The following is a 144,179-nucleotide window of genomic DNA, read 5'->3' on the forward strand; positions in this document are numbered from 1 at the left end:
GCCGCCCCAGCACAGATCAGAGCAGGACAGTTCCTTCCCTCAGCCGGCTGGCAGTGCTGGGCCTGATCAGCTTGAAATTATTCATGGCGCCAGGAAGGGAAGGAAATTGTCTGAATTTTAACATTCAGCCAGTCAAGTATTATTAGAAGCCACGGGTGGGTACAGAAGCTGTCACAACACGGCCCTGTGACACCAAGGGCTTAATAACTGCAGCTCTCGGAGCCGCACTTGGCTCCCAGTGCTTTGGGCAGTGTGCGCGCAGCCTCCTCGTGCGCCTCATCAAGCCGAGCCCCTAACTGGGAAGAGAAAGAAGAGAGGAGAGGAAGGCGGGTGGCGTTTTGGTCACCACACCAAGCACAGCGCCATCGAAGCAATGACTTCATTTATTTTAACATTTCCGTTTGAATTTCCTCATTGCTTTCATTTTAACCTCCAGAGGGCCGCCGGTACCCACTCAGCGCCCGGCCCCGCGCAGGGACCGCGCTGAGGAGACCGAGCGAGGGACGCTGAGGGCGGCGAGCGAGGCGGCCCGCTGACGTCACGCGCCGTGACGTCACGCGCCGTGACGCGAACACTCCGCCCCGCGCTCCCGTGACGTCGCCCGCGACGTCATCAGCGGCGGGCCTGGGCGGCAGGTGAGGGCGGGCGGGGGCTGCGCGGCCGGGGCCGGGTCACGGGGGCCGGGGGAGGCGGCGGCGGCGGCTCCCGGCGGCCCGGCCCCGTCCGTCCCCCCGCCGGCCGCCGCAGCGCCGCGGCCCTGCCTGTAGGGCCCCGCGGGGCCGGGCCGGGCGGTGCGGTGCGGTGCGGGCAGAGGTCGCCGTGCCGTGCGGGCTCGCCCTTTGGCTCCCCGGGCGCGGGTCGCCGAGGCCCGGCGGCTCGCGGGATGGAGCTCGGTGAGCGGCGGCACGGGGAGCCGGGGGGCGGCGGCGGGGCAGGTAACCGGGGCCTGGTGCCTCGGGAAGCGCCGGGGCAGGGACGGGGCCGTGCTGCTGGTCGGGGCCGTGCGGCGCCCGCTGCCTGAGCTCCGGCTCTGCGGGGCTGCGAGCCCTGGGGTCAGTAACGGCTGGCAGGGAGGAGGCCGCGGTAGCTTCACGGGGGCTCGTAGTTACAGAGGGGCCGCAGCAAAGGGCTAGCGAAGGCCTGACAGAAAATAGCTCGGCCTTCTCTGCGAGGTAAAGACAACGTTACTGGAAAGTTCGTGGAATTTTTTTTTTTTTCATGCTGACTTTTTAATTTTTTTTCTTACGCTCTACGGGCTATCTAAAATCAAGGTCCTCCCTGATATGCTTTTCACTGCTAATCAAGCTGCGTTCTGTTTTTAATAGCAAATCTTTCAACAGTGAGCACTTTTTCGATCTATTTTTTTCTCTCCTCGAGAGAACCTCTTGCTTGCTAAGAAAACCGGGCCTTGTCAGCAAGGGGCTTAATTAAAAGGCAAAGCCTTGTCGTTCTTGCCCGTTCAAATGAGACCTTCAAGCTCCTGGAGACAAAGCACGGGTTGAGAAAGGAAGCTGTGTCCTCATGAGTTTATTTAAAATAAAAAAGTAAATCTCCTGGCTGGTCATAATGTTGTTGTTCTCCCTCTTCTATGTTTTTTCTCTCTAAATAAATCAGCAGCGGTGTTATAAAATCCTACAGGAGCTTGTTATGAAGGACGGACAGAAACAATCACAATATAATAAAGTGCAGCGTAGTTTGCACACGCTGTGGAAAAAATATGAAATTTGTTCTGAGAATAAATCTGAAATGTAATCTAATCCCAGCGAAGCCACTGGGGTCAGGTTATCATTTTGATGGTGCAGTGTGTGACGCTTTTGAGCCTCCTTTGCTCCTTGTGAACTGGGTTTTAAAGCACGGTGTGCCAGCATGCAGCCAGCTTGTCACACGTGAGTCTGTGTGCTCTGAGCTTCTTGTGACGAGGAGTACGAGTGATGGTTTCGGGTAGAGACTCCCACACCTGAAAGCAGCAGGTTTTAGTGCAGTTCCTGGCTCAGTCACAGTGTTGCTGCGTGGCCTTTGTCAGATCACGCTGCGTTCCTATGGCTCTGTGAAATGGTGGCATGTCTTCTGCCTCCCTGTTTAGATGGCAAGCATCACAGGACTGTGCTTTACTGTCTTTTGGCCCAAGACAGTAATGTTTCTGGGGGCTTCTGGTAGTTACTGAGGTGTAAGTAGAATAAGAGTGTGTATAAGCAAAAAATGTTTGAGACTTGCCTGCTGTTTGCTTCTGCCATCTGTTCGGTGTTTGTGGACATAGCTGCGGAATGAGCTGTGGAACGAACTGGTCAGAATAAAATGCTGTGCAGTGTGGTGTTCAGGCGGCACAGAGCCTGCCCACCCTGCGCTGGGAGTGATGGCATTGAGGTTACAGCATCCCGGTCTGCACCTGTATGTGTGAAAGGGGTGGGCAGAGGACTGGGAAGGGGATTTTTTGGGCACAGTATCGAGAGGTAAGTGAGGAAAAGGCAGAGAGAGTCTCTGAAGGCATCACTTGATTTTCATAGGCTTTCAGGCCAGGCCTCCCCCACAGCTTACACAACCTCTGCAGCTCGTTGCGGAGCGAGGCACCTCAGCCTTCGCTCTGGCTTCCCAGCAGCGTGGCCTTCCGTGTCCCTGCACGGGGCTCCAGCTGCTGATGTTTTTTGGGAAGCAGATTGGGAGGCTGCCGTGCATTGCAATACTAAAGGTGCACCCATTGCAGAACCAGGGCGAGGGAGTGTGCTTGGTCTGTGCCCTTGTTTTCCTTTCCATCCACGCTGTGCCCCACTCCTGGCTCCTTTATCCCAGCTGAGCTCAGCAGAGCATTTGCCAAAGGTCTTTAGGGAAGGTTCCTTTAAGCCACCCTTGTCCCCTGGCAGTCACCTGTGAGAGCTCAGTGGGCTGTTCCTCCTGTTACAGCTGGGCTCTCGCTGCGTGAGCTGACATGCACCCAGTATGAATACACCCAACAAAATCCTTGTGTATGTCCTTGGGAACAGATTTCTTTTGTCTGGGTTAATCCGGTCCCCAATTCAGTACAAAATCCTGTGCTAGAGTGAAACTTCTAAAAATTGCTTTACCTGCTCTGGTTCCGAGTCCCCAAAATGCACGGCTCACCCTCCCTGCACTGTGTGCTCCTGCGGAGAATGAGCCACAACATTTCTACCCCCAAAGTGAAAAAGACAGAGTTTCTACCTGTGTGCGTGACTGACCTGTGGGGACTTGGAGCCTTCAACGTGACGTGCCAAGACCTTTGTTGGCTGTCATGGGGTTCCTCAAGCTGTTGGGCATGTCTGAGCTGCTCTGCTTCCAGGTGCCAAGCAGGGATGGCGTGTGTGTTCACCTGGTGTGTGTCCCCACTTGGCGGGCCAGTCCTTCACCGGGTGGTAAAGGGCCTGAACAGCACAGACCAGGTTTGGTTCTGTGGCCCTTTTTCTTGTTCTCGAGTGAAATGACGACACAGCAGAAGGTGACACTGGTACAATTGTCCTCAAAGGGAGTTTCCTGTGGTGGCAGCCTCCAGCTGTGTGTGAGAGGCCAGGGATGGCTGGAGAACCTCTGAAGTTTTTGTGCTTTGTTCTAGCTGCAGGTGGGAAGATGAGTCCAAAAATTACAACAGAGCTGCTGAAACAACTGCGGCAGGTGATGAAGAGTCCCAAGTATGTCCAGGAGCCTGTCCAAGCCTACATAGTGCCCTCTGGAGATGCCCACCAGGTATGGATAGATGGATTATGGGAACGATTATACTTTCCTTCCCAATAAAAACTACAAGCCAGGGATAACTAGAGTCATCCTTCATTCCCTCACTTTAATGATTCTAGCATAAAAGCGTGAGTAACCTGAGAAACATCATGCTGGAAAAAGTTTCTGGAGCCTGTTCAGGAGACTAAGGTTTTATGTTCTTGCAACAAATCAGCGTGGATGTACCACCAGCAACTTCTCATCAGACTGTTTCCAGGGAGAAAAGGGAGCTTGCCAGAGCACTTGCTGTCCCCATCCTGGCTGTTGGAAAGGACGGATTTACGGGGGGAGGAAAAGGCATTATATGGGCTTTAGTTTCTCCATTAGCACCTCCCAACCGAAATGTGCTCTTAAGCCTGGTTGCTGCAGAGCTTTCCCTTTGCTAGATCCAGTTCTTGCTGGAATTTGCTGCCTTGTGCTAAAGCTCTTAGATCCCATGCAGAGGGGGCTTTGGAGAGGCAGGGAAGGAGGATGCCACAGCGACCCTTCCCTTCGGAGGCTGCTCTGCACTAGCCAGTCCTGGGCACTAAAGACAGGAGCGGCTGGGCTGAGGGGGGTAACTCGTGGCGGCAGCTCTGTTGTGTGCTGCTTCTGTGGCTAAGATCTTTGTAGTCCGTGACGTTAATTTTAAATGTCTGAACTGCCTTCTGCCTCCCCAGTTTGTTCGTTTGCTAGTTTCGCTCTTCTGCCTGCTCTGTTGGGAGACCTAAGAACTGCTAAGGCTTTTTCCCTCCTCAGCCATTTTCAGGAAACAAAAGACCTGAAGCTTTCCTGGCTCACGCCCAAAGCTCTCTTTTACCCCAGGGTGCAAGAGAGCAAAATGCAACTGAATCGGAACCTTTGCCCTCGGCTTGGCACTGGGGCGCGTTGGGTCCAGGCTTGTCTGTGCCCTGGGAGCGATGTGCAGCATCGTGTTTCCTCTTTAGGAGATCCAAACTTGGGCAGGTAGGGGGAAGGCTTTTTCTGCAGCTGCCATTGTCTGCTGCATTCCTGCCTCAAGCTGCCTCTGTCCATATATAACTCTGGTTTCATTTCACTAGATGTTAAATGCTGTCATGTGAGTTGAAGAATGTGACCCTCAGGACTTCTGGGTTTTTCTGTTGCTCTCTTTTCCTTGACAGAGTGCAGTTAAGCAGAGAACCCCATGTTGCTATTTCCTGCCGGGCAAGTTGGTCAGGTTTCTTCGCGGAGAGAATCTATCTAAATGGAAACGATTACCAAAAGCTGCTGATTTTGGCGCTTCCTGACTAGCTAGCGCAGGGTTTTGTCTGTGAGGTTTGGGAATTGCTGCAATTTTAGGCATAGGCGGAAACCTGTTGATCCCAGAACAGCCTCGCTGATCCAGGTGACTTGTGATGAGCTGAGATTTGCAGCTTCCCTTCATTGCAAGCGAGGCTTTGTTTCCTGAATGCAAATGGGAACTTTACAGGCCTGCAGTCAGTTTGCTCTCAGGCGGCTCCCTCTGTGACTCAGAAGACCGTGGTCAGTGATGCCCAAGGTTTTAGTGGCTGGAGCCGTTTCCTCTCTGTAGCCCAAGATACTTATTCCTGTCCTCGCTTCTCTCAGCGGTTGCTGAGGCTGTCCAGGGATCCGCACCAGAGAACTGATCAACAAGGAGGGTTTTCCCTCCTGACCATGGTATTGGACTGGGTGAAACATGGCCTTTTTGGTTGCAAAGAAACCCCTGAGTCAGACTGGTGCTCTCAGGCCCTGATGCCGCAACTGCTGCCTAACTTTTCTTGGTAACATCGCTGGGAAGATTTGAGCTCTGGGCTTTGTGGTGCTTTTAAAATTGGTTTCCCTGCCAAGGCCTAAAGGCTTCGGTTATAAGCCTACCAGTTCTGTCCTCTGCTTTCCATGCTTTGTTGTGTAAGGAGGTGAAAGACTTGAAGAGCTGCTCTCATGCAGCTGGCTCTGACTCTGGCTTATCAAGGCTTTTAATACCTTGCATCTGTGGTGTTTGTAGCCAGCCCTGAATGTCAGCTGCTTTGATTTTTGAATGTTTTGATGCTGGCGATTAGAAGTCAGAATAAATTAACTCTTCCCCTGGGGACCTGGGTGGTCCAAAGGGCAGTGAGAAAGGAGAGCAGTCCCAGCCAGAAGTGGGCTGAAGTCCATACAAGGAGCCCCGCTGCCATTTGTGAGTACTGGGCACGTCTCGTGGCTGGAGTTATCAAAGGAACGTGAAAGGATGAAATGCCATGCTTTTGGGACTGAGGCACCCAATCCCTTTGTCTCCATGACAAATGTTTGTCTAAGCTTTTGGGGGTGTTGCAGTGGTGAACGCAGGATCCATTTTTATGTTGTCCAGTTCACGCTGAATGTGGAGTCTGCCCACGTGGGGTTATCCAGAGACTGGAGGCGCTTTCCCCTTAGTGGAAGGGGGTGATATTTGTATTGGAGCTCGGGTTTGAGTCACAGAATCACTGGGGCTGGCTTCCACCTCAGGTCTTGGCTCAGTGCAAACAAATTTGGTCAGATCTGGCCGATCTTCCACGCGAAGGCAGGACCTGCCCAGCTCAGGGCCCCATGTTTGGGTTGGCAGAGATGCCATCTTCTGCTTGGGGCTGCCTCCTCTGACACACACGTTGTGAGCCGAGGAATCAGCAGAGCTATAAAGCAGGAGAGGAGATGGCTTGTGCACAGGTTGCACCGACCTGTTCCGGATCTTACTCTGTGGTTAGGTTTTTGGCAGCGAATGCTGACCTCCCTCCAAGCACACAGCAGTGTTTGTTCTTCGGCGGCATCAGCAGGCAGCGAGCTGCACTTCTCCTTGCTGCTCTCAGTTGACATTTGAATGCCCTGGGTAAAATAAGTTTTAAGATAGTAGCTGCATGGCTGAATCACTAATGATAAGCACACTGATTTCTTTGGGTTCTTCCTGGCTCGGCTGAGGGTTTCTGTGATGCAGCTCTCAATTTTATCTGCACACCGTGGACTGACAGGTGTGGAGAGCAGCCACGAAGAGCCTGAGAAAGGGGTAGGTTGAAGGGCATCGGAGCTGCAAGACAGGCCCCAGGGGAATACCTTGCTCCGACTGTGCTGTGGCCTGCGCTTTGTGTGGCGTACGCAGGTGTTCCCCTTGTAATTTTAGCTTGTGCAAAGTATGGGCTCGTCTTTGCACAGTGGGGGTTGCTGCACGGAACGGAACAGGTGGGAGTGCAGGAATTCAGGCTGACAGATGAATGAACCCTCTTCCCCTCCAGGTCCCTCACAGGCCCTTTTAAAGCCCATCTGCCTCATTGTGAGCACTAAAAACATTCTTTGGATTTGTCTGTGAATGGGACAGCATGAGGTATTTCCCATTCAGTCGAGGTCTTTGTTAGCTTAGGTCAGCTTTTACCAGATCTAAAACGGATGAACTTTTTTTTTTACCTTGTAGATTAATCTTTTTTTTTTTTTTTAATTACACCGATCCATTTCACTGTCCTGGGCTGTTAATGATGTCCTGGGCTGTTAATGCAGCTAGCTCAGCCTTGACTTGTTCCCATGAATGTGAAATTGCCTGCACAAGCAAACTAGCCTGTAATGTTTCTCTGCTGTGTTATCGCAGTCAGTGATGGGATCCACAGTGGGAAATTTCCAGCATCTCCTTCAGGCGTTGGACCCTTGGATGTGGTGCCCCAGCTGTGAGTTGGGAAACGTAGGGGAGGGGGAGCTGTAGTGGTCATCGTGGTGGATAGTTGTTGGGAAATCTTGAAGTGAAGAATCCTTCTCTAGCCCAGTGCCGCTCTGTCTTCCTGCTCCATCCCGCTGCTGTGAGGTAGGCACCTGTGGGAAATGGATGCTCGATTCCCTTCCCAGAAGGGCTTTGTCCTCTCTGCCCGCTGATGCCTCCGTTGTTCTTTTGCAGGGTGCTAGTGGCACTGTTTCTGCCAATTAGTGGTTAGATAATGTAGAGGAGTTATTGGGAGCAATCCCAGGGATCTTCCCTGGCAATAGAGATCAAAAACCTATTCAGCCAGATCCTCCTTTGGACTGTGGGTTTTGTCATTCCAAGGCTCGGTTTCATCAGGTCAGTGGGAAATGGTTGGTAGCTGCTGCCCAGGACCTCTCCGGGGAGGGGAGAGACGTGGCTGCCCTGGAGGGTTTTTGACCGTGGAGTGGTTGGAAGCAGAAATAAACTGTATTGGTCCTGGGTAACTGGAAGCTGCTGCAGTTTGTGCTTCTTGCTCGTTTCTGTGCTTTTGAACCCTGTCCCTTCTTTAGGAGAACAGTGAAGAAGAGCAGATTTGAAGGGAGGATTTTCTGATGAGCAGGTGATTTGAAAATAGACATGGCCAGAGAGAGGGAAATGCAGTACCTATCACAGCAGGAACTGAAGCCACCTGATAGTCAGGCTGTGGTTTCTCAGCTCATTTCCCAAAGTGTTTCTCTTGCCACAGCACAGCTGGGAGGAGAGAAGCTTTATGGGCGCAGGAACCCTCTTTGGTTTCAGACCATTGCTAAGGTACAGATCTCGGGGGTTTGCCAGTTGAGCATCACTGCTGTCAGCCTGGATTGTGCTGTTCTGCTGAGTTGTGCTAGTTAATGAACAGACCTGCTCAGCAGTTCCAAGCTTCGAACTTGCCAGAATGGGATCCCATAAAAAATGACATGTGGGCCATTTCAAGGTATGGCTATTCTTTTAATTCTGGCAGCCCCCATAACTGTCAGGTATCCGTGCCTTCTCAGGCTCTTCTGTAATGTTGCTGACAGAAGTGCCCACTAACAGGTTGTGATAGGTTTGGGACGAGGACGGACGAGTAGTTTTTGATTCTCACTCACTGGCAAAACCATAGTTTCTGCTGAAGTTGGGTTTTGAGTAGGCAAGGAAGAAGTGAGAGGATCAGCACCTTGTGAAAGTTTGTGAAGGCTTAAAGACTTTACAGTTTTACCATCTCAATACTTTTCTTCAATGTCGTTGTGGAAGACAAAGTCTTAAAGGAATCCTCATAAATCCCAGTGAGGGGACTTCATTGGAGACAGTGAAATTTGCAGGTTTTATACACTGATTACCCTGGTCTACAAGATCATGGGGCACTTCTGATTTCTCTTCCTTTCACATCGCAGCTTCAAAGGCGGCATTTGTTTGTTGCCTAAAGGGGAGGCTGAGTGTGAAATAAACATCTGCAAACTCTGAAGCACTCCAGTGTTTACAGACAGTTGTGGGAGAAAAGTGCTGCAGCTTGGAAAAAAAAATACAAAAACCCCCAAACCAGTTGGACGTAAATACAGTATAATCACAGATGATTAAATGTTCTGGGGAAGGAGAGCTGAGGCTTTTTTAACTCATTTCTCTCTCTCCGTGGCATCCTTTAGGAGAAGAAGCTTATCAAAGTATTTGTCGTCAGCTGATTTTTTTTTTTTTTCCCCCGCTGCTATAAATAATTGCTGCCTCTTTTGTTTTCCAGAGCGAGTACATTGCACCCTGTGACTGCAGACGGGCGTTCATCTCTGGATTTGATGGCTCTGCAGGTACTTTTCCAGAACTTGGGTTCTTGCTAACGTCCAGAATTCCCCCATAAAGAAATGGTCTCATTCATAGCATAGAGGCAGGATGGAAAACTGTCCAGCTTGTTTGGACTGTTCTCTTCCCATCTCAGCCTCTGCAGAATTATGTCTTGGCTGCCCACTGGAATTATGTAATATCAGCGCAATAACAAGTTTTCAGAACATGTTTGACCCGTGAATGAACCGCCCATAAAGTAAAATCCTGTTAACTCTTTAATGCGGTTCTTGTAACCTACGTTCGTTTTTTTTGATGTGGAGCCAGTGTGAATAGAATTTTACAAGGCCCGTTTGGGTTGGGTAAATAGTAGAGATGGACTTCAGCTAGCCCTTCTGTTTAGAGAGAGCCAGGGCCAGAATCACTGCATTTGGAAACTGAACTCTGTGGAAAAGTTTGCTTATCTTGCTGAGACAGGATGTTTTCTTGGCTGTAGGATAGGTCTGTGTCAAGAGACCTATTTTTTTATGCTAGCTGTACCCTAAGCAATGTATCTCTGCTGTGTGATTGTTGGAAAGTCACTTTAGTCTACTTAGACTAAAGTTAGGTCTTTTTTTTCCCCCAGTTGTAAATTGGTTTAATAAATACTGCTACCTATGTGTTTGGAGGGTCCGTTCATCAGTTCCTATGAACTGCTCTGGGACCCCCATGTGGAAGGTGATAAACCGAGGGCTGTGGGCTGATGCTAATAGATAATTTGGATCCTGTATTAATATCATGCCTTCCACATTGCCGCCTCTTAATCTTCCTGTCTATTTTGGACCCTCATTATGTGCGTGGAAGGTCTGTGTTCCCAGCCTAGCATTTGGTTAATCAGTGAAGTTTCACTCAGGGTTCACTCACCTTGTGTTTCCTGATGGAAGACACTTTTGCTTTACATCTTTTCAGGTTGAAGCAGCTTAAAATGGGGTGTGTGGGAGTTTAGTAGAAAACAATTCACTTTTGGAAACTCTGCTCTGCTAATCTGGGCTTCAGTTCCTGAATGTAGGTGAAGGGAGAGTATAGTCAAGATGCAGAGACTCAAGACTTGTGGTTTTTTTTTTTTTTTTTTTTGTTTGTTTGTTTTTGTTTTTTTTTGTATGGGCAAGGCAGTGAGGGTACCCTGCTGAGATGTCACTGCCTCAACGGTCAGTTTACATCCGTCTGTCTGGGGTCAGTGGAATAGGACAGGTCCTGCAATCAGCAGAGGTTTATGTTCATAGATCCTGTTCAGCCATCTCTGCTGCAGCTGTAACATTTGGGAAAGGGGGCGCAGCTCGGGGTGATCCCCACTTAGGCCAGCCTAGTAACACCTGCTTCTTGTGGGTGGCATGAGCTCCTGCTTCCTCCCGGTAAGAAGATGGGATGGAGTCTGGGGATGCACGGTATGTGTTAGTGTGACAACAACCGGGTAGAGACCGACTCTAAGTAACCTCTAAATAACCACATCTTTCTGCCTTCCTGCCTAGGTACTGCCATTGTAACAGAACAGCACGCAGCCATGTGGACAGATGGGCGCTACTTCCTGCAAGCAGCAAACCAAATGGATAACAACTGGACTCTCATGAAAATGGGTACGCAGGAGGCTGGGGTACTGCTGAAAAACAAACAACAAGCACAAGCTGCTTCGCCCATGGTACAGCTTGGGCAGTAGGGATACCCCATCATGCAGGAGTTTAGGGACATATTGGATACGCTGCTTCTCCTGCTTTAGGGCCCAGGGGTCCTGTGGTTCTTCTTGCCCATGGGTCTAGACATGCATTGGTAGATGATGTCTGATGCATCAGCTTGGACTTGGCATTTTGGGTAGTGTAGTAATGTTTTGGTATGACTGCTTCTACGAACCTTTTCTTACTGTATTTTATTTACTTTTTAATCTGTGGAGGTCTGAAAGATACACCGACTCAGGAGGATTGGCTGGTGAGTGTCCTCCCAGAAGGCTCGAAGGTGGGAGTGGACCCTTTCATCATTCCAGCTGGTTGGTTTGACTTTATTTTATAACTCTGGGTTGGGCAGCTAGTTTTCGCTTCTTTGCTTCCCTGGCTAAGCTGTTGTGTGGTGATGTGCAGCTAAATGTTGCTGTATTTTGGTCCAGATGGAGTGGTGGGGAGTTAAACCGTTATACAAAACAGGTCAGATTTTGATTTCAGGCATGTGTCATGAGAGCTTCTCAGCAGCTCATTGACTCCAAAATGCAAGAGGTGGCAACTACTTGCTGGACTTGCAGTGACCTTATGTGAAAAACAGCGTCATCATTATGGCAGTCTCTGGGGTGGCTTCTTCTAGTGACTCCTCTCTCCCAACTGGAGCAGTTTTTCAGCAGAAGCGTGAGGCTCCTGGGCCGCAAGGTTCTGGATCTGCTGCCGCCTTGCTGTGGCTGTGGAACTCAAGTTGCAATAGCTTTTGCTTTTTTTTTTTTATGGGAAGGAGAGGCTGTAAAGAAAGGAGGAGACTCAGATTCCCGTTTTCCCCCCAGTGAATGGGGCTGTTGTTCAATCAGTATGTGTTCTCTGAAACTCACTCTTGACTCTTCCCTGTGTCAGACCAATGGAAGAGGATGTCCAAAGTCTTGAGAAGTGCTGGCCACGATCTTGTACCTATCAAAGAAAACCTGATCGATACGATCTGGACAGACTGTCCTCAGCGCCCCTGCAAGCCTCTCATCACACTGGACCTGAGTTACACAGGTGAGAAGTCTTACTCCCAGAATACGGGGACTGTTTATACTGCCTTACCTCCCTTTACTTTTGTCTTATAAGATAGTGAGAAAAACACTACTGGAGCCCAATACGGTCTGCTGTGATTAGGTTGAAGTTTGTCAGACCTCAGCTAATGACCTCTTTGTTCTTGAAACTTGACGTAACTTTGCTAGAGGCTAATTTAGAAACAAATTCATGGATATCTGGAGAGGGCAGCTTGTTTGAGATGGTTTGTGTCAGTTACTAGGCAGGACTGAGGAGCACAAACAGTGTGCTTTGAGTACCTCCAAAATCCAGTTCGTGTTTCCACCATCATCCCCAGTAAAGTTGGTGACTGTAGCCTTTCGTATTGTGTTTTGCAGGGGTTAGCTGGAGAGACAAAATTGTAGCCCTCCGTTCAAAAATGGCTGAGAGGAAAGTCCTGTGGTTTGTGGTAACGGCCTTGGATGAAGTAGCATGTAAGTCTTTGCATTGCCCTTCTCAGTTCTTCCTACAAAATAAGCGTCCTCCCTGCTTTCGAAAGGAAGAACGCTGCCAGGGTGAGAGACACTCATGACAGCCAACATGTTTGTTAGATGTCGATTAACTTGTATCAGCTGCAGTTGAGGAACCAGGTCAGAAACAGCGAGCCTGCATTTCTGCACATTGTCTTTTTACACCAGCACAGCTCCTGGATACGCTTCTGGCCTAGGAAAGGCAGCAAATAACCACCTTTTTAAAACAGCACAGGCAAAGGTAAAGGAAAGTTCTACATGAAGCTTGAGGCAGTTTCCAGAGGGGTAAAAATGACTGTGAGGTCTTCTGGTTCTAAAGTACCCTGAAGCTGCTTCACCCTATGGGAAGATGGAGGCTGTTACCTGCTGTGGAGGATGGGCCACAAACAAAGCAGTGCAACATGTGGCTTTGTGTACATAAGGCAAGGGTGGGGTACATGGCATTCAGTCATCCTCTGAATTGTCACACGGTTTTATGTCAGTCTTTACCTCTCTGCTGTTTGGCAAATGCTTTGATTAAAACAAATATGTCAGGGCTCAGCTGTTGTTTCCATATCTTTTCAACCCAGGGTCCAAGGGTCCTGTTAGAGGGTCTCCCCTGTGTTTGGGGCCCTGGGGTAACTAGGTCTGCATGCCCTGGCTACCAGCCCAGTGTGTAAAAAGGGAGCACAGCCAGAAACAGCAGTGGTTCCTCTGGGACTCCTGCTAGTTTTGTGTATCCTTTGTGCATCCCAGTGCACAGAGCGGCGCAGTGGGAACGTAGCACTGGCAGGGTGTGTGCTGCTTAATGCATGTACCTCATGTCTGATCTGACAAAGCAGAAATGAAAATGGCACTCTCCTAGCTCCAGCACTGCAAGCACAGAGTCTCTGGCACCGGGAGAAGCCAGCTTGTGGAGGCCTGTGGGCTCTCCTGGATCTGGGGCACTGAGCACAGAGTTTGTTTCATGAAAGCAGTACTTCAGGGAGTGGTGAATATGACTCCTCCCTGGGGAGGCCTGTGTGAGCAGAGATTGTCTCACCTTTTCAGGCGCATCTCCAATTAAATTAATGATAAATTGGTGCCCTGAGGTGGTTTCAAATTAAATGTCTTCAACAAAGCCAAGCTAGGTTATGAATCAAGGGTTTTAAGACAGACCAGAGGAGGTCATGAGAGAAGCTTATTGCCAGGTACCTGGCTGATTTCCTATCCTAAACTGGGGGAGGAATGGGAAGGTCTCTTTAATTCTATTTAATTCAATTTCCTGTATTAAACTTCAGACAAGTTTCTGGGGACAGAAAGAGAGGGCCACAAAGGAGACCTCCTTACTGCATTGGGAATAGTCTGAGCGAGGAAATTTGTACTCATGCAGTAAAGAGTTCTTTGTGGCTCTTTCCTGCTTTCAAGTGACCTACTCCTCCCCTGGGGAGAATCAAACTCTAGTTTGACTTTCGTGGCAGAATTTGCACAGTTCGATGAATACAGTCTTGGTTGTGATTTAGGACATGCTGGTTCTTTTTCCAGCTGTCCTGCTGGCTGGCGTTATTGCCTTGAGTAACTTATTTCAGCTAATTGGATACCCTGGGGTTTTTATTTGACCCTAAAATCATGAGTTTGGAGATGCTGAACGTCTACTTCCCCTCTTGACTTTGCCTGGAATTGTGAGGAATTAAATCTTTGGGGGGGGGGGGGGGGGGGGGGGTGGAAATCAAGACTGTGCAGCCTGAATCTGAGGTGTTGGAGGCACCCAAATGAGAGGCCAAAAAAGGAGCATTTTGGTCTTGCTTATTGTTTCCCTTCTCCCTCAATTATATAAAAAAAAAAGTTTGGAATTAAATGATATATACTCTTGTAACTGTGAACTCTTCTGGTTGTTGGGAAGTGAGCTTTTATCGTACTGCACAGACTAGAAAGAGCAAATAATACATTTTTTATCATGTCCATATCTTTTTTTTTGCCTGTACCTGCTTTCTACCAAGCCAGCTGTCCTTTAGAAGTTAAACCCTAATTTCCTTGCTCGATGGCAGTGTTTAAACTGCGGTTCTGGTGCCATCTCCTGGCAAAAATTAGGATTGCCAGAAAGGCAGCAGGATGTGGAGCAGCTGGGTGGGAGCTGGACCTGTGGCCTGCACCCATGATGACTCATTGCTTGACTGTGTTTTGCTGAGATTATTTTTGGCTTTCTTTAATGTTGCAAAAGATGAACCAGGACTGTGATTCTTGGCGTTCTTATTTTCCAGGGCTTTTCAACCTCCGAGGCTCTGATGTTGAGTACAATCCCGTGTTTTTTGCGTACGCCGTCATAGGAATGAACACAATCAGGTGCTTATATTCCCCTCTTCTGTCCCCCAAGATGCATTCTTCTGTGGGAGATCCGTTCCAGCAAAGCATTTGTCTTTTAAAAACACTTCACGCTCAGATGCTTTAATGTCCCTTCTGAGCTCATTTGCCTTTGATATTAATTACTTTCCTCCACTGATCAGAGCTAGAGAGGCCGCCAAGAGCTCTGCTGTGCCCCTCAGCACCTCGGCTGACTTGCTGGGTTGCACTGGGCAGGACGACTGACCCCTATGGGTGTCACCCTAAGATAACGTGGAGGGCTGTTGGAGCCTGGGGTGAAACGTGGGTAAGAGCCAGCGCTGACCTGGGCATTGGAAAACCTCTCTCTGAGTCATTGAGTCACCTCAGAACTTCAGGGACCATGCAGTAAAGCTTCAGGGCTGATTTAGGACAGAAGGCTACTTTCCTGCTACTGCTGCATAAAATGAGCTTCAGCAAGCACAAGAGTCTTAGGGGCATCTCCAAGCTGCTGGTTAGATGCGTCTGGGGTAAAACCTGGCTGAGAGAGTACATGTTGCATATGAAGGGTGAGCTGAACTTTCTCAGTCAGTGCAAGAGAGGACAATGTGGTACTTAACAGTAGATTTTCCACTTTGAGATTTTACTCTTAAAAATGAGGGAATGGCCATTGTGTGCTTCTGTTACTCTCTTGCTTGAAGCACAGTGATGGGATGCAGCCATTGCGAACGTGTCGTGCAAACAAAAACGCTATCAACTCCTTTCTTCTCAGCAGGATGGTACATCATAATTTCAAAGCGGGATTTAAGCTGTATGAAGGCTGGTGGATAAAACAGTATAGAGCAAAGTATGAAGCATAATTGACAAACTCCTTTCTCCCTGAACACCAGAACAGCGTGGTTTCTCCTTCCGTACCTTACTCCAACTACTGTCGGACGGGGTCCCATCCAAACTGCTCTGTTGTATTTCTTTCTCAGGCTCTTTATTGATGGTGATCGGATGACGGACCCAGCTGTGAGGGAGCACTTACAGCTTGACTCCACCCTGGAGCCAGAGTTTAAGATCCAGGTGATGCCCTACGGATCTATCCTGACGGAGCTGCAGGCTGTTGGTGCAAGCCTCTCACCCAAGGAGAAAGTATGGCTCAGTGACAAAGCCAGTTACGCTCTGACTGAGGCCGTTCCCAAGGTTTGTGGCTTTGGCAAGGAAAAAGGCTTTTCTTCTGTTTGTTGAGCATGGTCAGGAATGGTGGTAATGAGGGCAGCTGGCCTCAGCTTCCCTTTCACAAAGCGTGCCACAGGCTGGAGCTGGAGCGGAAGGGATCCAGCCGTACTGAGGTATCGAGGCGTTGTTTAATCCTGGGGTTGCTCTCGATGGAGCTGCCCTTCCAACTCACTAAGCTGATTTACCCAAAGAATTGCCAGCTTAAGATAAGACAAGTATAGTGAGAGAGGGGAGGGAGAGAGGGAGCAGGGTGAACTCGGGTCACCGTGCCCACGGCTGGAGCATCGGCCTTGCACAGACCAGCAGTTAGAGCTGGAAATACAGAAATTGCAGCAGAAAAGTTGGGCTGGACTTTCAGGAGGGGGCACTGGGCTTGGTCTGAGTGTCTGAAGATGGTTCCCCTTATTTATTGCAGTAGCTTGAGGTTATGAGGCAATATGTGATGTCTCATATAGAAGACAAAAGGAGCAGGGAGATAGAGTTGTTGCAGCAGGGAACCTTGTAAGGAGACAAGTAACTTGCAGGCACTGGTTGTCCATGCAGTGATTGCATCTGCCAAGGGACAGTTGTAGCATCAGAGTGATTTTTGTGGAGCTCTACGTGCTATATTTTACCCTTGTATTTGAACATGGCTGTTTGGAGCCCTGCTTTGCACCTGATACTCTGGTAGCCTTGAAAGGAGATACTCAGGGAAGGACACGGCAGCAACTACAGACAGATAAGCCAGCTTCCATGTATCTTGTGTACATCTCTTGTTTAGCAGAGATCACATTCTCTCTGGAACATCATCCAGTTTACAGAGATACCTAGTACCCAAAAGATGCTGAGTGTGAACACACTGCACAGCAATGTGGCAGGGAACCAGGATGCTTTCCAGTGGATATTTTCCAGATGTTGCTTTTGAAGACCAGACACTGAACACAGTCTGCGTTTGTGCTGAGTTATTTAACAGTCCAGGCTTGCTACTTCAGAATCACAGGGCTCAGGTTAAGGGGTCACTGAAGGAAGAACTAAATTGTACAAGATTTTTGGCTGCAAGTCTGTTATTCATTCACCACCAGCTTTCTGCCTCCATCAGGCAGCCAGTTTTCTTCTTGTTTCATGTACTGCATGGATGTGCTGCAGGTGCGTGTATGATATGGCCCTGCATGTGGCAACAGCTAACTCATGGGGCCTGAAGGCCTTTTCTGTATGCAGGAATTTTAAGAGTGGACTCGGCTTTGTGTCTCCCAGAAGACAAAATTCCCAGAGCAGGAATCCAAACAGCCAGCACAAATCTCTGGGTAAACTTCTCTAACTTTAAACTCTTTAAACTCTCCAACTCTCTAATGCATAGCAGGAGCCATCCATTATTTTTCTCCAGTTGCGACACTTGGTTATATAATTTGGTAGCTTCATTGTGCTTAGTATGTCAGGACAGATGATAAAACCAAAACAGTCTGGCAAGTTCTGTTGCAACCAGCACAACCCTTTAAAATGGGATGTGGCTCTCGGTGCTTTTGCACTGACTCGAGGGAAGCATGTAGTTTGTCTTTCTTTTTAATTTAGTAAAAAAAAAAAAAAGTAAAAATTAAAACAACAAAGAAAAACCACAAGGCATGTGCATGAGCAGGACAGGCACTCTTTTGCTTCTGCGTAGGGTTAAATGTTGTGACGCCATCAATCCATTTCTAGGTGCAAACGGCACCTGAATGCAAAATGCTGTCATTCTGCCCACTGCCTCTTGTTCAGTATGACAGAAGGAATAGAGTCAGTGGAGCGTACAGGGTAAGTTGTTGCTCTTCTGCCTTCAGAGCAGAAAACCCCGTGTGGTTTTGTAGTTGGAGTCAATGGACTGACCCTGGTTTGGGCAAGTTGCTGTAGCTGCTTTGTGCAGGGCAAATAAATGTCCGTATGGACAAGTATAGCAGGTCTGGCCTAGATTAAGGAATTTAATGAGTTGTAGTGATGTTATTTACCCCTTTAGCACTGGAAGTTTTGTCTAATACTAAGTCATTACAGTGCTACTTGCCCTCTGTATGCACAGGGAGAGTCCCTGCCTCGAGGAGCTCTGTGCAGTAGAAGGCAGAAGGGGAAGGACTGAAATATCTTGATTAAAGACCATTTAGAAAATCAATGGCAGAGCCAGAGGTTTCCCAGTTTTCATGCTGGGTGTTTTTCAATATCTCTGTACCACCTCACATCAGCTGAGCAACTGGCCTGGGGTGTTTGAAGCACCCTGGTCCTGGAAGTCCATCTACTGCCTGTCTACATCAAAGACAAATATTGACACTGGCAAAACTCCAGTTCGTTATTAAACACAGATCTGCAAACCCTTTGTAGGTTTGCCTACAACTGCATGTAAATATGCTTTTCACAGGAGAGTAATAGAACCGGACAGTGTCTGTAAAAGACAAGCCGATCTAATACAGAGTCTGACTGTTAAAAAGTTTTGTCCTGGCTCTGAGAGAACTTTCCTGCGGCTTCTTCTGTGCTTTAGTTTCTGCATGAAGTAAAGAAACTCTCTTGCTGTTGTTAAGAATTTGGAAACCATAAGCCTGTAGGATTTGTGTGAAATCTGTCTTTGCTGAGGGTCCAGCAGTCCTTTCCCACAAGTTTGAGTGGTGCTTATTTGTATGCTGGTGTGTTGAGAGCAGGAAGACAGCGTGCTTCTACCTACTTACGTAGGTGCTCATCTCATCTCCCAGTGTATAATGGGTAGAGCAGAGACCTGGGGGGCAAAAGGTTTTGCTCTTGTTCTTTCCATACTGTGATATGGCTTGGACGGGTCACCTCAGAGAATCTCTGAGGATGTGCTGAGAACCAGCCAAGAGTTCCTGCTAGCTTAAGGACAGCTGATGTTTAGGGAAAGCACGGTAGTAACTGATTCCTTTCCAGTTCTTAATGTGTGGGAAAGCTTTGTCTCAAACTGCTGATGTAAGCTCCTTTCAGAAGAGGACAGCATGTAAAACTGTTTCTTTTCATGTTTCTTGGGCTGTTGAAGTATTTATCAGAGCTGATCATTAGAGGTGGTGGTGCTCGGTGCTGGAGGAGCCAGACCCTTAAGGGGTCCTCCAGGTTCAATTCCAGTGCTTGGTATCTGGGCTGGATACCCTTTGCTCGCTGCTGCCTGAGATTAACAGTCAGGTAACGAGTCAAGGTGACTTTTTAGGTCTGTTTGCACAGCTTGAGTTCTGCCTGAGTCCCTGGAATTGGTGTTCTCATTGGCCGTCTCTGGGCCTTTAGTGAACAGAACCAACAGGAGTCCCCTAGCTCAGATATTGATATTGATCAGATATTGATACGATATTTAGGATACCCAGTCTTGACCCTGCTTCGTGACATGCTGTTGACCCCTCAGTTCCCTGGATTTCCCTGATGGCAGTTTTTCCTTCAGTCAGGGACTGTTTCTCCTCTTTATTCCCTGGTACACTTAGCTGACTACTGGCAACCAGTATCTCACAGAGCTGAAGGTTGAGGTAGACTGCCAAAGTATGAATTGTGGCCAGGCTGAGTTATTAAACCTGTAGGATTACGTAGTCTGACTAATCCACAAGTAATCCCTGTCCTTCTGCTGCAGGCTTACCAATACCTCACCCCATATACCCCCATCTGCATTGCAAAAGCTGTGAAGAACACGTCGGAAACGGAAGGCATGAGACGAGCACACGTAAGTGAAGCCTTGAGAGCCTCCTTGCACGTGGCAAGAGGTTTGCTTTATGTTCGGGTTAATAAATTGAATTTTCCCTTTAGCTTTAGCGTTTTGGATTAAAAAATATATTTATTTGGACGTCAGGTTAAAAATGTTGGATGACTGTTGCTGATGAAGCAGCTTTTTGCTTGTTTAGTGTTCCCTTGGAGTGAAGAACAACATTCTAATCACATAAGGGTCCAAGCTTGCTCTGTTGGAAGACCATGTAGGCTTGAGAAGTGTTATTTAGAATATGAACCCTCAAAGGGATCTTCTCTCCCCTTTGCAAGTTCTGTTGCTGGTCTCACTGCAATCTTAAAATTATTATCACTTGAATAAACATGGCTTGAAGAACATAGAGAAATTCTTCAACACATGGTGCAAAACACAGGCCAAGATATTCAAAAGCAGCTTGTGTCCTCAAAGCACTCCGTTTTCGTGTCTTCATCACGACACTTTGGAAATGAGTCTGATTTCCCAGGATGTTTCACATTTTCAAGCAAAGAAGTTGCCTGTGAAACAGGTTCATGGTAGGGCTGAAATTTGCTTTTGTTTATTTCCTGTTAAATTCCAAGCAGCAGGTTTCACAACAGGACAAATGTGCTAGTTGAAGCAGCATTGGCAGTTCTGGGCTTGTCCCTTATTTGCTGCCATTTTCTTGGGATCTGCTACTTCCTACTTCAATGCTTTATTACCCTGTCAGTTAAAGGGAAGTAAAAATATTTGTACTGTGCAGAGATCTTGTTCCCCTGTTCATGGCCAAATGTGTTGCGTGGTTACCTCCCATGAGCTGAAATGCAAGATCTTGTGTGTAAAAGAGACCTGAAAATTATGTGTGGGATAAAGCTAGTGTTTGCTGAATACTTGGTAATTCTTCAGAGTAAGATACATCGCAGCAGAAAACCTGTATTAACGCTTATTTAATTGTCCTGGTACATTTCCAATGCTTGCAGTAATTGCAGGATGCAAAAGCTGAAAACACCAGATTACCTCTTAGTTTGTATTTCTGAAACTTGCAGGTTGAATTGCTTTGCATCAAAAACAGTGTTTGTACTGAAACTTAGTTTTTTTTCTTCACAATTCCTTTTTCTTGTGCCTATTTTAACATAGGTTAAAGACGCTGTTGCCCTGTGTGAGCTCTTTAACTGGCTGGAAAAGGAGGTATTGTATTACTTTTTTTAAGCTGGAAATCTTATTAAGTAAAATTTGTCATTAGCATGAACTTTTTTATATTCTTTATAGCCCCTTTGATATAAATGGGGAAATACATGGGTTTTCTTCTGGGGTGTGTGTGTGTTCAATCATACTTCCATCCAAGTCCTAAGACTTTTTTTTTTGAAAACACTCCCACTTATTTTGCACAGGCCAAAGCCAGAGCAGGTGAGGAACGATGCGAACAGACTTAATGTAGTGTTAATACTCTCTTGTGCTGGTTTGTTAGTGCAAATCATAAAGTAAAATGAAATATCTTCTGGCAGAATTAACAGATTTGGTGTTTATGAATGGAGAGGTTTGGTCATGCCCATGTGCAGTAAAACTGGGATAAAGTGAAATTACTCGTGTTTCTTCTGGTTTAGAAGTACACAGTGAAGGTGCAGAATGTCAGGTGTTGCAGTCACTGAGCTGTGCTGCTTGTGTGCTACTGCATATCTAAGTCCATTGAACTCACCTATGGAAATGCTTTGACTTCCAGAAGGTACCTTTTTACATGTCTGAGTAACTCAAGAAACCTGCCTCAGGGGTTATGAGACCTATCTCTTTTCCTGTCCAGTCCAGGGCAAGTTGATTCAGTCCCTCTGGGTTGCAGGTTTTGATTTAGTAAATGCCTAGAATTTGACATCCATGCTTTGTTTTTCCTTCGACTGCTTCCATCTCTAGATTAAAGGCATAGAATTTCTGCTAATAGCATGGGCTGTTGAAATGGAGCGAACTGTTTACACTTACTGTGATGTGTATGTGAGGAGATGTTGCATTCTGAGATGTTACTCTGTGCATATCTCAGTGAAGTAGATACTGCAGCAGCTGTTCCCTAGGCGAGGTTCAGCAATCCTGCTCTGACCAGCTCTGCTTCCTGCTTCTCGCACGCCCTGCACAATACGGCTGGGTTTGTGTTCCTCATTACTGAGGAATGAGGACAGAAAACCTGGAAACAGGCCACTTCAAGATTGGGTTTCATAATACTCAGAGGGGGGGGCTAGTGTTGCGGCATATGGAATTTTCTTTGCTAGTTAGTGTACTAATTCAACCTGCATCTTTGTCCACTAGGTTCCAAAGGGAACAGTGACAGAAATAATTGCTGCAGACAAAGCAGAGGAGTTTCGCAGGTAAAATGTAAATCCCCCTGTGAGGGTGTTTTCTTGGTGGCGTTTTTATCCTTTGTTATTCTGTAGAAATCCTGCTCACTCACAGATATTTTACCTGAGGATAAACCATAACTCCAGCATTTCTTTGAACATTTGAAAGAGCTGGGGAAGAATTGGGTCTCTTGGGAGGTACAAGTCCCAGCCCACTGGGTCCCACTTTCCTCCTAAGACAGCAAAGAGGAATGTTGCAGGTTAGGACACTTAAATATGAGATGGCTGCTTTCTTACCACACAAGAGTTCATGGAAGAGTTAGATTTCTTCTTCTGGTGGAGAATGAGCAGCATTTGTATTGGGAGATAGTCCAGTCTGTATATAACAGGACCTCTAGAAAAGTCTATAAGTAAATAAGTAACAAAGAAATAGTTCAGGACATCTCTTCCCCGGGTGGTCTGGGTGGTGAACTTCTTACTAGTAAGAAAAGGGTGGAGGTGGAAAGCAGGCTCCCACGCGGTTGGGTCAACAGGATTTGGATCTGTACAATTCTTCTGTTCAAGTGTTTCTTGCCCAGGTGGCTTTCAAGGCTAAGGGAAGGCTAAGATGAAGTGAAATTGAGGATGGGGCACTGCAGGTGCCTGGTGTGCTCTTCTTGCTCGTGCTGTACTGATCACAATCTTTTCTTTCAGCCAACAGAAAGACTTCGTTGAATTGAGTTTTGCTACTATATCAAGCACAGGTCCAAATGGAGCCATCATTCACTACAAGTAAGAGAAACGTGGCTGCTTCTTTCATCCTTCAGCAAGCATAGTTGGGATGAGTTGTCAAGCTTTTTGTGGCATCACAACAGAGAATGATCTCACTCCAGGCAGATGTAGTCGCTGTTGATTGCCATCTTACTTTATTCCACACATTAAACAAAGATCTCTTCCTGCTGGCAGCATGCATGTATTATGGTGCTGAACTGCCCAGGGGCCATAGAGAAGGGCTATTTGGGGGGTAGAAGTTTTGGACGGACAAATATGAAGTGCAAGTTGTTCTGCAGTGTGTCCAGGAACAGATGCTGAGGGTTTTCCTGGAAGCAACAAAGCTATTCTTTGTACTTTAGTGCTATGCACTGTAGAAAATACATTCCTCAGTATGAACCCTGCTTGAGCATGTGTTGGATTTCTATCACTGCCACAAAAAATCAGAGCTGACGCATCCAAGCTTGCACTTAATACAGCTTCTGGACTGCAGATGTGGGCTGGAGACCTTAAGGTGGTGGAACAAAAACATTTGTCTTTAACTGAACAGGCCAGTTCCTGAGACCAACAGAACACTGTCTGTGAACGAGATCTACCTCCTGGACTCGGGAGCGCAGTACAAGTGAGTGGGATGGATGGGGCTGAACAGCTACATCTTCTGCTCCTAGTGACCTCCCTGCAGGGTCAGCTCGCAGTTCCTCTGGCAAACATGGCAAAGTGTGGTTTTGACTACAGTGCCATTTCACAGAAAGCCTGCTTGTTGTATCCCTGTGGAAGGAGATCGATGTATGTGTGATGCTAACGTATGCGTGATGATAGTGTGATGCTATACTCATAACCCCGCAGTCACTGGGTGACTGATCCCTGCCAGAAGGTGCTGAGCTAGGCTCCGGGCAGCAGACTAGGGCTGCTGACTAGCCTTGTGTGGGGTAGGAGATGAGATCCAAGAGTGCCGTTCCCCAGAATCCCATTGACAGCGTGATGGTAGATATGCTTCAGCTGGTGGCACGTGTTTCCGTCTGTTGCAGCTCTGCTCACTGGCACATTCATGTTAGAGTTGCAGGGAGTAGGGAGCAGGCCTGGCTTCCCAGGTTTAGCCATAGGCTGCCTACGAAGCTGAGTAAGGATGTGGGCAGAAGGTAATGATTTGGCTGATGCTGAGGTCAGGACAAGACAGAGCAAAGGAGCAGGACGGCACTGCCTTGTGGGATTCTCTGCCTTTCCAGAGAGAGACTCGAGCAGGTTTTCTTATCCCAGTGGCTACTCGGTCTCAGTTGTGTTTTTGGGAAGGCATCATGTCTGACTCACTCTCTGCTGTGCTTTTTTTTGGCAGCAGCCTCAGTCTCTGCAGATGTTTATTGTGTAGCTCTGACCCCTTGGAAAATGAAAGAAGGGGTGTTTTTAACCAGTGTAAATAGATGAGAAGTAGTTTGTTCAGAGAGATGCGAGATGGACCTGGCTGCTCCTTTGAGATGAGCTTTGTCTTTAGAGCTATGCCTTTTTGCTTTGTCAGTCAGGAAGAGCCTTGAAAATGAACCATGTAGACATCCTTTGATAAGACTTTTACAATGAGATCCCTCTCCCCTCCTTCCCCCCTGATGGCCTAATTAACGATTTCCTTAGTGCCACTGTGAAAAGCAGCCATTTGAATAAAATGCAAGCTGGACATCAAGGGCACTTATGGTAGCATTGTCACAGGGATGCTAAGCTTGTCACTGCTGGGAAGTTAAACCGTGAGTTCTTTTGTGACCATGGCCAGTGCGTGCTGGGGAAGAGTGATGGCACAGCAGTGAGTGCTTCAGAGGAAACCCATTATTTCAAGACCCTTTGTGTTTTTCACAACAGGCTCAAAATAATATTTGCATAAGGAACTTCGAGCCATTTTCTAATGTCTCAGACTAACCCGTATCCAAATGATAGATAATTTGTAGCACAAAGCATCCTGAGGATGAAAAGGACACAAAACCTACTTGCACTTCCTTCTCCTCAGCTGGTGGCTGTAATTTGTGCATAAATATATATTTTTAAGCTACTAATGAGTCACCTTTCATACAGATAGAATAAATTTGGCCTTTTCTGTCCTGTTCTCAATGGGCAGGTACCAGCTGCTAAACCTCAAATTAACTTGATGTTTATGAGCAGTCTAGATTATAATTTGAAAAGAGCTTTGGGATCCTTATGGATGAAGGATAACATTTTGAATTGTAAATCGTTATTGTTGCATCAGGGATGCGTGTGTGTGTTCAGGAATTTTTGAGATTGGGAACTTTTATAGCATCAGTTTTGTGTAGCACAGAGTGGATAACTTTACCCAATGATTAGTCTGTTTTTCTGCAGTCTGATGGGGTTTTCTGTGCATTTTCACTTTGATTTTTCTTTCCCCCCCCATTCCTTGGCTTCCTGCATCTTTCTTTGCTTCTGGAAGAGATGGTACAACAGATGTGACCAGGACAATGCATTTTGGCACACCATCAGCCTATGAAAAGGTAAGTTGGTATCTCAGTATTTTGCAATCTGACCCTTACTAGAGATGCTTAAACCATGATGGCCTAAATTTAGTGACATGCCTTACTGATATATAGTCACAGGGATCTGTCAGGTATCATTTCTGTACTAATAAAAGTGACAGCATTTTGCAGATTGAAAAGGAGACTGTCAGACTTCAGATTTTCAAAACACCAGCAATTTAGAGAATGACGCTTTCATATCATAAAATGCACACCTCTCATCTACTAAATGACATGTCTTCTCTAAGAGATAATAAAATCAGTGGGCTGTGGATACCCATTACTGGCTGCCCAACATGGGAGTTATAGGAGTTTCATTTAGCATAAAGCTCAGTATCCAATGCAGGGCTGCAGTAGTGGTTAGTGTCTAGTGTACTGTGTTAAAATCCAGTCTGACTGCTCTGAGAAGGTCCGTGTTGGAAATTCAGTGATGTAATTTTGTTTATTTTAAAATGTTTCTTTAATTAACACTCATTTCATCATTATAGTTTGCTCAGTGATGAAAATACGCTGTAGGCTATGCTCAGGAAGTAAAGCTATAGCCACAAAGAAAATGAATCATGTAGGTCAGATGAATCCTGCTGCTAAGCCTGCAGCCTGAGATTGTGACACATTCTGCATATTAGCTGAAAAAGATCTTCAGAGCAATTTAAACTTTCTGCTCATGCTTTGCTTTGGCATTGTCAGTCACAGGAGAGCATGAGTAGGTCTTTGCAGATCCTCTGCAATTTGCTACAAGATGCAGTCTTTCTTTCTGTTCCTGGGAAGGACAATGTTTTGTCTCTCCCTGCTTATTTATGGTACACGTTTCTTTGGCAGGAATGCTTCACCTATGTCCTGAAGGGACACATAGCTGTGAGTGCAGCCATCTTCCCGAATGGAACCAAAGGTAGGTCAGTGAGTTGGAGTGCTTGACCGTGGCGGTGGTGACCTTTGAAGAGCCATTAAGTGGTCTAAGAGCAGCATTATGAGTGACAGATCCAGATGTGTTAGGCAGATGTTGGCATAACTGTCTGTGTCTGTTTCTAACACAACATTTTGGATTCTGGATTATTGAGTTTTCTCCCTTTTTCAGCAAGCAACCAGTGCCAAACAATTTGAGGGGGAAGTCTGAAGGGTGTTCAGAGTGCTATGGCTCTAGGGTGATGGTGACTTTAATCAGTCACTGGCACTGTAATACACCCGTGGCCTGTTTGTGCTGTGAGGTTGTGTTCGTTATGCTTTACTCACAGCCTTATCAAAGGGATAGGTCACTTTCCAGCTTCAAAAGAACTGGCTAATTGTCTTCCAATTAATGCAGAATCTCTTATCAGTGAGCAGCATGGGAAAATGACACACAGAGGGACTGTTTTGATTTTGTGCAGGAGAAGCTGTAATATGCATGCACTGCTGGTGCATGTTGCAAGCTGTTTTCTCCCTGCTCCTAAACCTGATATCGAGATGCCTTTTTGTAGAATTACTTCCAGTTTGCATTCTTGAGTGTGTGAAGGAAAAGCAGCTGGCTAGTGGCATGAGAAACTCCAACTGAAATTGGAGGGTGTCAGAACTTGCACATGTGGACTTGGTGTTTGTATGCAGGCAATGGAAATCCTCTACACTGACTGAAACAGCCTGAAATGACTGGGACTGGGCATCCAGGCAAGAAGGCTACCTGGTTTGTTCACTAAATGCAATTATCACATCTTCCACTTTGAGTTATCTTAGCACAGCTACCTTTTAAGAAAGATACTGAATTCACTATACGCTACTTAAACACCAGATTCTTTGCTGAAAACCCCAGTGGAGCAAGCAGCAAAACAGAAAGGCTGTGCAACCTGGGAAGGAGAGGGGCTTCTTAGATAAGGATGGACTTGAATGGCAGTCTAAGTGTGCCCTGTAACTTCCAACAAGCCAATGATTTGTTTTCTTTGTTCCTTTTAAATTTTCATATTTTTCTTTGCACATTTTCTAGTTTTGAGCCCTCAGTGTGACTATCAGTCTGTGAGGAAGCCTGACTCGATAGTTTTCTTTCTGTGTGTGTGTCTGTTCCTCTTTGCTTGCAGGTCACCTTCTAGATTCCTTTGCTCGCTCTGCCTTGTGGGACTGTGGCTTGGATTACCTGCATGGAACAGGACATGGAGTTGGTTCTTTCCTAAACGTACATGAGGGTCCTTGTGGCATTAGCTACAAAACCTTTGCAGATGAACCTTTGGAGGCCGGCATGATTGTCTCTGATGGTATTTAACATTGATGATTCTGTCTGGCTTTTAAGGGGAGGGACCAAGCTCTTAAGATGCAGAGGGGATAAATCTGGCAGTGGTGGAAAGGGAGGATGGGATCATAAGCTCTGGCCCTGCCTTCTCGGTTTATTTTAATTGTTTAAGCTCTCTGGGTAAAGACCCTCTGATTTTAGCTGTCACAGTAAAGCATCTTTGCAGTTGGGTTCTGCAGGCCTGCTTCCTTTTCTGTACAGTGCAAACCTCAGCAGAGCTGTGCTGCTGACCATCCCAGCTCTGGCAGGCTGCCTTCACCTGCAGTGGAAGAGCTGGCTACTCAACTAGGTGGACACCAGGAGATAATTCTGTCTTTGCTATGGGCTATTTGAGCAAGCTCTTTATATTGTTGCATGCCTTACTTTCCCAGTAGTAAGTTAACAGCCTGCTTGGTTTTGCTGAGACACTTGCATTCCTTCAGGGCTGTTAAGTTCTTTCAGGGAGTCAAGGAACACCCTCTTAAGATGACTTCAGGGGAGAGGTTTCCTACCTGCCTCTCATAAAGAGATGAAGATTTTCTGAGTTTCTGGTACTTGGAACATGTACTTGGTGCTCTCTTGACTCAGAAGGAGACTCTCTGAGCTCGAGGGCTGTCTGGTTTCTCCTCTCTTTGAGAACTTCTGCTGTCACCTTGCTCGGGGCTTCTGTGCAGATTAAGTAGGCAGAAATCTGTTTGCTTCTCTGGGTGCCTGATGTCAAGATTGTTTAGCGACCTCAGCAAACTAAAGCAATGAAGGGGAAGTTTGGCCATAGGGAATAAGTATTTGCACAGTGTATCTGTGTGTCTTAGTTAATTATTGTCTGTTTCTGCAGAGCCTGGGTATTATGAAGATGGGTCCTTTGGGATCCGAATAGAAAATGTTGTCCTTGTGATCCCTGCTGAAACCAAGGTGAGTGACCTACTGAAGATGCCCCTTTCTTCATGAGTCAGTGGTTGTAAAACTTAGAGTACTGGAACTTGAGGTAGGATCATGCTGCAGATAGTTGAATCCTACTCAAGTCTGCTGCTCTCCAAAACCCTGCCTTGGTGAAGGCTGATTCTGTCTCCCCTGTTAATGGGGACACAGAAGACTGTTCTGCTTGTGCAGTTTCCATAGGTTGAAACGTGTATGTGAGAGTTGTTTTAAAATGTTTTCTGTCTGGGTGTCAAAGACGAGAATCATCTTTAATGCAGCGCCTTGGAATCATTGCTGGTTGATCTTCTCAAGTCAGGGTTTTTATCTCTGATAGAGAGTCCCCCCTTGGCAGTAGAACCAAAACTACAGACAGATTTTAACATTATAATTGCAGGTCTGTCTGGGTTATGCTTTTAGAGATGCTGAACTGGAAATGACCATATGGCTAGTTCTGTGCAATTGTGACCCGGGACATAGCCTTTATGAAGTGACCACTGAAAGAAATGACAGTGGTTTATATTGAGATTCTTTGCTTGATATGAGGGAAAAAAAATACTGTTAAGTTGCTACCTTCTCATCTGAATGCTACAAGGCTTTTTTTTTGTCTGGTGTTGACATAAGAGTATGATCTTGCTAGAGCTGTTTCTAAGAATTTGCAACCCCATTTGTGTTTCTGTTGCAGTACAATTTCAAAAACAGAGGGAGCCTGACTTTTGAACCCTTAACCCTGGTTCCAATCCAGACAAAAATGATTGATGTTAGTTTGCTGACACAAAAAGAGGTAAGTGAAACTGTAAGTTTCCAGTGCCGCATTTATGCTAGAAACATTTCTGTTTACAAGAACCACTTGCCTCTGCTCTACCTGGTAGATTCAGAGAGCGGCCCTGAGGAATCTGACTTAATTTTAAATGATCCAATTTTGAGTGGGAGAGTAGACTACATGACCTCTCTAGAGGTCCTTCCCTTCTAAATCACTCTGATAAGGGCAGCAAGGACACTAGTGATGTTGTTTTGGTAGTTCCTTTGATATGGTATTTGCTGGTACATGTAGTCTTCTTTCCTACTCGTGCCTTCGTTTGCTTCTGTCAGACTACCATGCTGTCTCTCCAGAAGCTTATACTAATGACTGTCCCATGTTGCCGTCTGTGTCTACTCATGGTCGGTCCCATTTAGCCATGCCACGTTATCAGTGCATATGGACTCTGAGCAGACATCCTACTTGCTCAGCAGTATTTGTTTCCTGAAGAGCTTTACACTGTAGCTTTCTGTTTAGGTTTCCCACTACCAATAGCACGTTTCATCCTGGTTTTCTACCATGTTGTCCACTTTACTTCAGTCTATCCTCAGTTTCTGAATGACAATCCAGTTTGCATTTCCTTTTTCTGAAGAGGACTGAACAGTACCAAGATTCATCTGCCTTAAGGTTACCTGTTGAGATCAATAGGCTAACTCCTATCTCATCACTGCATTGTTCAGAGTTACAAATTTGCAAAGCTATTTACTAGACTGTGCCAAGGTAGCTATTCTGACTTGTTGGAGGCAGTGATTTGCAGAGACTTTAAATACTTGTCAGTTAAACTGAACCTTAGCTCCTCTGAAAAGCCAGGACTAATTGCTTCAGTTCCTACCCTCATCAAATTTACGTGTCACTTCCACGTATTAGAGGTCTGTCTCTGGGACAGGATCCCATCCTGGCCTAACAGCCCATCTCAAAGTGGCCTACTAATGTCTTTGGCTATACACAACTTATAAAGGCACCAGCTATTCTGCATTCATGCTGAATATCATCTCTCTCCCTTTCTCTAGTTGAACTGGGTGAATGACTATCATCAGAAGTGCCGGGAAGTAATTGGAGCAGAGCTGGAGAGGCAAGGTCGGCTGGAAGCTCTTCAATGGCTCATCCGGGAGACAGAGCCTCTGATCAGAGTTCAGTAGCACCATGGTTGTCTTCGATACAGGGAACATCAGGACTGCTTGGTGTCACTGTAATCTACGTCATCTTGGCCCATGACACCACTGGGAGAAATTTTGTCAATAAACCTTTGGAAATCAGAAGGGGGATTTCAATTTAGTGTCTTCCTCCTCCCCAGAATTTGCAGGTAGCATGTGGGGGTAAGGAGGGTTACTCTCTCAACATTTTTTGAGCAGGGGGGAGGTTGAGAATAGAAAGCAAACAAAATAAATAAGCATGTTGCCTTTGAAACAGGGGTCTTCTTGAAATAATGGTTTTAAGAGACAATACTGGAATATTTTATATGGTGTGGTTTTTCACTATGAAAACTCAGTATTTTTACATACTTGGGTTCCAGTTGCTGGGATGCTACCCACACAGCAGGACTGATTACTGAATAAAAGTTTCCAACACATTATTTGCTCTGTCTGGCTTCCCTTGCAGTCAATGATGTGTTGGGTTGGACAGCTTGAAGGAGGGCAAAGACCAGATAATTCCACGTTTGTGTGCACCCTGCTTGGACAGTGAAGAGAGAGAGCTGCATATGTGTGTATAGAGCTGCCTTGTGCTAGGAGCTGGGCAGATGTTATGAAAAGGCCTGTCGGGAGCCATCACTTCTGTCTATGCTTTGTGACAGATAGTGGAAGGGATGCAGTGACACTTGGCAGAGGGTTGTGCCTGTGGAGCACCCAGGCCACTACTTCTGTCTATTCATGGAGTACTTCTATAACCCGGGGCAGTGCAGGATGTGTGGGCAGTATCATGGAATTACAGCTCTTCCTGGACACAAGGCAATTACTAAGTTAAAAATAAAAAAAAAAAATGCATGCAGTGGACAAAGGAAGGCCTCTTTGCAACTTCGCTACAAAATCAGCCAGGCCCTGGACACCAGGAGCAGTGCTCTGGATTGTGCTAGGCAGTGCACAAAGCCATCTAGTGGTTAAGTGAACTACTGCAAGGCAAAGGCAGGTTTGGGCTCTTCCCAGCCTTCAGCCGGGAGGGAGAATGCTCTGCTTGCAGTCTTCTCAGCTGTTTTCTGGAAAGTCACTGTGTGCAGCCCCATCAGAGCACTGTCCATAGTGTCAAATGGTGGTGTAAGAATATACCTACTAAAGGAAACATTCTTAACATTTACCCACAGTGTTTCAATCAAACTAAAACTCAACACTCGGTACTAGATATAAAAGGGACAGTTGGGTAATAGTAACTCACATTCCTGACATTTTAAGGAAATGGTCTGTGCAAATGGAAATGTTCATATAAATAATTCTTTTAAAAAAAAATTTTCATAATTCCAAGAGGGAAATGCTAATCTCTGTTAAACAGCATGAAATTGGTATATCCCTCAAGAGATGTAGAAATTGGAAGCAGTACCGTGTAGCCAAACAAAACTTGGAAGAGAAACATTCCTGGAAATTATATTATAACGTTCCCTGGTCTCCTAGCTATGCTATCCAAGGAAGTGTAAAAATAAAAGTGCAGTAAGTGGTTTAAAAGTTTGTTTTGACACTACAGCCTCTGCACCTACGTGTATGTATTTAAATATTCACATGGTTTCCCACCACCACCTGCAAGTATGCAAGTATTAGCTGTCATTTCAGCTGGGTCTGGGGGAAACCCTGCTCATGCATCAAGCAGTCCCCAGTGTCTCAGGAGTATGTGCTATCAACTAAAACAGATTGCACCTGTGGAAGAAATGTTTTTCCCCAAATTACCTCTGTTGGTGCTGACTGTGCTACAGGATCAAAGAACGAGCAGCAGATCAGAGCGGGTTGTACTGCGACAAAAGGGGAATTTCTCTGCAAAATCACTGTGCGTGCAGTGAGGCTGCGTGAGCCAATGTCTGCCGCGGGCAGGCAGCCACTTTCCAGGGTGGTGGTGGAAGTTCATGCAGGTGTAGCTTTGGTGGTCAGTGTAAACCCGCGAGGGGTCCAAGCTGCCGGCTTTGTATGATCCAAACAACACCATCCCGGCTGTCCTGGCAAAGACCAAAGACTAAGGGTAGGTTTCTCCTCGCTCAGCCTTCAGGGCAAATGTTTCCCAAGGGAATGCAGAAGAGGATGACTTCTACCAAAGGGTGAAGCAGAGCAGCCGAGGAAGCTTTTGTCCTCAGTCTCAAGCCCTCAGACACTGTGTTTGGCTCAGGCACCTCAGTGGGGAGGCGAGATGTGGCACCAACAGCACTTTGGGCCGTTCAAACCCAACAATGCCCTATTTGACCTTTTCCCCACCTGGATTCCCTCTTTACAGTCATACACCAAGTAGGGTGGTTCCCATCCACATCCCAGAAATTCCTGGCCCTCTCCCATGCCAAAGTCCATCCAGTGCTCAGGGACAGAGATGGGGTAATCCGGATTTAGCTCCTCTAGGCACCAGCCCGGGGAGCCCCAGCAGATGTCTCCTGTCCATTGCTCCCACAGCTGATCCCCCATGCCACTTTGACCCCATGGACTTTTGTTGCAGGGAGTTTGCTGCACTGCCTTGGTCCCAGTTAGGAGATCTTTACTTCTTTCTCAGAAAATTAAACTTGGCTTTTTTTTTTTTTTTTTCTTCCAGGTTTTGATTTATTTCTTCAGTATCTGCTTTTCCTGGGTGGTCTCTCTCTTCATTTCTGCTGGAAAAAGGAAAAAAAAAAAAAAGAAAGAAAAGCAAGTTTCTGTTGGGTTTAGGTTTTCTTTTTGTATGTGCCATCCACAGAAATGACTGTAAGATTATGCTTCTCATGAAAATCAGCATTTTATTTCATTTTATTATTATTTTCTTTCCATAGAGGCTTTTTTTTCTTTTCAGTGTGGGGAGGAATGGGAATTTTCAACAATACACTTAGTGGTCTGTTTTTAACCCATGTGGTTTTGCAGTTTTTTAACCCATCGGGTGTCTCCCAGTTTTGGATGATGCTACGAGGCACATTTCTGCTCCTTGTACAGTCCCTTTCAAAGGGGTGCTTGCTGGGGCAAGCCTGTCTGGTTTAATCCTTTCATTCAACCCAGGGTCTAAGGGGGCAGTTTGTCACCACCACCTCCTGCTTCTGTCTCTACCCATGGGACAGTACTTCAGCAAATCCAAACCATACTTGATGTCTATATGGCCGCCCTGACTTGTGTTGCCAGAGCACTTCCCTCACTGTCCCCCACCCAGCTGTTTGGTAACATTAGTGCTGGAAATCTCCAGCTATGCTATAACTGTGTTTAGGGGCTATCAAATCCTTTGTTTCCCTTGGAATAAAAATGGTACAGGAGGAGACAGACCCTATTTTCCAGGGAGGAAAATCCCCATCAGCTTCACCATTCAATCACGAATCATGACGTTTGCATTGGCAATGTGCCTGTTGGTGTACAAGGCTTCTGAGACACACAGACCATTTCTCCTTGAGCAGAAGGATTCATATTCATTCATCTCGAGCAACAAATGCTCCTTCACTCCCTAACCTGGCAGACTGGTTGGCTTCTCTGCAGTCACATCTCCTTCCTCTGTCTGTGGGCATTACGATAAGTGTGCCTGGCAGCAGTGAAATCCCATTTTCTTCTTCTTTTTTTTTTTTTTTTTTCTTTAATGGCTCATAACTCACCTATAATGGAAACCCCACTATTTGTTCACATGACTATTAAACCCATCACTTTACATGGCAGCTGTTGAAGCAGGTTTTGATTTACCCCAGCCTGGCCTTAGAAAGAAAAGGAAAACTGAGAACACCATTGCTGAGGACCTCCTTGGCGGCCCCATCAAACCAGCCTGACATTTAAGCTGCACGCAGGGAATTAGTTACCCTACAATGATGATGTTGGGGCTTATTCCTGTGATCTCTTCAGCAGATAGCAACAGAGAGCCAGGTAGTTGGAGCAGCCAGGTATTGAAGCTCTCAGGACCAGGAGATGGCACCTTCTTTCCTTTGCCACTTCTCTGTCATGTGGTGCCTTGGGGGGTCTCTGGGCAGCACGTGGAGCAAGCCTGAGTTTGAGAGGTGCTCTTGAGAGGCTGAAGGAGGCTCCTCAGTCATGCGACTGCCTAAAACACGCCTGTGTGCTCACACCCGAAGTCTGGAGAGAAGCTGTCACTGCCTGGCAGCGGCTCCTTTTGGCACCCAGCAGGGGTGAATCGACTGCTGCTGCTGCTGAGGATTTTCGCCATTTATTTTTGCTGACTTGTAGCAATTCGCACCTTGTTCCCAGAGTCCTGGGTCTGCTCCCTTTTTTTCTGCCTTGTGGGAAGTAATTAATCTGCTTTGAAGGTTTTCTGCTCAAACGGGGACAGCAGGACCCCTTGCTGTAGAGTGGCAAAAGGAGACAGATCATTTCTCCAAGTCTTCTTTTTGTGGAAGAAAGTGCTGGCCTGGGCATCTGGTGGAGGTGTCTTGAGATCAGGAGTTAAATAAATTGTCTGGTGTCAGTGCCCTCAGCTTGTTTTACATGATAAGGACAAAACTCCCTATGGCTTTGGCTGTAATAAGAAAAAAAAAGAAAAAAAAAGAAACAAGAGCCTCTGGAGGGTGGAAATATGAACTTGGTTAGTACTTAATTAAGTTGCCTATTAACAGTTGTGTAGCGGCTTGGAAGAATTTTAATGTACCAATTAAAGCAAGGAGCTATCTCCTCAGCTTTCCACCACCTCTGGGGACGCTGTCAAGAATGGGAAGCTTCGCAGATCAAGTGCTGTTTATTTTGCTTCTCCTAGCTTGTTAAAAAGTGTTCTAAATTTGGGATGTGGCGGATGCCCATGGACACAGTTGCTTCTGCAAGGCAGTGAAGCGTCAGCTGTCTGATAAGGATTAGCATAGGAAAAAAACAGGAACATAATGCTGCCTGACCCCATAAAAAAAGTTGTTTCTTATGGTTTCTCTGCATTGCTCTGTAAGGAGGAAGGGCTTTGGGGCAGCTCCTTTATGAGCCCACCTGGCTCTGTTGTAAACAGCAGGCATGGGGGGGCTCCCTCCTCAGCTTGTGCCTTGTGCAAAGTGACTCAAGAACATCACTGTTAGGTGTCTTCTAAGTTACAGCCAAAAGCTATTTGAGGCCATTTTAGACCTATTTGTTCATTTACTCAAATTGCTCTTTCTCCTTGGCTGGGCTTCCAAATAAGCTGCTGGAGAGCAGCTGTACCTCGATCGCTGCCCACAAGCTCCGTCTTGTCCTTCCTTCAGGAGGAACTTGTGAGATGAGCCATCAGCAAAACCACGCTTAGAGGTGGGCTTTAACCATCATGTTGCACTGGCTGTCCGGGAGAAGAAGTTGTTTAACCCCAGGGTTGTCACACCACGTTATGTTTTTGATCACAAGTAATCTATCTTGAATTCAAGCAAGCCAGGTTCATCCCCAGTGCCCTAGAAAGAAAAGACTGAGCAGAAAGGGTAGGTGAATCCTCACGGGCTGGTGGGAGCAGGGCTCAGGGAGACCAGGAGCCATTGGCCTCCGCTTGCCCAAACATCAGACGGGCTGGTCCCCTCCACTGTGTTTGCTGGAGGCAGGCTACAAGGGAAGGGCTCAGGGGCTAGGCCAGGAGGAGGGGAAAGGCAGGTGGGGTGGCCTTGGCCCTCAGTGAGGGTGGTGGGGCCTCTGTGAGGACAAGTCCCTGGCACGTCAGCTGGGGAGGTGACAGCTTTCCAGCCACAGCCCTTTTCAGTAGGCTTGGCTGGGGGACAGGAGGCTGCCGGAGGGGTCTGAGAACAGGGACTTAAATCCTCCCCCTGGGGCTGACACAGGGAGGTGGTGGCTGAGCAAACCCCCACTGAGCCCTCCAAAGCTGAAGATCTGATGTAAATGGTCAAACACCTGCAAAACATTAGGCAAAGGGGGAGCACGTTTAGGCTCAGATCATTGAAATTTGGTGCACCTGGCTGGGGCTGGGCTGGCTGCAGCTCCCACGGGGCTCCCTTGGGGCAGTGCTCCTCAGCACCCAGCACACTGCCATCGCTAAAAAGTTCAAAACCATCCTCAAAAACAGTGTTGGCTGCAAATGATCGTTTCTCTGCTTCCCAAGGCTGACCAAGCCAAATGCGGCCTGCTGTTAAATGCGCTTTGCCTCAACCCCGTGCTTCCTCAGCAGGGGTGCTGCCACGCCGCTACTGCTGCCAGCAAAGAAGTCAGGTCTAGAAGTCACGGAGCCTCACAGAGATGCTTTAACGTAAATAAGTGTGGTGGAATGTTCTTTTATTTGGGTATTTTAGCCCCCTAACATTTGGAGTGTTGTCTCATGAAGGCCCTTTCCAGTTTTATTGGGATAACCTAGAAATTAGTCAGAACTTCACACCAGGCCGTTTGGGTCAGCAAGGTGTAAAACATGGAACGAGAGGTGATAGCAGGGTACAGAAACTAGGTCAGAATACTGTAAAGATAGAGGTCTAAATTCCTCTACGAAGCCAGTGGCAGATGAGGAGGGGGCCCTGTGTCTCCCAGGGCTTGATCTGGGGGTGAATGTTAGTGCTGGTAACGCTGCTGGTGATTCTGACCCCAAACATGTGCAGAGCACACAGAGCCAGCAGAGAGCAGCCTAAGTCATATGAAAGAATAGAGATTTTTTTTTTCTCTCTCTCTCTGTTAAATTAATACATTGCTTATTTTTGTACTGGCCCGGGGTTGGTGAATGCTGCAGGGGAGTTTTGTTGCCTCGCACCTGCAATGCACTGTCTGCAGAGCCCCACTTCCACTCTCAGATTAGTTTGAAGAAAAAAAAAAATCCAATCGCATCCTTCGTCATTTGTCAGGTACCTGCCAGTGGCTTGCTCCGGCTCTGGCATCACAGGAATCTTTGCCTGCGGAGGCAGAAGGCGGGTGTGCTCCCGTGTGGGCACTCAGCTACGCGCCCTTTCTTGCAGCATTGCTGGGGCAGTGTATGGGGGTAGCACGAAGCCTGCCCCTGCCTCTGCAACTCACAGAGCTGCCCTGGTCTGCTCCTGCTTAAAAATCAGGCTGGGATATGGTCCCTGCTGGGGCAGCATGTTGTAAACCACTCCCAAAATGAACATTAGCCAGCTGGAGAGGGTCAACCGGGGCCTTCAGTATCCCCTCTGCCACCCCAGCATCGTGTCAAGCAGCCCTGGCCAGGCGTCCCAGCTCGCTGCGCCCAGTCCCTCTCTCTCGGCTCTGTGCATCCTCTCTCCCATGCAGATGCTGCTGTGTGTGTGACAGGGGACTCAGCGAGAGTCCTCCGTGTCCATTTGCATTTGGATCACGTCTTCTGATAAACACCGCTGTGTTCCTCTTGAGGTTTGAATAGAAAATGAGCTGGGGGATTTCAGGCGAAGGTAGCGTTAGTTTGGAGCTCCAAAGACTTCTAGGAGGGGCTTTAAGGAGCTTGGAGCAGTTGTGAGAATATCTCCGCTCAAATCCAAACAGGCAGCTTGGTAAGTGCAAAGTTAAGGAAAGTGTCTTCTCCCCCTTGTATGCTATTAATATTTAGGGCTGGCCCTCAATTATTCATTTCTTCAGGGTGTGCTTGTATCATCTCAGTGCTACAGGATTAGCCTGTGTACCATCTCTGGGCACTCAGAAAAGACCTTTCCATAAGACTTGTGAAACTTCATATCTGAGAGGCCTTTTGCAAGCAAAATATATGCTGTGCCATTAGTCAAAAAAAGCAAGTATTTCCCATCCCCACCCACAGCTCCTTTAAGACCACACATTGCTGAGCATTAGCAGATGTACAGGATCCAGCCGTGGCTGGAGGATGGATAATCCAGCATGGCTTGATTAGACGTTGGGACCATTATGTGCTTCTTATGCAAGAAATTGGAGATGCTTAATGATGTTTTCCAGGTGGATGTTCAAAAGAGGGGAAGGTCTTGAGGGCTTCCCACAAGGCAGAGCTCACCTCTGCTGTGGTTGTGGGTGCTGGCTGCTTAAAGAGATTCAAAAAATAGCTGAAGGGCAAATCCAGGAAAAAAAAAATTCCCTCCAGACTGTTAAACTGCAGATTGCTGAAGGCTAGAAGAGGAGTCTGGCAAAATATCACTATTTCTGTCCTGCTTTTGTAACCCAGGAGTCCTTTGGGTGCTGCAGGTGGGGAGAAGTCCCCAGAAGGACCTTAGGGGTGCAGGGCTGTGCTGCATGCTGTGGGAGCCTGAGCACATTGTCTCCTCCCGTTACAGCAGCAGGGCACAGCTGGAAGGCAGCTGGATCCTGCAAAAACATCTGGGGGGCGATTTTGTCATTGAACAGCTGTGCTCGGAGGTGTGCTGGAGAGATCCGCCTCTGAGCACCTTTTAGACCAGCGTCTATGCCAGGATGGATCATCAGAAGCTCACTGTTAGGTAATTAGCTAATTATAAGGCTTATTAAGTACATGACTCAATTGCCTAACACGGAGGCTGGGACACATATGCATATAGGAAATTTGACATGGATGCTTGCTCCAATGACCCACAGCCAGATCCCAGACCCGAGACCAGCTCCGTGCACTTCCATTGCCCTTGGCACAGCCTGCTCCTTTGCTTGAGCTGTGGACAAATCGAAGCAAGCGGTGATTAAATAGTCCGAATTATTGACATCCGCACTATAAATATCTGACTCGTTAATAGCCTGTCTTCCTGCTGGGTCACAAAGCCTGGCAGTCATTTTGCTAAAATAAGGATCATCAAATTGCGTGTTTCGACGCACAGCTTGGTCAGGGTGGGGTCTGGGAAGAATCCTTGTCATTTGCCAAAATATTCCTTCAGTTTAATTAAGTAAAGTCAACCCTGGAATTAGCATTCCCTTTCTCCTTCAGGAGCCTGAGCTCCCGTGAGAGGCATGCGAGCACAGCGCTGCCGCGATCGCTGCAATTTCAGAGTTGGTCAAAACAAGGGAAAAACAGGGAATATTATTTTTTCTGCTTTTTGAAAATATTTTGTAGTGTAATTCTTCTCTGGGATGAGATGATAAAGCCAGGAAAAGTTTTGCTAACAAAAAGCCTGGAAAAATTATTGGGCTGAAAAAATGACATCCATCAAACATTTCATTTTCAGAAGATGTGTAAATACTGACAACTCTAATTAAACATAGCCAATTGGATTAATTTCTTAAGAAAAACAATTTGCAAACTTTCCATTTAGAAATGGTTGAATAAGGCATTCTGACAATTTTTGAAAGGGCATTAGAATATTTTTGGGCATAAACCTGATGAAACCTGGCTGAAACCCTAAACCAAAACTGACGTCAAACATTTTGCTAAAAAATTCCTGATGCTGTGATTGTGCAGCTTCTGAGAAACATGAGCAGCAGAGAAGACGCACGAGGTGTGTGTTCTTCTGGTCCCTGGTGTCTGATTTGAGGTCGGTGGAGAGAAATGGTAGCCCCAGCACTGGGCAGGAAGCAGAAGGCCGGACTGCCCTTGTTTTGGGATAGCCACTTCCTGTGAAGCCCAGGCTGAAACATAACCTCTCCTGCAAAATGCTCCCCTGAAAGTCGTGTTGGTTGTGCTAAAGGGAGCAGCCTGACAGAGAGATACCCCCCTCCCTCGCCCCTCCTCGCAGGGTCTTTCCGCCAAAAGCTGCAAACCCACTTCATGTTAAAGCCTCAGCGTAGCTATAAGGCAGCTTTGCAGGACTCAGTTTTTAATGGCTAAATATCAACAGGGACAATGTTTTGTGTGCTGCCTCTTGCTCCCAGAGCACTGGTCATCTTCTCTTAAAAGGTTTGGGTTCGGTGAGTGACCACACACGCTGGGGCCCTGAGCTGAGGGTCGGCAACAGGGCTTGTGCCTGGCAGCCGATGTGACTGGGAGCTGACGCTGCTTTAACTGTCAGCTCTCAGTAAAAATAAACCTTGAACCCTACCAGGCCAAGCTGTAAAATCACATGGGTTTCATTTTAGTCACTGTCAGCACAACGCACTCTGCTTCTGGCTCGGGGAGGGCTGCACAGTGCCGGCCAGCTCACTGACCATGGTGTGGACAGAGTGACGGAGACCAGGCCAAGCCAACGCTCCAGCAGGGGATGTGGCACTGTCAGAGTGGGGCTGTCCCCAGGGAACGGCTTTGTGCAGGAGCACCCCTGCTCTCATCAACCTGGCCTGCTGTTTCCTGCCTCTACTGTCCTCTTTCTTTGTAGGCTGAAGTATCTGGGCACAGTTAGACCTACAGCAGGAGAAGAAGATGGGTTCCCAGATTAAGGTGGAAGAATTGTAAAAATCCAGAAAAGATCCAGATGCTGAATCAAGAGAAGACACTCGATGGCATCAGAAAAGCACCAGCACCACAACCAACCTGATAATGACCCTGCAGTACAGCAGGTTCCCATTACCTTTAAAGAGCAAAGCAAGTGAGCTTTATGCTGCTGTGGTCAAGCATTTAAAAGTAATAACCATGTAATTTTTAATACAAGCCATCCCATCATTAGTAACAGTCTACTTAGCATCAGAAGTTGTACTGCAGATGCCTGATTTTACTGGTTTTGAAACGTCAGCAAATTTTGTTTTAATCTGTAGCTGTAGAGCTAGAAATAGTCACTGTAAGGATGATATTGTTTTGCATTCAGTGCATTTATTGACGTGAGAAAATCAGCAAGCATTAATTTAAGTGATTAATTCAGGCAGGAACATGCAAATGCGAAGGCTGGATGGAAGCACACAGACCACGTGTTGCAAAACTGTAGTCTGGTTCCTTGGCTTCTGACAAGCAGGAGGAAGAAAGAACAAGTGGGGAAAATCCTTGTATTCACTACCTTGCAGCAAGCCTTTTGTGTGTGCAGAGAGTGAGCACCGTTTGCACTGAAAGTGCTGGTACTGATGAAGGGTCCAGGATGGGTTTGGGGCTGGGACTCAGCTACCTGGTGGCAGAAAGCTGGCCAGGAAGGAGACTGGTGGTGGTGGGCAGGGATTTGGACATGAAGTCCTAACAAAACGGGTCAGCGTCACCTGGAGACTTCGTGTGCAAGGGAATCTCCCTCTATGAGTGAGACAGCATGACCCATCCCTGCTCTGTACATTGTGTATTGAATAAAACTCTCAGCTCTCCATGATATTTTCACACCACTTGACAACGTGAAAAGTGCTTTTAAAAGAGAGAAAACAGCCCAGGGAGAACAGCCTTTCCAGAGAGCCCTCCTCATCTGCCCGAGAATGGTCAAAGGACCTACACAAGCTCTGCCCTGGTGAATGGGGCAGGGATTGTATTGGAGCCTAGCACAAATTGTTCTTCAGTTAGCATGGTCCCCCGGGCTCAGGGTGACTTTTGGGAAGAGGACAGCCATCATGCTCTCCATCTCAGTGGGGCGCTCCTCACAGCCCTGCAGTAGAGAAGCCACTGTAGTGATTTGTTCTCCCCTTTTAAGAACCAAACACTGCATACGTCCCAGCTGGCAAAGACAAACTAGATCATTAAGACAATTGAAACTGTGTGGGTACAGAGAAACAAATGAAAAAATGACTCTGAGATGCATTCACATTTTGCACATTTAATGGGATAAACCCCCAAGCCTACAATATTAAATCAGAATGTCAAAGAGAGAGCTTATGTTAATTTAATTAAAGACAGCATCCTGGTGCACATGGATAAGGAGCAGAATTAATATTGTGCACCACCCACTAATTTTGCCTGCCATGAGTTGTGCATAGCCTGGGATGTTCTGATGTGCTCACAGCTCTATTTGTTTTTCTGGACAGGGTGAGTGTCCCCTGGCCACTCTGCCAAAAACCGGGCAGGGCTGAGTTTTATGCTTCTCAGTCCCAAAGCTGTCAAACTGTGCATGAACGTCACCTGCGGCACAAACCTGGGCACTAATTCATCTGTCTGTGCTGGACAGGTGAGAGTCTTTGTCTGCCTTCACTTCCAGTGGGGGAAGAGAAAGAAATTCCTCAAAGATGCCTGGAAGTAAGTGGTATGAACACCCCTCTACCCTTTCCACATCTCTAGTCCTATAGCAGAAATGATCACCTCACCTCCTTATGTGCTAGGCCCTGGCAAAAAATAGCTGATTCTTCAGGAAATTGCCTCTAGGCCTAACTTGAACTCAGCCAAGCTAATGGGAGCCTTCTGGTGGCTCTGAAAGGGTATGGATCAAATGGCTTGCTTGTCTCAGAGTAGGGTGCAGAAAAGAGCTCGTGGCTTTGTACAACACATTGTGTTGTGCAGAACCTGAAAAGCATGTTAAGGTCTCTGAAAGTTTCCTGGCAGCACCAAAAGCTGTGAGAGGGTGTCCCTGCGAAGAAACCTGCTTGTACACAGATGTCTGCATTCTGCAGCAGACTGAGACACCTGGTCAGAAGGCCAGCTATGCCCATTAGCTATTAACACACAAAAAATAGTTATAATGGAACAAAAGTATCCACGCACACAGGAGGTGGCAAGACTGAGCTCCTGGAGGTTATCCAGGTGTCAGTAGGAAAGAAGGGTCATTGGCAGCATCCAGGATTTCCAGATAGAACCTTTCTAGAGTGTGCCAGTGCTAAAACACAAGCAGGTCCGTTCATGCAGTCTGTGTAAGAGATGCTTCAACAACGTTTTGCAGAGCCACCATCCCCCCTTGGGTTATAAAGCACCACCGTGGTGCTGCCTCCTAACCCCGGCAGGAAGCTGGCACACTGCCCTCTGGACGGGTGGGACTGCAACCATCTGATTTCTGCCAGCTGGAGGACTAAGAGGTGGACTTCTGCTCTTCCACTAAAGATGAGCTTCTCAGATGATGAACACCTAGTCATTAGAGCTGGAAAAACTGAGACCCCAAGCCAGGCATGAGACCTGCAACAGTTAGGACTTGGGTTTGCACTTACTTTTGCTTCCCACTAAAAGGAATGAATGAAGTAAGTTATTAGCTTACTCGCCTCAGGAGTTGTAATGTCAGAGCCCAGTGGAGTTGGAAGGACTGCTCTCACCCCTTGAAATTTCTTGCTGGTATCATGGATTCTTTTATCATCTCACTTTAAAGTGAAAGCACTCTACATTTTTCTCTATGACTGTATTGCAGAACATAACTTGGGAATGATCTGAATAGGAAGGTCTGACAGATTGCTTTTTGTAAGGGCTCTTTAGGGAAAAAAGCAGACATGACCCTTTGCTAGATTACACCTGTGTTAAAGTAATGCATAGCCACTGCTGTTGACAGCATCACACCTGGCTAAACGAGCGTGAATGGAGGACTGGGACCTGCATTATATTATTTTTCATTTAGCAGCGCTGCTAGGGTCTCCCCTGAGTCCAGGGGAGCCTAGAAAAAACCTCCCCAGATCTGTCCTCCTTTCCCTAGGTTTGGGAGGTCATTAGAGATGGTGAATCAGCCACATCTTCAATCCAGCAGTTTGGGGCACTTGAAATGTACACAGTGGCTGGATTTCAATTTCTCAAGGACATTTCATTATTTCCATCCACAGAGTGGGAGCAAGCTGTAGGTGATTTGTGAGAAAGGAATTTGAATTCATTGTTGGGTGCTAGCTGCTGAACTGCAGTCATCAGAAAACAGCTTTTGGTCCGTCCTCTGTCCACAGCTCTGAGATGATCCATCCTTTCCCTGTTCTGCATCTTCTCCCTATAACTGTGTGGGAGCCGGGTTAGTGGCTCTATCCCTGCTCTCCGTGCCCAGGAAAGGATTCTTGGTTCATTTCCTGGAGCCTGGGAAGAAATAACATTTCTTGTTCATAAAAGCTCTGGCTCTGCTGACGCAAGACCATATACCAGCCTTAAAAACCGGAGTGCAGCCAGTGCCTCGCTTGGCCTTTGGGCCATGCCCCGCTGATCCCTGCCCCAAGGAGCAGGAGAGGGCCTAGGCCATGGGGCAGCAGCACCTCCAGCCCCTCCTGGGATACCCCGCTTGGCGTCAACAGCAGCTCCCGGCGAGCAGAGCTGCACCAGGATTTTTCCTTAACCCTATTCCCCCCTCTGCTCCTCTCCATGCTGTGGATTTTCCTCCCTGGAGCGAGCATTTCTGGCTGAGCCTCGGACTACTTTCACTTGGAATTTCTGCCTTGGGCCCGACTCCGCCATTTTGCTGCGCCCTGGGAGGGCTGCGGGCAGCTGGGGCCTGAACCTGGCCATGGCTGCGTCCTGCCACCAAAGGGACCCCTCAAAGCAGCCTTGGGGTGCTGGCCAAGATGGAGAGTTATTGGATGGAGAGTTGGTTATTTGTCCCAAGAGGGAGAGCAGCCACGGGACACACAGAGAGCCACAGGCTTGGCGAGGAGGGAGCAAGCAGGCTGGCTTCCAGTTAGCCTGGAGAAGAGCCATGGCTAAAGGAGGAAAAGGTGGTGGTGGTGGTAAGATAATAATCATGTAATAATCATGTCTCTCTGTGCATCTGTGGTTTGCCTGACATTTTACTTCTTCATTTTTTTTTTTTCCATTTTTTTTTTTCTGCTGACAAGTATTTGAAATTATGAAGGTAGAGGTGCCTTGATAATTAAGGCTTGCTGCTACAAGGTTTGCTCTGTAATTGTCTTGTTCATGATTTTGCAGGCGTGAAAACATGGATAGGGAGTGATGATGTGTGTTTTCTGGGGAGAGCAGGAGGCTGGTCTTGTTTCATGGGGGACCTCATGTGCGTGTACATGTGCTGGTAGCTCAGCATTAGGGGGTGAGTGTGACACATCCAGCCACACTCCCCACCCCCCAAAAATATATTCCCCATGGATTTTTCTTCAGAGTCATGAGGGTGATACACTAGTAATTGGAAGAAAGTAGAGCAACCAAAGGGCGTCTGTTACATCCTAGGAAACTGCTGGGCTCCACTCTGCTGAAAGCCACAATTATTAATGTAACAGACAACTGGGCTGACACGAAATCATGGTGAAGTCACCTGTGGCATGTTTTCCACCCTTACCAGGGCTAAACTTTGGATTAGGGCCTTGCACAGAGCAGTTTTTCCAAAGCAAGTGCTGCTCCTGGGTTTGAAGGAGAACACAAACTGTCCGGGCTCAGCTCCTTGGAAAGGACCGGCCCTATGCAGAGGAGTTTGCACCATGGCTGTGTGCTCAGGCTGCACAAAAAGCTCCTGGGGTTCCCGTATGAATTTTGCAATCAAAAATGCTGCGGAAAGTTCTTGTCTTTCTACTGTCCTTCAGAAACTGCCAGCTGGAGTGGGAGGACCTTTTATTGCAGTGATCAAGATTTATCAGGAAATCAGACACCTTTTTGTGTTCTTCACTCCGTTGTTTTTGTAAAGGATTTCCTGCCTTTCATGACTGCCAACTGCAGTGCTGCAGGAGCTTCTAGGAGGCACCAAATACAGGCCTACAGAGCTCCTGAAAAAAACTTTTTAGCCAGCTGAAGCGGAAGGATGGGCCCCTGTCCTGGCAGCTTTGGTCATCTGTATTCATCTATGTTACAACAATCCTTCCTGTAAAGCCAACCATATGCTTTGGGTACAGCTGCGTGACTAATCCTTAAGTAATCGTTTATGTGGGGAATGTCACCTCTGGGTGTGCTATTTGTTGGTCCATAACTATTCATTTCAAAGGGAGCAGGTTGAAATGATCTAATCAGCCTTTCTTGAAGGGGCATATGATACCCTGCCCTTTCTCCTCGTCCCCAGTAGAGCACAAGAAGCACGTGGATATGTGGGTGAAGAGGTGGCAATGTGAGTCTCAAGGAGAGGAGGGCTGTCTGGATGCTGATTACAGTATGAAGGGTAGACTTTATGAGGGAGAAAACACAGGTTGCAACAGTTTGAGAAAAGCTGATCTGCTGGCTGTTGGTGCTGCCTGCTGTAGGGCAGGGCAGTGCCAGGGCACTCCTCGAAGTCATGGTGGGAGTCACAACATTGTGCCTTGTGGTGCGATGCTCTGTGGCTGGAGAACATCTGGGCTTCCCTGTCTAAGGCTACATCATTGCCACTGTGTACTGTGTGAGTTAGAGCACAAGCACAAGCAGCACAAGCATTTCCAATTCAGGCCATGATCCTCAAGCGTGCAGATCTTTTGGATACAAGTGTCTCTAAGAACACAGGACGCAGGTATCTCCAGATATCTTCATAACTGGAAAAATGGAGGTTCAGGTTTTGTACTCAACCCTACTGGTTAAAAATGTACCCGAAATTCATTCAACTTCCTCACCCAGCTGTTCTCCCTGTGCCTGGGGATCCCTCTAGTGCTGGTCCCTCATGAGACTTGGTGGGCTGGGAGAACACAGTTTAGGCTAGATGTGCCTCGTATCACAAGCTGGTATGCTGTGAAGGTCGCAGCACAGGCAGTTTTTCTTTAAAGGTGCTGGCAAGACCGAAAGCTGGGAAGAAGGTCATTTCTGGGGCTAATCCCCTCTCAGCAACCCACAGGGAGCAGAGAACCTGCCTTCTCAATGGCTGGCTCCTGAACATAATGCTTCAACTTTCACATACTGCTTAACTCCAGTGGAAAGAACATTTTCAGTCCAATTTCCTCCTGGTTTTTCACTTCACGTCTTTTTTTCTTCATATAGCTCAACCCAGGAAGTTGGCAGCTTGAAGAGGAGGGTGCCAGCAGTTCCTGGGGCTGGTTCCTCGCTCTGGGCTGCATCCCAAGATGTGGTTTGAGTTGTTGGCATAACTTCCCCTCAGAATGTTACCTCAGAGGAAGTTCAGCCCATTGCAGGACTGGTTGCTATGGCATTTTGTAGATCACCGTACCAGGAGCTATTGATTCAAGAGCAACCTACATCCTGCCTTGTGTTTGGTTAAAGCCTTTTTGACAAGAGCTCTACATGTTTGGCATGAATATGTATGATCTGGGCTTTGTAGACCAGTAAAAATCTCTATTCATCCAGTGGTGATAGGGATAACTCCTGTGGGGTTGTTATGCCTTATAAGGGATAAGTACCTTTCTTATTCAGCTATTGCTTCCTTCAGCAATAATACTCATTTTTGCATTTTGGTATGATGGTGAAGAATTTCTAGATGACAATTTGATTTGGAAAATCAGAGGAAAGACTTCCAAAGAAACTGATTCCCACAAAAGGAGTAGAGAACAGGGATGGCTCCCCCCCCTCTCCATATAAGATAAGGAAGACGAAACCAGGCGTTTTCAGAAGAGAATGAAAATATGTTTCTGCCTTGCTCACTAACAACTGCAGGCGGTCCATGGTCCATTGGTTATTTGTCCCAAGAACTTTCTATGTAAGGCATAAAAGTTATCTTTGACAACTTTCTGTTAACTTCCTCTGCATTGCTACAGTGATGGAATATAAAGCTGGTTCAGATGAGGACCGGGATCTGGATGTCTGGTTCCAGGAGCATTTTTGAGGTCATGCAAATGTTTTTTAAGTTTTTTATTTTTTTTTCTTCATTCTAGTTCAAACTGCTGTCTAATCTTGTCTGGCATCTGGTGCTTCAGAGGAAGGAAAGGGAGAATGAAATGAAACCTCCCTGTAGACCCAGAACAGTCAAGTAAACTGCAATTTTTCTTGTCTTAAACAAGATTAGCAATCATTAAAAAAACAACTCGCAAAAGAACAGTGCTGGCTTATGGTAGTTTCCATGATGCTATCAATATGGCCTTAGGCATGAAGTCTTCATTTTCAATGCCTTCTATTAAACACTGGCTCAAAAGGTCATCACGGGGTCTCTGACATTATGTGAATCAGTTACTTTTCCCAGCTGATGCTACCACCTATTTTTGGCTTCGCCCTTTGGCTTGCCTTTGGCACTTGAACTGTATTAACCAGTAGGAATATGAATCAGTGCGCAGGACTGACAGTCTTAGAGCCACGCAGGCAAGCTGGAGAAGTGCCAAATAAATAATCAAAGCTACTGATGGGGCTGCATAATGCTGGGAGCTTGTAGAGAACTTTCTTGCATTGTGGTCGGGAATGTCATAGTTGTTTGAGAAGTAGAAGGAAAACATGTTTGCTGCACTAGAGAGGAAATCTGACTAGAATATTTTAAGATAAATGAGTAGCAGATAAAGTGTTGCTTAGATTTTCTTGCCACATGGTTGGGTGTGTTCGTTATTTATGATACCATTGTTGGAGCTGCAGTGGTATAACAAGGGCAAAATGAGTTTTGTTGGGAGAAGTAATAGCTTTTAGTTTCTGTAACAAAAACTATTGCCTCTACCTAGAAAGCTTTTCTTCATTGCTACCACACGTGTCCACATCTGGGGAGTGCCCACAGGTTGCAAGCTGATCATATGCTTTGTTTTGGCTAGAGGAATTAATCATCAGAGTGTTCACGAGCAGTAGGCTTCTCTGCTCCAGGAAACACCACATGCCAAGGCACTAGTTGTTGGCTGGGAACTGCAGCAACCTTCTGCCTGCCAGGTCCACTAAGGAAACTGCTGCTGCTGTGCTTCAGGTTTACAGGGAGGGAGGAGAGAAAGGGGACACAGCCCACACTGCAGTATTAGAAACAAATCCTAGTGAACCTGAGCAAACCTCGCCACTAGGCGAGTATTTGGTCACACTTGAGTAAGTCTGGGAATATTTTCCCCCTTCTTCACCTTCCTAAAGGCTGTATATGGATGCTGGTATCTCATGACTAATGCAGGGGCTTGGGAGTAATTTTATGAAATCTCCCTCAACAGATGAACCCTCTTTCAACAGAAAGCCAGACCGAACATTTTCCTTTAATCACAAGGGATGATGTCCTTCCTCATCCATCCAGCTGGGAGCTTTCTGCATTGCGATGCCTGCTAAATCCACTTCGCTGGCTGCATGTATTGGGAGTGGAGGTAGGATGGGGCATCTGGGACAGCATCCCTGGTCCCTTGCAGTCTTGGTCTTACAGGACCTGGCTAGGTTTTGTCTGGCTGCCCCAGGTCACATATATTTCGGGAACACCTTTGTATATGGCCCAGACAAGTCAGGCAGAGCTACCAATCACTTAAAAATCCCCAGGCATCTTATGCAGAACTCAATTCATTAAACCCCAGCCTCTAAAATCATTAGTCAGCAGTGACCATTTTTTTCAATTATGGGGTTTAAGGGATTATTGTGAGCTCTTTTAATATTAATACTCTGAGGTATTAATACCTGCACTGCTTCTGAAATGGTTCAGGTAAGGAGGTGGCGCAGCAGCTGCACCCAGGACAGCTGGGACCAGGGAGCATGACCCTTTCTTTTAGTCTCCAGAGCAGAACTGAAAAGCAAATGTGCCCTTGTGTTAAAAATTCAGCTCATTCCACAAGCTTTTCACTTTGTCTCTCGAGGGGTCAATTAAAGCTTCACAGTCTTTCCTGCCACACTGGCGAAAAAAGATCTTCATCTCCTCTTTCTTTGATTAACTACGTTGTTATAAACAGACGATGCAGCACAAGCAAAGGAAACTAATATGCTTCCCCCCGCGCCGAGGTCCTTGTAAATGAATCAATTAATTTGAACCAGTGCACCCTTGAGCTTGAAAAGGTGCAAGGCTGGCACACAGCTACAATCCTGCTGAAGTCTCAGTGTCGTGGGCAGTGGCTGGCCTCAGATATAGGAAGCCACCCCTGAACGCAGGGACTTCATGCATGTGCTTGGGCATGGGCTTGTCAAGGCTGTTTGACTACCGCAGATGCCTCCCCCAGTTTAAGAGATTTTCTTGGCCTCTTAATTCCACAAAAAAGACGCTCGTAGCAGGCATTTAAATTTTTATGAAGTGCTTGCCTTATTATCTTAATAAATCCTTGTTTGGTTTGCAGAATGCATACCCATTGAAGCTAAGAGTTTATATGAAAATTAAAACAGCACTATATCTTCTTAATTAGACAAATGTATAGATAAAAGGAAACAAATGTCAGCTGGCAGAAGAATTTAGCTTTGCTGGGAGGTCTCTTTTCATTTCCCTATCAAGATGTTTGCAGAGGTTAATGCTGGTGCTGCAGGCATTCAAAGGGACAGCAGAATTGGCCCTTATCAGCAGGCAAAACACGGGCACAGCCCACTCTTCTGTGTAGTGCATCTCATCCTTGCAGAATTATTTACTTCCAAAAATAAGTTACATAATTATTATCACATAAAAATTACACAGATTTTATTTTTCACAGGTGAACGGCCAAGGCTAAACCCATAAAGTCTTTGCTGTGGCGTATCTTTTCAGGTACACTAACTTACAGGCTTAATTGGTGAGAAATGATGGGAGAATATTGATCAATGAATTTTTTATTCAGATTGTTTTTGGCGCTCAGAAGCAAGACATCTCCTAGGTCATTATTATTTCTTACAGCTCCTAATGACTTTAGCTGTAAATCAAGGGGACTCATCCAAAGTTCTCTACAAGACGGTGATTTTTTTGGAAAGAACAAGTAGCAAATGTTAGCTGAATTATGGTAATAGCTTTGTTCTAACTCACAGCTGGCTGCAGGGTGGGCCTCGGGCTGTATTTGCCCTCTGCTACACATGGAAAAGAATTCCTGCTTCTCACCATGAAATGTATCAGGAGGAACTGCTGGTTTTTAAAGTAAACTCTTGCAGCTGCTGACACTTATGTCCAGGGTTTTGGTAATGGGTTTTGTTCCGTGAAATAGGCTCGGATACTTGCTGCTCTGCAGCAGGCTTAGGGAAGCAGAGCTGGTCCTGGCTATAGGGCTTCTTGCCGTCCTTCTTGTGCTGAGGCGGATGGAGACTTGGCAGGAGGCATCAGCCCGGAGATCTCCCGCCAAAACGTTTCAAAAGAGATTGCATTTTCTTTGTGACTGGAGCACCGCCGGCTGCAGCAGCTCCCACCCTTCTCTGCATAAGCAGGCCAGTGCACACGAGTAAGTAAGTACCTGCTGTGGCTTTGCAAGGAAAACACTGGCTTCATCCCCCTGCCGGGCAGCACGGTGGTGACAACTTGCACAACTCCCACTGCGGTGGCTGGAGCAGGGGGGGAACACGGAGGAGAAATATAATGCAATAAAAGTGTAGCTATCTCTTCTTGAGGAAGACGGGATGCTTTCTGCTTATTGTAGAGCTTAAAATATTATTGCAAATTAACTCTGCTTAAAAGGTTTTTCATCTTGACTTCTCATGCTTATTAAACTTTCTAAATTAGGAAATTTTGCTGCTTTTAAAGGGAACGTGACAGACTGGAGAAGGCTTTCACACTTATCAAACAGGAACAAGACCACCAAAGCAAAATCCCAGGTCAGGGCAGTCTTTCTGTCTACAAGAAATCACAGGCAGTTGGTTCAAAGTGCTGCTGATGTTGACTGGGGGGAGGAGATAGCAAACTTCATGGTTCCACGAGGTGCATGGGTAAATCATCAGCCTCCTGGGAGCCAGGACCGATTCCGTGAGAACCGTGAGTCTTTGGGCACTGTTCACTGAACTGCAGGTGCCTGGGTGCCCCTTGCTTTGCTGGTGGGCTCAGTCATGGCAGGGCAGGTCAGCAGGGGCTGGTTCCTGCTGTGCACCATCACAGCACAGCTACAGGACATGGCACCAGGCTTGGGTGCACGTCTGGGTGTCTGCACAAATGCACTCAAGGAGGTTTCTGCAGGAGAACAGCCTGGCTCCAGTCTCAAAGCATTGAGCTGTGACTGCCTGGGACGTGGACTGGGGCTGGGTAGGAACAGGATGTATTTGCTGCCTGGGTTATCTGGCCTTCCTCCCCTCTGGCAGAGGCAGGATGAGGCCTGCAGGTTTTCTAGCAAGACCAGCTTTTTGGGGGAGAATTCTTCTCCCAGGTTCACAGCAGCAGCCATCGTTAGTTAGGTTGTAAGCATATCTTCCAAATGCAAAAATCAATTCTGAATATTTTATGTCTTTAATTATAACACCCTGCATGGGCTGCAGTGAAGGGGTTATTGGGCTGCTGGATGCTAATTTTCTTGTATGATGACATTTTTTTTTTCTCTCATGCTTTTCCTGCTTTGGATGGCAAAAATTGGATGCAAGAAGGTGAAAGTTCATGGTAGCATTGAACTAGCAGTTGAGCTCAATGCAAAAGCTGCGAGAGCAAAATGTCTCCTACTCTTTTCCGATAATATTCAATAGAGGAGTGAGCTCAGTGACGAGCCTTTCAGCAGTGTATGGATTTCAAAGGGTGGGGGGAGAGTGTTTATCAGAAAGTCATTTGTACCTGCTGACAGATAGATGCTTCTGCAGTTCAGTTAAAAAGTCTTTGGAGTCACTGCGTTGGGTCTCACAGCCAGGATCCCTGGATGGGTGTTCAAGAGGAGGTGAGTCAGGCCAAGGTTGTTGCCTGGCCCTCCTGTCTGTGGTTCAAAGAAAGGAACCAAACTTACTGCTGTGATGTGCCAACAGACTTACTCTTAGCAAGCACAGTCAAAGACTGGGTAATGGAGCTAAATGTAAGGTTCAGTTTCTGCCGATGAAACAATAGAAGCAATATTAGAGCTCTCACAGACAAGGTCTGGGCTAGTTCTTCATGATTTCTAAGCTCGCCTGCACTCTCTATGCAGACAGGTCTGCAGGTCTTTGAAAAGTCAGGTCTAAGGAAACAACCAAACTACTATGAGCACAAACCAGAGCCTGGATGAAGTGTTCAACTTTTCCTATCTAAGCCATCTGTCTGCCTTTCCCCTGGTATTTCTTACCAGTATTGATCTTTCCAAGTCATTTATTTCGACAGTCTGCACGATGACATGATATAACAGATGCTGTCCGCTCCAGCAAGTAATGAGTTCAGCTGTTTTGCTTCATATATGGATGCAAAGGACAATTGCCCTCAGGTTGTAAGGCCTTGGCCTATTATCACATCAGCTCTCATAAATGAAACAGGGTTGAGCTGACTTCGTCTTAGCATCTTCCAGGGCGGTGGGGCTTGTGATTGAAGGAACCACATAATCTCTGCTGAGGCTGAATTCCAGGTCCTCAGCAGCCTGGCAGAGGTTATCCAAGCACTCATGTTTGTTCTGAGATTTCTAGATGTTAAAATATATCCATACATTTTTGGGCTATCGTGGGCTGGGGTGTGCGTGTGTCAAAGAGATAATGGTACATGCTCTTTGCCAATGAGTGAGCTCTCGAGCTGCTCTCATCTCTGAAGCGGATTGTGCTGTTGTACTGTGCTGTTTAAAAGATCCATGTCTTGCCTCTGCAGAGGCTGTGCTGCAGAGGCGATCGCCTTCAGCCACGAATTGCAGTTTTGGCTGAATTCAAACAATGTGGACATGGCTGAAAAATAGCTCTCCTCAGTTCCATCATTCATTGGTAGTAGAAAGTACATACGTTTCACTTATCTTCCTTGGGACTGGATTTATAGTCAAATGAAGTCAGTGGCAGCCTCTTCATTGACTTGAGGGTTGGGCCAGTTTCTCAGTTACTGTCTAGTACAGTAAATGTATGCTGCTTTTGCAAGTCAAGGGAAAATAATCCATATTACACCAAATTTTACTCTCCTAAATGATCTGCATTCCTTTTATGTCACTATTTCCCATAACTGTGGTGTCTTAGGAAGGCTATTTTGTTATGGCACAGAGGAGATAGTACTCCTCTTCTCCAAAAAGCTTCCAAATACACCTTTCAACAGTTTTTTTTTTTTTCTCCTTCGGTACAGCTGAAGTCTTATTGCATGTCAGCCCATGTCTTCAGCAGATTTGCCTTTTTAAGAGCTCTCTGTCTTCCTTTGTGAGTATTCCTTTGTGAGGACAAGGGAATGACATTTTCGCTACATCCCCCATAGCAGGAATTTCTCTGAAGTGTGGGGTTCCTCTCTCTTTCCTTTAAACCTATGTGTTCTCATAGACTCCCATGAACATTGAGATATTCTGAGCGTAAATGAGCCATTTCTCATTCACCTTTTAAAATCTTCAGCCTTTGCTTTCTTCCAAGTTGTATTTTTTCAGGAGTTCTTGACACTCGTGTGAATTTGCTGTGCATTTAGAAAGTGAGTTGAAAAGCTTTTAGTGAATAAATCTCTAACAACCCTCAGTCTGAGGTTCTCATCACAGATACGGTGTCAGTAGGGGAGAGATTACAAAGAGTTTTAACATAAATCTGGGAAGTTTTCCAAGAAGGAGCTTGACCTAGTCTCTTCCTTCCTTCATCTTACCTCAGTAGAGCTTGCTTTTTGGGTGTCCATGGGAAAGCCCTGATTATTATTTATTACTAAGAGGGAATCAAGGCAGGAGTGTGGCCTGGCAGCCTTACTCATTCCCAGAATCATGTAATTTCTTGTGTGTGAAATGAAGGTTTTCTCTCCCCATAACTCTTCCCCTCTGTTCATTGATCTCCTGTTGCAGTACATCCAGGGGAGAGGAACAGCTATATTTGCATTGCTACAGATTATCTTCTCATATCTTGAAGATTTTCCCACCCTGGCAGAGGAGATGATCTCCATCTATGTTTATCTTTAAACTTATCCCATTCCCTCTGCTTCCTTATGTGATTTCATTAAGTGTCCCTTATGCTTGATTTAGAGAAATTTAGAAAAGCACAGAAAGATCATTGTGATGAGAAAGTGTGCTCCCACAGGTACATAGCAGGTACGAAAGAAATAATGATTGCAAGATACGTGTAAGCTCTTGCTATGGGGGTCAGAGTTAAGGTTAATTAAATGTCTTCATTGTGTATTGTCTTCCCCTTAAGGTGTTTGAGAGCCTTCTAAGAGAACGATTAACTCTGAACAGCCAAGGTTTTTAATGAATATTTTTATTGATTGTGCTTGCAACAGGTTTGGTCTTAACTACATATACTCTTTGTGTATTTTATCTTGAAATTATGTTTAAAATTTCCCAATTCAGTGTTACTAACTGGTAAATTTTTTATCAGATATTGCATGTAAATATTCCTACTTTTTAAGATAAAGCCATCAAAGTGCATTTAATCCATTTCTTTCAGTCTTTATACAAACATAATAAGAATAAAATAGTCTGAAAATTACATACAGCTAACAAATGTGGCTCCTACTGAACTAGACAATTAAACTATCCGAATACAAATGGCTTGGTTATATGCAAAAATATATGTTTTTGAATTTCATGTGTTATAGAGGTTTTAATATTAAAGAGAAGATTTGTGCATCTAGGTAAAAGTCTCAAAATTGTTAGGTCTCTTGTTTATAACCTGCACATTAGTGTGAGAAATTTAAATGGGTACTAAGTGCAAGCGTTCGTGATTCATTCCTTCTATATGTATGAGCATTTCTTTTCGACATGCCTGTTTCTCAGCTTGCATGAAAACTACTGTTTTGCTGTCATGGAAATGAGAAATTGTGAGAGTTAATGGAATGATGAATCTCCATTGCTTGAAGTCTTTCAGTCAGAGCCGACTGTTTTAGAGAGTTATTGTTCTCTGTGCGGGAGGAACTAGGGGAGGTAGTGACCTATGTCCTTGTTTAAAGCCCCTTTCTGGCCTTAAAATGATGTCTATGATACAAATAGCTTTTGTTTATACCCAGCCTCGCCAAATCTTCTGGAGGTCTCAACTCATGCATGCGTGTGTGGAGTGGATCCCGGGTTTGGGATGTTGCACACAGCACATGCTGCACAGGTATGTCCTTTCCCCACATAGGGAAACATCTGAATATGGAAGCAAAGTCAGACTTTGGGGAAACGCCTACCGCATGTAGGTGGGAAGCATACATATGGGAATTAGGATCTACTGCCCAACTCCTTCCACTAGGGCAGGGTGAAAAACCTCAGCAGTTAGCTGGGTGCTGGGCGACCCCTCGGAGGCTGGAAGGTGTTTACTGCACAGCCAGCTGGTCCCTCGCCTGTCTGCAAAGGTGTGCATCAAACGAGTTGAACCATCTCATGGCTTGGGTTGGCCTAGAGACTTCAACCTCATTTACTTGAAGCACTCACACTTAGAGAGGGAAGAACCAGTCCAACAAAACCCAAACAATTTTGTGCCAACTCAAGGAGAATTTACTCAGCCACTGCTTAAAAGAAATGAGTGTCCAGTCTCAGGAACAATCGCTGGTATGCCCAATTCTTACTCTTTCCTTAAGCATCTGCTGCTGGCCTCTGGTAGAGACTTGAAACTGAGGGAGTAAGGAGACCAACTGTGGTCTGAATTGTAGTGTTGTTTCTCACAGCCATATGGGAAGTTGTTTCTGACTGCTCACATTTCACCGTTGAACATATGGAAAAAGATTTAAGGTCTCTGCAGGTCATGGCTCATTTCACCTGTGTCATGTGATAGTAAAATTCCAACTCTAATATGTGCAGTCCACATGATGTTTAGCAGCAGCTGGGAAATGCCTAGTGGTTTTAATTTATAGCTCAACAGCATCTTGGGAGTCAGTCCCAGCATCCAGAATAATTACTACCAAGTGACCCAGCCTTCACATGTAACATATGGGATGCAGTGGACTGTCCACCTAGTATTAATCACCAGCTGGGGATGGGGCAGGCACACTGAAAAGGTTCAGCAGGCCACATCATTTAAAAGTTAAGCTATATGTCAGTGCTGTCCTTGTATTTTTCCTGCATCAGTTCAGGAGATGCCTAACTAACAAGAGTCTTACTCAGTAGACGTCTTCTGTGTCTTACTGCTGCCTGTTGCTCATGTACCAAAATCTCTCAGGTGTCTGTTGTTCTTAGAAAAGGAAATGTTCACTCCTGGTCCTGTTCAAACAATCTATCAGCTCTGTGCTCTGAAATACCACAGTACAGATGTGAGAACATTAGTTAAAGACATAAAGAATCACACCCAACTTTGTAAACGTAAATTTTTGTGAATTATTTTTTACTTAAGTATGTTCAGGAAATTTACATATAGATTAAACCCTAAATATACCAAACGCCAGCCGGTTTACATCCTGATGCCTTGACATCACCACCGTGTATGGATTGGGTTCAATGCTGGAGCATTCTCCTCATTACCTTTAACTAACACGTTACAACTGTGAGGGTTAAAAGAGAACCTTACAGGCCAGAGACATGCTAGGGAGGTGTGTGAATTGTTTGGACTTTGCCATGAACTTGTCAGAATTTTAATGCATGTTGCCTGGAAAACTAATGAGCCTCCATCTGGAGACGTATAACTGATTACAGGCTTAATTATTTCTTGTACCTAAACAGCTCAGTTCTTTGTTCACACTCACTTCTGTAAAAACAGCAGCAGCAGCAAGCAGCAACTCAAAGGCAGGTATTCTGCAGACATGTACCCTATACAGGCAACCACCTCATTTCTTTGTGGCTTTGTCTTTTTTTCTACTCTAAATTTCATTTCTTGGGCATTTCAAATGCCTTCTCCCTCAAAGTGCTTTTGTCGTGGTTAGCAGTTCATCAGGACGGATGTATAGATAATATAGATATCGTTGTCTTCACTGATGGAGCAGTAAAATCTAACAGCTGAGGCACCTGAGGGGCACCTGAAAAATATAGCTCTGCAATATTTTGCCGTGTATCTGTTGTGATATTTTTCTTCCTCTCCCTTTTGCTTTATTCCCATGTGCTGAAGCCAACTTATTGGGGGTGACCAATGTCTTCTCCAGCTCAGTGTGGGCAGAATAAAATCACTCCTGTAATAAATTGGGCCGGGCGTATGTCAGCCTGCTCTGCTGGGTGGTACTAACACCACTGAAGCATGGGCTGCAGTTAGCATCTGCTTTCTAGCTGCACAGTAAAGACTAGAAGATCTGTGCCAGTGAGGCAGATCTAAACACTGATGAAGCAATGGGTGCAGCCACACGATGACGAAGGCATTAGGATCTCAATCTTTCTCTGTAGGAATACAAAACTGACTTTTTGACTCACTGGAGACAGCAATTCTGCACAAGCAATAACCAGTTTCTAAGATATGCAAAGAAGTGTTCTTTGCTTGGCTAAAACATCCATCTGAGGAGGTAACCACCTATGCCCTGCTCTTGCATGCAGCCAGAAAAATGTCCCCAGGTCTTCCAGGCAGCTGTGAAATGAAAACTTTCTCCTAACAGATGATACATTCCCCTTATTAGTTACAGCCCGGTGGCCACTGTCAAACACTTATTAATTATTCCTCTATTTTTTCCTTTATAGCACCTGCAAGAAGATTTTGTCTTCAATAAACAGCTCTTTATTGACCAGTAGTTTGTTATTGATTTCTGTATTCAATAAAAATGTGGTAAATAGGGACATTAAATAACTCTACAGCTCTCACTTTAAAAAATTCAAGGGAAAATAAGACACTATGCCATGTTTTGTTAACACACACCAGATAGAGGGAAAGAATTTATTAGAGTGGGAAACTGCCAGCTGTGTATATGCTTCAGCTGCAAATAGGCAAAATGCGATCTGTCACATGCCCGTGCTAGCACATGTGCACACGTGTACACACACACATGGGAAGCGGAGCTCTTCTCCTGAGAGAACTGGAAACTGTTTCTCATTTGAAGCCCAAGTCCATTAATTCTCATTTGGATGAAAAATTAATCGTAAGGCTGTATTATGACATTCATTAGGCAGAACTCTGGGAGCAGTCCCTCCCATGATCAGACCAGAAACAAAGTTTGATGTGGGGAAGGGCTCTGGAGTGCATTTGGTTTAGGTTTGTGTAGGTTGGTAGGGCTTTTACAAATAGGTGGGAAAGCGGCTGTGAGCCGAGGGCCTGGGGGCTGGATCTTTGGTCACGGCGAAGGTTGTGATGTGTGCGAAGAGGTGGTGTTTCCAGGTTTCCAATACTGAAATCTTATCTTTTGGGTGACTCCACCTTTTGGCAGACAGCTCTGTGGTTCTTGCAGGTGAACATCTCCAGGTTCAGCATCCTTCCCAACTAGAAGTGCAAACCATGTTCCCTCACACAGAGCTTGCCTTGACCTACACCAAACACGAAGTTACAGTAGCTCTAGAACAGGCACGTGTGGTTGTAGTCTTGTTAGTGAGGGTAAAATGTGGCGTAGGGAGGAAGGCAGGGCGAGATTAAGTCACTGGTGGTCAATACGATACCAGCCCCTTTTGTACGCTGGGCAAAGTGAAGTCTCTTTTCTGCGAGTTTCCTTTTAACGTGGTTCACAGTCCAAAGACTTTCTGAGTGCATCTGGGCTGCTCTTGGTTTTGTTGCCTCTTCAACAGGGAGATGAAAACTGGGTCAGGCAGTGTAAATGCAGCTAAGCAATCTGCTCAGTGGGGAAGTCAACTGCAGGACTGGGGGGGGTCTCTGGGGGCTTCCTTGTATGCATGTCCCAGTAACTCTGGGGCTAGTGAAAGGAAGAAAAAAATGCTGCTGCTTTACCATCTGCTTGATTTCTTCCCTTTCAGGACTGTAATAAATAGATATAGGATTTCCGATTCTCCTTCCACGCTTGTGGAAGTTGGGGCAAATTGATTCTAAGCTCCATGGGATTACATGGGGGTGGGGATGGGGAAATGAAACGTTTCCCTTTCTGCCTCCTCCGGTCTTCTTGCCTCGGTCGCTGGCTGTTTTTGCTGTGGGTTAAGGAGCAAGCCGTAGTGACCTCGCTTTGCTGCCACCGCTCTGCTGCCTGCAGAGAGCTGGATGGCTGTTCTGCGGGTACGGCTGTTGGCTGCTGTCTGACAGCGTGGCCTTCTTGCAGCGACTGGCTTCACTTCTTGTAGGTACACGTGTTTCTAAACAGATCTAAGTGGTGGCCTTCGTCATTTATCCCAGTGAGCCTGAAAAGCAGTCAGAGGAAAAAAATAACAATAAGAACCTGCCCAGTCCAGCGCCTCTGCACAGTGGTAATATCGAGCTTATCAATGTATGAACACATCCTACACTCTTGCCAGGATACGGTGCTTTATTGACCGTCTGCCCCTCACAATGCTTCAGTGGCATCTTTCCCCTCTAGGCAGCTACATTTCCACAAAACAAGAGCTTTTTTTTTAATGTCAGAGCTCCCGGTGGTGTGTGAGAAGTGCTGGGGACTGTGGTTGCAGCTATCTGCTAGTCTCCTGTGCAAGCTGTAGACGCATGCTGCTCTGGTGGCTCTGTCCCTCTGCTGTTGGAGCGGGAACGTGTTGCCCTACAAGAAGGGCAGAGCAGGGCTGAGCAGCAAGAAAATGGGTTTTCCAAGCAACCTCTCTCCCCCGGGGATGTGTTCTGCAGTCTTGGAAGTCCCTGGCTTCAGGCTTGTGAGTGCCTGTGCCTACACCGTCACAGGCTGGGCTTTGGGCATACTCAGATTCAGACTCCTCTGTTATCCACCCCATCTGCATGCTGGATTTGGGTTTGCAGCTGGTCCACAAAGGACAAGGAGGCGAAGTGGGCAGGGACTGGCTCAGACCAGGCTCTGGCTGAGCAGTAGTGATGCAAGCTGGCCAATTCCTGCCTTTCCCTGGGCACAGATGTCTGAGGCATGAAAGACAAAACTAAATTCCATCTGAAATGGTAAAAACAGAACTGGACAGACGTGAAAGGGGATAAAAAAGGACAAAGGACGGCTCCGTTATTCCTATACTAATGCTGGGCTATTGAGGGACTACTGGGAATGAGCTGCCCTCTCAACAGGTGTTGAATCCTGTGTTTCCAAGGTTCACCTTGGCAGTATCTGGGGCCTGAGGAAGAGGTAGGGGTGCAGGACCACCCACTGCACCTTCCATCGCCAGAAGGAGCCCTGTGCTGCTGCGTGAAGGGAAAGGACTGGGGCTCCCATGGCAGCACCACTGCTGTGAAGTTAGTCCTGCTGGCCTGGGAAATATCTACCCATTACCCCTACTATTTAGAATACTGTCTAAATGTCTACTGGTGCATCTTCTTCCCTTGGAGACTTCTGTGAGGAGGGAGAAGCAGGCCACAGCTTCCAGTCTTGAGAAATGTCTGTGCTTAGCCCAGCACCTGCGGAGAACGGTAGGATGAGTGGGGTTTGTGCCTTGGTGACTGCACAAGCTCTGCAGTCCTGGGACACCTTAAGCTCCTCCTGGAGCTTAAACTGCTCCTCTGCTTCTATGTTTTTCTTGAATGAACAGGGACCTTGAGTCTTTTGGACCATTAATATGTCATTTTTTACGAACATACCAATTCACTTAAAATTCTCCCACACTATCTTCCTCCTGGCTCTCACTCGGTCCATTTAGTTGATTGCTGCATACTCTTGTTAGTGCTCTGTTGGGCTGCTGATGTATGTTTAGTAACTCTCCATAGCAGACTAGTTCTAAAAAAATACAGTGTTAAGAATTTTTGACACACGGAGCTAAAAGCCAAGGGTACCTATTTCAGGTCGAAGCCCTGCTCTTGCCTCCAGCCCTCTCACAGTGCACGATGGCATTGACAACAGGAATTTTTGTCCATGTCCTTGCATTAAATTCAGTCAAACTTGTTTCTTTTTTTTTCTTTTGTTCTTTTGCTTCTTTTTTTCAGTTAATTATACTTTGACAATCGTGCTTTGTGATGATCAGAGCAGCTCTGCGTATAATAGATGTAGTCAGGTAATTACCTTGTCTGTTTAAAAAGACCTCATGGACAAATAAATTTCCCTTTCTCCTTTTTTTTTTTTTTTTTCCAACCAGGGTAGGGGAGAAAAGATTGTGCACGTATCCTGAGATGGCCCTAAAATATATCACACATACACATGCACAGAGGAGCAGGTCTGGCTCCCTCTCCTGCACCATGGTGCTGCGGTCAGACCTAGGCTTCCCACCCCACAGCATCGTCGTGCTGCAGCTGTGCTAAGTAATAGCAAAATCTTTTAATGGGTTACGCTTGGTGCTTTCATGGTCCGAATCTGTCAGGCTCCATTTCCTTCCTACATATACTGTGCTGTTTTACAGCTTTCTCGTGCCTTGGGTGAGAAAATTCTTCCTCTTGTTTTCAGCTCTGGCAGGAGAGCTGTTTTATCCCTCCCTCCTGCCTCTCCCTGCAAGGGGATGTGTGACTGTGGGGCAGCCCCGCGGTGTGGGCGAGATGAGCCTGGCTGCAGCAAGAAATGCTCTCGGCTACTGCTTGACCCAGTGTCAGCAGAAGCACGAGCACGAGGGTCTGGGTCTGCAGACGCTAAATGGGGTCAAGCTGTCCGCTGCTCCTGCTGAAATGATTGCTCTGCGGGTGGTGGAGGGAAATTGCTCCAGCTCGGATTGAAAAGTGAGCAAAGCAAGCTGAGGTTTGCTTTGAAAGTGTCGACCTGGCAGGGGCTCAGAACTGGTCACATTTCTAAGGGCTGAGTAAAAGTCACTACTGAACGATAGCAGCAGTTATTTGCAGAGTATGGTTTGCTACAAAATCTCATCCTTTGTGCTGATGGCACTGTGTGTGTCTTACACCTATGGTACTGTATATGTGGAGTGCCAAGGGAAAGAATCAAGTGCAAAAGCTTCTGCTAAAGTAATGTGTCATTTTCTACAATACAACCACAGATTTCTACAGTACAACCACAGATCTAAAATTTTATGTCTGGGGCTAGCAGGATTTTCTTTGCTCGTGATTCAGTTTCTATTCCTGAAGTCTCGTTAGGAATGGGAATAATAAGGAAAAGTCATTTATCAAAGAGGGTTCATGCATATGATTAATTTGCTGCACTTCAGCAATTTACCATGGATCAGCTGGGTGATGGAGACTGTGTGTTGTAGCCCTAAGTATATATATGGAGCTCAGCTAACACCGATTTCCATAGCAGTATATTTCTATATCATAAATTTTCAAAACAGTAGTGAAAAAGCCAGTGAATTTCATGGAATTGCTCATATTTTTGCTAAGTCTGTGCTATTACTGTACTGTTACTGTATTGCAGCACTCAAACTGTAACCTGGCAATATATCCTAAAGGTGTTAGTACAGTTGTTTAAGTTAACCTTCTCTGGAAAATACTTTTCAGGCCATATCCTATCAGCAGTGAAGGCTTTGCCCCCAGCTGTCACACATTTCATCCTTGGTTTCATGAACTCCCCTTCCAGAGAAATTCTTGGTGGTTTGTAGAGTAAAATGATGCCTTTGACCCAATGAGTTTTGTTCTCGTAAATGCTACTCTTCTCAACGTCTAATATATAAGAATTATTTCTCCGTTCACAAATTTTATTTTGATTATTCTTCTTTCTTATGTATCAAAGGTACTGAAATGCATTGTGTCTTTTTGTGCAGAGTGATTTGGAGGGAGCTCTGCAATAAACAAGTGAAGAAATTGCTTATACAGGACTGCTGAATTGCGGAGGTTTGGGATTTTTTTCCTAACCTTGTGTGCAACTCAATTGGCTTCAGTTCACTAATGTGGTTCTTTGATTTTAAGAGTTCATTCACTGTTTCCAAGACCTTATTTTACATGTGGATTCTTCTCAGAAATGGAAAGTTTAGTGTACACACACATACACATATATTTGTATGTGCACACACACTCACACAAATTTCCTGCGTAAATAATGCTTCAGTCTGACTGGAAAAGTGCCAGGTTAAGATGGAAATGCCAGGCTCTCAGGAATCTGGCAATGGTACCTGATCCATACACGGCCCTTGGAGCTGCCAGCTTCAGATCCACAGATCTCTGTGGACTTAGTCATAGTTATGGCTGGGAATGACAGAGATTATGCTTTTTTTTTTTTTTCCTTTTCTTTCAATGTTATTTTATTGCTATATTTATATTGCAGCAATGACAAAATACCCCTTAGTACTGGGAGATGACCCAAATGATTTACATTCTCATAGGCAAAACAGACAAAAGGAAATATGGTTATGCATATTTTACAGATGGTGAATTTGCTCTTAGTGAGTTTAAGCGGCCTTTCCAATACCATACAGAAAATGAATAATGAGCAAGGGAGTAAACCAAAATATCCAGAGTTTCAGGCTGGAATTGTTATCACAGGATCATCCTTGCTGGCCCAACTATGGTCTGGTTTGTTCCCAGGGGTAGGAAACTTTTGCTTGTACATTTAGACGGGTCAGGGCAAATTTTTCCTTGGTGTCACTCCCTAAAGAAATAGATTTACACTCAAGGGCTTCCCTGGTAGGGAAGAGGAGGGTTGGATGGGAAGAAGAATCTCAGCCTTGGAGTATTTGCATCATCCTCCCTGAATTTCTAGTACAGAGAAGCCTCTCCATAATCACCTGCTTCCCAGCTCCTTTCAGCTTCTTCTGAAATGACAACTATTGGTTATACTAAAAGGCAGGAGAATCTCTCTTGACATCTTTTCTCCCCTTGCTGTGCCAACAACCAGAGGAGTGAAGTGAGCCAGCCTCCTTCACTAAGTAGCAGGAGGACAGGAAGCCTCAGCTGAAAGCCTCTTGAGACTCGGAGTGCTGTAGCTTTTCAAGTGGGGTTGTAAGATGTGGATCATCTTCTGAGCTTCCCTGATCTTGACCAAGTAGGGATCGATTTAAGGTGTTGCTGTTGTGAGGACTTTTTCCTGGCCCTCTGACTGTGCTCATACCAGTTTTTATTATGAGATGATTTTACCCCATTTCCAAGTTGACTGGAGGTAGGACTGGAGACCCAGTGAGAAGGTGTTAGGGTTTGATCCCAGTTGGTGAACTCAGCTTCCATGTCCTGCAGTGTCAGAAATCACTTGCATAAAAAGTGCTGCCCAGGGCTTCCAGCCCCTTTTTGATCCCTTTTTGAGCTCAAAGACCATGAAAAAGCATGTGTGGGAGGCTGAGGGGACTTCAGAAAGTCCAACTTGCAGCTCAGGTTGGCTGCTGGCCTTACCACCAAGGGAAATATTGGGATTCACAGCCCTGATGTTCAAATATAAAAATGGGTCTCCTGTGGCTGCAGAGGGGATGGAGATGCTGCCACCTTGTCTAGATGGAGAAGTGGGAACAAGGGGTCCTTTGAGAGGCCAGAGAGAGCCACAGGGAGTCTGCAGTCATGGTGAGACTCAGGATACTACACTGCCATTAGCCTTAGCGGAGATACGGTTGAGCTCTGTCACAGTAAAGACTCCCAAGGATTTCTGTGCCAGGGCAGTTACCTGGTGTTGTCAGACAATGGTGGCCTTTTCTGCCATAGGAAATGAACGCTCCCCAGTCCATTGTTTTTCCTCTTTTGTAAAGCAGAAGGCAGGTCAATTAGTTGGAGAAGGCTGGCAGCCTGCTGGGAAATCTGCAAAGCTAAAAGCAGTGTTAAGAGCATACTTAGATAAATTGCTGAGTCTGTGCTCATTAACACATAACAAAAATGCTTAAGCATGAGTTTAGGCATGATAAGCTGAAGGGCCTTGTTAAATAACATAAAGTCCAGGATTTTGCAAGCTCCCCCTTTCTCCAGAACAAAGATGAGCATGAAGATACCAAGCAGACAATAATATTAAAGTTCATTTGTTGCTTAGTCTAGATTGTATCAGTCAGACCATTTCCTGAAATGAAGAAATCCATGAAATTTCAGGACTTTTTGTCTTACATTATTCACATGTCAGAGGCTCGACATCGATTTTCATTTTTTTTCTTTTTCCTTTTGAAGCAAAGTGTGTGAACAAAAAGTGGAAGGCCCACTGTCAGGATTTGCAAAAAAGTCTTTTGAGGACATTGTAGAATGATAACCGGCTCAGTGGTTCTCAGTTTCTCATCCATTTTTGCAGATCGAAAGAGTATGAATAGCTCAGAGATGTCTGAAGTCCCTGCACTACTGTATTATTATTTCACCTGACGCAACTCTAAGGCATTTGTGAGCCTCTTTTATGCCTTTCCTTAACAAACAGGAAAAAACAGGCAGGAATGATCTGAGGTCTTCAGTTATGAGCAGATACAGGGCAGCAGGGCTGGAAATCAGGAGACAACGTAAGGCCATATCCTGTGCAATAACCCTGGTCTTTTTCTTTTTTCCCCAGAAAGGGATATTATTTTCCAACTATAGGTGAGTGCGTCAGTGCATCCTTGTGTCCAGGACACTTGTTTAATGCTCTCCCTGATGCTGTGGTTCGTAGGGATGAATCCACCACCAAGGCTTTGCCTGGGTTGACCAGCCCCAGGAGGGGGCTGGAAACCATGCTAGCTCATTTGCTGCCTGACAGATGTGTCTGATGGGGCATTCACTGGGTTAATGATGCAGGAGGAAGGGAACACTAGCACACAGAAAAATTCTACAGGTTCAGCTGACCCCTTAACATTAGCATCTAGCTGCCTGACAATGTTGCTTTGCACCTCTCTTGTGAGACTATCAGAAAAACAAACAAACAAAAGCTAACCAACCAAAACAAAACAAAACAAAGCAAAAAAAAAAAAAACACGCAAAAAAATGAAGTATAAGTATTTCTAAGATGAGAAACAAGAGAGCTTGTTTTCCACATCTTTGAAGAATAATGAAAGAGTAAATAAATTTGTGTATGTCTTCCAAGATTAATCAATTCTCTCTTCTATGCTCATTTCTTTTGTATTATTCTGTTTCACCTCTACTCTTTAGATGACAGAAGGTCTTGTCAGAGTGGAGGATCACACAGCTTTTGGAAGTCACCATCAGAATTTCATCCGTTCGATGGATCACAGTTCTGAAGGCACAGATGTAGCATAATGGGTGCGTGCCTTCCTTTTTATCTTTAAAATGAATAAAATATTTACGGGGTAATATTTATAGGCTTGCAGTTTTGTCTTATTTCAGTACATTCCTTTTGGTCACATTGTCACTTGCTGTAAGGGAACAAATCTCTGCCCTCAACGTTATGTGCGGGGAGTGGTGATGTACCTGCTTGTGATCAAAAGAGACATTTGTCTGTGTTATTTCCCATTAAGCTCTTAAAATAGCAAATATTTTGGTCTGCCTGCTATGTTTCTATGTAAAGACATGTGTGTGTGTTTAGAGTTGAGTGAATAATTAGAAACAAATAATTTATTTAACATGTTTTCCTTCAGCTGAATCTACAAAGAAATGTGGTGTAATTGGGAAAGAAGCTATGTGCCTGTCACTGCAGAGAGCCTGCAAATAGACCTGATAAAAAATTGCCAGCAAGTCATTTCTCAAGAAAATAACCTTCTTCATTAAAAATCAGAAAAAAGTACTTTTCTGTGTTTCTTCCTTTCACGAAAAATATTTATTTATTTATTTCACTTTCTATTTATTTTGGACAAAAGCATCAGGGAGTGGGAAGCATCTTTTCCAAAAGAGTTCATTTTCAAATCTTGGATCAAGGATCTCTTGCACCAAAGAAGGGTACTGAGATCTCTGCTGCACAGCCAACAACCTGCCAACCCCACGTCCAGGTCCTCATATATGGTGAGGATGTGACATATGGCTCAGAATACCACTTCTCCCTGGTAAAACACAACCCTGAGATTCACCTCCCAAAATACTAAATTAATTACAAGGCTGAGGTGGAGTATGCTTGAACAGAAGTCACCTTATATCATTGGTGCCTAACGACACAAAAGACCCAGCTCGTTTTTGCTGCTCTTCTCGGCTCCAGTGGTTTATTTTAAGCTGGGAATTAAAGCTTTCCATCTCATACCAGCAAACACCTGCTGTTCTTTGATAGCAGGGCCACTCTCCTGTTTCAATGCCAAAAGCTGCTGTGGGAACTGTCGGCTGCGTGGTCTTATCAAGACATTTATTGTGGAGCTCCATGGTAAGTGCACAGGCCCAATGTGATTGCTAATTCAGTATCTCACCTTGCTTCGAGCTTCCTCCCTGTTGCCTTCACCTGGTCATGGTCTTTTTCATCTAAGCTGTATCAGTTCATTACAATGGGGCAAAATACATATTCATGTGTTTAGGAAGTAGCTTAGCACCAAGTGTGTTTTCTGCATCTCACTGAAAGTTAATGGCCATGAACTTCATTGTCTGGAGAATTTATTTGGAGTGATGATTATGATAATGTCTCTTGGGGTACATTTATCATTCATGCTTCTGAAGTGAGTCCTTTGGAAAACAAAGGTTGACATGTCTGTTTCCCAGTTCAATTAGCAGCATTAGCTGCTCTTAAAATATTAATCTTCCAAGCTAAGTTGCAAAAGAGTTTGTAGAAAGAAGACAGCCCAGGGCTACAGGGATGCAGGAATGCAAGATCTCTTTGCAATTATGCTATAATTGTGCTATGAAAACATTTTTAACAGCAAGTATGCTGCAGTTCTTTGATACCTTCTGTCCCAGGATTACAAAGCATCTCACAAGTCTCAAACCAGTGCTTATGTTCTCCTTAATGTTACAAGGCCACATAGAGCCAAATGATTGATTCCTGATTGTTGGGATTCAGAGGAGCTAGAGTGTGTAGTCTGGTCTCCTTCTTCATCAAACTGACTTTTCTTGAACTCCCTGCTCTATTTATTACTTGGAAATATACCTACTCCCTCAGTTCATCCTACCCTGTTCTTTTTCCCTTCCTCAGGTAGGACTTTGTAGCCAGCTATTCATTTTGCTTTCCACAGGGTAATTGGAAAAACATGGCCCCTGCAGCTAGGGCATAAAATATGGTTTGCTACTATGAGTCTTGGGTCCTGAGGATGCGGTACTTTGAAAATTGGATTGTTTATATAGAAGACTAACTACAGAAGCATGTTGCTTATAATAAAAGTACTGTAAATGATTTTCACCGTTGCAGGTCATGCTCGAGTGTATCCTGCACACCCCAGATAAGTAGGAGCTATAGTTCGCTTGGATGGACAGTCATCTGGTGGTAGCAGCTTAATTCATGCCTTCTGGATCCCCATGCTCAAGTCTGCTGGAACATGTGTCTCTACACTGAGAGGAATGGGTGGTGGCACCCTCAGCTTCTGAAGACACAGACACTGCCAAAATCCAGAGGTAAGTGCTGAACCCTGAGTACCATTCTTTGGTTTTGTTTGCTGGAATTGTGGCTATACTTTGGATCCAGAGCTGCTGAGAGCAATGTCTCAATGTTGACCTAAATGGTCCCTTTGTCTTATACTCCTCCATCTTTTATCTGTTGTTTTACCCAATAAAGGTGCTGAGGACAGGAGGTCTTTTTTTTTTTTTTTTTTTTTGATTCTGTGTTTGCAAAAGATTCAATAAGGGCCTGGCTTATGAATGAGCCATGAAGGCACTGCTGCAGTAACATAAGTGATAAATAATAATAATTATGATAATAACAGAGATGGCATCTATTAGCAGAGACACTAATAGAGTTCTAATAAGAATCACAACTGGGTGATGCTTTTTAATCAGAATTAATGATGTGTGTTGAAATACTTTATAGCAGGATGGCATTGATTCAGCAGCTGGGTAACTAACAGAATCCCAGACCTTTCTCTAAATAAGTTCAGGCCAAAGGTAATTAGCTAGAATACAGATAAGGATATTCTTTAAAGCTGCACTTCCCCTCAGGGGAACTGCTTTTTGATTATAATAGAGCTATTTATTATTTAAGTATTGGAATGAACACAAGAATGCATTATTTGCCATTATGGCCATTGGAAGATGTTAATATATGTGCCGCATTTCCACATTTGTGCACATGCATCAAGTACAAAATGCTCAAGCATGTTGTCACACTCTTATCCTCCTCTGAAAGCACTGAAACACAAGCTGCCCTCAAAGCAGTGCTAGCAGAAGCCATGCACTAAGCAGTCAGGATCTTCTACGTCAAAGCAATCACCTCTAATTAGCAAACAATACTACCAACAAATACAAAACCCCATTCTACCACAAGCTGAACTCCAGCTCATTGCTCAGTACAAGGCTAGGGAGATAAAAGAAGCTTTTCCTTTGTCCTCAAATCTCCAGTATTTGCTGAGATTGTACATTCAAGCTCCTTTCTGAGGAGAATGGCTTACCAACTCCTCTCCTTACATCAATGAGAGCATAGCTCCATCTTCACCTGTGTTAGAAAAACTGCTCCTCGCAGAGCTGGTGACGGCTGGGGGCACGAGCACAGTCAGAAGCAGTTCTATCTCTTCCTCCCTGTGGATACCTAGCTGTGCACGGGTACCAACGTGATAGTCCCCGGGCTGATTTAGGATTCTATTGCTAAGGGCTTCGCTGCAGGGTCTGATCAGGAGGTGGTCACTTCTCCACTTTTGTGGTGCGTGTCCTTTGTCCCTGTGGTGGTGGCTGCAGTCACCCTTTTGCTCACACATGGATGAGCCATTCAAGCACTCTGTTTCCTGAACATGGTGACTCTCAATGCTAGAGACTAATTGTGGGCCACATTGTAGGAGATAATGCCCACTGGGATGCACTGAGCTGAAGCAGCTGCAGGAGAGGTTTCACATTTCAAAAGCAGTCACTGCCGAAGCAGCTGCCTTTCTCTGCGTCACCATGTGTTTCCTGGAGGCAAAGGATGTCAGGGGAGAGAGGACAGACAATGAAAATGATGAGTGTGTTTTCCTGGTGGACAGATCTTTGCTGTTCATCCATAAACATCCAAGAGCCAGGGATGTGTCTTGAAAAACAAGGACTTTGCAGCAGTATAAGAGTTATGATTTTATGTGTTTTGTTCTGAATTTCACTGTGCTTTGTACTTTCCTGGTAGATGGAAAGCCCAGTACACGAAGCACAGCTCACTCTACTGGCCTATCAGTGTCACACATCTCTGTTGTACAGTACTGTTAAACAGGAGGGTCATCCTGAATGGAAGGTGACAGAGGAGTAACTACTTGTGATTGTTTAACCCTCCCTGCTTCAGGGGTCGTCTCCTGGTCCTGACTGCAGAGCACAACGACAAATCAACAATTGCTTCTCTCCTCTTTTCCACTTGGGCTATCCATGTAGTAACGTTCGGTCTCAGGTAGGAATTCCATCTCAGTATGGGGACTGTATCATCGACGGATTGTAATGCTTCTGCTGTGTCTCTACTAATGAGCAATCATGAGATTCTTGATGTAAATCTCCTTGCATTCCTCCTTAATGATGCTGAGTTTGTTATGATCATTGTTCTTCTGACACCCCATCTATTATGGTACCATTTATTTAGCAAGGGCTTTTTAAAAAAATAAAATTATTCTACTCTGTTCTTGTTCCAGATGGCTTCTATAATTAGTTTATTACTTTTGCAGATGTTGTATGAAAACTTCAGGATGTGAGCCAACAATGGGGAGATGAAGCTAATGAAAGTGAGTTTTCAGTTGATTATTCCACTATGTGGAGATGAATATATTGTGTATGTCAACTAAGCGCAATCCAGAATGCAAAGCATGTATCTGGAACATTTGCTACCAAATAGTGTGTGTTGGGCATGACAACCCTCCTCTGTTTACCAGAGATCTGGAGACATTGAGGTGGGCTCTCCTCATCCCTCCCACGTGGCCCTGCTGCAAAACCACTGAAGCAGCATGGAACAGTTTACTGGGGCTTTCAGAGCATAAGGGAAGGGAAGGAGGCGGTTGAAGTATAGTTAAAGCTTGATTTTCATAGGTAAGTTCTGCAGAGGGAATAAATAATGTTTGGAGATCATGGCTAACTTCTGCAGAGGGGACCTGCCCCCCTGCCAAAGCCTCTGGCTTCAGATCATGCAGGTAGTCCCCTGCTTCTATGAGCAACAGGCAAGGAAAGACCAGTGTCTATCACGATCAAGAATAAGACTGCAGAGTCCCATTTCCAATCCCTATCAGCTATGCATGCCTTTCAACCTCACCTGGGTACTTTATCTCCAATGCCCAGAGAAGAGGATGTCCCTCATTGGTTTTCACACTTATTTTCTTATACTTCACTGGTTTTTACAGAAGCTGCATCACAGCAACAGACCTCCTGCCCTTGTTCATATGGTGATGTGATGATCACATATTCACTAATTTTCTGGAATGGCAGTTATTTCATTAAGGACAATTATTCATTCCCCTTTAGGATACAGATTGCAGTTAAAAAAAGAAAAAAAAAAAAAAGACTTGAGAGAACCTCTCTTGCATTTAAAGACAGTGTTTCCCTCTGAAGAGCACCAGTACCCATTTAAAAGCCCCCCTGGATAGGTCTCAATGTTAATATCCTTGGCTGAAAATAGTTGGTGATTAATAGCATTGACTGGCTAGTTAAATACATGATCAACCTGGGAGCACTCATGCTTCTCAAGTAACAACAGTAATTGACAGAATGTTCAGCAAATAAAACTAGCTTAATGCTGTACTAATATATAATTAAAATACCTGTAACTCTTCTCCCCACTGGGGATACAACACAGTCACAGTAATGCCAATTGTTTCAGTTTAAAAAAAGATGACCAGATTAAAACAGACTGTTTTTTTCTTTTTGAAGCCTCCCTCCCCCTCCACACCATAAATAGCCACGGCGGTAATTTTGCTGGTGTATTTAGAGGTGCCAGCAAACACAAGATAATTTGAGTTTACGGCTGCACCCACACATTGTGCCTGCAAACAGGAGGCGATGCATATTTAAAGAGCTGCTCATTGAAGTCCTTCCTTTCTGCCTGAAACGTATCCCGCCTACAGCTTGGAGACATGAATTATTTACTGCCAAACAAAAAGCGAGGGTGTTTAGCAATGACACCCTGGCAGTGTGAGTAGAAGTGAGAAAATTCAGCCTCTCGTGTGCAGCTTCTCCCCCTCCTGCTGGGCTGGCCTGTGCTGGCCAGCCTGGGGCTGGGCACCGTGGACGGTCCTGTGCAACCCCTCAGCACCCTGCAGCACTTGTTTGTATGTAAGATGTCGGCTTCATATTCTTTAAACTTATCGCCGTGCCTTTAATCTCCCCCTGTTCCCTCTTCAGGCACATCCTAGAAGGGATTTACTGGCAATTCACATAGAAATGTAATGCAGGTTTTGAGCTTCAAGTGCTCTGCGGCATCGGGGTCCAGATATTTCACCGTCCCTGAAATTAAGAGTGGAGGGGAGAGATTGACCCTATATCTGTGCATTACTCTGAGCTAGCTGCCAGGCACAGCTAGAAAACAAAGCAGTGTGATAATCTCTTTTCCCCTTCCACCAGCAACACATCTTCAGTTATAACAGAATTACGATGTGCCGTTCCTCCAGTTTTGCTGGCACTGCAGCAGATATTAATCAATGTGTGCTATCCATTGAACTATTTGTTTTATCCAGATATGTTATTAACCTCCTTTCCATCAAGCTAGCGAGGGCCAAAACTGTTTGGAAGGATGTGTGTGTGTTCACTGCTTTTACAGAGGGTATAGTAAAAAAATTAAAACTCCATAAAACATCAGGTCAGGTTCACACCAGTGTAATTCTTCTGCCGCTGGCGGAAAGGCTAAAAGAGGACTGGAGCTCAGTCCTGCTCAGAGAAAAGTACTAAATACATGAGCTCAGTTTTGGAGCTCTGTTAGAACAAGAGAAAAAAGATGTCAAAATAGTTTCTTTTATTAATTAAGGTAGCTTATAGGACAATAACTTAATTAGAATGAAAGCCATGATAACACAGGATTATCAATAGCAATAATTTGTAGTACGGAAATAGGAAAAGCAGGAAGGGGCAAGAAATGGGCATATCATAAATATAAGTCCTGTGCAGAAATGTAATAAAGCACATATCCTGTCTTGAAGACCTTCTAATGCTTGGATAGAAAAAGAGGGATTTTTCTTTTATTTTTTTTCAAAGTGAAAGACATGATTAGGATTAAGTAACTCACCAGAGGTTAGATAGAGAGTCATCTTTTATGAGATGATTGGCCATATCTTTCTTTGGAGGGAAAGCAGGCTCCAACAAAAATAGGTGGTATCTCCTTAACTGGAGAGTATTAGGAAGACACAGAGGAAAATAATGAAGATAAATTGTTGGAATAATAGAAAGTTTAAATGGTGTTCTACAGTGATGAGTTTACTAAGACTTCAGGTTACTGTTAACTTATTACATTGTGTGGTAAATGAAAGAGTTTTTATTTTCATACATATATTCACAGATATATTCAATTAAATTACAGTTACAAAATATTCCCCATTTAATGCAATTCTTATCTCAAAACAACTCTCTTCTGCTCTTTTTATTATCATAATTCTCTGGCTGCCGCTCGGATGCTTTGTGCAACACTGTTACAGAGCTGACATCTGTTGTGATGCATCTATTCTTATAAATAGGCCTATCTCTAGTACCAGGCTGTGCCTTTTTTCTCATAAGATTCTTCATGTTGACGTTTTCCACTGTTTTTACTTTTTTGAAGTTAGTAAAAGGGGACAAAAAGTAATTCTAAAAGCCATAGTGGGACATCAAACCAAGACCCAGTTGCATCAATGACTTTTGTAAGTTCAGGGTGTAGTTCAGCTCATTTAGCCTTTTGTGCTGTGGATCTCATGCTTCCTAGCCCTCATCACAGTCTGGAGCCATTGCCTTTAAATAGCTCTTCTGAGTTGTTTTATTGACAGTCTTCTCACAAATCTTTCATCCATGTCAACTGGGCTGACACACTCTGATCTATTCATTTGTATCAGTGTTCTAGTTCAAATCTTAGTGAAAATTGATCCCTTAGCATTTTCATGTACTGACAGTGGAGACCTTTCACTTGCTATCATCATCCAGATGAGGAATCATCCTGGAGTGATCTGCCATAGACATCTGTGGAAAGGTTGCAAGCTAAAGAACAAATTAAAAACATGTTGGGAGGTGAAAATAGCAGAGGTCATCACTGTCATTCACCTTCAAGTCCGACAAGCTTTGGAAATTTAATCTGAAAAATCTCCTGTTGGCTCAGTAACACCTCACTGATGAAATCTGGTGTATGATATTAAAGGATGGGTGCCAAGTGATCCTTTTCAATATTGTTCTAGGCTCAGTGTACAGCCTTACAAAATATTGGGTTTCCTAGAATTTACTGTACAGTTTGCTAGCTTTTTTGGACAGACATTTCCTGTGCTAAAATCGTTAGGACTACTGGCAAAGAGGGTTCTTCAAGCACCAGATAAGAGTTAATTATAAGGGAGATCCACAGCATGTCATTAGCAATTTCAGTCTTGAATTATCGTAAGGGTTGAATCACTTTTAATGGTAGAGAGGGGGCTTGGCTAATGGATTAGATCAAGGCAGATCCTAAACCTTGAGGAAAACTGCACTCACGTCTGAATTTCATGGCTTCAATATTGACTTTATGGGCCATATGATGGCCTCTATGATGCATCATTCTCTCTTTCGCATCTGACTTGCTCTACAGTTAATGGCTTAACGATTCTGAGTTGGCACTTTTAGTACAGGGGGTTGTATTTCTCTTCATGTGGCTCACGAGCGGATAACCAGAGCACTGAAAAATACAGCTCATCTTCTATAAAGCATTATCTTTCTGAGGGAAAAAGACTGTGACATGCTAAGCAGCTTTTAAGGATGTTCTCTTTTAATGTGATTTGGAGTCTTGTTAAGAATGATCTACGTCTCCAGTGGAGTTTTTTTTTTTTCTTTTTTTTTTTTTAAATAATTAATATGAATCAAAAGCTTGAAAAATTCAAGAATTGTGCAATTATATCTGGATCTAAATGTGACAAATGGCCTCTAGAACAAACCAGAAAGCCAAGGCCCAGGGCATTCCCAACCAAAACTGAATGTCTTGTGACCATATTGGCTCTAGCTACATAAGTTCCCTGCCTCATATGTGCTAGAATCTGGCCATGATTCAACATCTGTAACTTTTATAAAAGGTTAGTGGATTGTAATGCTTTTAGTATCACGAGTCTGGGATCCCCATATGATCTTCTGCTCAGCTAGCAGAGCTGAACCTTTCTACCAGGGAAAAGTCAGCAAACCAAAGTGATATAACCCTGCAGAGAAACCAGGAATAGAAATACCAATGTGTTTTTCTACTGATCTGAATACAATGCATGAGATGCACTAGCAAACAGAAGGGCCTTAAGGAAGAGCCAGGTCTGGTATTTGGGATTTTTACGTTTTGGGGAGGTGGTTTTAGAACCTAGAAGAGTGATTTTGTTGTGGACCGATTGAAAGCCAAGGACTGAAAATTTGTTAGTGTTATGTATAATTACTTTTCCTACAATATTGGGAAATGATTTAAATGCAAATTAAACTATGCTGCCAGAAGGTAGATGTATAGCACTGAAAAGAGGTATTTTAGAAAACAATGTAATTTTAGGAAAATTACCTCCCTTGTCCTGAGGAAAAAAAAAAAAGATGGCTGTGGAATTAGTGATACCAATAATGTTGTATCACCAAGATCAGTTAAACGTACTTATTCTCCAGGACTTGGACTGCTATAAAACTCTTCAAAAATGAATAACAATGGTTGCCTAAGGAAGTCTGAAAGGAGATTTTTGATGTGAAACAATTTCCCTAGCTTTCTTTTAAAACAAAGCATATACCACTTAACACCAGCTGGTTGGGAGGGCAGTGTAAAATTAGGACGGATATAAAGCTTAAACTCCTGCCTTTTTTGTTCCCAAAATGATAAGTTTGGTATGACCGAGCCAGATTTGCCTAACTTTTAAACTATACTGCAGAGCCACTTACCATTTTAATTGGGGGACTCATAGAAACCACCAAGGCCCCATACTGTTCCTCTCTGGGTTGCTTTGTGGAAGCCACAGGAGGTCCTTCTAGGACCTTCAAATGGAGCAAAAATAAAAAGCAACATCTGAGCAAGAAATTAAATCAAGTCAGATTATTGTAGAGAGAGTACTGTGGTGTACTGGAGGTGGGCAAGTTATTTGTTTGGCTTCCATGAGAGGACCTAACTCTATAGACTGTCCATTTTCATCCATCAGACCTTCCTTCAGGACTCTTTTAGGCTGTACCAGTGGTCCCGTGACAAGAGTTGCGCCTGTTTGACAAGTCCAGGAATTTAATAGTTCCTTCTCCACAGTCAGACCTTCCTCTGCTTTCCCCTCAGAGGTTAACAATAAGAAAGGAATGTTGTGCTGTACAATTACATGTTTAGGGGATCAAGACTAAGCAATTCTGGTTGGTTCGCTTGGCCTGCTTTTGTACCTACTAACAGTGAGCACAGCTGGGAACTTTTATTGCTACAGAATGAGGCTTGCTCATACAAATAGGCTTGTGAAAGAATGAGCCAAACAATTAAGCAGACGTGGTATAAGCATGTGTGGAGAGGTGAAGGTGTTAGCTTCTGCCCTACTAGTCTTTCTGTCAACTCTGCTGAGCAATAGCTTAACAGGTAATAGCTCAGAGCCAGGCTTCCATGTGTACCATTACAAAAGTAATTTTTTAATTATAAAAGTTTTTTCCCAAGGAACCTTGGAAAGTGCTATCCCCACAACCATTTTAATGATGCTCTGAAAAGGAAGACATGGGGACAAACCAGACAAAGTCTGTCCTGAAGACCATCCCACAGACTCAAGAGCTCAGTAAGCTTCTAGGGTAGCCAATGATTTAACATTGCAGCTAATACATCTGCACTGAATGTCTAGGAGCTGGCCCCAGGTACAGGAAGTGGGCAGGAAGCCCAGTTCCCAACACTGTGAATATCTGTGAAGGGCTGAGATACAACATGTAGGAAAGGGATATTTGGATGGTTGTGGGGATGACGCAGGATAGGAAGAAGCAAGATGCAAAATAAGGGAAAATCAGGCAGAGACCTCTGGAGAAGATGGTCAAGAACTCCTCAATGTCTTGAAATGGAGCCTATACAGAAGACATGAGAAGTTTTGGGTTTTGAGATAAGCCATATTTCTGAAATATGATGAGAAGGAGGAAAAAGTGGTGAGAGAGGAAGAAGTAGTACTGCATCCACTCGTCTTGCTTAAAACTAGCATTTCCACCCTCTTAATCTGTTTAAGAAAACAGCCAGGTGCAAGACAGGCAGAGAGGTGAAATGGAGGGTTATTTTATGTTGATAGCACATAGCATGGACACTCTTGCGTGCTGGATATGTGCATCCTTGTGCAAATACTTATGGCCAAATGTTTCTCTAGAGTGCATGATAAAGCACATAATTGCAAGACATTTCCCACACCTCCCAAGGAGCCTGCTGTGACAGCTGCTGAAAGACAAATGCCAGTGGCAATCAGCACCTGGCTAGCAATATTTCAAGTAACTGTTTACCCAGGAAAAAGGTTCCCTTGTTGCCTGCAGTGCCACTGACTCCCAAAAGCAAGAGTTTCTTGGATGAAATCTGTACTTTGACTCACGAGGTATAAGTGTACCTTGCATCAGTGTAAGGGGGATATGGGACCAATCTGCCTTTTCTCACCTTCCCATTCCCCTTTTCCATCAGCTTGCACCTGTGTCTCCCCAGCACGTGAGTACCCAGAGGGTATGGGAAAGAGGCTAGCTTTGTAAGTGTTTGGAAAACCTCCCAGTCCCTATTTCCGTGGCTTGCCTCTTGCAGGCTTGTTGCCTTAGGAATGTCTTTACTGAGGGGACAAAAACCTGTTGTAAAAACCAAAGCAATAAACGTTGATCAGGTTTGAATGGCCAGGTGCACACCACACAAAAAAAAGCATTACTGGAGATGAAAGTTTAAACCAATAAGTTGCCTACAGAACAGCCTTACATTGCACTGAAGTCTCTTTATGTCACCTTGGCAGCAAAAAAATATTTAAAACCGTTACTTTGCCTTAGAACCATTATTATGCCTAAAAAGCCTTCTTGAATAGGCCACCAGTGCATGAATGCATGTTTGTAACTGAAATTAAACTGTCTAACAGTTAAGGCAATGTTATCCAGAGCCCGTGGGCAGTAGAAGGTGAGGCAGAGATTTCCCAAGGGAATGTGGTTTCACTGCTGGGGCCCAGGGAGGCTCCTGCTGCACCTGGGAAGGGGGGACAGGCTATGGGGCAGTGGTTTCACAAGATCATTGCCCTTCCCTATTGTTCTCAAAAGATTATGCTAAAAATGAGACCTTCCTACCTTCAAAGGAGAGTACGTGGGAAATAAAAAGCTATAATGTGAGGGCGTGGGATCGCTCAGTAAAAAACCTGTCGGTGATTTGGCCAGGGCAGCGCTGAAGCAGGAATTGAGGTCCCTGTGAAATGATGACTTCTGTAGACAAATCAGATCCTTGTTGGAGATTTTTGACAGCATGGCCCTGGATGGCTGTTCTCACAAGATTTTTGTTGTTTTGGCTTCTGGCTCTGGCCTAAAAGAATTGGCAGAGGAAGGTTGAGTTTACCTAGCTATGTATAATTTATATAACTTGAATTTGAGGGGGACTCTTTTGATATGAAATATGGAATGTACTGCAAATTCTGACAAGCTGTCATGGCAAAGGGAGGGAGCTCGTCCTTTGTTTAGCTCTGCAAAAATATAATAATACAGCACTCAGGTGGGATGGTGATAAACACGAGATGAATGCTGCCTCTGATAGAGGGCTAGATGGAGCATTTCAAAGGTGTGCCCAAGGGTATTAGAACTGAGCAGAAATCTTTCTACCTACACAACTAGGACAGAAAGCAACCTTTCTATTACTTTTTGCCTCCAAGTTAAGCCCACTTGCCTTTTTATAAAGATTATTTTGGCATTTCTGCTTCAATCAAGTTATACCAAAACATCAAAGCCAATAGAAAATAGCAGAGGGAATTTCAGGTATGGGTGTGTGTGAGTAACTGCTGGAGTATCACTGAATTGTCCTGTGCTTAGTGATTTGGATATTTATCCCGCCTTCTAAGCTGAGGTTTGGGCAAAAAGTCCTCAGCTTTTTTATTTCATCTAGCTCGTTTCACTCTCCCAAACAGAAAAGCTCATAAATGACATGAAATCCTCCACAGCTATGTCTGAGGCTGTGGGACTAATGGTGTACAGGAAGGTCCTCTGGCTGGTCCACCTCTCCTAGCACTGGAAGGCAGGTTCTGGAAGTGATCTCAAAGGCATTCTGGTTTTCACATGGTAAGGTAGAGAAAAGAAAGCTTATTATTTCCTCCAAAGACAAAAAAGTTTATAAGCTTCTATTTTATTAGACTTCAACAAATTTGTAGGAAAGAGCTCCTTTGATATTTCTACTGGTCATAGGAATGATGACTTAACCTTGATACACTATGTGCCTGACTGGACACTAAGGAAACTTCAGTGTTTATCATTGCAAAAACAAGCAAACAAACAAACAACCAAAACAGAACACAGATATTCACTGTTCACCACCTTGGTACTTCCAGGGTTCTCTCCAACCCCTACCTGTAAGCTTCTTGCTTTGATTTTACACTGGTCAAGTATCTGGCTTTAGGCTATTTGTTTAAAAAACAGTAGAAAAGCTGCAAAATCTGTCTAACCATGGAACAATTTGTGTCTAGGGAGATTCAGCTTTCTTGCATCTTCATTCTTTGCAAGCAATGAGAAGTAGAGGACATGGAATTTCAGGTGGTCCTTTGCAATGAGCCAGGCATAGTAAGTGAGTGCTGTTCATCTCCTAATCACTGATAATGTGTGATACTCAAGTGTGAGGTAGTATCTGTATAAGACCTTTGGCATGACACTTGGTGAAATTATTTTAATATTGCTTAATCAGTAAAGATATCCTTTAATGACCTTCATATCTGAGAGGGGAAAAAAAAAAGAAAAAAAAAAGAGCAATGAAATAGCTCCTCTTAAAAGCTTAATTAAAATATGAAACCTTTGATTTCAGGCAATTAAACAAGACATTTTCTGCCTTTAAATTAAGTGTTCTGATACTCTCTAAACAGAATATGCTTATTGCTGGATCTGTCTTCAAAATTATAATAGTCCAGATTAGTAGAGTCTCAAATATGCATCTCAAAGCAAAGCTGACTGCAAAGGAAAGGCAGAGATTGCTTCCCAAACACTAATGAGAACTGAAGATGTCCTGCTGGTGGCTGTCAGCATTGGCTGCTGCTTATGAAGCTGAAGGACAAGGGTCAAAAAAACATGGAAAGTCTGGAGAAGATTAAAATGATGGTGCTTCTCTAGAGTCTGATGGCCAAGCACAGATGGCCACAAACTGTAGCTGTTGTGTACTGTTTCAGATAAAAACGTCTCTGTGGCTTTCAGGCTGATCCCCCATCCACTAACCAGCCTCCATGGAAAAAGCTTTAGGAAGCCCCGAGTGAATCAGGAAGGCTTTGAGCTGTTTGTTAGCTGAGAAACTCTTCTGTGCCTGCCATTTTCTTGCTCATCAAAGCACTTTGCTTGTGTTGTTTATTGAAGAAGGAAGCTGGAAAAAATTACAACAAATAAAGAAAAAAACATAAAAGAGGATTTGCACACCAGAGATGATGCTTGCTGAGTTCAGTCCCTTTAGCCGACTATTGGGCTTTGAGGTATTAATTAATTATTACATGTAAATACTTTAATGGGGAGAAAGGCCAGCTACTATTGGCAAAAAATAGCAAAACATGAAAGAATGTCTGAAAAGCAGGCAAGGTCACAGAAGAAAGACATGCATTTGAAAAATTCAAATTAATATAGGGTCACAAGCTTGTCCAGTTGCCTTGAGGTGCTTTTATTAAAGCTGGGTGTAGGAAATTCCTTTGTTGAGTTAAATAATTCTCGATCTTCCTACAGCCGAAAGGGGTTGAAACTTACTGGGGGATTTCCAGCTTTTTGTAGCTATTTTGTGAGCAGAGGTGCAGTGTCCTGCAGCCCCAGGCAGTGCCAGAGGAGCTTACCAGCCAGGTGTGGGCTGGAGCATGACCACAGCTCATCAGCAGGATGGGTCCCCTTGTCACTTGGGCACCACCACCATCCTGTATTGAGCCATTATGACTTTTGCCTTTGTTTGCTACAAAACGGTGATTTCATTCTAGTCGTTATTGTATGTTTGGGAGCAAACCAGAAAAAGATGTTTTTTTCCAGCTGAACCATTCACCTGTTCAGCCCAAGGCATCCCTCAACATTTGGCTGAGGGCAGAGGGAGAAGATGGCCTTGGCTGTCACCCAAATCTCAGCTTTGGAAAGTAGTTTTACCTGCTCAAACTCACTCTAATTGCACAGGGCTGGAGTATTTGCGTTTACTCCCTGCTCTAAAATATTGGACAGAACCATGGTAGGCAATTAAATAGCTGTCATGCCTTCTCCCAGACCTAGAAGCACTTTGGGGATATATATATGACACAATTTGTACAATCAGTTAGTAAAAACTTTGTAAAGCACTTTGGGATTCATCTGAATGAAAGGCACTACCATAAATGTAAGATCATTCTCATTATCATTAATATTCTTTTATGAGGGACCTTATCAAAAGCATTTTGAAAACCCAAGTAAATTATATCCACCAGGTCACCTTTATGTACTATTTTATTAACTTTTCAGATGAGGGATTGCTTTGGAAGAACTATATTTCCTTACAGAGACTGAAGTGGTGTTACTCTGTTGTCACTTATTTCTTGTATTATTATGACATTGTGGGATACAGATGAGGTTGGGGCCCTGTTGTGCTTGAGGCTACATGAACATGAGAGGAGAAACTTGATATTTTGAAAAACTTGGAATTTAAATAAACTTGCTGGTTTTGTCCATGCTAGGTGGTAGATTCATTGCTTGGCTTTCAAGGGGCATTTCACACTGTAAGGCAAGCAGGGCACCTTGTTTGCCAGGTTCACTACAGTGTAGTTTGTTTTCTCCGCAGTCTGGGCCACGTACTAGCCAGTCCGGGTGATTTAGTGCCCTGGAGAACTGGCAGCCACATAACTCCTTCCTCCGGTCCTGCTCACCTTCCTCAGAAGTTAATCACTAGGAAGTCACTCTCTGATTTTCCACAGAAACTGACACAGACGAGGGATCTCTTTGGTTACATCCGTACAAATAACTTAGGCCACAGTTTCTTTACTGCTTTAGCATCCTCTGGTTTTCAATCTCTCCCTTTACCCACAAAGTTACAGGGTTCTGCTGAAGTAATGTCTGATTTTGTACATCTGATAGTGAGTTATCACAGAGTAGCACATACATAGATTTGAGTTAATTAGGTACAATAAAGCTGTCATGTAACAATAGTGATTTAAAGTTCCCTTCATTACATGAAGGTTTATTTATTTTCTCTTCTGTATCAGAAATATCTTATTTTTTTTCTTCTCTCTCTCTCTCTCTCTTTTTTTTTTCCTTTTTTTTTTTTTGTTCTCATATTCCTATGTCTCTAAGTCCATTTCCTTTCTATCTCGTCTGCCCTTTATTCCAGCCTATGTTCCACTCTTTATTCAGATACCCCTTTTTATTTTTAACGGGATGCTTATTTTCAATAAACTTCATTCATCCATGCAGATTTTTTCATTCCTGCTCTTTTTCAGCACAAAGATCCAACCACGACTCGCTTCTCCAGCACAGGGTCTTAAATATCCTCCAGACTGATAACATTAGCCAAACTGACCCTTGGAACAACTCCTGGGGCTGTCGGAGGAGTTACTCCAGGAACAAATTTGCTGTATGTTGTTAAAGTGTTTCACTTTGCCCTTGAGCCTGCTGTTAATCATTTTTCTCATAGTTTTAAAATCTGGCCTTTTAAAGTTCACCCTCACTGCATTACCCCTAGGAGAGTAACCTTCTATTATGATATCAAACCTAATTGCACAGTGATTATGATTACCCAGTGGATTTCTTGCTCTCACCTCCCTTAACTCCTGTGCATAATTTAGCACAGAGTTGAGGCTCAGTTCCTCCAACAAAGGACTCCCTTGAAAAACTGCCTTTAAATAATGTCAATTAATTGGCTTTTTAGACTACTCTGTCTATGGGAATTTCAACTAGTGTGCTGGAGAGGCGTAGAAGTCATAGATCTTATGTTACTGACTCAGTGTCCCCTAAAGGGTCAACCCTCAATGTCCTGGAGTGGTCCTAAGAGACATCCAGGGCTGAATTCTAGTGCTTTGTGCTGTCCCCAGTGGCCTCTGCAGCTTAACCCTGCTGGCTTTGGCACCTCCAGAATGGTTATCTGGGGACCAGGCAGAGCCTCAAAAGCACAGAAAACTGAAAAAAACAGAATGTTTGGAAATGAAAATGCTCTCTGTGCTATAATGGGTGGAGGATAATAGAAAGGATGGAGGCATTGGGGTTCAGCACACGTTTGGAACAGCTGCTTGGTGACTGCAATGTACACACACTGGCAATGTACGTGAATACAACTGCACACCCCACCAAAACCTCTCGGGGCCTCAGCTCGCTCTCTTGTTCTTCCTGTGACCCTTTATAACGGCTGTAATGGCAGACCAGATCAATTGCTCGGTGGTTTCCATGGACCAAGAACAAATGGAGCAATCTGGAGAAAGCGTGTTGCTAATTTCAGAATAAAATAGCTCTTGGTGACTGCACCAGCTCATTACAAAAGTGTTTACCCTTCAAGGGCTTCTGAAAATCCACTGGAAATATTTAGGGCTGAGTACACATTAGAAGTACTTATTCAGGTCTTCTTGTGCATCAGATTTAGGGTTCTTCAGGATCAGGCATCCCTTTTATGAATTGCTGTTAGCAGAAAACACAATATTTATAACAAGAAAAATCAACAAACACTCACTTCCCCTTTAAAAAAAAAAACATGGTGGCTGTGAAGAAATGAAGGAAACAAGAACTCAGTCATAAAGATTAATTCATCACAGGAGAAATTTCCTTTATGAGAGGTAAAGTGTGGTAGGACTCTAACTGTCTGCAATAAATGCAAATGAATATTTTCTCTTTGCCCTGGTGGCTGTTAATACACCTATTTATCTTAATGCATTTAGAAAAAAAAATTATGTAAAATAAAAATAAAGCTCAACAGCTTGTTCTAAATGGATTCCCAGTGTTGGCAGAAAAAGACGTACAAGGCACTAAACATGCCTTTGCTAAATGCTGTATGACTGTATACCAATGGTGCTGAAAACAGCATAATGGGCTATTGCCTTTCAGCTTTGTAACTGTGGGTACACAGCGTTGTTGGGAAATCTCCTGCTTTATGAGTGGGATGTGCCGAGCAGGGGCTGGTGCCGATATCTAACAGAGCAGTGACCGTGCTTGGATGGATACCAATCCCCCATTTTCCTCTCTTTCACCTGTCCCCGACGTGATGTCCTTCCTGTTCATGGCTCATAATTTCCTCAGAGATGTGAGATGGCACAACAAGCTAAAGCACTCACGGAAGCATTCGGAAGCTGCAGGCTTTTATTTTTACACAGAGTAGACATACTGCTTGAGTGTCCTCTCTGTTTTCTCCGGCTGACAGTTCAATATCGCCCTGGTCATTTTCTTCTGCTGTTGTTTGCAGAACTTTGCTTTTAGGAGGTGCCCATGCAAGCATTCTCATTTCTTCAGACAATCAAATCAGCCACTTCATGGTCACTCAGGCTCTCTCTGTGCTTCCTTTCCTTTCAGATCATTTCTTTAGCAAGATAAGCCCAACGCATTTGCACAAGAATCTGAGGCAGGCTGGGATTTATCGAGAAAACACATTCTCATCTTTAAGGACTTGTGTTGTTGAGTGCTATGTAATAAACATAGGGATAAAAATCACAGAGACATTTCAGTCCGGAATAAAAACAGTTCCCACTGATTTAATGGGCTTAAAGGCCTCCCCTCTCTGCAGCAGGTTTTCTTTTTAGCACTGAATGCAAAGAGACTCCAGCCTGGCACCATCCAATTAGGTTTTCTTTTCACCGTCCTACAGGCAGCTCTGCCACCAGCATATACGAGTGCAGGGCGATACGCAAGGAAACAAACAGCGGCACCCACAATAAGCCACATCACACCCTGCCCATGGTGCCAGGGGGCTCTGTGAAATAGGGTCACTCTGGGGCAGAGGGGCTACCTGAGCCTGCGACCAGCTGGTAATGGGCGAGCTCTGTCCCCATTAGTTAGCTAATGTTCTCCTTGCAAATATTCCTCTTCTAAATTCACTCCAGCCAAACCTGAACAGACTTATAAAATCAATTGAAGAGCTTTCTCAAGGATCTAAGAGCACTCCCAGCCTATGTAGTGGGGGTAATCTGTAAAATCAGTGGAACAGAGGGCAGAACTGTGTCTGAACCAGGAAGCCAAAGGCAATAATAACTAATGTGTATCCATAAAAAATTCATGCGAAATTTCATCTTGGGTAAAAGAGAATGAATAACTATGTTGATTAAGTATTAAAAGTTCATTTTATTTTTAGAAGTACTCAGAAAATTGAAAACATCTGGGAACATTATGCAATTCTTTTTACATAATATTTTCCATTTGCATTTCATCAGTGCCATCGGTTTAACCCTGACCTGCATGAAGGCAACCCACAAGACCCAATCTTCCTGCTGGGCTGCACGAAGTGGTTGAGTTCAGACGCTTTGCAGAACGAGCTGCTCACTGGCCCCACAAACTGCATCTGTAAGCGATGGCTTATATCAGAGCATAAAGCCCAAGCACTTCTGCACGTCCGACTTTCAGCCTCCTACTAGCAAAATGTGACAAGTTTGAGATGTGGGTGGTGGAAAAGTGTCTTAAACTCAGTGTTTTGCTCAGTCTGTTCAAACACCGAGTCTGTGGGAATTTGCCCATTGGACAAGCTGGGGATCCTGTTATGTCACGAGCAAGAAGCTTCCAGAGAAAGCTGAGGTCCATAGACTTAGATCCTCAAAGATGTTTTGATGGGTAATGCCTGAAGTTGGCACCTAGACTGTAGAAACTTAACTGCCTTTGAGGCTATTCTGTCACTGCTGTGGTGACAAGCCTGGATCTGTTGATGTGTTACAAAATGCTTCCTTACAGGGACGTGTTAAAGAACCACATATGCTGGAGGGCAATAGAAAGGAAACAAAATGTAGGCTGGGCACTAATGTAGAGGTCCCAGGGCACCATGCTGAGCTCTGTCAGTTGGATTCACCCTTCCTGTGTGCAGGTACTTCCCAGCCAGGGTTTTAAGGCTTTGCAGAGTCGAGTTTGGACGTGCTCAGGAGAATGATGTTCAGCACCTACCCACGGGTGTTAGATTTCTCTGATGTGAGAGAGTTTTGCTGATTGGGAGCTGTGCAGAGTGCTTGCACTGGTGTTCCTGGGGCCACGAGTCTGCAGGCAGGGCTGACTGCAGCAAGGAGCGGGGCTGTGGATCTCTGCCCTGCTGGCTCCCATACGGGTCTGGAGCTTCTTTGTGAGAACTCCATGGGCAGCAAATGAATTTCTCATCAAAATGGAGTCTCAGACCTTGCTATAAGATGCTGTGTGACCATTGCTCACTCCATAGCTTAACAATTCACAGTCCTAAATGTATTTATCTTTATGATATTTGTGGGTAGCTCAGGAGGTACTATGATCTTATTCTTTGCATTTTTCTTTATGGAACTGAGACACAGAGCAGTAAGCAGTGCTCAGACTGGTCATGTAGGGTCTTGTAGCCCCTGGGGGGAGTGCCTCCTCCGGAGAGCAGCTGAGAGCCACCAGGTTGTGTGGTGCCGAGCTCCAGCACCTCCAAAGCAGAGGGACCCCTCCACAGGTCTGTGGCAGAGGATGGAGCAAAAGGACAGCATTTTTTTTTTGACCATGTTCTCCAGCAAATGTTCCTGCTTTGTCCCAGGTCTCTGTGATTTCCACAAGGTGCAAATCCATTAGAACAAATTTTGTTTGCCTGTCATTTAAGGTTCGTTCTCAGGCACTGCAATGTCTGTCTAGGTGTGGAAGAGTCCCTGTGCTAAGGGGAGCTCCATTTCATGTCCCACACAGCAATCACCTTTCAAGGACAAGACTCATCATTTCCTCTCATGCAGAGAAGCTGCCAGCAGGACGAACCTGTTTTCATTTGTCTGTTTTTGTGAGATTGTGGCACAAGGTTGACTCATGTAGGATTTACCAGATGTCTCTCTGTGGAGTGGGCTGCTTTGTAGAGTGAAAGAGTTCTTCAGTCTACACATAATAGGAGGAATGAGTCATATACCTGAGCACACTCCTTTTTCTTTTTTTTTTTTTTCCCTCAAGGACACTGTGCCCTGTGGAAGTGGGGATGTTCCTTTCTCACCTGGAGAATCTCACATCATCACAGGCTATCACAGGACTGGGGAAGAGAGGATGCATTGACGTTGCTTTATAAGCTGTGTCCCTCTTAGTCTCTCTGGCAGGTCAGATAAGCCCCATCTAATCTTGCATTAAAAAAGTTTTACTAGTGCTTGACTTTTTTTTTTAAATTCCCCATTTTATTTTCCCTTGCCATTTGCTCAGCTAACAGAGGCATTGCACCCTTTAAGCACTTGCAAAAGATGTGCTTCTCTGGCTTATTTCCAGGCAAAGGAAAGGAGACAGGATGAAAGGAGAACTATCAGAGTCAGGGCAGAGGCTTCCTTTCTAATTGCCACAGGGACAGTTCTGCTGGCCACGCTCACAGCAAACACTGTTGCTCAGCTCTTCTTCGGCATCAGCGGGAAGACTGCAGAGCTGGCAGTTGTGCACTGTACAACGATATAGTGAATCCCACAGGAAGGTGCTCAGCAGGACAGCAGTCTGGTTGATGTGTAGCACCAGTGCGTGTCCTGCTTCCTGCCATGCAATCCTCCCAGTACACATCTTCCCAGCAAGGAGTCACTGTCCCAGGATGGAGGTGCCTTATAGTGATGCAGCTCCTATTTTGGAATAAAAAACATGACATTAAATTGTAATGACGTCAGACTCTTCTCACTGACCTGACATTGTCCTTCTTGAATGTGGCACTGAGTGTTCAGACAGTGTCTAAGCATGGCAGGAATGGACCTTAAGGAGGAATGATTTTTACAACAGAAAGAAAGAGTTGTTTCCTAGGAGTTGTTTTCTGTCAATGACCCCTTGTTTCTTTGCCATTTCCCGCCATCTCCCCCTGAGTCGATACTGAACAAAATGAAACATGAGCCAATAATTTTTAAAACTCGAACAACAAATGCTACCGGGCTGTGACATGGAAAGGAAAGGATAAACACGTTGGATGAAGTTTAATATTGAGCTTCTGTGTAAAGGTTAAATGTTTAATTTCTGCCCGGTGATAGGATATACCTCTATTTATTTATTTATTTATTTTTATCTTGGCTATAACTCTGGAGGAATGAAAGTTCAAATGACTGACCATAAATCCTAGTAATGTCCATTGCTAGCAAGGTTAGAGTTAATAGATTATTGATCAGTGTAATGGTTAGTGGCAAAATAATTTTTTTTCTCATCAGATCTCTTATTGGGCAGTTGTTTTCTGGAGGCCAAAGACATAACAGAGCTTTGCACTGTATTAGCTCAGAGAGTTACACACCGTGTACACATGGTAGATTCAGCCCGGGATACTGCCAGAGCCCTGTGGGATATCTGTAACAAAGTTATTGTTCAGAGGTTTTTCAAAACTATTATTTTGTTTTCTTTACCATTGAGACTAGTAAATCTTTTGTTGAGAGCTGGAAAAGGTTTGCAAACACTGAGATAAGAGAACGGTATCTCCCTGTACCATCACCCACCGACACCTGTTTGCACTTGACTGTGTTTCCAATTATACAGAATCTGTTCGGTGCCATGAGGGGGTGTTCCTTGAAGAGAGGTTGCTGATAGCCTTGTTGCACCTGAGAAAATAGCTGAACATGTGATGAAAAGCAGCTTCGGAGGCACCAACTGCTAAAAAATTACGTATTTATAAAGAAAATATTAATAGAACTGGAAAATTATTTATTCTGTGTATTTCTAAGAAGTGAATGACTGAAAAAAATCCCCACTCCACTCCTACAAGAACTCCCTGGACACTAAAAATGTCTTCGATTTATCCTGCTGTGTTTGCATGGCAGAATGTCATTTACAGTTTCCAGGCTTTTGGATGAGGAACCTTAAGCTTGTTGGAGCGTGCAGGAGAAGGGGGAGCTGAGAAGGAAAGAAGGAGACACCTGGTGCCCACAGCGTAGCCACCCTGTGACAAAGCATCTGGCTCGGTTTTGGTACCTGAGGACTTAGGTGGACACTTGCCATGCTCTGGTCCTATTCCATTGATTTGGGCAGGGTTCCAAAGGTGGGATTGACGTCCAGCTTTGATCAGCCACTGAAAGTGAGATCAAAGCTTGTAAGTGTGGTGTAAAATAATTTATTCCTTACACTGCGGTGTCAATATAAGATCTTGATTTGCAAAAGTTTACCCTTCTTGCTGACTGCATGCATCAACGCTATATGTAGCACTAAAGCAACTTGCACTTTCAAAAGCTTTCTATGCTGTCCATAGCAATAAATGGATGTGAGGTACATTAACAAAAAGAAGCCAGGGAAAGTAGCAAGGGGAAGTCAGCAATGACCCCAGCTCAGACAAAGTTGAGTAAGAAATATTTTTTCATCCTTTCATCCTTGGAGAATTTCTGAGATCAGAACATCGTTTTTATTTATTTATTTATTTATTTATTTTTTAATTTTTCTGTTCTAAACTGGAAAAAATCAAAATCTTGATTTTTTTTTCCCATCAAACCAATGATCTGAAAATAAATACATAAAAAGTTTCAAACAATTCATTTGGAGTTTTTCATATTTTCCAGCCTTTAATTTACTTCAACTAATGATTTTCAATGCAACAAAAAAAAATTCTTTAGATTACATTTTGTTGGGGGCTTCCTTCCTGGATTAATTACCAACCTCATACTTAACCAGCAGAGAGATAGTAGCAATGCTGAAATGAGTTTAATTTTAGATAATTTCTTGTCTTCCCACTGTCAAAATGCAAGGGGTCTGAATAAGAGACAGCTACCCATGAGGGGTGGACTGGCAGAACAGATTGTGAACTACTTTTTGTTGGGTTCCTCCTTCCTCCTCCAGCTCTGGGCGTCAGCATCACTTGTAAAACAGATAATAAAGGTACCATTTCTCAAAGCATCAGCCAGCTTCTTTTGGGAGTATGCAATTTTATAAAGGTGTCTCACATACGATATATTGACAGGTGTCTCATATACACATGCACATATACATGCATATATTTATATACATGTACAAACATAAAATTAGTATTTGTGTTAATGTTTATATTTATATTTACATTTACACACACATGAAAGAGAAAGTTCAATGTGTATTTTGTAAAGATGAAGGATGTTTGTTCACAAGGAAAGAGGGAATTGGTAAATTTGTGTAGGGGAAAGGGATTAGCTTTAAACATCTGGTGCAAGATAGAAAAGTTTCTGTTTGATACCAAAGTAAGTCTTTTCTAAAGATCAGCCCAATCAGACTGGCTTGACTGTTGTCAGCACAATGAAACACTGCCTTCAAACTTTCAGAAACATGTATATATTTTTCTGTATGCTGCTGGCTTAAAAGCAAGCTTACTGTGTGGAAGTGGGTAGGTGCATGTGGTGTTTCTTTTTATTACAGCTTCCATTTATATCCTCCCTTTAAAGAACACTTTTCTGGTTATTCCATTTCCCACATCGCCAGTTCCTAGAAAATAAAAATCCACTCTGCCCTCATGCAGGAGCAATGCAAGATTTTTCTACCTGATGTTTTTCATTCTTTTAAACCCCACTGTATACATGTGGCATGTGAAAAAATGGTGTGTGTATGCACACGTGAGTGCTTGCATGGCAATTCCCTCTCTGGAAGATGGTCCTGCTTTAAACACTGTCCTCTGCTAATGCAGATATCTACTCAAATAGCACAGTGTCTGCTTGGAGTCCTCCACTAGCAGACAGTAAGTGTTGACTGAGATCTTCCTTCTAACAACAGTGAAGGGGAGCATGAAATGTGCCTGAAATTACAGACAACCTGGTTTTCCCTTCCCAGACTAATTTTTGATACCAAAACCACTTCCCAGAGTAATTTCAGGTAAAGAGGTAAAAGCTTGAGCATTTTAGTGAACTGACAAAATCAATTACTACTTCAAGACAACTGGAAAATTTTGTTTTCAACTTTTTTCTAGGTTTCTCCCCCCTCCCCACCAGGATAATTACATTTCTAATGGAATAGTTACTTAAGACCTCCCAAGTAAAAAAAAAAAAAAAAAAATCTCATAACAGAATTGGGGCTGTGAAACTATATCAGATGTCACTGAATAGGAGATGGGCTGCAAGCAGCCCTTTCTTGGCATCCTTTGCGATTTTGACAAATTCACCGGTGTGCAGAGCTCTATGTACTATGAGCATATTGATGTTGTACATGAAATCAGCACTGTGCACAAATCCTTCTGTTCCTTATTTATGCTTTCAAAATTCATGCAAAGGTGCTGCAGACTTTTAAGGCCCCTCACTGTCCAGCTCTGTGACTTGGCCACAGAGCTCCCGCATCTTTTGCTTCCATAAAATATATTCAGACATTTGCCTTGTGGCAAAGATGGGAGCAAGCTGAAGCAGTGGTGAAATAAATCCTGTAACTAATAAAAAGCCTAATACCTTGTTCCTTTCTTCAGTCCCAGTAGTTTCATTGTTTTCTTTGCTTGACTTGAGGCTGTGAGAAGGAAACCCAAAAGGAGATTTTTTTTGATAAAGTGTCCGAAATTAATACCACTGCCCCGATACAGCAGCAGTGACATAAAAAAGAAGTAATGCTTAGCTGTGGAGTTTTGTTTTCAGACAGATAATCAAAAGGGAACTTGAAGAGATATTCAATTACCGGGAGACCCTATGGGCTGAACGGCGGCGCGGTGCAATGTGCCTCTGCTGCGGTTGAAGGCACACGAAATTGGAAATCGCCAGAGGGGAGGAGGGACAGATCCTGGGGGTGCTGGCTTTGGTGGCAGCAGGCAATATCCCTGCTCCCATCTGACAGCACAGCCTGGAGAGGTGTGGGGGAAAGGAAAGGTGTATGGGACCTGTCACTGCTGGGTGCTTGCCCGTCTCTGGGACTCACTCTGCAGCACCTCTGCTCGTGCCGCCGGGTCCCAGTACTGCCACGGGGACTAAGCCAATGTTTTCTGTCACAGAAACTCTTAGAGCTGCCTGAAGTGACAGAGATGTCTCCAGCTGCGGCACGCAGGGGTATCAGATGAAAGCGCCAAGATATATAATTAGACCCAGCAGCGGCAAGGTGCTGTGCAGTGGCTGACGCAGATGTCTCACCTGGAAATCTCTTATCGTTGGTGCACACTGCGTTATCACATCTTTACAGAGAGGCTGTGTTTGTTTGTACGAAATAATGGGACAACAGCAGAAGAAATCTTAAAGTTTTTTGCCTACTGATGTTTATTTGCCTGAAGTAAGGAGGGTGTTGCTGTTGTCACTTGTTTCTCCCACCTAGTTTTGGAACAATAATAGGGGTGATACAGCTGAAGTGCTTTAGGAACAGCCCATCTGTAGGAGATGGTCCTCCCACAGTCCCTCATGGACTCCTGTGTGCTTCCTGGAAGCACCAGGGAAACACAGTTGTACCTCTGCTCCACTGCAGTCATAACACTGGCAATTAACTTGTTTTAGGGCACACTTTTCAAAAAGGTGGATTTTTCTGCTCTCTTTGTTGCAGTGATATGAGAAAGATAGTGGTATGCTGGAGCAAGTCCCAGGGAGGCTTTGAAGTCTCCATCATTGGAGGGATTCAGAATTTGACTGGGCACAGCCCTGAACATCCAGCTCTGAACTGGCCCTGTCCTGTGCTGGGTTTTGGACTGGAGACCTCACAGCTCTACCACCATCACAGGCAACCACATTAGGCTCCTAAGCTGTCACAGTTCGGGAGAAGTTTTGTAGCAACCAAGAATGGAAACAAGACCCTTCTCCCTCTTCCAAATTTCCTTTGTTAAGAAATCCAAAAGCTTTTCTAGAGAGGCTAAGAGAGACTGCACATATAACCTTTTGGTTTTCATTCTATAGAAGATATAATCCTCCTTCATTGCCCACAAACCAATGCCTCAATCTGTAGGTCTTTGTTCACTCTGCTCCAGATACCACCAGCTCAGTCCTTGCTGAATTAACCAAGACACTGTCCACCAGTGTCCACAAGACAAAAACACCACCTGTCTCTCCCCCTGGAATGTTTCTGGTTCTTAGCAGGGGGCTGACATCCACCCATAGTCTGCAGAATCATTATCTTATTTAGTTACATTAAAGTAATCTCCTTAGAAAGGACTTATTGATGACTTACACTCAAATGTGCAAATAATATGCTTATAGAAGATTAAAATGGCTCTAATAGGGTGGTAATAAATTTATTTTTTTTCAATATGGATGATTGGAAACTTCAGTAGTTAGGAGCTATTAATGTACTCACCATAAAGTATGAAAGTCTATGCTCACGAAACTCTAAATGACAGTACTGCCTATAAATTTTACTGGGGGTGAAAAGAGCAGTAATTACATGGCTGGCACTGGATGTAGCACTTTCCGCAGAGGTACTAGTGGCAGATCTTTACCTCCTGTTGTGAAGCACTATTTTTGGGCATAGCCAGTAGCCTGAGCATACTGTAAATTATATTGTTTTCTGTGATGTACTTCTGCACAAACAGGAAGAAAGAGATGCTTTATTAAAAGAAAAATTGGCAAACAGTCAAGCATAGATGGTTTAGAGAGTGGCAATGCAACAAAGAACATAGGGCACCTGGTTCCGTGTTGTCTGACTGGCTGTGTGGTTGATAATGACTGAAAAAAAGCTGCTGGCAGAAAAGTGAGTCTGAGATTATTGTCCAGGCACTAACATGGACACATTGCAAACACACCAACTTTGCTGGCAGCCTCCCTGGCAGGAGTAGTGGAGATGCCAGGGAGTGGGCAGTCTTGCACAGAGACAGGTCAGCTTCCAGATAATTTTCTGAATCACCAGATAAATAGAGAAACCTTTACGAGGTTGGTTTCCTGCCACCAAACTGGTAGCAAAATGCGATGCAGCTACAGCCAGGGTCACTACCTGCCTCCCATGCAGCAATTGCCGTAGGGTACCAATGACACATACCTTTCTCCTTTTTACTCCTCCTTTGAGCCTTCCAAGCCAAGCCAGCCTCAGGTTCAGAAAAATATCTCGAAGAAGTATTTCTACCCATCTTCAAATTGATTACTGATGTGTGCTTCTTTCTGACAAAATGCATATTTTAACTTTCAGTTCTTGAAAGAAATTCATCAAGGCAGGGCAAACTTTTGCACTTCTTAGTTGGATTCCCAGAGTTGTAGGACCTAATTCTCAGACTGGGAACTTCAAGTATTTACAACACAGGTTATAATGTAAAACAGCTAGCTGGCAACACCTTCTGATTTCTCATCAAATAAATGGAAAATGTTCAACACAATGTCACATATTTCTGCTAGTGCTAAAAATACCTATGAACATACACCTCTTCTACCATCTGAGCTGTTTGTCTGGTAGCCTTTGATCATGTACATGGAAGAAAAACAGAAAACAATCATTATCAGGAATACAAATAGCTGACTATTGTGATATACAAAAAAATTTGTTTTTGCATACCTATCATAAACTCTTTAAGTACAAATTACTCAATTGGAAAAAAATGTTTTTAGGAGTTAAACTGTGAAGATCATGACAGGGTCGATAGAATGGTCTCTGCATACAGTATTTCTTAATCTGTGGTGTTTTTTTTTTAAATTTAATTTAATTTTATTTTAAATGGTAAGTCATCATTCAGCACAAAATTAAGGATAGCAGTTCTTGGGCACAGAAGTATTTTTTTAAAGGGTAACGGAACATCACCTCATAATGCTCAGAACCTCTTGAAATCTTGCACTCCAGAACTATTTCTATGATATCATTATAATAGCAAACCCTAGTGGTGAAATATTTGGAAGGATTAAGGTATTGTGATAAACATAATGACACAAAGGAAACCTCAATAATTTCCGCTTGGAAAGTCTTTTACAGAAAGCATACATGTGGGCATGGTTCATTAACCCGGTATATCTTTTCCTCTGTCTTCTGCCTCACTACTTCAGTGGTCAAGTTATATGGTATAGAGCTCAGCAAGAAACGTTTTGCTCAGAATTGTTCAAGCCTATAACAGAGAGAATGTGCAAAAACTCAGCTCTCTCAGGGAGATTTGATTTAAGGTCTTGATTTCCTTATTCTGGAAGGAAACTTCCTCCGGAGTGGTAAGAACTAGCAGATTAGAAGACAGATGAGCAGACAGAGAAGATCTGAGGAGCAAACACCAAGACTGTAAGGACTTGATCAGAATTTAGAAACATGTGAGAACCTGTTTAAGGTGAAGGAGACCATGTTTATGACTTCCAATTTATACCTGCCTGGAAACTTGGCTTGTGTATTATCCTAACCCTCACCAGCAAAAAAAACAACAAACAAAACTCTGTGAATTTTCACACTGCTGTAAATTGATGTCATGTATACTGGCACTGCCTAACTCCTTTTCTTTTATTGGAAAGGAGTTAGGTAGTGCCCTTCCGTAAGGGGTAGGTTTCTGCCCTTTGTGGTGAAAGACCCTTCTCATAGGCTGCTTCTGACATGAAGAATCTCACTCACACTGGTCTCAAGGTGAAAGTATATTTTCTCCTCTCCTGGACCACTTTGTCTTTCACCTGATAGATTTCTGTTGTAACTTTTAATTGCATTTGTCTCCGTGAAGCATACTGTGAGACAGTTTTCATAAAGACACTTTAAGCTAGATGCAGTTACACACTGTTGCAAGCATGCCTCACGTCAACCACAGCTAAGACCATGCCAGATGCCTTTAAGAACATCACAGGAATGTTGTTTGTGGATAAATGGGTAGCTGCTCTCAGTGACATAAATTGACACATATTCTTGATCTCAGAGCCCTTGTAGCACCAAATGTTACAGCATGAAACTTGATGGAACACATACTGCAGCCAACACATGCCAGACTTTATACAAGTACAAAGAAAACATCTGTTCTTTCCAGCAAATTGCTACCTTGGAACATGTTGCACAGGGTCATGTTCAAAAGATCTGATGCTTCATCAGTCTTTGCAAATACATTGATTCCAGTCCAGCCAGAATTTAATAACATGGAAAATGTCCTCTTACCACTGCACTAGGGATATCACAAGCCGTAATTAGTTAACGATCGTAATGTTTCTAGTCTTTTTGGATGAATAATTTCCTTGTTGAAAACAGAAACTTCATGTTAACCAAAATTATTCTTATTTGGCTGAGGATCATTTTTGGAAAAAAAATAAATGTTTGTTTTATTATGCACAGAAGGCGTCAGATTTTCAATTTGAGGGGAACAACACTGTCTGTGCTTAAATTAAATAAACAACATAAAAGTAAAACAAATAAAATTAAACTTTTGTTGTTGTTTTTAAACAAAATATTGTGCTTTAGCAGATGTAGCTTGCCAAGAAAAATAACATTCTGTATAAAAAGAAAGAGTATTCTGATTTGATTTTTCATTATGGCTATCATGCAAAAAATAAACAATTGCTCACAAAGTTGTAGCTGCTGAGTCTTCAAGGTATGTTTCTGAAAGACAAGGGCTCTTTTCAGCTGGTGTATTGGTACAGGCTCCTTGACTCCCACCGTGGATGATAAATACCGCTTTGCTCATTGAAACACTGTCTCACAGTGAAATTAAGCATCTGCAACCTTGTGGGCCCCTAACAAACGCAAAGATCAGTGATGGGATTCATATCACTTTAGTTTTCTAGCCTCAGCTACAGGTATAGATTTCCTTTACAGTCAATGGAGTGAGGGAGAAACATTTCCAGTGAAGATTTATCTCATTCCAAGACAGATACTTAAAAGAGATTGGATCCTTCATAGAGAATCCCCTCTACTGACTATGTGAAGCACTTGGACACCTAATTTTTGGAAGGGTAAAAATGCCTGTGATGAATCTTGTCCTTATGCATTATTCCTTATGCCAGGGAAATTCTGTTCCAGATATTTTTCCTCACTATTTCTACACTAAAAATGAACAACATTGAAACCTGATGTTTTCACTGTGATGGTCTTGTTCTCTTTTTACTTGCATGGATCTAAAAAACGTGTCATTAAAGACAACAGATATTATCTAGTGTAAAACTGGAGGAAGTCAGGGGAGGTCTTTTATGTTTGCTGTACAAAATACCATGCAACTATACTATTCTGACACCATATGGACTAGGTATTTTTTTCCTAACAAGAAACACAAGTTCTAGCTTTAAGAGGTGGCGAGAATAAAACAAAAATACTCCATAGCACTTCCTAAACTTTACACTCTATTAACATGAGAATACCCCCTCTCCTCCTTTTATTATGCTTGCTTTTGATTTTTAGGGACAGGAGCTGTTCTTGGCTGTGTATCTGTGTGGTTCGGTGTAGCGTTCATCTCCACGTGAACATTAATGAAAAACAACAACAACAATAATAATGCAGAATAGAAATGGAAGATGACAGCAGTTTAGGGTTGTATCACTGAAGGCTCAAAACTTCATTTTTTAAAGAATTTATCTTGCAGACCTGTTCTTTGAAAGGGTAGACCCAGGTGCACTTCACAGGGTACTTTGTGCAATGATTAAGAGCTGAGTTGTACACCACTCTAATTATACTGTTGGTTGTGGTCCAGTGAAGACTTAAATTTGCAACTTATTAGAGAGTTTATTGGATTGCCAAGCCAAGCATTTCTTAGAATAAACAGTTTTCTCTTAATTTTGCTGAAACTTCAGGTTCTTATAATATGATTGTTAAAGGTAATAAAATTTCAGCAAGTTAAATATCATAAGCTTTGGGTATTCAGTAAAGCAGAACTAATTTAGTTTATAGCAGAAGGCTTTCCTCTATCCCATGGAGTTTGCTAAGGAAACCTGACAAACTGAAGGCAGAGAGAGCAAGGTTGGATTCAGCTGTGGTGCACCACCCAGGTGATACTGGTGACCTGGGCAGCTGGGCCACGTCTGTGGACAACGTCTCTTATTGCAGCAGCTGCTCTGTGGTGGTGATTGGGTTTGCAAGAGGGAAGAAGTCAAGTGACTGGAAACTTCTGCTGCTCCTGCCTTTGAGAACCAGCTTTAACCTGAACTGGGTTAAAACTTTGGTGGAAAGGACAAATCTGGGATTGGTTGTAAACCTTTGAAGTCTTCTGGGTATGTAAAAAGATTTCTAGCTGAGCAATAGAAAGTAAAGTCTGATCTGTTAGAGAGGGCTGAAATGAAGCTTCCTTGAGAAAGTCTGATATTTAGATGCTTGTTTTCACTGGAAGTTGGTGTAAGAATTAAAAGATCAAAACTTATGGAAACCAAAACTTCAAAAACCTTGATCTGTAAATGTCAGGTTGCGTTGTTTCAACATGTTTTACTCTAAGGAAATGTTTTGACTTTCTCTTACTGGAGGTATTTGAGTGTATTGAAAACTTGGGATTTGTTTATTGGCAATGTCTGTGTTGGCACCATAACATTTTGGGGTGCAAGCCTGTACTCCAGTTATGCAGAGATAGATCTCAGTTGTCTTGTGGGGTTTATGCTACAGTGAGGACAAATAACCTGTAACAAAAGAAAAGTGGTAGGGCACACGCTGATCTCTCAGACAGATTCAGAGTTTTAGGTTGATGTGGTTCGGTCAAACACTTTGCTTTCCTTTATAGAAAATTCTTTCAAAGTTATTTTTCTCCAGAATATTTAAATTAAGATGGAGCTGAGTTTTCTGAGGAAAAAACATCCAACAGGCTTTGTGATTAATGTTGAGGATTCTTAACCCTTTGCTCTCCAATTACTCAGTTTGCAGTGCAGTTTCACAAACGTATTTATTCTGTGTTTTTACAAGAAGAGAAATGGTGCAGTCACCATACCGTCAAGGTTTATTTTATTTATTTATTTATTTTTTCCCTAGTTGGGCTGTAAACAGAGAGAGCTTCTTTCATATTTTAAAATAGATGTGGGTGTATTTTTTACCTTAGGCCCACCCTGGGCATGTGACTTCCTTCCCTTTTAACCTGTCTCTCAGATTAACAGCTGATATAGATATTCACATTCATTATTTAGACTTTTGGGGCTACTAAAATCTTGACAAGAGCTGAAAGGGTAGGCTTTGACTTTCAGTAAGCTAGCTAGAAAAAAAGAGAAAAAACAAGTTTGTTTTTTCCAACCTAATCAGTAGGTCTAAAAAAAAAGATAATCTCCTTCCCTTGCCAGTCAAGGGAAACCTGTGAAGCAAAAGCAAGGCATGGTTTATAGCCCATTCAGTAAGATGTTGGATGCCAGCCTAACACATTGCAAGCTGTATAGCAAAGATCATTACGGAAGTGGAAGACTTGGAATATCCTCTTCTGCTGTCCCAGAATAGAAGTGTCATGAACAAAATAAAATCCCTGTCTAAATAAGATTACCTTCTGGTTCAGTTATCTATATCTCCTACCCCATTTTTGCATGGTTTCCAAGAAAAATCCTCTCCTGATTGCTTAGGGTCATCTCAACCAGATTTCAGAGTAGGTGAGTGTATCAAGCTTTTGGAACGCAGGTAGCTGGGCAGGGGAAGATGTTCTGCAAAGCTCACCCATGTTAAATGTTGAAGGGCCCAAAAAGAGAGCAGTTACATGAGCATCATGAGAACCCTGTTGCCCTTCAACCGCTACCATGGGTCACACCAAACGGCCTCTCCCCCTCTGCTACTCTGGTGTTAGCTGGGCTGAGATATACAAATATTGGACAGATAACATGCAGAGATTGGAATCCTGACCTTGTCAACAAAATTGAGTCCAGCCTGAGCTTTCTTTGTGAAGAAAGAAACATTGCTCCTTTGCACCTTTCACTTAACAGGGTGTGCCCTGACCCTGGTGGTACTTGTGACTCTCCTGAGCATCAGAATTTGGGCGCTGTGCTGTGGCTGCTGCTGGACGGCATAATGTGTGGTGATGTTCTGTACATGCTGCTGTGTTTTAGGGTACATTTCTTATTCAGAGTTAAAGCTCTTGATTGCAAGTGATCTATTCTTATTGATTTGGAAAGGCTGAACTTTAGATAGCTGTTGTTTAACATCTCAGAACTTTAATATTAGATTAGAAAGATATCCTTGACTCATTGTCCTGAACATCAGAAAATATATGGATCAAACATTTCTGCTTTTCCAGGATCATTTTTGACAGTCCTGTCCTGTAATAACGAATTAGTTCTGTGGCTAGAATTCTTTCTGCTGGGCTAGATATGACTAGAGAGGACAACTCAATCATTCACCCCAATGACCTTCAATTGCATCTTCAGCTCAGCACAGTCCAGAAAATACTTGTCTGCATTCCATGACAATGCAGGTCCCCCTTTTTGAGATCTTAGACACTGAAAAAACTGCTTTGTGTCATGGAAGAGAGCAGTAAACATCATAAGCTGCTGGTATAGTTGGTTATTTTCCTTCTCTTAGCAGTTTTCTTCAATAAATCTAAACTATGTATTTATTATTATTATCCTTTTTTTTTTTTCTATTCCAGTGAGTGTGTGTGTATATGTAATATATCTACAATACATTGCATATAGAACTACCTTTGAGTGGGTATGTATACATGATTTAAGTGCATGCATACTCACATACCTTTAGCTGCTTCCACTTTTCAGTTAAGACAAGTTATTTTTTTTTTAGTCAGTATTCACTGAAAGTAAGAGTGTGGCTTTTATGTTATATAGTGAAATGTCCTTTAATAGTTCCAAATACCTGTTTTCCCCAGCCCTCCAACTCAAATGCTCCCTTCTGGCTGATTTGGCATATAATAGTTTTCAGTTCAGAGCTATTTATTATTCAGATACTTTTAAAGCAGTAGGTAGACCAAGTCCTGTTTTGGATTGTGTATTTTCTCTGCACATGGCACATATGATCAAATTAGAGTTACTGCATTGTGTCATTAGCTGACTTTCAGGTGCCTGAGGAGTTTGTCTTTAACTGTTCCAGTGAGGTTTTATATTTGCATCTCTCAGATGAAACCCTTTTTGAATTTTCCTTTCTCCACACCGCATTATTCTGCTCACCAGGTAGTAACTGTTCCAGTAGTCACTCTCTCTCACGCGAACTGTTTCTTTCTAAATGTCAGGGGTGACTGTAACGAGCAAATGAAAGTAAATTGTGCTACAGAAGGACTCAGCAATTAAAAAAGCGTGACAACAAACACCTCCCAGCCAAGCAGAACCGCAAACAACTCATTATAATTATTCCAGCCTGTTTGAACCCGACTTCCGCTTGCACACTCAGGCGGAGCTGCGAGGCACCACTTCTCCATCAGTGCTGAATCAGTCTTCTGCTGACTTCTTATAGCACAGCATAGATAAGGGCTCTTCAGTGGTAATTTGCTTGAGTTCTTAATAAGGAGAAATTTTAGAAAGCAACGACTAGTGTACACAATAAGCTGAATATATATACGTGAGCAAGGAGGTCAACGTGCTGCTTCTTTCTCCCATTTGCTTTCTTTTGCTTTAGAGACTAAAGCAACTAAAGGGTTTGGATGCATTTTTCTCCTGGTTCTTTAAGTTACATATGTGTACAGTTTGCTGGCTGCTGTTTTCACAGCTGTTCTCCAGCTCTGTGGCTGTGAACCTGGTGTTACTGCAAGAGCACAGGGCTGCACAAAGTTTAGCTCTGTGTGGCTGTGATGGACTGCCATGGTCAGGGCTTGGGCACTGCCATGGCGAAGCACACCAAGAGACTTGCAGTTATCATATTATTATGTTTGACATGCATTTTTCTGTTTGGAGGGTACAGATAGATTATTTTGGTGTACTGGGCTGCTATTTCCAACCTAAGCAAGAGCTTTCCAGAGAAACCAACTGGAGCTGCTCCAGATGGGAGCTCAGACATGTGCTTGAGGCTGGGTTGGAGAAAGGGGAGCTTTGAGATCAAAGATAATGGGTAAAGCAATACCATAGTCAGCACCATCATCCTTGAGTTATGATGGAGTTTAGGTATTAAGGACCTCATAAAAAGTGAAAGGGGACACATTGACAGCAATGACTTATCTCCATAGCTCTGTTTACAAAACATCCAACCTCAGTAGCGTTACATCATGGCTACAAAAGGGAGGGTGAGCCCAGTGTTGCTGGAGTATAGCAGGGGCTTGTCTGCAGCTTCCTTTGTGGATGGCACAAAAGGCAGTTTGAGGCTGATTTTACAACATGTCATAGCCAGGAATGAAAACATCTGGGGAGGAGCATCTTATGTGGAGGTTACCAAATCACGACAGCTGGGACGTGCTGAGCAGAAACTCAGTTGTTCATGACGCAGTCTGCATGTCCATTTTAACTGGGACAACATGGAAAAATGTTTTAGGCTCATGGTTGGGCTGAGATGAGCCAAGGAGAAAGATGGTTTTGTTTCACAATGAGCTGTGCAGTAGGTAGTGTGCATCCATTTATTTGGAGACTGCAGGTGGAATTCATCAGAAGGTCAGATAGGATCTATGTGCCAATTACATCCCACTCAAACCTTTGTGCACAGGAATGAATTTCACCTTGTCTGACCCGTGAAGGCATGTGAATACCTATCTCCATTTTCTTAACACTACATTTTCATAGTTTCAAATTGCTAGATTTTTCTTTTTCAACAGTAACTTTCCTTGATGTATATCTGTTTCTAGTCTAATACTTACCTCTAGCTTGAAGTGAATGGCAGAGATCTCTTTAGTCTGCTGTTGCAAGGGTAACTGAATCATTTACTTTTATAAAGTGAAATCCATTTCTTCTCAAGTCTTCTGCAACTGAGGTAGTATTTGCAGAACGCTTTGAAGATGAAAAGCACTACACTTTATAAATATTAAGTATTATTTTTATATCTTCATCATCTGTGTTTTTAAAATTAATATGAAAAAATCCTATGAATACCCAAATGCCCAGTAAAATGCATATCCTTTCTCTAATCTTAATGCTTTATTTTCATCTATGAATCCTCTTAATCTTTGAAATTAATTACCATGATGAAAAACGGGAGATGTGTTTTCCCAGAACAATCAAATTGTTCTGTTGCAAATTTTCATACTCATTTTGCATCATTAGTTTAATTTCTTTTGATATTAAAACACACACATGCACACATCCACAGTCCTGCATATGACATCTCTCTCTTTAGAATGAAAGGAAGCCTAGGAAGCTACTTGCCAACTACAGCCAAAATTGACCCCTAGGACCGAGAAGGGGTCTTACCTTGTCTGCCCTGGGGCTCTCTGTGTGGGCAAAGGCTGCTGACCTCTCAGCTAGTGCTCAGGAGAGTTTTTATTCATCCATCCAAAAAAATTGACTTACAAAACTGAGACACTCAACAAATAGAGTATATTCACACTGAATGCATGCCAGTGGGAAGGAATCATTATACTGCAGCAACAAGACTTATACAAATGACAATTTGAGTTTAACCGCAAGTCACGTTTCTTTGTCCTTGTGAACTGTCTGACTTCTACTCCAGTGTCAGAAAACCAAATGCAAGAGGACTTCTACTGTGTTGGGGAAGCAAAATGGAAAAAAGTCTGATACTTTAGTAGGTGACTGATGAACAGGGCCAACAAATGTGTTTCTCAACAATTGAAGCAAGTGCAATTTCTTGCTGTGGTTGGGTTTTGATCCAGTCTTCGCCACATATTGCTGATATTTCTATCCAGGTTTTTGTCTCATTTCTGTTTATTGCCTACTGCAGTTGTGCATGCCTGAGCCATATTCCCTTTTAACAAAGAGAAGAGAGAAAAATAGCCAGGTCCTTACACTGTTCAGATCCCCTGACCAGAGCCAGTGAGAGAGAAGGGGAGAAGGAACTCTTTTAAAATATTAGTGTCAGTATGTTTCGAAGAACCTCTACATATAGCAATCACAATGTGAGGCTCTAAGGAAGTCAACTGAATGGTTCCCTAGGAAGATCTTGCTTTGACATAACACAGAAGGTTCCTTTTGTTGCAAAAATGGCAAGAAGAAAGGGGACAAAATGTGTGAGCTGAAAAGGAAGAGAGACTGAAATAGAGTCACATCACAGGCACTCAGAATGGATCTTTTATTGTAGATCACTACAATACAGAATTTCTAATGCAGAAAGGATTCAAGAATAGAAAGGAAGGCATCCACTGTGCAAGAAAAGCACAAGGAGATATGTCTTTTATTACCCTTTAATTTTTTTTTTCTCCCACTCTCATCAGAACAAAGAGACAGGTCAGGCATGAGATGTAGAGATTACTTTGGTAATACAGGCACTATTGTAATTGTATGTGACTGACAAAACAGGGAAATCATCCATGTGGAAATCTCACAGAAATAATTATTAGTCCAGTTGGCTGTGGAAAGAGGTACATGTGTGTGTGCAGAAAAAAAGTGAGACAGCTTAGTCAAAAAGGGAAAGAGAACCAGCAGGACAAAGCAACAAGAGCTCAAATGGGAAAGTGGATGATGGTTAAGCTAGCTGAAGGGACACTGGCAATGTGGAGCCATGAAGCTGAAGAGGGTGGGAATGGCTGAGCTTCTGCGGGTTGGACAGGAAATTCCTTACAGAGCCTGGAATAGCTGAACATTTGTGGTCTAGGAGATCTGGGCATGAGGCTCAGAATGGCTGGGAAATAGTTTCTTTGTTCTTGAAGAGTCGTTGAAGGAAGTAAAATCACTTTAATCAACAACTTGTCATAAAAAATGATATATATATTTTCATATATATATATATATTTTTTTAAAAAAATGAATATCAGAAAATCTTTGATGCAGACTCTGAAAATGGAGAGTTCTGAATTAAAAAAATTAATAAATTTGAATTCCAGTTTGAGGAAACCCTGGTTTTCTTCTCATGTAATAATATAGTTACCAGCTGCAAGTGACAAGGAAAAAAGATTTTCCATAAATGCTCTAGCTCTCAGGTGTGACAAGACAGTTTGACATGACCACTGAGTTTCTTCACCATGGCCTTTTCTGTGCTAGAACAGATGAACAGCTGGGGAGGAGATGGAGGGCACAGAGGATGATACCTGAGGGTGAGTGTGGTGTTTAGAAAAGGTATTGGTGAAATGCTAGGAGTACCACCAAGAGAGAGGTGGAGCTCAGCCTAGGGTAGGGAAGGAGCCCTGGCATATGACAGTGTTGTTAAGTGAAATAAAGGGAAGCAGCAGCTGAATGTTCATGGATGGTAACTATCTCCTGGAGGAAGCAGGAACTGGAGATATGCTTTTGTGTCTGTGTTTCAAGTGAAGGCCTGAGGGATGTGATGCTGACTGAGTACACAGGTCTGGTTCCCCTCTGTGTAGTATGGAGGTGTCTGACCCCAATGCTGTTGGGGGCATCTGGGCACAATGTGAAAGCCCATGTGGCCAATTTGCGGAGGAGTGATTGGCACCTCCAAAAATCTGGCATTTAAAAGCAGTGACTATATAAATGGAGATATCAAGGAACATGGGGGGAAAGAAGTCCACAGAACCACAATCATTTTCTATTTACTTAAGGGAAAGGAAGGAAGGATGAAAGAGTAGAAGTAATCTGATATTTCCACGTTCTTCAAAGCACAAAGTTCCAAGATATCACTCACTAAATTATAGAAAAAGGACAAGTGACTACAAAATTTTCACAAACCGTACCTTGGCCTCCCTTCCTTCCCTGCTCTCACAGTGTGGAGAGAGGATTAGCTGTAAGCTCTGATTCTATGGTCAGTGCCTGTGCTCACTTTATTTCTTTGACTGTTCCCTACTATGGCTCTGGAAAGTACAGAAAATCTTTTATGTAATGAAAGTTAGCCCAGAAGAAGGATCTGCTCTGATGAGATTTCCCAGAAGACAATACCAACTCTAATTCCTTCAGTTTAACTTTCTACTTCCAGAAGATTTGCCAAGGAAGGATTTACATATTTTTTTTTTTCCCTAGACCAATGTATTAATATTTAATAAAAAGCAAAGCCAGATGACACTTCTAAAGAAAATAATGAATTTACATAAACCTTTGCTGTATTTGAACAGAGCAAGATAAATCAAGGAGGTTTAACTTAGACATTTTTTTCTTCTCTAAAAAATAATAACAATAACATACCCAGAAGGCTTGAACTTCAGAAAGTGTGTTTTTTGTGTTACTCCATATCAAAATATCTTAGGACTTAAGTGTACGACATCCTCTTCCCCATTAACTTCTCTCCTGATGCTAGCTTGCCCTCCTCACCAGTGCTTGACCCACGTACCAGGCGCCGGCAGATGGCTTACTAAAAAAGTGCAGAGTTAAGGGAGGTTTTTCCACCACAACTGTCTCCTCAGGCTTTGCCTTTGTGAATGAAGATGTCTTTTTGCTTAGCAAATTTTCAGCATGTTTAGTCATAGAGGTTTATTGTTCTTCCGCCCAGGATTGGGCATTTTATTTATTTATTTTTAATTTTCTTTATTTTTATTTTATTTTATTCTAAGGTTAGTCTATAGTATAAAAGATTATATGGACTATTTTAAAGAAAAAGAATTCACTCTCAGGCAAGCAAAAAAGAAGGGTAAGAATTTCTGCCACTAGGTAGGCCTACCTGGTGCCAAGCTCACTTGACTTCCCTCTTATTTTCCTTTAATATCTTGTTAAATACGATCTCTGTCTGGCTGCTGGGTGACACAGATTTCACCCCAAGGATAGGGACCACAGAGGCCGTGAACACCATGATACAACATCTCTAACTCAGTACGCTGGTGGTATGCTGAAGAAAAGTCTGACTTTGTGCTGCCCTCACCAGCCCATTTCACAGGCTCTCTCTTCCCTCCAGTTGTATGTATCCCCACAGAGGTGAAAGCATCAGTAAAAGACTGATCACTTAAACATCATTTCCCTCCTGGCTCACCGTTTTGCTCAAAAGGCTTCACAGAGACATTTGCTAACTCTATTTTAGAAGGATATATCAAGTCTCCTACCAGGACCCTGTACAGTCTTTTTCAGTATCACTTTACTCTCCATTGCCAAGCTTTTAAACAAAAATAAACCAAGATAATGTCTATAAATCATCTTCGCTCCTTTCCAGCTCAGCACCAGTGGAAGACTGTGGTAAGTTATCATGTTTTTAACTATGAACCTGTCGGGCTCTTTGTCATTTATCTTGTGTCTCCCACTCTGGTCTGGCTCAAGGCTGAACATTAGCAAATGATGAATGTAGGGCTGTCTATCCTGGATTGTACTGGCATTATTAACCCATATTCTCCTGAATATTTCATAATATAATACATTATTCATGAGTTGCTGGAGCTGTGTTATTGACTCTCAGGTTAGCTGCCCTGTGTATGGGGGTAGGACAGAAGAAATGTTTGCCATCCAGGGGCAATCTCTCTACTGCATTCTCAGAGATTTGTCCTCACCCCTGTGATTCTGAATACTGTAGAGCAGATTAGCTAGTGTAAATTTGTTATTTCACGTTTATTTACACATCTGTCCTAATAGTGTTTTTTCCAGGTGGCTATGGTATCATATTTTGATTTATTGTGTTTCTAAGATCCACAAGAAATAATTGATTAATGCAACAGCTCTGTGGCTGTAACTTATTGTCAGTTTACATTTGATTAAATAATGTTCTATTAAGTATTATCTTCATTTTCCTCTGTTCCCCATATATCTATCATTTGTTCTCACTTTTCTTTTTTTTTTTTTTTCATTCTGTATTCTTTTTCCCCTTGAGACATTGCCTCAGGAAGCAGCTGCTACATATAAGCATCAGTAATAGAAACACAAAGGTCCTGTAGTCACCCTGTGGACACAGCCAAACTTGCTTGAGACAAATCTCTGGAGGCCCAAAGTTCAGTTGGACTCTGAAGGTGTGATAATTTTCTTGTTCATGGCCTTCAAATTCAGCCCACAATTGAGTAAAGAGCCATCATATCATTCTGTTCTTTACTGCCTGTTTAGATGCACATGTCACAAAGCAGTAGCTTTACACCTGATATTTCTCCATGAAGCTCCTTTCTGAGAAGTATTTCATAATGAATGCCAAAGCAACATGTACATTGACTGGAGTCTTCCTGGGAAACTGAGGCAGCTCTGATTTCCTGACCGTGAAGCAGGCTTGGTTTTCAGGTTGAGATACATGTGACATGTGATCATATGCATGGTGGAAGATAAATGAGCATATTGCCACATAAGATCTTGAGAAACATTGACAACTGTTGCCCATCTGGGGGCTTTGGGTTTTCTTATCCTCTCTTTCTAACGGTATGATTGCTGGAACAGATGGTCAATGGCTGTGGAAGATCTCCAAGCAAAGAACTGGCACAGATTTCAGGATGTTTATTTCAAGATCTTCACTATGCATTTTGTTCCTTTAAAAAATAAAATGGAGAACACTTTTGACCCACTTTAGGCCAAGTTCTGCAGAATTTCTTGGCCTATTTCCTTCACTGAGCTCCTCTACAGTGGTGGAACACAATCCATATCATCACTGTCTTCAGACTGCAGAACTGCTCAGTATTGTGCTCCAAAAGGATAACACTAAGAAGTTCCAGTATAAACTAAGGGAAGGACCATAAATCTGTGCTGCTAGCTGCAGTCTAAGAAAATGAAGAAAAATGATGAATTGGGAAACATGATTATTGAGCAATGGAAAGTTATTCCAGTGTCCCCAGTCATATGCTCCTTTCTCCTGCTGCAGAGGTGGCATCATCAGGGGAATAAAACCCTGAAATAGATTATGTTGCCTGCAGCTGTTTGCATATTTACAAAATCATAACAAAGAAATAATCTCCAAGAGAGGTTAGGGTCATGATTGGGGGAGCTTGATTTTTCTGCGGAGCATCTGCAGAGCCCCCTGCAGTGGTGATTATCAAGCTGTGTGTCATGTAATGAGGGGGCTAAAAATGGCTGAGGCTAGAGGCACTGTAGGTAGATGGTTAATGAGGTGCTAATTGGATAAGAAAAAAGAGAGAGGGAAATGAGCAGGAAGACTAGTGTATCTGAATCAGAAGAGCTGTGAAATGTGGAAACATACAGCGTATTTTTGGCTCCAGCTCCTATTCCCTCATTCTCCTCTGTGTAGGAGTTGAATATTTCCCTTGACTCAGCTGGAGACCTCGTTGTCCCACATGGCTGCTCTGCTGGTGCATGGACATGGAGCTCAGGTCCCAATTCAGCTTGTCATGCAGCGGTCACTGACAGCTCTTCCTTACAAATTGTCTACCTCTGTCCACTGCAGGAAAGAGCACAGATACTGATTCTTGCATCTGACCGATAGACGGTTTCTCTAAATGGCACAGAGACTCAGGTATTCTAGGTTCCCTGGGTTAACCTTTGCTCTGGGATGAGCAGCTTCCTTCTTTCAGCTATCATGTAAAAGTTTTTTCTTCCAACTCTGTCTTGCCGATATACTAGGGAATTATAACCATTAAAAACAAAACAAAAACACCAAACCTCCTCATTTTCTCCCTTCTCTTACATGTGGTTTTTGATAATGGTCTTTATGGAAATATTTCACTTGAATGTCATCCATTTTTAAATTAAGATATTATAACCTGTATTCTGGTGGCCTCAGTATCTCAATGTTATTTAATTTTCTTTGAAATATTTGATTTTTTTTTTTGTATAAGCATGTGATGAAGTCTAACAACTTAGATTTCAGTCACAATATCACTTCAGATTTTTCATATGCCATAAATCAGCTCCTGTGGTTTATTTTCCTTCTTCTTGAAACAGAGATCATGTTACACCTCTGGCTGTTGCAGGGCAGGCAGTAAGGTTATGGTAATCAAAGACCATTCTTTGATTGAATGGGGATGGCCATACCCATGCAAAATGGTAGTGTTACGAGTGTTCCTGGTGCCTATAATTTCCACCTGGTTTTTAGGCTGAATGGCACTGAGCTACTGTTCCAAACATGTTTAGATCCTCTGGGGACAGCAGGATTTTCAAGGTCTACAACTATGTGCAATGAAAGATGTGATAAACGCTAAAGTTGTTTTCTAAGTGAAATGAAGAAAATGAAAATTATACCAATGCTGATGAAGATGAGCAGCAAGCTTTAGACTTAAATGGGGAAAATGACAGCATTATCAGTCAGTTATCATGGCAACCAAGGAGCATAGAATTTGGGTGTCAACTTTCCAATCATATTGTCTCTACTTGGCATAATAAGGTACATTTTCTTTCAAGGGAGTTTAATCATTTCTCCACCGGAAGTCATTTAAATGTTTAAGCACCTGACAGCACTCAGGAACTGGGGGAATTCAAATTTCTTCTGGATACCTGCAACTATATGGTTATACAGAGAGAGAGGAAAAAAAAGAGAGAAAAAAAGACAGCTCTGTGAAAGCCAGGCAGAAAACTCAGTTGTATGAGACACCTTACTTGTTACTGCTATGTCTTAGTTGATATGAATTTCATGCTCAGTGATATCCAGTGGCTGGAGTTAAAATACTGTAAATCCAGGTCTTCTCTAGAGACTGCACAGGCCATTTTTTTGTACTCTGAGCTGAACCAAGGATGCTAGCAATGGCAGACGTCCATGATGAAAAGTCATCTTTGAATGACATACTTGTCTTGCTGTAGAGACATGCACGTGGTCACATCTGCATTAGAGTCTGCAAAGAGAAAACTGCAAAAGGCTTTAGAAGCATGGATTTAATCAGGGATAATTTCTCTTTGTGGCAGAGAAATGAGATTATGATGTAAAATAAATCAGTAGCAGAATTAGAAAGCAGAAAGTCTTGAGATCTGGGATACTTAATCCTTGACCTGTTGCTCAAATGACGGTAACAGCAATCAGGCTACACTGGAATCCTCTTACTGGGTGCATGATGAACATGTAATCTATTTCTAAATTATGAACCGGAGGGGTTTTATTCAGACCTGTTTTCCTTTTCTGCCTGAGATAAGGACTAAGAACAAGCTGCAAAATATAGATGTAGGATTATGGTTGCTGCAGATGGGGTAGAGCCACTTACAGGTAGATCCAGGAGGGAACCAACTGCTTCCTGCATATCACGTGTGTCCACAATGCACACAATTTCTTTTATCAGATAGGTATAGATATTCTTTTATCACACAGCTATGAGACTGGTGTATGGGGCAACTGATAGTCGAAACTACTGACCAAGTAGGTTCTCCAGTTTCCTGACTCAAGGACTATACCTACATAGTACTATATAATACAATAACATGGTGCTGTGCTATTGCTTTTAAGCTTAACTGTATTGTCTATGCATGGTCTTTTATTTTTTCATTGCTTTATTGAATTTAAATCAGAGATTTAAAAGCTTCTACATTTTATCCAGTTTCTTATTTGCCTTTAAAGACAAAACCAAAAAGTATTTAGTATATCATTATTCTAAAAAGTCACAGCAGGGAATAAAATTATGTTTGTACTGGGCACATTACTAGCCCAGTGGGAATTGATAAAATTTCTCACTCTGCTGCTAAATTTCATTGAATAAGAGAGTCACCAAACATAATTCAGCCAGCATCATCCTGGGCTTCTCTTTTCTCCAGTAAGATAGAGAAAGAGTCAGCCATGTCACCCACTTCCACAATTTGTTAAGCATGGTATTGTGTTTGCGTGGGTGTCAGACACAGCCATCCCTCAGGACTATGTCAACCAATGCATGGTGTCTGACAGCCTTGCCTCTGCTGCAGTGCTGCTTCCTCCTCCCCAGCTGCACCTTACAGAGGGGTGTGTATAGAGGAGGACTGGAGCTTTACTGGTTGTCTTCCATGTGAACAAAATCCATGCTTACTAACATTTAGCAGTCTCCTTAGGGCTGCTAGGGTAACATAAACTGGATTTATGGAAAGGAGCAGAATTTGTCCTTTTTGGTCCCCAAGAAAGTCTGAATCATCATATATTCGTATATTAGATCCTCCCACAGAGATGAAGACGTTTCTTAGCCTGCTTCTTGTTTTGTTTGGCTCTTTTTCTCATCTGGATTTGAGATTATTTTGTTATATATATTTATTGCTAAAAATTATATAAAGGACAGTAAAAACCTTTCGGTTTTAAACATAATTACCTCAGTCAAAAGTTTAAAAAAAAAAAAAAGCATGCTCCCTCCTATAAACATGTTACAGGCCAGGTAAATCATGTTAAAATTTGGAATTGGATAGGGAATCTTGCACAACAAAGTGCGATGGGTAACTTGCTGTTTCACACAAGTTTTATTTCCAAAAGCAAAGTATGTCTTATCCCTGACATCTCCTCCCTCAAAGCCCTCCCCAAAATGGAGTCTATGTGATGCCACAACACTTGCTGGAGACATTTGTCAGGTCCATGTCTCAGTGAAACAGACTGAGAGTAGGGGAGCTGGTCTGAGAAATAGTGGACTGAAATAATTTAACGACAGAAATTATGGAACTAATTCGGCATCTCCCATTTTCTGACTTGTAGAAAGCTAACAGCTGCCAGACATAGGAAATGATTTCTAATGTGATTGCTCTGAACTATCCTGCCATTAAGAGGATCCCTTTTTTATTTTTTATTTTTTATTTTTTGTTTCAAACAGAGATACTTTCCTGCATTGGAAGATGTGAAGTGTAGGAAAGTCTTTGCTCCGAGTTTGTCTTGAGTGATTGCCTCCTCTTTGTCACTGATTTTAACTGCATTTGGTGAGGGATCATGTGTATGTAGTTCAAGAAATCAGATGGAATTAGTTTGTGAGGGAAACGGAGGATGGCTGTTCTTCAGCTAGATAATTGACTATACTACCCTCTGCAGAGGCTTAACACAGGGGGAAGGAGAGGGGTCACGGAAAGTCTTCCCTACAAAAAGAGGGTAGTAGAAGGTATTACAGCAGAAGTTTATGTCTTTACTACATTTCTTCTTCGAACACTTTGGAAACTCATATCAGAGTTACCAGCTTGTACTGTTATTGCTGCTGCTGTTATGTGGTGGTTTTTGGCATATTTATTCATGGATGACATGGATGACAACCTTGCCATGCTAGGAACTATACAAACACCAAGGGCTTAAGGCTTCAGTGGATGACATAATAAATAAATATATTCCCAGGGATAATGAAATGTAAGATGGAGGGATTTAAAAGGAGCCCTTCCACCCTGAAATACAAGCCTGACTCATCCCAGCACAAGAACTAACTTGTGTAAGTCAAACTGAAAGCAGGCTGATGGAGAGAGTTGTGCTGCTCCAGGGGGGCTGTTGAGCTGCAGAGGCATCCATCCCCACTGGAGTTGTGTTGAACTCCTCCATCGCACTGGTGGAAATCGAAGAGGTAAAAGGTTTGTAAGCTTTTAACTTTTACCTAAGGTAAAAGCCTCAAAGAGGCAAAAAGGTAAGCTTGAAGATGAAGAGGTTGATTTGCCTGTTGCTGGCTCTATCCAGCTTCAGTTTCCATTTTGTGCCTCATTGTTTGCATTAAGCAGAAGACTAATTTACCTCCCTTTTGACTAGAAATCTAGCTGCAGAGTTGTTGTACTTTTTCTCCATCTCCTTTTAACTTCCCTTCTACTACCGCAGTCTCCCTCCCACACAAGGACACCTTGTGTTTGCTGTTCGAAGAAGAAATATGGACGTGATATTGCATGGATGGGCTCTCCAAATTGCTGCCAACTTGTGCTTCAATGTGTTTCCCCACTTTGGACAGTCCTCCCTCCCCTGTTGACAGAGGCCAGGAAGGCTGCAGGGGGCAGAAGGTGTCTTTTTTGCACTGTAGTGGTTTTGCAACACTTTGTGTCCAATCAACAGTGACTGGAGGTGTGCAGCATGGGCCATGGGATCTGGCACCCCTGATCTCAGAGATTTCTGTCCCAGAGGCTAACTCGTTGTGATACCCTAGACCCTGGGGCTGGGCAACTCTGGAGCCTCTCCTTGTCTACAGCAAGTTTGCTGTGCTGTAATCTCTGCAGTATTTTGCTGCTGCTATTAAAATCAGTCCTTGATGGGCACTGATTGTCACTAATTGCTAAGCACTGTGGAGGCTGATGTTTTAGCCCATGACAGCATGCAGGGTTTATAGTCAGAGTGGAGGTATTTTCTGCTGTCTCCAGAGCCTGACTTTCAGGATGGGATGAGGATGAGTCAGTCTCCTTCTCCACTGAATTTCAAAGAAGCCTGTGTTTTAGCTTGGAAAGGGTTCCCAAATTCAGAGGGTTCATACTAGCAGAGCAGCATCTCCCTTTCTGGGAGAACCTCATTAATTTATGGGTTGCTAATTTCCATGAAAGTATTTTTCATGAACAAAATCTCCCCCAAGGTCTTTTCCTCTTTGTCAGTAAGCATCAGAAGCTTGTAGTGAAGCCTAGTATTACGAAGATTTCATTACTTACACTAAGTATACTCCAGAGCATTTATTAATGTACTGTAAAGCAAAAGGAATAATTAAAAATAAACTATGCTTGTCAAAGAAATAAAGTGCATCTTATGCTGCATGATCCTAGCTTCTTTTGAAAATTGTCCTTGCTCATTTGGCTATTAATTCAGGGAGTGCAAGAATTGTGGTATGGTCTGCAAGATGTTAGAGCAATTTAATGATGCTTTTCTTTAAATAACAAGGAACAGCACCTTAATTTTCTGTAAGTGGAGAACCACTGACAGAAGCCCTCATATCTTTTATGTTAGGATTTTAACAGCATAAGAGATTTCAAGAAAGGATTGTAAAGGCTCAGACCACTGCATGGTCTACCCATTCAAAATAGAAATATACCTCAAACACCTAGTGATATGTTTGCAGGTTGAACAGTTTTTTTCTCTGTTAGGCTAATCTTTTTGCTTCCAACGTAGAAGCACCCAAAACTGTCATTCATAGCCTGAATTGCAGGTTGCTTCTTGGTAAAACATCTTTTCTGTCCTTCTGACAAGACAGTGAGCTGTAGAGAATGAGGACAAGGTAAAAAAAAAAAAAAACAAGAGCTTGAAACCATGTTGAGAGATACTTGAATGTTTCCATGCCCCTAGCATGACATCTTTAGAGCTGAGCATATACAGAAACAAGAAATATATTATAAATTCAGTCAAGTTACTATTGTCTCAACCTCTAGAACAGAATTGTTCTTGCTTATCTCTTCTTCAGCATCTCTGACTGTATCTCTTTCAAAGGAGCTATGTGACTGCTTAGGCAGAATTGCCTCCAATCCCACTAATGAATTCAGGCCCATTCTGTAGTCTCTTGTTCTCCCAATGGAAAATTAGGAAAATTAAAAAAAAAAAGTGTTTATGGAAATGCTGCCAGTATATGCAGATGGAATTCAAGAAGAAATCATCATTCATGTATAGTTGTTCTTTTTTTGCTTTTGTTCAAAATAAACTCGCTTCTTATTTCTGTACTCCAGGGAAAGAATCATTTGCAACTATGTTTGCAACAAGAAGACTAATAAGGAAGAACAACAGCATACATCTCAGAACTAGCAGTCTCTAGTTCTCTGTCTTTTTTTTTTTTTTTTGTCCTGATCTAATGGGATGTGTTTCTCAGATGTAACTGATACAGAATGGGGGTTTGTTTATGGAACATTTGCTTTTCAGAAGATATTTGCATGCTAAAATGGTGCTTCACTGATTAAGTTTAAACCATTAAGGAAGAGAATAACCTATTCTATTAATAAAGATAGGCCTGAATAAAAATCTGTGCTTCAAATGCACTGTGAACTGTGTCTTTTTCTGTCTTTACCAGCTGAATCCACATTGTGCAGTGAAAATGGTTTTATCTTTATTTTATCAACATATCACTGCATGTACTTGAGGAAATCCCCATACCTTCTGTCTCCATCTACAGATCACCCTCCCTTTATGAACTCTTTTCTATTCTTTAAAAACATGTTTTTAAGAATAAGGCTACCTGCACCTTATAGAAAAAATTTCACCTGCTGTCATCAAAATACCTAAACAAGGAACCTAGAAAAAAATGATGTAGGAAAAATAATGCCTAGAGAGAGCATCCCTAAGTGATGCTGAGGTCAGAGGCAGAAAACAGGCAAATATCCACTAGCTGGAGAGAGCCTTGGTCTAAAAACTGCTTTGTTGAGGGACAGTTTAGCATCTTTCTAACCCTGGGAAAAAGCTTCTCTGGTTCCATTGCAGTCCCCAGGAGAACTTGCCTGGCCTCCCTCCAACCTCCACGGAAGTGGGCTGGATTGCTAATGCCTGTCGTCTGACCTTTCACAGCTTTAGCTCTGAATTGACAAACCGAACAATGGCATAACAGGTCTCTCAGACAAAGGAGATCTGCCACAGAGTTTCTTATCCTTGCCTTGCCTGCCCAACAGATGAAAGATACTCTTGTGTTTTTGGTCCTCAGGAGGTTCTAAGGGCTCTGGATTAAAGCTATGTTTTATTTGTGGATGATTCCTCTTTGGATGGCTAATCACCCTTCCTGCTGCTTCCTGTTTCTCTCCTTTGACACTTGACCTTTTCAACCCTGCTTTAAAGTAATCTTTACCAACAGAAACATGCTCCATATTTGTGCAGTACCTCACATGGTGAGATCCTGAGGTGAAAGTAGCTGATAAAAATAATAAAATCCTTTGAGAGATGTTGGGTAGCAATTTTTTTTCCATGCTACTGAGATGCTTCATGTTAAACTTTGAAATCTTTTCACCTATAAGTATGAATGAGATTCTATATTTTTATTCCCAGTTCCCATAATATGAATACGGACAATAGTTTTTGTAAAATACTAGTACCTTGACAAGTGAATATAGCCCATCCCCTTTCCAGCCTTCTGCATTTAAAAAGTGTTAGGCTTCTGAAAGGTTAAGAGAAACTTTTATTTTCTTTGTTCATTTATTGTACAATCTGACTCTCCAGATGGGAACAGGAAGTTCAGAGCTATAGTTGTATAGTTAAGTCAAAGAAGCAGAATTTTTGAATGTTTTCTTTTCTGGGAAATCGAATACATTATTTTATTTTTGTAATCGCATCTGCTAGTTGAGCTGGAAGAAGAAGTCTGCACTAGGTGACAATAAAGACAAAATAAACTGCTTCCTTGTGTGAGAACTGACTGATGGTCGTACTCTTTCAAGTTTCTCTTTTGAGAAATCAGAGAAGATCCACACAAAGATAGCAGTGAGGTAGAAGGAAGCGAAAGAGAATTCGAATTGATTAAGAACAAACAGAACTTCCCTTGACTTGAATTGAGTCTGGGACTCAATTAAACCCAGGTTCATTTTAGGAAAGAGTGGAAAATTTTCCAGTGCCACATGCCCAGGGGCTACTGGAATGAGATAAATTACTCAAGTTATTAATTCTCCAATGGATTAGCTGCTTTTCTGCATTATCTATTCAAAGCAGACACCTGTCCACACAGGGGGTATTTGGAAGCTATAGAAAACATGCTAATAAACATGTGGTGGTTCAGCTGATAAAGCCCAGATTCCTCATCTGTCTTCATTTCACAGAGGGAATCTTCTCTTTATTTAGGTTTGCCCTGTTGTTTGTTTTCAGGCCACATGATCCTAAATTCACCTCTCAGTTGCTGAGGAAGCCTGACAGGACACAGCAAGGAAGGAGTAATGTGGTCTGCAGGTTGCTCCAGGTAGTTAATCTCCCACTGGCCAAGTAAATCGGTGCTGATACAACAGACTTTATACAAGTCACAACTGAGCTGTACTTTTTTCCCTCTCATTCAGTGTGGATGTGAACTCATAGATGAAGACACCTCAAGAGTTCTTTCTCCTACTTGAGGACCACCTTGCATGAAATATCTCAACGGGTGGAGTATTTCACGCATCAGATTGTGTGATAATAGGTGGTACTGCCGTAGCCAGGGTCCTTGTCTTCCACAAGACCAGCGTCTCTTTTTTTCTGGGAAACCCCCAGTTAGGGGGTATAATAGTTTTCACTGGAGGTATTGGTGTTGGTGAAGGCTGCAGGGAAGGAAGGAAGCTCTGCCATTTCCTACAGACACAATGCCATATGTCCTGGCTGTGGTCTAAGATTTGCAAGAAGGAAACTGTCACAGTCTCCTACCTGAGGCTTGAGTCAGCACAAATCTGTAGCTGAATGATTGGATGTGGGCATGCTGCAACCCACCCACACCAGCGAAAACAGTGTCCCATGTGCAGAAGTGCTCATCACAACCAATATGATAGAATTACAAAACCCAAGAATGAGAAATAGAGAAGAAATTCTTGACTCTAAAAGGTGATTTTGTACCAGAGGGATTGCCTATGTCCATTTACACAAGAGGAGGAAGGGGTTTGCTTGTGGAATATAACCTACTTTCATGTTATAATTGTCTATATAAAATCTTGCTTCATGTGAGCCTCTCTGGAAGAGATTTATGATTTGAGAAGTGGTAATTTAATAGTCTCACTTAACTGCAATAGTATTCTTGATTTTCCTGCCTTAGAGTCAGCAGATGACTTTCACTACTGAGAGCACAGCCAAAATTGTATGTCTTCTTATTGCTTTTTTGGGGATAGGGGCTGTCAAGACACATATTTCCAAACTGATATAGATCACATTTTTTCGTTTCAGAGAAAACCCTTTCTCACCATGTCCTTGCAAACAGCCAGCAATATAAGACTACTGACAGAAAGAAAAGACTGTAAGCAATGCCACATTGTCAAAGTACCTCATTTACATTATGTTGATAAATCAGGCAGGCTGAAACCATTTGTCAAAAGACATTTGCTTGAATCAGATTCACTTTGCGTGCAGGTGATGGTTGGGAGGTTAGTACTTGCTAAATAATTGATCAACTCCTGATTTGTTTGAAAAACAAGGCAGAAACAACAAGAACAAAATGAGGCTTTCAGCTAATGTGGCTTGAGCATTTGAAGAACATTTAATTATGTCATCCTTTGATCAACAAATGCAACTTTTATATAGAGACAGAGAAAAAGAGTTGCAGTGAGGTCGTTAATAACATTCTTGTTGAGTGATACACATTATTAGAAAAGCAAGAAGCATACTATTTTTTTGGCCGATTCACTTCAGGATGGAAATTACTGTCATTTCTTTGTTTCCTAAATAGATTGATATTTCCAGACAATATTTATTGTGGTTTTGGAAAGTTATAACAAAAAAAATGTGGGTGCAGTACTGGTCCTCTCTTTTCACAAATCCATAGGCAGAACACAGAGTTCTTTAGGCTCAGGGCTTGACCTATGTTATGCTAACCCCTGCCATAGTACGGAGTAGGAGAAGCAGGCTCTAGAAGAACTGGATAGTGTGCTTTGCATAACCAGATCTTCCCCCCTGAGATTTTAAGGTTGTTTCTTGTCCCCTTGGGTTGGCCTGTCTGTCTAAAACTACAGCTTCCACAGAGCAGTCTGTAGATCTGGGACACCAATGTTATTTTGAACTTCAACATACTGCTTCCAAGGCAGTGTGACTTCATCGTCCCCTCAACAACTACAGTTACTATTTAGGAAAACAGCACAGGATTCACCTTCTTGACAGCATCAGAGGAGAAGCCATCTGCTCCTATCTTTCTGAATAGACAACAACCACACCTAGGGCAGGCTAAGACCGATTTCAAACTCAATCAAGAGTAAGGTGATCCTTGCATTTACATTTTTCATCAAATATGAGGTTGGTCTGTACATTTTGTCAGGCTTTTGAAGCTAGGGGAGAAGGCACTGTAATCATGTCATTTGTTACCCCTAGTATCGTCTGGGTAGGTGAGGTGCGTGATAAGCCTGTGGCCCTTTTTACCATCCTATTAATAAGAGTCCTGCTTCTTTCCAAGACCTCTTTGCTTACCCCAATGTGTCACATCCAGTACTCTGGCAGGACTGACAACATGACAATTGTAATATTTTAAATTCAGTCCATATGTTTTTGAAGGGTTGAGGCTGACAATGCTATATAGAAGATTCATGGTCTTCTGGGAAGTGCTCACCTGAGAGAAGAAAATGGTGGGTGGGATCTCCTCTTCTTGTCATCTGGATCAGAACACATCTTGCTAGTGTGCTGAAGGCATCTTGTCTGAGACTTATAACATCTGATCTAATGTTATTTTCTGGCTATGCTTTTTTTTTTCTTTCCTTTTTTTTTTTTTCTGGTTTAAGAGACTTTTCCAACTGAACCTACTTCATAGGGTTACAGGCTGAACTTAGGAAATTACTTTTCACGGACAGTTCATGCATGATGCTAAATATGACACAAGATCCTTCACTATTTAAGGGCATAAGGGCACTAAATAGAGAGGTTCCCATGGGAATCTGGCTGGCATCTGAAACTTCCTCATATTTCAATACTTGTCATTTGTATGGTATCCCACCTTTTGGGCTAGGTTCTCAGCTTTTGCTATATATTTTGCTATAGTCAACTCAGCATTTAGTTGAAGGAATTCATACATCCAATTTATAGGAAGATACAGTGAATTTCAAGGAGGTTAAGTGATTTGTCCACAGCTTGAGAATAAATCAAGGGCAGAACTTGTGACAAGATGCCAGGGTGCTGACACCTATTCCTAAAAGACAAACCTGCATTAAAAAGGGAGCAGTAAATCAGGCAGTGCTTCCGAGTTCTCTTGATTAAGGAAACAATCTGTACAAACTGTTTTCCAGGAATTTATTGCTGATTGCTACTGCCCTTAATGCATATGGAAAAGACTTCCACTCTTACTCTGCAGCAATTAAGTGGCATGAAACATCAAACTGTAGAAAGTTAGAGGGAATGCTCAATTTGATCAAAAATCCATGACTTTTTTTTTTTTTGTATAATTAAGAGCGTCATGAAGACTGTTCACTTGTGTGTTGATTTTTTTTTTTTTTACCTTTCAAAAGTGTGTTTTCATAAGCCCGTTGAGCTGCTCAGCATGCTGTGATTTTTGTTAATTTCCTCTTTACCAGGTTTATCAGCCTTAATTATAGCTAAAAGCGATCTTTGTCTCAAGAAGATGAAAACCCTTTGTGAAAATGCATTGATGCAGTTTGTTTCCAAACCCAGATATATTTCCTAATTAGCTTCTTGTTGTAACAGGTTGCATAATTAAAGAAAAAACAGGGAAATATTCAAAGTAATAATTTTCTTTGAACAAAGCTGTATAAAAAAGGAAAAAAAAAAGCTATGCTATTACTTTAATTAACCTTCTTTGGAAAGACACTGTCAATATCAAACTGCGTATAACTGCGTATTAGCCCTTCTGGGCTGTGTTGTGTTTTATATCTGACCTGTCTGTTAATCTGTTTAGCCTAAAGACCTGACAACTCTAGGCACAAAATCTCGTATTTCAACAAGCTAAGCAGGGTCACGCTTAATTAATGTTGCACTTGGATGAGAAAACTTCATGGGAAATCCAGCATTTCAGTTTATTTTGATACTTGTGTGGTGTCTGCTTCTTGACTGGCTAAAATGACATGGGTCAATGCCAGCCAGGACTGGCAAGCTCTAATGCCACCTTCCAACTCTTCCCTTGTAGCAGTCCCAGGCGTCACCAGTTCAGCTTATTGACCTGATGGAAAACTAGCAGTAGAGGAACAAATTAGTAAATACAACACTTCAGGCTGGGTGGGCCATCAAGGGGGTGAATTTGCACTGAAGGGGTGCTCCCCTCTCCCCTGCAATGTCAGCCACAGGGTCCACTTCCACTGATCTCTGGACCACCCTCCAGGAAGGAGATGATGTCTGTTATTTGGATCTGAGCTTGATGTTCAGCAGCACTGTAAGATAGAACAGGGATGTGTGTTACTATGCTTGTGGGCTAACTGATCTTTGCTCAATCAAGACTTAACTCAGTCCCAAGACATCCCCTGGTTTGCAGAGTCTTTCTTGGAAGACCTTGTTCCATTTCTCTCCATTGTTTCAGTCTGCTGAATTGAGTGCACCCTCAGTAAGCTTGCAGATGACACCAGGCTGGGGGGAAAGTCAATATGCTGGAGGGTAGGAAGGCCCTGCAGAGGGACCTGGACAGTTTGGATAGATGGGCAGAGGCCAAAGGGATGAGGTTCAACGTGGCTAAGTGCTGGGTCCAACTTTGGTCACAACAACCCCATGCAATGTTACAGGCTTGGGGCAGAGTGGCTGGAAGGTTGTGCAGAGGAAAAGGATCTGGGGGTTTTGGTTGACACTTGCCTGACCATGAGCCGGCAGTATGCTCAGGTGGCCAAGAAGGTCAACGGCATCCTGGCCTGTATCAGGAATAGTACAGCCAGCAGGACCAGGCAGGTGATCATTTCCCTGTACTCAGCTCTGGTGAGGCCGCACCTCGAGTGTTGTGTTCAGTTTTGGGCCCGTCACTACAAGAAGGACATCGAGGCCCTGGAACGTGTCCAGAGAAGGGCTACGAAGCTGGTGAAGGGCCTGGAACACAAGTCCTGTGAGGAGCAGCTGAGGGCACTGGGGTTGTTTAGTCTGGAGAAGAGGAGGCTCAGGGGAGACCTCATTGCTCTCTACAACTACCTGAAAGGAAGGTGTGGGGAGCTCGGGGTCGGCCTCTTCTCACAGGTAACTAGTGATAGGACTAGAGGGCATGGCCTAAAGTTGTGCCAGGGGAGGGTCAGGTTGGAAATTAGGAGACATTTCTTCTCAGAAAGAGTGGTTAGGAATTGGAATGGGTTGTCCAGGGAGGTGGTGGTGTCACTGTCCCTGGGGGTGTTCAAGGAGAGGCTGGATGTGGTGCTTAGGGACGTGGTTTGGTGGTTGACATTGGTAGTAGGGTGATGGTTGGACCAGGTGATCTTGGAGGTCATTTCCAACCTTAATGTTTCTATTCATGTACTTTGAGATTTGCTGCTGTCCACAGAGTATGTGCTGTTTCAGGAGACAGATTGGTACGGTGGTTAAAGCAAGCATGAGGCTTTCAACCCCTGCCTCTGTCAGGGATTCACTTGAATAAATCACCCCCCCGCCATGTCCAGGTTAGCCCCTTTTTCCAGCACATGATCTGAAAAACACCAGCTTGCTTCACAGTTCCTTCAAGGCAGCACTATTTCTTATTGCAAAATACTGCTAGGCTCTCTGAATAAACACACCTTGTCTAGCAAAAGGAGCTGTGTGCTTTCACAGCTAAAGCACAGCAATGGAAGCATCCTTCCTCCCTTTCTGCAGCAAGGACAAACTTCTCACTACTCCAGGGGCAGCAAGGGGAGGGTCTTCTGGGGCAGGAGTGCCAATGCCCTGGGTTGAGGGGGATCCTGAACCTCCCTTAAGAGCCAGCAAGGATAAGCTCTCAGCACCCCACAGTCTGCATACAGGTGCTTGATGTATCGCCAGCTTTTCTCAGACTTTGTATAGGGGGTCTTCAGGAGCTTCAGAAAGAACATCTACAGCTTCCTGCTTTTGATTCTTTGACCTCTAAGGGTCAGAGTTAATATTTGATTTAATGCCATGCATTTGTGCTGCCTCTATTACATTTATATCGCTGAGACAGTGTTCCTGGGACAACTGCAACATACATTAGCCAAGGTCTGCGAGTGACAGATAAGTCTGTTCTGCTTTTTGGATAATGTAGCACCCTCCTGGTTTTGCACAAATGAGAAAAGGGAAAAGAATAACGCTACATATCTTGTCCCGACCTGCTGTATAAAGCAGGACTGCTCTCTGCTCTACAAATACAAAGGACATTTAAAACAAAATAAAAGAGAAAGACAAGCCAGCATCCCCCTTCCTTCCCACTCTAGAAAAGACATTTCCTTACTCCAAAAACCAGGACATGATTCCTGACTCATAACAAAATAAAGGAAGAGTTGAGAGGAGGTGACTTAAAGGTAGTCAACTTTTGTTGTTGTATGAATTTATGATCAGTGGAGGGAAAATGAATGCATGGCTGTATTTAGGTTCTGAATTCCCTATTGCTATGCTGACATTAAATTTTCAGGATGTTTTTGTGTATATAAAACACAATGGCTCTCCTATGGGATGTATAATTACAATAAAAAAAATAGGAAGAAAATAATTTATTAACATACAATCAACCCTTGAGGGAGGGATCCAATATCTGAGAGAAAGTACAGAATCTCAGCTCTCTGAAATCCTTTAAGACACAGCTTAGCAAACATCTAGGGAGCAGAGGCCAAAGCAGAAGTTTCTAAATCTGAAATGTTAAGAAGCATATTAAGACAAATATAAGCAGAAGTGGGTTTAAATATCCAGGAAAGGTGGAGATGGATCTAGTGTTCTCCATCTGCTTCAAAATAAGAGCAAGGGGCCAAAGAGCAGGAGCCCAGGCTCTCCAGAGTAGTGGGAGTCAGATTTAAAATGAACAATAGCAGAGAGTTCTTCACAAGATTTGTAGTAGACTTGTGTAATTCATTTCCTGGGGATATTCTGGATGCAGACTTACATGGGCTCAGAGGAAGACTAGACAAATACTTGGAAGAGAGCTCTTTTTGGACTTATTAAATAGGCAAACCATAGGAGGTTTACAGGAAACATCATATATAACTGCCCACTTTTACTTTTCCCTAAAGGCTTGTGTACTAGCTGGTGTCAGACAATATGGCCACTCCTGTGTTTTGTACTAAAGCTGGTTGACCTTTAGAAGCATGAGAATCAGGAATTTGAGTTCATTGCCATTGTAGAGAAAAGAGCAAAACCTGTTCAATTTTCAGCCCTTTCCCACCTTCCCAACTGTTAATAATATGGCACATACGATCTCCATTTATGAAACTTGTAAAATGATAGAATCAGATAAAAAAAACATTTTTCCTTCTTTTATTTTTCTCCCTCTTTCAGTGAAATTGTTCGGTCCTCTAAAAGGTCATCGCTTAGATGTGAATAGCACTGAGCACAGCAGATAATGTGCTTTTCTCTGGTAGCAGAACTGAAATAGAGGTGGGGAAAGGCTGCAGGGGTGGCTACAGGACAAGAGACAGCTATCATGGCTCTTGGTTGCCCATCACAGAATCCGAATGGAGTAAGGGACACAAACTGTGAATGAGTGTCTGAAATCCCCAAATTAAGAGTCTGGCAGTGTTTGGATCTTGTATTTGAGTCCTTCACAGTCCTAAACAGACTTACATAGAGCCACAGAAAAAACACTCACTTCACCTGGCAGCCTCACAAATTTCTTATGAAGAACTAGATAGCACACATCAAAACCCCAGTAAAGGTTACTGTTCTCTCTGTGAAACATTCACTCAGGTTCTGGGGAAACTTTACCTGTTTCCAAAGATTTTTTTCTTCCCATGATATTTTCTCTCACTCTAGCTGCTGCTAAGTCCAAGTTTAATCTTGTCCATTTTCTCTGGGTTTGGATAACCTGAGCTGAAAGACATTTTGCAGACAATTCAATCAGACATAGTTCAGCAACCAACCTTTTAGATGTGTCTGATCTATATTATTGCTCCTGACCAAGGATCAGCCCCTCTCTGATATGGTCCTTCTCCAGCAGGCCCTACAGAGGCAGGGCAAGTCAGTGGGGTGGCTACATCTCCCACCCTTGGACAGCCAAGGAAAAGGAGGAGTGGCAGAGACTCCTGGGTGGCTCTGCAGACACCAGCTCATGTCCATCCAACCTTGCTAGTGGTGTGGTCCCTTTCTCCCCAAATCCACGTGCAGCTCTTGGGGCAAGGTGTGGCCTTCCTGGGTCTGTTGAAGAGGTGAGTGTCTGGTGAATGGTTAGAGCTTCAGGGAAAGGAAGCCAGGATTTGGTTTATCATAGTGACTGACATCAGAGTGTCTATTAATCTGTCCCTTCCCACCCCTTTGGCCTGTTTCTTTTACCTCAGGATGTAAACATCTCTCAGTATAGTCCATACCTTGGCTCTGTGTTAGTGGAGCATCTAGCTACCACAGGGCCCTCGTCTTGATGTATTCTTACAAAGAAAGAAATAATAATGGTGAATTTGCTCTGGTATTTAATAAGATGGAGCCTTCGAATCCTTATTGCAACCTCCAGCTGTGTCGAGTGAAAGGCCAGGAGGGATGATTAGATTATCTAGCTTAACCACCCATAAAACACAGGATGCAGAATTTCATTCTCCATCACAGCACAAATAATAAATAGAATAGTCCAAGGCAAACTCTAATATCCATTTTTTAATATCAACTACAATATGCACGTAGAGGGAGACATTAAACAAACCCCTGTGTCTACCAATCTACAACCCCCCTGGCAGTATTTATACATTTCTTATTGCTCACTAGATTATTTACTGTTAAAGAACAAAGTTAATGCTGAGCTCTGAAGCATTTCTAATGTGAACCAATTTTGCCCCGCGGCTTCATAATGAGCCCCACCCTTCTTTCCCTTCTGCTCCCCCTTCATTCTACTTTTCCTCCTTTAATTTAAAAATAAAGTGAAAATATGCCCTTTCCAAGAAGCAAAATTCAGATTAATTTCCTTTAAGTGCTGCCTAGTGCCCAGGCTAGTAGCTTGAAGCCAGACTGTGAATCACAGGTCTGATTGCTCTGATAGAGCAGGAAAGTGTCTTGTTTTAAAAAAGATATTAGCAGAATTATTTTTTTCTTTCTTTCTTCCTTTTTTTTTTTTCAGGAGGAAAAGAAAGACAAATTTTTATGGGAAAACTATTAAAGTCATCAACTTTCCTTTGCTTAAGGTCAAAAATTGTACAGGACCACTGGATATTAGAAACTTTCTGTACTACCATTTTTTTATTTTTTTATTTATTTATTTTTGTCTTTTCATGTTTATGCCCAGGGTCTTTTTATTTGATCGCTGCTCTATTAATGACCTTGAAACAATGAACAAGCCACTATCTGCAAAATAAAACAAGTGAAAAGCTGTAAAACAACAGAAAACTAATGGTGTAGACAAATCATGAGCCATGGAGAGCCACACTGACATACCAGCAAGCCCTGGACGCAGGACACGATGTAGGGGGATTGCTTGGAGAAGGACATCTGGCAAAATTAAAACCTCTGGGAATAAAGTAAGACACTTGGGTAGAAAAATCAATGGCCCTTCCTTCACCCTGCATATCACATAGCTTGAAATTGTCATTTGCTACCTGCAGATAATAAATGCAAACTGTTTTATCCTAGTTTTATCCCAAGGCAGGGCTCTGAAGACAAGTGTCACATTTTATAGATCAGGACTGGATGTGATCAAGGTCTGAAAGCTGCCCACCATGGGCACTGTGAAGTACATGAGCTCATCAGCTGTAGGAATGAATCAGAGTGAAGGAGTTTACTTGCAAAAATGAACTTAGTCATTACACTTACCATAGTGAGTTTGAAAATGTGTCCCTGGTCTGTTATTCACAGCAACCCACTAACCGTTGCATTCACATTGCATTTTAGCAAGGTCCTCTTCTGTGGCTCGGAGAAACTCATTGCACATCTCTCTCTTGGTATTTTAATCTGTAAAATGGGAGGCAACGCTTATCTCGTTCAGAGGGCATAGCAAAAATTAATAACTAGCACTTTAAACACCTTTTGGAGGGACTACATTTGACTCATTTTAAATAAATTTATTTCAACTGCAACGGTCTCTGCTTTTAAGCAAGATCTGTAAAACAACTTTGGGTTTAGCTTCTCAGTATTTATATAGTAAAATTCTAGCTTTTGCAGTTATTAAAAAAAAAAAAAGTGTCTTCTTCAGGGGCTGAGGGTAGAAAGACTTCAAATCCTTACATGCAATGTGAAATTCATAAGGAAATATTATGAATGTTTACGTGTCTGGGTAGTCAGGTCCAGGCTCTCATGGCCCAAGCTGCCAGGGTCAGTTCCACATCTATGGTCCCTTCCCAGCCGTTTTGGGATGCTATGCCTTGGCCTTCATTCAGAATTTTTTTTTTTTAATTGGTTAAAAGCAGAAACGATGAGGTACTAACAGGTCAGCTCCTGTTCTTACTCCTGCTACCAGAGTGTTTCTAGAGAATGGTTATCGATATGGCGATGGGTGCTTTATATATATAATATACATACACATACATACACACATACACATTTCTATACAGATAAATATGTTTCTATGTATGTAAAAACATATACATATATGCATATCTCTCTCTTTTATATATATAAAAGAGGCAGCTGAAGAGTCCCAGCAGGACATCATCAGAATGCCTTTGCTGTCATCAGTGCAGGTGAAAGGGAGGAAAAAAATTTTGTGAAAGCTGAGGGCTGGATTTGGTGCAAGTGAATTCTGTGCTTGGGGTAGCTCAGTGGTAGGGGAGTAAAAGAAAAGGAAAAAAAATTGGTTCTTATCTTTTATAAGCTCTTTGGCTGTAAAACAAACACCTGCAGAGCCTAAGTGAAGGAAGAAGAAAAATGACTTGTTAATACAGAAGATTAACACCATCTCTTTTGAATATAGGGTGTATGATGTAGTACTTTCAGTATATCTTCAGGATTAGCGTAAATTATGAAGTGACCAAAGCATGACATAATCCAGCCCTTTAGGACTGTATTTGCAGGGATATGTGGACCTACGTAATTCACCATCTGTTCTTCCTCTTCTCTCCAGTGTTCTCTTTGGTTTTAAGACCAAATTGAACTAACACAGATCTATGACACAGAGGGCTCTGATGTTCTGTGCGTCAGGGCTGTGCAGCAGGGAGTACTGCGGGCTGTGCTCACGGGGGCTGAACATCAGTGCCCAGCACCTGGGATCCTTGTTCCCAGGCACCAGCCCACTTAAATGAAAATGTGAACTTGTGTAGGCTGAGACGCACCAAGTCCTGCTATTCCATGAGTTATTGGAAAGTAGGCCCAAAAGATGATGTTTAAGTCCATTCATCCTGGGAATAAAGTAGATGCAAGTGGCTACTTTCATGGGTGCCAAACTCAGTTTTCATGGGAAATAAAAAGGCACAAAACATAAAAGCTTAATTTTGGGGAAAAATAGGGCATGAAGGAACCCCTTTTATCTACAGGAGGTTGCAAAGCAGTGGGTTGGAGACAATCCCTAAAATCAGACAGGAAGAGTTTCTGTGGTGGTGGACAGAGGCTTTGAGGAAATTATGATGCTCTGGAAAAAAGTGAGGCTAGGTAAAAGGGGGTGTGAGATTTTGTGGGAGGTCTCTGTTTTGTTAACGAGGTTGATTGAAGTTTGGAAGACAACTCTACCTTGTCACCACTGTTTCTGCTCTCCTGCTGCCTGTTCTGCTGCACCTGAGCTGCAGTCCTGGGGTGAGCAGCTTGGAGAGCAGTGTGGTCCCGCTCGGCACCGCTGCCTCCTTCAGCAGGAACCGAGTAGCGGCTCTCATGCTTCTCCCTGGTGCTCTCACTCCAGCAGCACAGCTCAAGAAACTCTCCTGTGCCTCTAGCTTTAATTCACAATGTTAAGCTTTGCCTCCCTTCACCCGCCTTCACCCCTCAGCATTTGGAAACGGCTTTCCTAGAAAGAAGGGAAGCGTGGGGATGGCGGTCTGCCAGCGTCCCCTGTCAATGACTGCACAAACCCCTTGTAACTCCTGCTTTAAATAGGTGCTGGCAAATTGCAGCAGTGTCGTTTGGGCTTCTGCTTAACAAGCTGCGTTCACCCTTTCTTCTTGTCAGCTCTATTTTCCCATCAGCCATCAGATATCTGCCAAAACAAGCAGATGAATCCCAGCCCTTAGGAGAGGTGTTGCTCCCTCACCTCCCTCCAAGCCCTCTCCTCGGCTTGGTTCTCCCATGTGGCTACTCTTTATTTATAAATCGAATTCAACTGAAATTGGGTTTGCAGAATTGGCCTTTTTCTGTGTGCTGGTTATGAATAAAGCATGATGCGGGCCTTCCAATCTCAGAAGCCTCTTATTTTTTTTTTTTTTTATGTCAGGTGCAAAATGAATCATAACCGGATTTAAGAGGAAAGAATTACTGATCAGCACTGGAGAAGGTGAAGCAGTTACAGCTCTGTTCAGAAAAGGTAATGCACCGCGGCCTGGCAGACACATGGTTAAAATACATCAGCTTGCGGGAGCAACACATTATTATCTCATAAGAGGTTCTGGCTATTGAGACTGAGGTAATTAATAGGCAAGGCTGAGTCTGCAGAGTGGGGCCTGACTGATACTTGCAGGATGCATCTGAAAGATACTGCAGCCTCTAAATCTCAAATGAGTACAGTTCTGAGGGGTAACTTCCCTATCCAGTGTTTTGATAAATACTGACTAATAAGATATTCTACCTCCCTGGAAGAGAAATTTTGTATCTTTAAATAAATTAGAAGAAGGATATTTAATATCTCAAACTATTATTAAGCATCAAAATTCATAAGTCCCAGGAAATTAAATGTTAGTAATTCAGATGAGTTTGAACGGGATTATTTTATATTTAGAGATTGCTTAAAAACTGTAAAATTATTTTCTTCAGAATATGACTTCTTTTTCTCACATTATAGTGAAATAGATTCTTGTAAATAAAAATGGCAAGGAGTGAGGACATAAGTTTTGATACAAAGGGGACACTGTTAAGATTAGAGGTAACTGGGATATGGGCTCATGTAAAGTGGTAATTCTGAATTAATTCTTTGTGAGATGCAAAATACGGAGGCAAGGTTAGTGTTCCTGCAGAGTGAGTGTATAGGAAATGGAAGTCATTGCCTCAGAGGTGGAAGTGAGAATTCAGAACTCAGTGCAACTGAGCTCTGGGACATCTGGCAGTCTCTCTCTCAGAGAAAAGACAGCTTTTGGCATAGAAAATGCACTCAAGCACCTTTAAAGGAAAAGAGCATTTAATGGAAGAGTGACAAAGAGGCAGCTACTGACACATGTAGTGATGAACAGAGTGTGGGCAGGGAGGGGGAAGGTGTTGGGCAGCAGGGTGGTACCCTGACCTCAGTGGTATGGACAGCAGTAAGGCAACTCTGAAGAGCAGGGTAATTAAAAGATGTGGAGATAAATGGAAAAATAATACAGAAAAGTCATTTGGGTGTTGCAGATTAGTGGGATATTTCTATGCAAGTTGATTTTTTTTTTTTTTTTCAGCCAGGGAAATGCAGTAGAACTAATCTGCCTGGACTGCAGCAAAATGCTGGGCTCAGAGCTGTGCAGGACAAGAGCAGGTAAGCCAGAGAAAGGGAGGATTAAGAAGCGAATTGCAGGTGGATAAAGAAACTGATAAGACAAATTGTGCTGGAAGAGAGCTAATTGGGTTGGAGTGAAGTCTTTCAAGGATCATTCTGGGGACTGATCATATCTGATGTTTTTTGTAATGGCCTTGGCATAAAAAATGGATCCGTGCTGGTGAAACACAGATGAGAGGCTTTGCCAGTGTGGTGGAAGCCTGAACCATTATTTTGGAACAACCAGTCAGAGAATAATGTAATGTGATGAAACACAATTGCTCAGACTGCAAGGTCATGTTTGTGGGGAATAATAAAAGGTAATTCTTCTTTCCATGGACCTGGCAGGGAGGTCATCAGCTGGAAATGAGAGGGAAAGGGAAAGGTCTGTCTGTCTTAACTGCAGGATCACTATAAGCCAACAATGAGATGTGCCTAGAAAAATGCAAATGCAATCCTATCAGGCAAGGTATTTCCACAATTTTTTTTTTTTTTTTTTTTTGAGAGGATTAAAAGAGAACCCTATTTATTTTAGGACCCTAATTTGGAGTATCCCTGATCCTAAGGAGTGAGGAATTTAAACAGATAATGGTGGCACAGGTGACCACAGGAACATAAAGTCTGTTTTACAAGAGGAAAAAGACGATTCTGGTGTTTTTATCCTTGGAAAGTGAAAGATGTGAGAAGTGATTCACTGCAGTCATGACTTCAAAAAATCCCATTTACATGGGCACTCCAAGTCATTTTCTATAACATAAAATCACTGCAGTGAAGAGAATCATCATATAAGCAGCTGTTGCTGCCCAGATCAAGTGAAGAATTAGCTGTGTGTGCGTTAGATTAAGACGTAGTCAGTGCCCCATAGTTAGCTGTGAAAAAAATGGTAATGAACATGTGAGGTTCCCACTGCGTTTCCTTTAGGTAACACAGCAGGTTGACAGGAATAACTTTTTTTTTTTTTTTTTTCCCCATGTGAAATATGACAGAAGAAAGTAGCTGTGTGTGCGGTTTGAGATCTGTGGGAGAGAAGCTTTCTGGGAGTTTTGGATTTGTCTCTTCTCCCCAAAGTCTGATTCTTGGAAAATTTTCAAAACAAGACAGTAAAAGCTTACCAGAATCAATACATCCTTGTCCTCTAAGGGCTGCATTCAATCTCTGGTTAAATGTTATAAAGCTAAGTATGTCTAGTCCTATTTTAATGCACAAATCACAGCCTAGCCACAGTTCTGGAGTCACAGCTGATGCCACCATGCTATCTCTTGGAAGCCACATCCAATTTAAAGTCAGAACTAGCAAATCGTAACTCAAAAACAAATCTAATTCCTTGCTTGTTCTTGGGCCTGTTTGTGAGGCAGTGAGATTTCCAGCTTTTCAACAGCCACCACTGATACGCCAGCAAATTCTGTCAGCTGAGGAGGTGGATTGGAGAGTGAGGACAGATTCTGTCATCCCAGAGGGCTGCCTTTATATATGTGTGTGTGTGTGTGTACGTGTGTCCCCACACTTTTGCCTCACAGTGCTTCCCAAAGCAGTACAAAGCAGAAAACATATTCCCCCAACCAAAATTTATCACTTTGGACCAAAGAACACCTATACATGTTAGCATGTATACATGCAGCATCTTCCTATACATGTGCATATGAAAACAGAGATTACGACAGTATTGTTTTTAATGCAGTTTATTTGGAAGAAGTAAGAAGACATAATTGAGAAAAAAAATGATCTTAAACCAGATGAAACTTCTTGCATCTGTCCGATTCCAGACTCAGAGCTGCATTTATTTATTTATTTATTTATTTTAATTTTTATTTTTTGAATGGAGAAACAGTTAATTATTAGGGTATTCAGAATCTTTTCCTATGTAAAGAAAGACCCAATCCTTTACCCAAACCTTGCAAATTTCCATAGAAATATTAAGGTGTCTTTGTGTACCCCTAGGAATAAATCCTTATCTTAGTTCCCTCAAGCTCTCTCAGCTGTGGATTTATGCAGCATCCAAAGTAGTTGTTGTTAACAGTTCGAAGCATATGAAAGAAAATCCTTAAAAACCAGCTGAAGTGCCTTCCACTCCGAGAACATCTCCCATCTCCACCCCATTCTTGCTCAAATGCTTTTACACCTCCTGCACAAATTGATTTTAAGTTTGTCTTGTATCTGGTATCTCAAGTTGGGGCCCTGGAAAGAAGGAAAGTATTGGATTTGTTTTTCACATAATTAAATCACTTCAAATCATGTGTTGGAAACAAGGACCAAGAGAAGGATCCATCAAACCTGGAGTCTCAGCCTGTGCTATTACAAACCTGTCCTCTTAGTTTGCTTTCCTATCATTCCTTATGGAGGAGTATTCTAGAGTGCAAGGACTTTTCCTAGCAACATATTCATTACTTTAAAGTAATTCCTATTCTCTTCCTAGTGACTTTTCTGTTTGGCGTTACTTTCTAAACTAAGCACCTGCCTTACTCATCCTAGATTTATTTACATTAGGAGAGACCTAGCTAGCATTATTTTAGACGCAATATTTTCAGCGCGTCTCTGTACAAGGACATTTATGAAGTTTCCATTTAATACTTAAATCCTTTACTGTCCTCCCTAGTAACTTCATTTCCAATTTTCTACCACCACAATCTTTCTTCCTGCAGCACCTCCAGGTTTTGCAATGCTGAACTATAGGTATACATACATACATACCCGTATATATAAAACAGCCCACTAACTGAAGTGAAACAGAATATTTCCTTTCAGTTTTTCAAATCATTTCACATTTGCTGTTCCATTTCCCTGAGAACTTGCACTGCAGATATGTGCTTAACATTTTGGGGTCTTGAACTTTTGTCAGAGATGTCTTTTGTATCTGTGACCATTAAGTCCTGAAAGCTGTTTCAGCCTTCATGGGGCACACTTGTGTTAAGATTAACTTATTGCAAAAAAAAAAAGATGTTTTTCAAATTAACTTAAGAAATGAACCACATGGTAAATTACCTGCTGAACATGTCTTCTGGATGTTTAGGAGAAGAGATACTGAATAGCAGGAATATATGGTTATACCAAAGGAGAGGTTTTTAGGTCACAGGATAACATGGGTGTGTCCACAGCCTTGTTACCTGGCATTCTCATTGGGGTCCTTGGGAACACCGACTCAAACTAATATATCTCTCTACTAGACTCCACAATGTGAAGGTTTTACTTCAGAAACAGTCACATTTTCTGTGGCTACTCAAAGTACCAGGAACACGATCCAACACCTCCATGACAGGTGCCCAGATAATGCCAGTTCCTTACCAAGAAATCAAGCCATGTTCAAGTAGCGACTAGGCTGGTAAGGAACAGAAGTAACTAGAGGGCAGTATGCAGTTTAGCTATTGCAGTCCAGAACTGCAGTTCCTCTCCTGTAACTAGTTTCTTTGGCTCTGGTACTCGATCCTCAGTGCATTCTTGCTGACACTTTTCTCCTGGCACGTGCCCCTCAGAGCAGAGATCTACTGCACTCTGCCAGATTGCATCATGCTCATCCGATGTACTTTCATTTACTCCCCACTGCCTGAGTTCCCTTTTTAACTGGCTTTTATTGTAACCCACTGTATTCTTGGGTCTGATTGTTCAGGCATTTCCTGTCTTTGGATTGATGTCTACATTTTTGAAGTAATTTATGGGTGTGGGAGATTTCCCTGAACAATCTTGGGCAGAGAGAAATAAATAACGTGATAGAAATCAAAGAAAAAGCAGCACCATCTGTGGACCTGATTTTGCTTCCACTAGTTTCAGTGTTGGAGGATCCCCACCCCACCCCAGCCAGTATATCCCCATGCTACATATTCACCATGGTTTTCCTTAGTTTCACTCTAGAAAGTCCCAAACATGTGGCTGCCTCTAATTGAAATTCTACAGTAATTTCCTTTGCAAGATTGATGGACAGGGTGAAAAACTGATCACTCCTCTCTTTTAAGTCTCAGAACAGAAGAATAATGGTTCATTTGATTAAATTAATGACTTGAAGGTTTCAAAGAATTAAAAAGTAGTCAGGCTGTGAAATTCACTTCACTAGGAGAGTCACTGAGTCAAATGTTGTCAGTAGATTTCAGAAGGGCTGGAGATAGGTTTAGCCATGGTAAAAACATAGAAATAATGTTTACTTGTAGGGAAAAATCAAATTCATTTTGCTTTTCAAATGTGAAATTCTCCACTGCTGACAGCTTTGATGGATTCTTTCTCCCCTTCCTTCTCATGTTCAAAATCACCTCGTGTTGGATGCTGATGAAGGAAAGATGTTGCGTTTGGTGGGCAAAATCTTGCACTGTTGACTTTGTGTAGTCCAGAGACTCACTAACCTAAACCTCGTTCATGGCCTCACCCGGCCACCTCAAGCAGAGCAGAGATTTTGTGCTACAGCAGCACTCCCCTGGGTTATTTAAACAACACCTGATAAGGGCTGGGCTGCTTTCCTAGATCACTCCGCAATACCAAATACATTTGGGTCCTGATAGCACAGGCAATAATGGCAGCTCTTTCTCCTCATTTCATGCTAGTCCTCGATATACTGAAGTGCTGTCTGAATCCAAGGGAGGAAGGTAGACATCCTACCCTTTTCTGCCCCAAATCATCCCTATGGACAAGATATTCTTCCTATGCCTACTTAGGGACGTTATGACTCTCCTTTTATTTTGGCATGAGCATAGCACCGACTATGCTCCCAAGAAACAAGGTGAGAAACATTCCCAGTCAAAAAGCCATTTAGATATGCAGCACATGATCACTGTCATGCCAGCTTCCAGCTCCAAGGGGCGTTTCGTGTGGATTTGGTTCCCTAATGGGGGATGAGCAGTTGGAAGCAACTCCCTAACCCCTTTGGAGTCTCCCTGCACTCACGTAGCTGTGGCCGCATTCTGCCTTGACCATATTCCAGCAAGCACATAATCTCACATCCCAGAGAAACGGCTTGCAGTTTAGATGGAAAGCTATAAAATAGTGTCATCTTGAACCATTTCAGCACTAAATCTGTGTTGTCTTCTTCTGTTTATCCTTTGAGATTTGACTTTTCTGCTATATAACAGATAAGGGCCTTTGATATATGGCCTTCAGATTAATTCAAAAAAGCAAAATAAATAATCTTTAGGCTACAGAGAAAATAAGCATCTGGTTCTTTGTGGCAAATGCATACAACAAGCTCAATAGAAATATCCCATGGAGATGTTTGAAATGACAGGGAAATCAGCTCTACGAATCAATATGTCTTGTAAAAAAAAGGCTCAGTCACATCTTGTTGGACATAATGGAAATTGATTGGCAGTTATCTATTAGCGATAATTTCTGTTTGATGACTTGCCATATGTTATCAAGCTCTAAATCAGAGGGGAGCATATTAAATGAATAGATACTGTCATGAAAAAAGTACAGGATACCAGCAACAGAGCAGAGGATGTTATGCATAATATACACAACGTCCTTCTAAGAGAGAGAGTTCTTTAAACTACCCTAATTTTAAATATACAGGAGCTGTGTAGCCTGACAGATTTACAGATTTCAGACTCCTAGGGACCCTTTTACTTGAATCTTTCACTTGCTGCCTTTCAGTGACAGGCAATCAGTGAAACGTCTATAGGCTTTTCAAATGATCTTTCCTTTAAGATTCAATAGGACTTTACAGCTGCTGAGGAGAACCTATTAAAGGAGACTTTGTGATACAGCCCAGAGCTCTGCCTAAGTGCTGCAAACTACACTGAGCTCAGGTCTATTTGTGGGAATGTCACTTGGGGAGGAGGGTCATCTGTAAAACATTTTTCCCTGCCAATTATAATTACGGTGAGCTGAAGAACAGACCCTGAAACTGAGCCTAAGGTGTTATGAACCTCCAGTCAAGTACAGCACTGACATTCAGCTGAAACCCCATTAATCTGATATACTAACACAGGTGTGGAGCATGAATTCAGTAGTATGAAAGCTGCCTTTTATCATCTTCAGGAACTACCTCTGGTAGTGTTAAAACTTTGCTTCCTCTTTCAGAGAAAAAAGTATGGCCCTGATTACACAAAAGATGTTGTACAATGGTTATGAGCTCACACAGTTTAAGAGAGCTCATTTCAGTGAGTTGTTAACACAGTTTTTATGTTAGATATTTAGGAAAATCCAGGTAGCTGAATTATCCAGACACCTGATGCCATCTCATGGCACAAACAGCAGGAGATAGCAGAGGCTGAGAGAGATCTCTTAAACAGGTCTTTCTCTCTGATCATCACAGTTTTGGCTTACAGCAATGTTGCATCTGATACCAGAGCTTCACCTTTTTGAGGACCTTGTGAACACAAAGACTAAAAACCAGTACCCTGAATAAAAATCTAGCCCTGAATCCCTTCAGATTCAAGCTTGAAACCCAATATCATAGGGCTTTATAGCAAGAACTACCCTCCCTACCCTTCTCCCTCCCATATCCTGAGACTCCAATTCCTATCTGGTAGGCTTGGGAGAGCTTGTACTTTACCTCTGAGAAAAATAAAGACATCTCCATTTTAATTTGATAATGCAAGCAAAAAGAAAACTTTTATAATTTATTAAAGAAAAAAGTGTTTCCAAAGCTAGATTCTCTAATTTAGTAAAATAGCTTGTAATAGAAAACTGTGATGCCTGGACTGGCTTTTAATTTGCAAGCTTTTTGTCCCTGGGTGGGAGGAGAAGGACTTGACAGTTTCCACTAAGCAGGCAGCTGTGCAGGCAAAAATTCAGATGAACATGCGAATGCTTTTCCTGATTGCACTATTCGGGACCTGATGCTACAGCACAGTTGAGGTATCCACAGCTGTTGTATGTGTTTGAGAGTGGAAGGCAGTGAAAAGGAGAAAAATAGCTTCACCTAGTCGGAATTATACCTTTTTGGAGATAGCTATTCACTAATTATTTCAAGAGAGTTGAATTATATCCTTGCAAGGGGAGAGGATTTTTTTAACCACTTAACACCAGCTAAGCAATGAATAATAAATCGATGCCTAATGCTGCCTTCCATCCTGAAGGATCTCTGCAGAACTTCTGCTTATTCACTGTCAAAGGAAACATGTTATTTTAGCTCAAGGAAAATGTTGTATTTTCAGAACAAATGGGTGTGAACAAATGTGGGGCCAGATTCAGAACCAAGTCAGCAACCATCAGAGCACATTGGTCCTGGAAAAGCTTCTGAACAAAGCACAGCATCCTTCCCAGTGCCCTGCTCCCAAAAAAAACCCCTTCTACCCTGGCAAAAAAGCAGACACCCATGTGTGGAGGTGAGTGGTGAACCAAGATTGTGCAGCCAGATGTAATCATGTTTTTGAAAGAGTTATGCTTTTGCACGAAGTGTTGCGAATGCTGTGTGGTTCCAGCAGGAGGTTGTTCTCAGAGATAGCCGCACTGGTAGAGGCTGACGCTTTCAGGATTTAAATAGCTGTGGGTGAACAGCTTTCCACTCCTATTCACTCGCAGGCTGGAGCTGCCAACAGAAGGATTAGAAGATCCCACATGGGATTACTCTCCTGAGACTTCCAATCCAATTTACATACTCCAGAATTCCAGATAAGACTCCAAGCTTCTGGACGCTTTTAAAAAATAAACTCTCCAACATTTATCAAGCTTACACTTTCATGAGGTACTGAAAAAAAAATAAATCTTTACATTGTTTGATGCTTTCCTGATCTATTTCCAGTTCTCAAAAGACTTAGGGATGAGAGAGTATGAGAGAATATGGCAATGAAATAATAGTAGTAAAAAGCCTTGTTTCAGGAGTGTTAGCGGGCAATTTGGCATAAACACACCAGCTGACCTGCAGAACCAAAGAGAAAGTGATGTCCTCACTGTGGGCTTGAAGGCTTACGTTTCATGGCTGGCACCGGCCAGCCTGCGGCCAGCCAGGTGTCTTGGGAGCAAGGCAGATGGGAAGCAGAGCCGGGTGGGCACTGCTGGCGTGTGGCACAAGGGACATTGCCCAATGTTCAGAAGGGACTTTGAGAAAAAGTAACAGAGTCTTGATTGAGGGGTAGCTTGTGTTAATTGGAGGAAAAATGGTCTGATAATGGCTTTGTTGTGAGGATGGATTAATTGCTCCTTCATCTCAGGCTCACATCTGCACCTGCAAAGCTTCAGTAATTGTGCAGCCTTTGTCAGCCTGAAGAGGATTTTTCCCTTTGCATGTCCCCAGATGAAGCCCTGATCCCACCTAGGCCCTGTGGGAATGGAGATTATTCTCCGGCTGACCCCTTCCCTTTGTACATGAAGGCCGGCTCAGAGAGCTACATGCTTCCTTTGCCTCCTATTTAGGAGTAAAGGATTTTAAATCACTCTTGCGCTTTCTATGGGCTTGTCACGTTTACCTTTACAAAGCAGAAGGGACCCTTTGGGGCATGTTGCTGTGTGCACAGCGTCAGCGAGGAAAAGGACAGTTCTCTGGGGAAAAGCCCTTGAAGCGATGGGCCTGGCCCAGGGAAAGCAGTGCTCCTGCGCTGCCAGGGGATAACCGAGGTGGTGCAGGCAGTGACGTTTAGACGGGGCTTAGGTTTTGCTAACGCTTCGCTTCATAAACCCCAGATCCTTTCCTATTGATTAAACAAAATAAACTGTCTGTTGGCAGAAAGCATCAGCTCTCAGGCTGAGCCATACGCCTTGCTTGAATAATGGCTTTTTCAGCGTGTTCGCTAAAGAATAAAACAACAAACGGACCTCACCTAAGTAACCAAAGTGACCAAATCTGTGCTAATACCCGGACAGCTGAGCCACACACCTGCTCCTCTGCTAAGTGCAGTTGCTGAACTTGAGCTCCCCTGAATGCTGGGAGAAAACGGAGCTGACAGGATCTAATGTTGTGAAAGAAGAGTGGAGCAGGACATCAGACCCCAGGTGCCCTCTGCTGCACCTGCCCACGTTACCCATGGCCCTCCCATGCCATCCGCTGTGTTGTGTTAGCACCGCACGAGAAATGGGACTGAATTTTGTATTTTAAAATCCATGCAGGATAAGTGTTTGAAAGAATGATGTTATAATGGACATCTTAATGGTGTATTAAACTAGGGTAATTCATCTCTCCCTATGAAGACTTAAAGGGTTAGCATTCAATCTCTTCCTTTAATCCTTCAGATATTTTCAATGTAAGGTAATGGATTTGGAGGGAATTTGTTCTGGGGATCAAAACAGGCAGAAATTATGTCAGTATTGTTTTGCCAGTACTGTAATCAGAGAAAATATTTTTTTCTACAACAGAAAAGAACTAGGCACTGAGCCACTAAAAAGTTTAATTACTAGATGACTTTAAAACATGGTAATTTAGTCCCAATTAGTGTTATAATAATTTATTTATAAAATTCCAATATATGTAGTTATGTTCTACAATCCATTTATTCTAAGCCTTGTAAGATGTGTGCCCCATTAGACAGTGAAGTAGAAGGTCATTAACCTGCAATGCTAGTTCATATTATGTTATTAGATTGAATTTAGTTTCTTCACTGGTGGGTGCTGACATTTTAGAGTGCTTTCAGGGTAATTTATCTACAGCCATTCTGTTCATTTCAGCCATTCAGAAACATTGCAGATCTAAAGTACTGCAGGCTTGATGAAGACAGACAGGTTTCTTGGTTCAGCTTCAGATGTGGCTTGTTTTTGTGTTTCTGATAATTTCCATGTTCTTTTTATGAAGGTGAATTTATGGTACTAGTCATGCAAAATATCACTTCTATCTCATTAAAATTGGAAGATATAACTTAAACACATGAAGTTTAAATATGATCAGTTTTGGATCTTTTTCTGGACTTGTTGAGTAATTACTCTTCATCTGATTCCACCCCAAACACAGGGCAAGTACCCAGACAAGGGACAAGATACTGCTGGGAAATGTTTGCAAAGAGTCTTTTCTTCCCAGTGCTTCCCACTGGTGAAACCTGCAGGGGCCTTTCTGCTTATGGTGATTTTTTATTCCTGCATCTACAAATCCTACCTGAGTTTCCAAAGATCTTTCTTTTTCAAGAAAACCTTTTGGTCAGCCATTTCAATTTCTTTTTAGTCAATGGTCTTCCCTCAAATTGTCTCTGCTACAAGAGTAATCCTGGGAAAACAGATGACTTTGCACATTGTTAAAAATCCCAGCTTCTCAAATGATACATGCAAATACTATACAGTGATGCTAAACTGGATCCTGCAGATTGAAGAAAGGCAGAACCAACAGCCACCTGGCTAGTAAGGAAACCTTTGTCTCCAAGGAGATTAAAAAGAAGATATTCCCATTTTATTCTGTATTTTTTTTAACAGCTTTCAGTTTTGCCCATAAAAAAAAAAATAATGATATGGCCCTGGGAAAAAAATGTCTCACCACCCACACCTGCTTTTAATGATCTTCATGCCTTTAACTACAAAGACGACAGTGCTTCTTGTTTTATTTTTACTGCAGCTCATATATTTCCCTCTGCTATCCTGAGCTTCAGGAAGGCAGTAGGAAACAAACCGAGGAATTTTTTAAGGATGCATGGGCTCCTCCCTTGGCGCAAAGATGCACAGCGGGAGTTCTGGTGTCCATGGGGACTGGGTGCACCCCTTCCCCTTACACCCCCTGTTCTTGTGCTGGGCTGCCCATTCTGAGGAGAGGGTTATCATTTCTTTAAGCTCAAAGCTCCCTGAAACAGTGTCCAATTGATGTTGAATACTTCAAAATCTGAAACTCGGGCTATGGAAAGATATGTTTATCTCAGGAGAGGAAGCTCGCAGTCTCTTAAGTCACTGTTGTGAAAGATGCCAGGAAACCTGTTTCTCATTGTGTGTGTTTTTGTTACCTGCCTGCAGACTTTTTACAGGCTGGCAGAGGTAAAAAAGTGTTTCTGAGCTCCACTGACACCCATTTGACTACTTGTGTCCTTAAACTGGGAGGTCAGCTCTGTACATCAGGACTTTGAAACGTAAATTCTCAGGTCAGTTCTGCTGAGCAGTTCTGCCTTTAGGCAGGGATCTGCTGTCCATTTTCCTCATTTGCTGTGAAAACCGTGGAAATAGCTCTCCATTACTCATTGCATGACTCCTGAATGAACATGTACTGTGCAGGGTTTGCCTTTGTGGAGAAAATAGTTCTCCCATTCAAGAGTTGTTTGGATAAAAGCTAGTGTTGTCATGGTAAGATGAATTCTGGCACCCTTTGGTGGAATTAACAATTCCGGCTTTGATTCTGAACTAAAAATAACAATAAAACACATGAGTGAAGTGAATAAATCTCAGCTAATCAACTGGACAAAATTCCATACAGAGTAGGGAAAGAGGGGATTGCTAATTAGTCTTATAGTTGCTATAAAATAAAAGCATAAATAAAACGTAATTTTACATTCTTGCATCCACGTGTTAGAGATATGGGGGAAAAATGGAATTTCCACTGTTAACAACTGCTTATCTGCGTGTTTGGGACAGTGCCAATTGTTTATTAGTTGTTGAAAGCTGAAGTGCTAGCTAACTTGTTAAAATCCTGTTATGTTTCCTACTATGTGCTTGTTCAACAACTAGTTTGATAGAGCTGGATTATACAGGCACAGCCACACTGCAGCTTTTATAGTTGTCGCTTTCTCTCTTCCGCTGTCTTGCTGCATGGACACATTTATGGACTCAACAGGCTAGCTGTGGCTCATTTTCCCTCTTGATCCCTTACCACATTATACACAGCTTCTTCTCTGTGTCAGGACAATAACAAAGAGTAACTGCTCAGGGGTTTTACAAGTAATGCATACATCACTTGGGATGAGGGGACTGTAGATTCTCATTAGCACTGCCCAGTGTGGCATATGAATTCAGACATATGCAGTCAGCCTGCCTTTTCTCCATGATGTACTCTAACTAAATACAACCCCAATACATATTGGACTACTAAAATTCATGGGATAACCACAAATTCCACTAGAACTCTGAGAGGTTCCAATCGTCCGTCATTACCATAGATATCATCAAATAATAATACATAATAATATAACACATTATTCATTTACTACCAAGGAAATGAATGGGACAGCCCTAACCCATCAGATTAAGCCATGGGGATACAGCTGAAAACTCATCTGGAGGAGATTGTAACATTGGTGGATACCATGAGATGGCAGTGGTAAAATGATGGTAGAAAATGGTGCCAAAGACAGAATATTTTATTTTATTTTATTTTATTTTATTTTATTTTATTTTATTTTATTTTATTTTATTTTATTTTAATTTTATTTCAGTGGGAAGATCCATGGAAAGAATAATTCCAGAATGTGATAGATACTCCTGGAGACCACTTCATCACTGACTGCTATTTATATTAGTCTAGAGGAAAATTCGCACCTAAAAAAAACATTGAAATTGTTCATTGACAGAATCTGAAAAAGGTCCTTAGGAAACAATAGCTTTTAATTTGTTCACCAGTTGCCTAAATATCCACCACTAGCCAATGTCAAAGATAGGTTACTGGACTGCGATACCTTTGGTACAAGCCCAGAGCTGCTGTTTTTCTGTCAGGGGCCCAGTGACTCCCCAGTAAATCTCCAGTGCCTGCTATGGGCACTCTCTGCAAACCACGTGAGGATTGTAATGTTGCTGTGCTCTCCGAATTCTGTCACCACAATTAACACTTGTGGTTCATCAAGGCAGGCGAAGAGGAGATTCATATAGCCACCATTAAGTACCCTTCCAATAAAGCCAGCCAGCAGGTCCAGGCTCTGACTAATGCTCTGCTGGGGCAAAAGACACCTTCATAGCAGGCAAAGTCCTCTGGCTGTCCCCGCTGCCCAGGAGATGCATATGGTTTTAATGTGTCCAGGTGTAAGTATAGAAATAAAATGATCCAAATGCATTTCTTTCCATTACACATTTCTGTTTCAACTCAGCATTATCTCTGCTCAATGACAAGACAGTGATTTTGCAGATTTTAAAACACTAATCACAGGCAATTATTGATAAAAAGATTTGCTTGCAGCAGGCAGGCTTTTCTCTTAAGTTGAAAGCCTTTCTGTTCCGTTCTTTCTTCTGTTTAAAATTATAATCATTTTCTACCTTGTGGTCTCTACCAGCTGAAATACCGTGTCTTCTGACATAGCTTGAATCTAACTAATCTTCATTTGGAAGATTTTTGTGAACAATTAATCTATAGCAACAAAAGTATTGCCAGCAAATGCATAGCAAAACAAGCAGCTGAAATTGCTTGTGTATATATCTTAAAATATAATTTTGGCCTTTACAAGGCAATAATCTTTATTATATAAGGTGGTCTTATAAAGTGAAACTTTTTTTGACTTAAAATTTCAGAACAAACAATAACTAAGACAGTGGATACCTGAGGTGTTTTTTCTTTTTAACAAAACTTTTTGGTGGGAGAGAAAGCAGTAAATGCAGA

The 144,179-nt window shown here is 43.3% G+C and overlaps 1 protein-coding gene and 2 long non-coding RNA genes across 6 annotated transcripts in view; all 3 read left to right on the plus strand.

The window, feature by feature from the left end:
• The first annotated feature begins 482 nt into the window (after nt 1-482).
• Nucleotides 483-30,619, plus strand: XPNPEP1 (X-prolyl aminopeptidase 1). Of its 2 annotated transcripts, none has more exons than XM_013174537.3 (20): nt 483-635; nt 3,563-3,693; nt 9,114-9,177; nt 10,657-10,761; nt 11,073-11,165; nt 11,731-11,874; nt 12,249-12,344; nt 14,600-14,681; nt 15,635-15,845; nt 19,441-19,530; nt 20,662-20,712; nt 21,817-21,875; nt 22,539-22,616; nt 23,146-23,217; nt 25,021-25,081; nt 25,922-25,991; nt 27,145-27,318; nt 28,168-28,244; nt 28,933-29,031; nt 30,057-30,619. In XM_013174537.3, the coding sequence occupies exons 2-20, from the start codon at nt 3,577-3,579 to the stop codon at nt 30,183-30,185; spliced, it is 1,872 nt and encodes a 623-aa protein (XP_013029991.3). In that variant the 5' UTR covers nt 483-635; nt 3,563-3,576; the 3' UTR covers nt 30,186-30,619. The 2 variants fall into 2 exon arrangements, with proteins under 2 accessions (XP_013029991.3, XP_047916522.2); XM_048060565.2 differs by lacking the exon at nt 483-635 and adding an exon at nt 688-893.
• A 13,614-nt stretch (nt 30,620-44,233) lies between these two features.
• LOC106031947 (uncharacterized) lies at nt 44,234-66,709 on the plus strand. The gene is made up of 3 exons (XR_001204542.3): nt 44,234-44,354; nt 66,133-66,243; nt 66,579-66,709. It is a non-coding gene; the product is annotated as an uncharacterized lncRNA (long non-coding RNA).
• Nucleotides 66,710-98,122: 31,413 nt separating this feature from the next.
• The window catches only part of LOC106031899 (uncharacterized), a 48,982-nt gene continuing 2,925 nt past the window's right edge, over nt 98,123-144,179 (plus strand). The window contains exons 1-4 of one of the 3 annotated variants that reach the window (XR_001204518.3): nt 98,123-98,285; nt 129,614-129,703; nt 130,764-130,840; nt 138,284-138,446. This is a non-coding gene — a long non-coding RNA (uncharacterized lncRNA). Of the gene's footprint in view, nt 98,286-129,613; nt 129,704-130,763; nt 130,841-138,283; nt 138,447-143,028; nt 143,787-144,179 lie in introns of those variants that run through there. The other 2 variants (XR_007162050.2, XR_001204517.3) reach the window with 2 other exon arrangements.

This window comes from Anser cygnoides, chromosome 7 (genome assembly GCF_040182565.1).
Source record: "Anser cygnoides isolate HZ-2024a breed goose chromosome 7, Taihu_goose_T2T_genome, whole genome shotgun sequence".
Classification (NCBI taxonomy): Eukaryota; Metazoa; Chordata; class Aves; order Anseriformes; family Anatidae; genus Anser; species Anser cygnoides.

Bases quoted from the DNA above. Each gene is read 5' to 3' on its own strand.
- XPNPEP1 (XM_048060565.2), top strand. The intron at 11,875-12,248 runs GTGAGAAGTCTT...TGTGTTTTGCAG, and splicing joins ACTGGACCTGAGTTACACAG to GGGTTAGCTGGAGAGACAAA. The intron at 28,245-28,932 runs GTGAGTGACCTA...TTTCTGTTGCAG, and splicing joins TGATCCCTGCTGAAACCAAG to TACAATTTCAAAAACAGAGG.